The sequence below is a fragment of the Castanea sativa genome, chromosome 12, assembly GCF_040712315.1.
Source record: "Castanea sativa cultivar Marrone di Chiusa Pesio chromosome 12, ASM4071231v1".
Lineage (NCBI taxonomy): Eukaryota > Viridiplantae > Streptophyta > Magnoliopsida > Fagales > Fagaceae > Castanea > Castanea sativa.
The window spans coordinates 13,947,439-14,068,459 of NC_134024.1; the positions used below are offsets into that span (position 1 = coordinate 13,947,439).

At 36.9% G+C, this 121,021-nt stretch overlaps 3 protein-coding genes and 1 long non-coding RNA gene across 5 annotated transcripts in view; 1 reads left to right on the forward strand and 3 right to left on the reverse strand.

Annotated features, from left to right (window-relative positions):
* Positions 1-2,829, reverse strand: part of LOC142619338 (serine/arginine-rich splicing factor RS41) — a 5,496-nt gene extending 2,667 nt beyond the window's left edge. For both annotated transcript variants that reach the window (XM_075792403.1, XM_075792404.1), the window contains exons 1-2: positions 2,688-2,829; positions 917-1,027 (exon numbers count right to left, since the gene is read on the reverse strand). In XM_075792403.1, the coding sequence (XP_075648518.1) occupies positions 917-1,022 (106 nt within the window). In that variant the 5' untranslated portion in view covers positions 1,023-1,027; positions 2,688-2,829. The remainder of the gene's footprint in view (positions 1-916; positions 1,028-2,687) is intronic.
* Positions 2,830-27,072: 24,243 nt separating this feature from the next.
* On the reverse strand, positions 27,073-27,780 carry LOC142620217 (LOB domain-containing protein 23-like). The gene is made up of 2 exons (XM_075793618.1): positions 27,628-27,780; positions 27,073-27,396 (listed from the first exon to the last, which is right to left on the reverse strand). The coding sequence occupies exons 1-2, from the start codon at positions 27,778-27,780 to the stop codon at positions 27,073-27,075; spliced, it is 477 nt and encodes a 158-aa protein (XP_075649733.1).
* Positions 27,781-42,573: 14,793 nt separating this feature from the next.
* Positions 42,574-50,901, reverse strand: LOC142620218 (uncharacterized). Its single transcript, XM_075793620.1, has 8 exons — positions 50,763-50,901; positions 48,595-48,741; positions 47,491-47,883; positions 47,301-47,377; positions 44,020-45,180; positions 43,480-43,605; positions 43,050-43,136; positions 42,574-42,657 (listed from the first exon to the last, which is right to left on the reverse strand). Exons 1-8 carry the CDS (start codon positions 50,899-50,901, stop codon positions 42,574-42,576), a joined length of 2,214 nt encoding a protein of 737 aa, XP_075649735.1.
* Positions 50,902-73,696: 22,795 nt separating this feature from the next.
* On the forward strand, positions 73,697-74,232 carry LOC142618848 (uncharacterized). Its single transcript, XR_012841358.1, has 2 exons — positions 73,697-73,871; positions 73,976-74,232. It is a non-coding gene; the product is annotated as an uncharacterized LOC142618848 (long non-coding RNA).
* The last annotated feature ends 46,789 nt before the right edge of the window (positions 74,233-121,021 follow it).

The window sequence follows — 121,021 nt, forward strand, 5'->3', positions numbered from 1 at the left end:
AAAGAAAGCAGTCGCTGAATCATGTATTCTGCTTGAGGTTATGATCATACTGCCGAGCCACAAGAATTTTGGGAACCAGCCACCTTCGAGAATAGGTTTGCTCCTGCTGAGTTGACTTGCTGGTGGAGGACCCATGCCTTATTGAGAAGAGTATAGGCAATTTTTATATGATTGTCTAGTTTACGCGATATACATCACATACCAGTGCACATTATAAATACATAAAGTAATTTCTTTCTTTTTTCCCCAAAAAATATATAAATCACTCTGCTTTGTGTTCATTATTAGAACCCCAAAAAAATTATCAAGAAATTTATTTTTCAAACAAGTGGAAGCCTGCAATTGCAGGAAGTTCAAGCGATTACCTTGTTATGAGTCAACTAGTGTGCTACCACAGGACATTGAATTATAGCAATTACCCGCTCCTTCTAACTCTCCTATATTTATTTTCATCAGCACCAAATCATCCTTCATGCTTTCCCAATTTGCACCACATTTCAGTTCTCTTCCGCGGTGGAACCGTGTAAAATCAGATCAAATGCGCAATTGTGTTCACCATTTTTTTTATTACGTGATCACTTATCACTCTTGCATGACTTGCTAACTCACAAAAATTTCAATCACTCAAACGTTTTCCGAGAGAGTTCACTCTTGAAGTTTGACCCCAGAAATGTTATAAACATTTACTAATAGATTATTTTAAGAGCTAAATGAACGTTTAAGAGCTCAGCAACCCGGTCTCAATACCAAAATTATAACGATTAGCAGATAAAGAAAACCAGAAAAGAGAATCAAGGTAGATTTTTTTTTTTTTGAGAAGTTAATTGAATATTAAGGATAACTTCAAAAAATAAAAAAAACAAACAAACAAAAAAACAAAGAACCAAACAAACACAAGGCAGACAAGAGATCTCACCAGACTTCATATCCACCCTCTCAACCTTCCCATATCTACCAAAAAGCCTTTCCAGATCAGACTGCCGTGCGTCATACTCAAAATTTCCACAGAATATGGGCCTCATTTTTCCTGGCCACATTATGAGACAGAAGTTTAATGTTTATGTAATATATCTTGGACAAAGAAATAAGCAAAATTGGTCAAAGCAACTGCAATTAGTCCAGCCTACTGATGTAAGCGCAACCACAGTATTAAAACAAATCAAAGTTATTATGTTCATAAGTTGTAAGTGGATTAAGTATTATAAAAAATATATGGATTGTAACTGGATGAAGCCTATAACCACATCAGATAGAGACTTGACGGTGGACATTATGATGGCTCTTTTCCGTGAAAATTTTCCCATGAAAATAAGATCATGTTAATGAACTATTTCCCGAAAATGTTACCAAAAATTACAAGTAAAGCTTCTAAAAACCCATAATGCAACAGAGAAAACCCAAAAAACCCACCAATCACAATACCCCAATAGGAGAGCACTTGCATTGCACCTAAGCCCAACCTCACAATACCCCCAATAAAAGCAAAATTGAATGCAACAATCCCAAATTTGTACGCACACAAGCATGCATGCACACAGTTTCTCCCTTACACCCTCCCAAATGAAACCAAGATGTTTAACTAAATTGTGAGTCAGCAAACACATTCAAGTAGTCACTAATTGCATTCACATTGAATGAATCCCAACCAAAAAGAGAGTGTGACTGGGATGTGAACAGTACATCTTTCTGAGGATTGTTTTCAAATAAAACTAACTTCAGAGGCAAGGAAACGAAACCTTTTCTAGACCAAAGTGGCATCATGCTCCCTTTTTTATTTATTGTTTTATTTTTATATTGGTAAGTCACAAACACATACAATGGGTCATGTACCCACGACCTCACCCTCCACCAAGCACTTACAAGGGGAGGAGGTGGCAGTTGAGCTAGAGCTCATTAGCAGAGTGGCATTATGAACCTTTCCTCACATGTAACACACGCACCAGTGGGTCGTGAACCTATAACCTCGCCCTCCAACTTGCTTGGGAAAGTTTCCCTCCCATTTAATCCAATTAATGGTCTAAAGAAAAACCTTGTAAACCATACAAAATCAAATACATGCCACATGTCTCACATTTGGCTAAACATTGAAGGGAAACAACAAAAAGAAAGAAGCTTATAAAGTCATTCCATTTCCAAACAGATACAGAAAACCCAAATCCAATACACCAATAGCACCAACAATATCAACTTATCAAACCTAAAACAACCAGCTCAACACAACTATCTTCTAGTACCTTCAGCTACATAATCTACAGAATAAATATAATCAAAAGCCACATTCACACTAAACCCATCAAAAATTTAAACAGGAAAAATTATATAGCACTAAGATAATACCCACAAAAAATTAAATTAGAGCTAAAATAAACAAATTTCTAAAGCAGATCAAATCACAGAACAATCAGATCTACGGATAAGATAAAACCACAATACCCTAATCAGAGCCTAAACTCTCGGTTTGGTTTCCAAGAAAACTGTTATCGGATGAGAAAAAAACGTAATTCTTTTACAAAAGAAACTCCAACCCAGGAACAAAATTACCCAGATCACAAATTTTTCCTCTATTTTCTCTGGAACCAAACAGAACAACGAGGGGAAAAAAAAAAAAAGCAAAGAGAGAGAAAATATACGAAGAAGAATCTTAAAGATCTGATAGAGAAGTGAGAGTCTGAGATTCGTTGTTTTACCTTTCGGAAGGCAGCGATTGACAAAGAGAGTGAAATTCGAGATTTGTTCTTCGAAACCCTAAGGACAGAGTTTTTAGATATTTTGTTTGTTTGTTTTTTTTTTTTGGAATTGACCGTAAGCACAAGGCTTCTGAGTTTTAATAAATAATAATGTTATGAGGTTTGTCTAAAGGAGCCTAGGTTTTCTCTTATTTCTAAAAGGGCCCCATTGGGGGAAAAATTTATTATTGGTTTGATTTTTTTTCTTTTTCCCTTTTTGGCTATATTGCAAACTAGTCACTAAAGTTTGGAAAAATTTAGATTTTACATCATAAAGTTTTAGAATTTGAATTTTATCCTATGAAATTCTATGATGTTTGTATCAGCATCCCTTCTATACATATTTTTCGTTAAGTGCCACGTAAACTTGACATGCGTATGTAATTTATCCAATAAAATAACGTCACATCATTTTTATAGCATCAAAAAATTAAAAATGACATAACATAATAAAAATGATGTGACATCATTTTATTTGATGAACTAAACATGCGTGACAAATTTATGTGACTAGTGGAAAATATGGATGGAGCCGTAGGAGTGGCAATTCGTATTCGCAGATTAGGTTCGTGTCGTGTCAAGCCATGATTATTTGGTTATATGAGTTGATCCAAACCTGACCTGTTTAGTAAATGTGTCAATAATCTTCAACCCAAACACAACCTGTTAATGCAAATAGAATAGAACTTTAAGGGATAAAATCCAAATTTTTACATTTCAAAGTATAAAATTCAAACACCTCAAATTTTGGGATGCATTTTGCAATTAAACCTTTATATATATATATATATATAAAAGTAAAAGTTTGATATTCAAACAAACAAAAAACACTACAACTAATAACAACTAGACAAATTAGGAGGTGTTAGCGAGGAAGCGGTTAAGAGGCTATCATGATCACGCTTAAGTAGGGAAGGTCACCTTCTCATATTCATTTAAAAAAAAAAAAAACTAGACAAATTATTATTCAGAAGCTCCAGAAATCAACAATATTCAATATTGTTGAGTATTGTAGCTTGCTTGCTCAAGACACACCTGGTTATCGAAATTGTCGGTGCCCAAACAAATCTAAGCAGCATTCTAATGACAATAAAGAGTAAAGACAACCATGTTGATGTGTCCATAGTATTAGTCGCCACCGTTGAGAATGGCAAGGCAAAGTTGAAGATGATTGTGGCTGAAGCTATGTCGATGATTGTTGTTGTTGATCTCTTAAAACTCAGCATTTTTTCGATTGATATTCAATTTTTTTTTTTTAAATCACTCTTCCATAGATGTAGATTAATTAAAAAAAAAACAATTATGGGTTCCAATTACTGCAATTAGTAAAGTTTTTTATAGTTAAATAAGAGATTTGAAGTTTAATCTCCGTCTACACCAAAAATCGATTAATGTTTTGGTCTGGCGATATAAATATACGTGCCCAAAGAATCTCTACCAAAACTTTTACAAAAAATACATTTCAAAATTTTTTTTTTGAGGAAATACATTTCAAAATCAATGTACAATAGTGGTGCGCATACAAATGGCCTAATATGAAAACTTTTCCATAACAAGCATATAATGTTTATATAACAATTTTAGGAAAAATCGGCCAAGTTTCTCATTTCAAAATAGAAAATACAAATGCCGCTATTAGCTTTAGAACAAAAACCTAACAAATACTAAAATGGCAATGAGTTTAATTTATTCCACATCAATCATATAATAAATAATTTTTTTAATTTTTATTATTTCATTTTTCAAAGTTGACACGTCAATTTTTAAGATTTATGCAATAAAATTTGTAATGTTCTTAATCGAGATTGTAAAGAGAGAAAATTCCCGACCTATCAAAAGTTGACACATCATACTGCCAAGTCTATATCATATGGCTAATCATAAAGCGTCACATACTGCTACTAGTTTCTACTATCACCATTTAGAAACTAACAGAGATTTGTCAAGTGTCATTGAAATAAAAACATAAAAAGCATGGAAAATGCCAATCACACAGTGGCACGTGTAAGCAACGACATAAGCAATCTAATTGGATATTGACATGCGTCACCTTAAAAATTAAGACATTTTGGCTAATCAAGCGATGCCATGTGTCTTAGAGGAAAAGTCTTAAACCTTCTCCAATTGGGCTATGACATGTGCCACCAATCCGCCATGTGTCGCTCACCCACCCCTAAACTCCTATAAATGAAAATCTTCCTAAGGCATTTTTACACACCAACACATCTTGGAAGACATCACAAGCAGCATCAGAGAAGATTTAAAAGTACAAAAGCTTTGCTGGAATCAAGCTCTAAAACCTCCTGGAATTTCAAGAACTTTAACCTCAAATACGAAGAACATTCAAAACAAAATCATTCAAATCATCTTCTTACAGAGAATTGCCAAGTGTCATTGAAATAAAAACATAAAAAGCATGCAAAATGCCAATCACACACTGGCGCATGTGTAAGCAATGACATAAGTAGTCCAATTAGGTGCTGACATGTGTCACCTTGAAAATCAAGACATTTTGGCCAATCAAACAATGCCATGTGTCTTGGAGGAAAAGTCTTAAAGTACCTCCAATCAGGCTATGACACGTGTCACCAATCATATTCCGCCATGTGTCGTTCACTCACCCCCAAACTCCTATAAATAGAAACCTTCCTAAGGCATTTCTACACACCAACACATCTTGGAAGACACCACAAGTAGCATCAAAGAAGATTCAGAAGTACAGAAGCTCAGCTGGAATCAAGCCCTGAAGCATCCTAGAATTCCAAGAACTTCAACCTCGAATACAAAAAACATTCAGAGTAGAATCATTCAAATCATCTTCCTAGACCTTAAAGTTTACTAAAATTAGGCTCAAAAGTCTCCAGAAACTTCAAGAAACCACAAATTAGTGAAGCTCTACGGATTCAAACCTCCAAAGCCCTGAAGAATTTTCACCACAAACCTTAAAAGACGAAGAACACGAAGAATAAAGAATTTCTAACAAGCTCATAGCTAGAGATTCATTGTAATTCTATTTCAAAGATCTTCGATCCATTCCTCAAACAAATTAAAGGCTATTTGGTGTTCAAGTCAAAATCACATTTGTTAGGTTCTAAAAGTTTAGAATAATTGGCAAATCGTGAACACAAACTTGTCTAGATATAGATTCTAGAGTCTATAGGTATTATTAGACAATGCTCAAGGTGATTCAAGTCAAGATTCAAGAACATGCAAGCTGTAGAAAGAAGAATTCAGAATCTTCCTAGTTCGACTGATTGAGAGACGGGCTCGATCAATCAAGAGTCGTATCTGTAGAATTTTAATTAAGCCCAAATAGTAGTTTAAGCCAATTAAGGATTAGGGTTTCAGATCTACTTCTTCTAGTATATAAAGGAAACCCTAAACATGTTTTTAAAATGCTTTTCAGAGATAAAAGAGTGTGCCTCTTGTGTAGATCTAGGGTTTTGTACCCAAAAACTCTCTAGAGTCTTTGTTAAGTTGTGTGTTGAATTTTTTGTCAGATTTAGAGGTGTGTACCTTCATACATACACTTTGAACTATCAAGATCAAGATTCACATCAAGAACTTGATGGTTGTTTCAGTTGCTCCATAAAGAACTTTAAAGAAGATTTGAAATATTTGAGTGGAGTCTCAAAGTCACAAGTAAAAGAACTTGTGGTTGTTGCAAATCAAAAAAAGAAGTAGTCCATGGACTCGGAGCTGTCACATAGTCGTAGTTGTAAGTTTTCTACATAAGGTAGCAATCGGATGTTAGTGGTCTAAGTTCTATTATAAAAACATCAATTCTTTCATAGTAGATCTGTTTTTACCTTGAGGATAACTAGGTTAAATCCTCCCCAGGTTTTTTACCGGTTAGATTTTCCTAGGTCATTATATCATGGTGTTCTTTAATTTTTCCGCTGCTTTACTGTTTGTGTTTATTTGTGTTTAACCTATCTTATGAATCAACTTAGTATAATATTAGGTTAAACATATTCTGATAAGGGGTCTAAAACTTAACAAGTGGCATCAGAGCGAGTTAGCTCTTGATTTAGGTGATTATACCTAGAGTTGATCCTTGATCCCTATTATCATGGATAATTTGAAGTGTCTTTCTGCTCATATTTGTGATGATATTTCTCCTGCCATAAGTCCAAATAAATTGTTTCATATGCTTTTGAAAAATTTAAGCTTGTTGGCTTGTGAAAGGAAATTTCAAGATTTTAATCTTTCTCAGAATATTGACGTAATCTCTCAAATACACTCTAGTTCTCATGGTTTTTCACCTACAAAGCCAAAGACTCATGCTATATGGGTGATAAAATATTTGCTAAGGTGAGTGTTTTTTACTTGCCCTTGATTTAATTCTTTCAATTAATTGTAGACATGTTTTCTTTTAGGTTTTGGTTGTTTTATTTTCTTAGGTTGTTTTGTTTTTTAAAAAAATCCAAAAACATTGAAAATTTTCAAAAAGACAAAAATATTTTAGGCGTACATGCACTTTTAGTCCCTACATTTTGGCTGTTTTGCCATTTTGGTCCCTACATTTTTATTTTACCACTTTTAGTCCTTAAACCAATTAACGCGTGATATTTAAGCCCCTACCGTCACCCAACTAACAGAAAATGCTGACGTAGCTGACGGCACAATAAAATAATAATTAAAAATCTATTTTAGCATTAAAAAATTGTCATGTCAGCATTTAAATTTTTTTTTAAAATTAACTTATTAATTTTAACTAAATGAAAAAAATTAAAAACAAAAAATCACATTAATGGAGGTCTAAGAGTGTCTTGAACAAGAATAACAAGAGCACAACCCTAGATCTAAGAACACAAACCCAGAAATTAAAAAAATAAAAATAAAAAACAACAACAACAACAAACAACCATTCAAGACCGAATTTGCCAACTTCATTTGCATTACAACAACGCAAACAAACCAAACTCATCTTCGAATCCAAACACACCGGCCAAAGAAACCCCACACCCACAAGAACACCCGGTCGAAGTAATCGCTCGGATCCGAGACTACCCAGATCAGAAAGAAAAACCCACTTCGGTTTTGAATGTTAATTCAAACAACCATTCCATTCTAGCGTTGTAGGCGAAGGATATTGCTGAGAATCGAAAGTTTTTGAGTGATCTGGAAGAGATGGTGGAGAATCTTTGATTACGATTAGAGTCGGGAGAGGAGTACGGAGAAGGGGAGCTATTGTTGAAGGAGGAGGAGAAAGAAGGAGCGCTAATGGAGGAAGAGATGTAAGGGCAGAAGGAGTGGGGTTGGAGCTTCGGTGGCATCATTTTGGCTCGCCGGAATCAGAGCTAGACTCTGTTTTTGCTTGTGTATGAGATTGAAGAAAATGATCTGAGATGAGTCACAACTGGCTGCTTCGTTAAGCTTTAGCTCCGGAGTATAGAGTATTTTGGAGTTGGAGGTTTGGGAGATTTGGGAGTAGGGGTTTGGAAATGGGTGACGTGTTTGAGCGATTTGGAGCCGTTGGATTGTTGATCTAGAAAATGGTATTGCTGCAGCATATTGTGAAGAGAAGTAGCACTAGGAGGCCACTGCTACAATAGTAGTAGGTGAAGCTCGATTGCAGAGCCCTAACACAATTCAAACAACAAACCCAGATCCGAGACTAAATTTTTTGGGTTTATTTTGTGTTTGTTTCCTAAGAAAATATAGGTTTATGGGTTTGTTGGAGATTGGTTTGTTTACTAGGTTTATGGGTTTGATTTGTGAAAATCATGTGAATTAGTGATTTGCTAGAGAATTCGGTCTTGAATGGTTGTTTATTGTTGTTGTTGTTTGTTAAGGACATATATTATGCAATTGGCTAATCCTTTGACAAAATGCACTTTACTTGTATTTGGGTAGATCTAAGATGTGTTTAATACTTCAAAGAACATGTTGTTCAAGTCTAGTATTAAAGTCATGAAGATTAGACCAAGAAACAAGTGAAGAAAAGGTGTTTACTAAAGCTGGACACCTGCTAGACACCTCCTGGACAGCTACTAGACAGATAGCTATCTATCGAGGTTTAATGAGGCTTGACACCTGTTATCTATTGAGGTATCTATCGAGGTTACAGAAATCAGAATTTTTAGATCTGATTTTTGGGCCAGACTTTTGAATTTGTGTAGGGTTTCTTTTCTCACAACCCTAGACATATATAAGGCTTATTTTAGAGGCCGTCACATAGGAGAATACAAGAAGAACATATGCAAAAGGTGACCGAAGCCTTATTCTCTCTAGAAAAAAGCTATTGCGTCTTTGCGCCTTAGGATTTTGTAACCAAGTGCTTCTTGATCTTCATTATTGATGAAGTGAAGAACTTTGCAGTCAACATTCTTCTTTCTCAAGTTGGTGAGTGAGTCACGTACTGTGATTCATGCAAAGGAGTTAGTCACATACTGGGATCCGTGCATCAAAGGGTGGCGTTTATATATTGAAGAGTTCAGAGGTTCTGGAGCAGTAGAAGGTTTCTGCTGTGAGTTCATCTACGGGGATTGTAGAGTCTAGGGATAAAGGTTTTGTACTAGATCTGAAACTTCTCTTTACTATAGTGAATTGCTTTTCGGGAAGGTTTCCCCCTAGGTTTTTTACTGTGAAACTGGTTGGTTTCATTGGTTTTCCTAGGTCATCATATCTTGTTTTATTTATTTTTCCGTTACACTTAGTTTTGACATGATATTGATGTTTATTTGTTTTAACAAGTTTTTATGCATAATAAATCTAATTAACAACTTGTGTTTAAAACTTGTTAATTCTATCAACCGGGGTCTAAATTTTCCAATATTGTTGTTGTGTTTTTTTTTTTTTGATTTCTGGGTTTGTGTTCTTATTGTTCTTATTCAAGGCACTCTTAGATCTCCATTCATGTTATTTTTTTTTTTAATTTTTTTTTAATTTTTTTCATTTAGTTAAAATTAATAAATTAATTTTTTTAATTTAAATGCTGACGTGACAATTTTTTAATGCCAAAATAGAATTTTTAATTATTATTTTATTGTGCCGTCAGCTACGTCAGCATTTTTTATTAGTTGGGTGACGGTAAGGACTTAAATGTCACGTGTCAATTGGTTTAGGGACTAAAAGTGGTAAAATGAAAATGTAGGGACCAAAATGGTAAAACAACCAAAATGTAGAGACTAAAAGTGCATTTACGCCAATATTTTATTTTGGCTCCTTTGCACGAATTCTAGTACGTGACTAACTCCACAGCAACCCTTTGATTGTTGTAGTTGATTTGCAGCAACTTCACATAGAAACACCAATAAGATCTTCAATGTTAGTGCAAGAGACTTTACTTGGTTACCGAATCCAAAGGCGTACAAGAAATGCAGTAAAAACTCTTTCTTCTATAGGAGGAGGCTAGGATTTCAAAACAAAAACCTTATGAAACTTTCTAGGGTTAGATTTTTCTTTTTTCACCTCTTTTAAATAGGAGCTTAATGGGCTCTTTTATTCCAAATAGGTTTACATAATCCTTGGACTTTTCTAGTCCAATAAGGATTATACAAACCCATAAACAATTAGCCTTTTAGAGTAAAAATGTTGCTAGCTATAGTCTGAATCTCGTAAGCTCAATAGATCGAGACATGTGTCAAGTTTTAATGAATCTTGACAGATCGAGCTTCTGTCGAGGAGGTATCGAGACTTACAGATTGCACTTTTCTTGAGCAGTTCTTAAGTAATCTTCATGTCTTCAATTTAACCACTTGTAATGATCATCTTGAACCTACTTAGATTTACCCAAATACAAGTAAAATGCGTTTTGTTAAAGGATATGCCAATTACATAAAAATATATCTCTAACAATCTCCCCCTTTGGCAATTTGTGACAAAACCACAAGAGTACATTGAATGTCCTAGAATACATTCTACTCAAGATTACAGAATAAATAAGCCTAGTCTAAAAGATCTGAACCTTGGAAGTTGCTGCAAGAAGAAGGTTTGGAATCTTGACTTGGCTTCAACTTGTCTTTCCTGAAAGGCACTAAACAAAACACATCAAGGTACCATGTGAAAAATAATGACAAGTTAAGTAAATAAGAAACATGTGTATAAAGAGAGAAAAGAAACAACATATGTGAGATAAAGAATGAAACATATGCATCATGTGCATCATCATCAAATATAGAAACAACACATGATATATGTAAATGGTTACAAAACCAAAAGATACACAACACAAAAAATATATTAATATCAATGTGTATCAAACTAACTCTCCCCCTAAATTAGTTACATCAAAAACTTTCTTCCCTTTAACATGAAGTTCTCCCCCTAAGTCTATTAATCCCCCTGAGAAATGACATTCAATTATTAAATTTCTCCCTCTTTTTGACACGATTGTCAAAGGGCATAAAAAGCCAAAAAAAACTTAATAGGAGACAGACAGAAAACTGACATAGAGGGAACGAGGAGAACAAGGAACCATAGACCTACCAAGAGGTGTCGAGATTTAAATTTTGACAGATACATCTATCAAGAAGCTATCCAAAGGTGTCCACAGCAAAAAGGGCTTGATGGATCAAGGAGCTATCGAGAATCTATCGAGCATCCAGAAACTTTCTCGATGGATCGAGTAGTTATCGAGAAGTTATCGAGAATGTGATAAAAAGAAGTTGAAGAGCTTTATAGATAGCCTAGCTGTCGAGAGGTATCGAGAAGTTGTTGATATTGCTTAAAACAATTTTTCAAGGAAGAGAAAAACACAAATATGAATGCAATCAAGCATGCTACTCAACTAAAGATCCAAACAACAATTTTAGCTCTCAAAACATCTCTCAACTAAGAAAAATGTCAAGCATTTAGATCCAAAATACACACACACACACACACACACACACTAGATAAGTCTAATTTTATATTTCAAAAACAAGTCAAGACAATTTAGTGGGTATACATTAACACATGTATTCCTTGTGATGACTAAATCACATTGTACCTGCACATGTATCAAAAGTAGTAAAAAATATTGCATGTTGTGTGTAAAAAAAATCGCAAGATTGCATAAGTGTCTACATGTTATGACGATTTGAGATATGAGTAAATCAATTTAACTCACACACGATCCTGCTTGATGGGAACTATCACCTTTGAGGTACATCTTATAACTCCCACATATCCTAGAATACACGCTTGCAATCATATTTTAAAGCATTTTGATTTTTTTTCTTTAATTTTTCTTTGCATATTTTCTTTTAAACATATCATGCATGGGCATATAAAAGAGAGATAAAAAATACCCAATTATGTTAAGCTTTTGACATTACACTTTTGCTATGCCGAAGCATACCAATGTCATTTCATGATTGTGGACAACAGTGGTGAGATGGTTATTTATGCATTTCTCTTAGGATTTTCTAGTCTTTCCCGTCAAAAAAGAGTGATACGAGTGTTAAGTACAAGAGATTACTTAATCTTACTCATCACAAACACGAACCACAAAGCTCACTTGCTTAGTTGTGCATAAAAATGCTCATCTAAGCTACAAGAGATACACAGTTTAGAAAATTTTGTTTCATTGGTCATTCAAGGTACACAAGTACCAATGTACACAAACACACATTATTTTTGTATTTTTCTGATTTTTTTTTAAATTTTGAAAACAAAACAAAATAAAAACTAAACAACCAAACAAAAACAGACAAACAATATGAAAGCATGAAAGAAAGATGCATATGCATGAAACATGATTCCAAAAGCAGATAAAAAATCAAGCAAAGAGAGTCCTACTTTAGATAGAAAGAATTAAAGTAGAGGACAAACAAAAAAGACAATTAAGACTTAAGCTCCTTTCTTACCCACACAACATGAGTCTTTAGCTGTGAAGATGAAAAGGCACGTGTCCTAGTATGTCTACTAAAAGACATCGAAGAATTAGAATTCTCTTGAAATTGAGTTAAAAAGATCAAGGCTTTTAATTAATCTCCAAACAAAGGTATATATCCTTGAGAGGAAACCTGTGACCGTTTGGACACTTGCTTTTGAGGATATAACTTAAAGTAATTAGAACGAATGTGTCCAGAAACACCACAATGGTAACAAACATGAGTTATTTTAGGACTACTTGGTTCCCTAGAAGGAGGTCTAACCTTAGAGGTTGATAGAGACCCCAACTTAGGAAAATTTGGCCTAATATGACTAACAATATGACAATGTTGACAAGTGGGAATAAATTCGGAATTGTTATTCAACTTAGGAGGAGTTTTAGACATAGGTTTAGAAACTTCAACGTTAACATCAGATTGTTTACCTTTGTCTATCCTAGCAATATTAGTCTTCAACTCTTCATTATTTCTTTTAAGCGGAGGAATATAAAAATCTTTTTCTTTTGAGTTAGGCTCAACAACAAGTTTGACACTAGTCAATTTTTCAATTTCAGTTTTAAATTCAACTAGTTGCTCTTCCAAACCCTTAATTTTGTCCACCTGAGATAAAATTTGATTTTTAAAATTCTCATTCAAATTATTGGCTTCATCCAATTTTGCAATCAAATCGTCTCTTTCAAGTTTGACATTTTTAAATTTACCTTTTAATTTTGTAGAACATTCAAGAGATTTCATACAAAAATTATAAAACTTGCAATAGGCATCTTGAATATCATCATCATCATTCAACATAAGATCATGCAAATCAAAACAATTAAGAGTTTCCATGACAACAGGGGTCAATGGATCACATAGCAAAGATTCAAACCTAATCAAAGTATGCCTGCTCTAATACTATTTGATAGGCCAAGAATGTATTGATCCCTTATAATTAATTAATTACCCAAGTTTATTAATTAATCAAATTAACATGCAAAATGCGTGGCAATACAAACAAATCATTAACTAAAATAAAGTGCAGCGAAAAATAAAGTTGACATGGTGATTTGTTTATGAATGGGGAAAACCTCCGAGGTAAAAACCCCACAGGGTGATTTTAAGGTCACTACTCCCGATAATCCACTATTATCAAAACAAGCGGTTACAAATAAAAGAATCTCAGTACCTTATACCAACCTACAGTTAAACCTTTACCCCAATACACAATTGGACTTGTTCTGTAGTGACAATCTCTCCTAGTATTGCATAGCTCCCAGTACGTGACTAACTAATAGATGTGTGGATCCCATTACGCGACTTTATCACTAATTTGAGAAGGATGTTGGTTGCAAAGTTCTTCAGTTCATCACATGATGAAGATCCCAAAGTTGCTTGGTCACAAATCCCTATGGTGTACAAACACAACAACTTCTTCAAGATGAACTAGGGCAAACTAGGTTTCGAGTCACACTTTATTTCCCACTTGTGCAATTGTGCTCTTATGCCCTTGTGCAACCTATGACGGCTCTTAAAATAATCCTTATATATGTTTAGGGTTGTGAGAAAAGAAAGCCCAAACATGTATTCATGGATTGAATGAAAATCAGAACAGGAAATCTGTTTTTTATAAACCTTGACAGATACCCTATCTATCGAGCAGCTGTCGAGCCTTAGGCTGAAACAACTTTTAAAACCTTGATAGATACTAGCTGTCGAGCTTTAATGACCAGTACTTCTTCACTTGATTCTTGGACAGACTTGCATGGATTTAACACTTGAACTTGAAATCTTGTTTCTTGAAGCATTAAACACATCCTAGATCTACCTAATTACAAATAAAGTGCATTTTGTCAAAGGATTAGCCAATTACATAAAATGTTGACATATGTTCCTAACATAAATCACATATGTTCTAACAGTGGTGCTCACCCAACTCCTTTTACAAACTCTTTTAAAGAAATCAAACTATATGGGCAGAATTGCTAAGTGGGAAACCATGCTTGGAGCCTATGATGTCAAGTACATGTCTTAGATTGCCATAAAAGGTCAAATCCTAGCAGACTTTGTGGCGGAGTTCACTAAGGGTACAATAGAGAAGGAAGAAAAAAGGATTGGGGGTAATGATTACATCGGCCACCGTTGTTCTCCCTTGGGAGGTTTATATGGACAGGGCATCTAACCAAAATGGAGTAGGGATAGGGATTGTGTTAATCACTCGTGAGAAGTTGGTAATGGAGAAATCGTTACGGTTGAGTTTCTTAGCTACCAACAATGAGGCCAAGTAGGAGGCTCTGTTAGTAGGAGTTGCTATGGTCAGATAGTTAAGTGGAGATGTAGTGGAGTTGTACTCTGATTCTAGGTTAGTGGTAGGCCAGGTTAATGGAGAGTTTTAAGCACGGGATGAGAGGATGCAGGGGTATCTTACTAGGGTATAGCATGCTCGGGCTCAGTTTAAGAGTTTTGTTTTGAAGCAAATCCCTAGGGGCAGAACTCTCATGCAGATTCTTTGGCAATGCTAGCCATTTCTCTAGGGTCAGGTCTACCTCAGGTTGTTGTTGTTGTAGAGATGAATAACTCAAGTCTCGTAGGGGTATCCTTGGTTGGGGTTGGTAGCCTCTATATGGCGATGAGCTGGATGGACCCCATAGTGACCTTTCTGAAGCAGCGATTGTTGCCCGAGGACAAGTGTGAAGCAGAGAAGGTGTGTAGAAGTGCTCTTCGCTATTGGCTATCAGAAGAGCAGAAGTTGTACAAGCGTTCCTACTCAAGACCATATTTGTTATGCGTACATCTAGAAGCAGTGGAACCTTTGTTGGAAGAGTTACATGAAGGCATATGTGGGAGTCACACAGGGGGTAGATCTTTAGCGCATAGGGCCCTCACATAGGGATACTGGTGGCCTAGCATGCAAAGAACTTCCCAAGATTATGCGAAGAAGTGTGACCAATGTCAGAGGTATGCCCTAAATATTCATCAGCCAGGGGGAGTCCTAAATCCATTATCTAGCCCTTGGCCATTCTCTTAGTGGAGCTTGGACATAGTGGGACCATTTCCCTAAGCTATAGGAAACCAAAGATGGCTCCCCATTGGCACAGACTATTTTACCAAGTGGGTGGAAGCTGAGCCATTTACTAATATCAGGGACGTTGATGCTAAGAGGTTCATCTGGAAGAATATTGTCACAAGATTTGGAGTCCCTCACACACTGATCTCAGATAATGGTCTTCAATTTGATAGCAAAGCCTTCCGGAGATATTGTGGGGAGTTAAGGATCAGGAACAAATATTCTACACCTGCCTATCCTCAGGGGAATGGACAGGCCGAGGCCACCAATAAGGTTATAGTATCTGGGCTGAAGAAAAGGTTGGATGATGCTAAAGGAAAATGGGTGGATGAGTTGCCCCATGTATTGTGGACCTATCATACCACACTCTGAAGATTAATAGGGGAGACTCTTTTTTCAATGACTTATGAGGTAGAGGCAGTAATCTCGCTTAAGTCTGGATTCCTAACTTTAAGAACATATCAGTTCAATGTTGAAGAGAACAATTGTTCACTCTTGGATAGCCTAGATGTGGCTGAGGAAAGGAGAGAGGTGGCAACGGTAAAGATGGCACATTACCAACAGAAATTTAAGTAAGGGTATGATAAGGGGGTGAAGTCGAGGCCATTAGCTTGGGGGGACCTGGTCTTGAGAAAAGTGGTAGGGATAGCGAAGATTTGGATGAAAATGTAATTCCTTGTCCTTGGAATGTAAACAATCTACGACATTATTATTATTAATGTTATGAATTCATTTACCACTCATATCTTGATTAGTTGTGTTTTATAGTGGATGTGTTTGCCGAAGTAATTAGTTTGTGAAAAATTCTTAGTGTTAAACAAAACTTAGGCCTTGTTCTACTCCTCGGGTCACAAGCCTAGGGTAAATTAACATCGCTTGAAAATTTTTAGGTGTTAAACTGAACCTAGGCCTTGTTCGACTCCTCGAGTCACAAGCCTAGGGTAAATTAACATCGCTTAAAAATATTCTAAGTGTTAAACAGAACCTAGGCCTTGTTTGGCTCCTCAGGTCACAAGCCTAAGGTAAATTAACATTGCCTGAAAAATTCTAAGTATTGGTTAGAATTAGGGCCTGATGTGGCTCCTCGGGTCACAGATAGGGAAAAAGTTAATCCATGCAAAAGGTTGTCTAAATTGAATAGTAAAGCTAAGGGCCTTGAGTATTTCCACAAGTTTCAGGCTCAACGCCAATGGATCTGCTTGGAGATTCCAAGTCCAGTTTAAGATAAGTATTGGTTGGAATTTCTCCTAAGTTCTATTAGTCAGTCTATTACAAGCCATTCTAGATTGAATGAGGTGATAAGAAGTGTTTAATAAGTGAGTCGCAAGTCAATTTTTTGTATTCGTTACCGGGAAAAGAGTATGACGTTAAGTATAAATTGGTAAGTACAAGTTAAAAAGTTGAAAAAGCATAAAATGAAATTTAACTTTTTTCATTAATGTTAAAGGAGTACAATGGAAAGAAAAATAATGCACTAGCCATACTTGAGCCCATTACAAAATTGACTATGTTTTTCTTAGTCTAAGGCTGAGCTAGGTGGAGGGCTCCTTTTTCCTTTGCTCCCTTCTTCTCCTGTTCCTTTTCTCTCTTCTTCTTCTTCTTTAGTTGCGACACTTCGGCCTTTTCTTCTTCTGTCTCCACCTTCAACACCTTGGTTGGAGGTGGCTGTCCTTTTTCCTTTTCTTTACTCTTGGTTGGAGGAAGAGGGAATGGAGACAAGCTGGTTCTAGGTTGAGGGGGGAGCAATGCTGGGATTTGCTAGGGGTTGTAGGGGAGTGGGCGCCAAATGCAAGGTTGGAGGGTAGTAGACCTTATCAGGAGCCCTGAGCTCTGATTTGGTGCCAACCCCAATAGTGTTCAAGGCTTGCCCCCACGCCTCCAAACAGAAGGCCTGAGTGACATCCTTTAATTGGGTGGTAAGACTTTCAGCTGTCTTAGTCACACCCGCATCATAGGTTTCCTGCTTGGCCTTGGACATCTCAGCCTCCTTGTCCTTTAGCTACTTCTTGGCCTGTTTAAGCTCCACCACAGTCAGAGCCATCTTGTTCTCAGCCTTTCTGTAGGCCTCTAAGGCTTCAGCAGCTTGTTTTTCAAAACTTTTTAAGGCAGACTCAATGTTCTTATGAGCCTTCTCCACCTCGGCTAACTGGGCAAAAGTTTCTTTAAATTTCTTTTCCTCCTTCGCGTGGGCTTTTTCAGCAGCCTCTAATTTATTCTCTGCCTTTCTTGCCAAGTCTAGGGAATGGTCCACCCATTCCTTGGCCATAGAGGCAGCTTGGACAAACTACAAAAAAAAAAAAAAAAACTTAAGTACATATAGCGCATATACAATCTAACGTTGCAAGCTGATGGGAGTAGTCATGTACCTTAGCAAGATCTTGTTTCAAAGCAAGGAAGACTTCATGCTTCCTGAAGGAACTCAGCTCCGCCATGTCTTTAGACAGGCATAATGCCTTCTTTAGGCATTCTGCCACTATGCCTGAGCCGCTCTTCTTGGGGTCCTTCAGGTTGCCTGAGTCGCTCTTCTTTAGGCATTCTGCCACTATGCCTGAGTTGAGGGTGAAAATTGGCCTCCAGATAGAGGGCTTTTTTTATTGGTCTCCCCCAACCTCCTTAGAAGTCTTAGTAGATGTGGACCTCTTCGGTTACCCTTTCCCTGTCCAAGCTTTTTTAGCTGGGGGTTGGTGGGAGGATTGAGTGACCTCCCTTTCCTCGGTACCCTCGATGCCCTTGCTTCCTTAGGCCTTCTTCCTTTTCTTGTCCGCGGCATCAACGGAAGATGCGTGCATCGCGGCAGGAATGGGTGGTCGCGGCACCACCACCACGGCTGGGGAAGAGCCCTCAGCATAGGCCGTAAAGAGGGCAAGCAAGTTTGGGGTCTTCTCTTCAAAACCCATCCCTTCAGGAATGGTGGTCCCCTCCTGGATGAAACTGATTTGGGCAGGGCGTAGCGAGCGGTGTGAGGTGCTAGGAGCGTCTTTGGGGTCTTCTTGCTAGTAGAAGACCTTGAAGTCCTTATCCATCACTTCCTGTTGGATAGGGTCTGGTGTGGGCTCCTTAGCTTCATTATTTGAGGGGATGGGGGGTTCTTGTGAGTAGAGGAGCGTGGCAGCTAGTGCGGCTAGAAGTTGGGTGTCCTGAGTTCCAGTGGGAGGAGATTCAGATAGTAGAAATCCTGGAATGACTACGTCTATTAAAGCCAACCGAGAGTCCTTAGCTTTAATGATGTTCTTTGGGCTTTGGAAGCGTTTGGTGGAAGACTTGTATTTGAGGATGGCATGAGTAGCTCGGAGTTGACTGTCCTTGTGTAGGAAGATCTCTGACCTGAGGATTTGGTTCAAGTCCTCGAAGTTCACTAGATGCTTGGCTGGGGTTGTGTGGTATTCACCTGCCAAATAAAACAATAAAAACCATGAGTAAAAACAAAAGAAAGAAAGAGCATTTTCATACTGATGAAGTCAGGTTACATCCTACGTGCATCTATGGTCCTCGGGAACCCTACCTGGTTCCCCTTCTTGGATGTGGCAATGCAGTCCATTGTGCCAATCTCCTGAGACAATGAGGAAGTTCTCGTCCATACCCTTGCTTGAGTTAGGTAGGCAGGAGATTAACCTAATAGAGAGGACTCTACATTTGATGTAATATTTAGTTTTTTCCCTTTTTGGTAATTGTATACCTAGTTTACGTCATGCCAGGTAAGGTTAGTCCCTATTTTCTTATTTAGCATATCTACACACCTGAGGACCCTAAAGACGTTTGGAGAGCATTGGGTGGAGGTTAACTTATAGTTTATTAGGTAATCCCTAGTAACCCTCCCCATGGGGAGTTCCGTCCTGCTTTCGATGAAGGCGATCGTAGGAATGACCACGGATTTAGGAGGTCTGTTCAGGACCAGCCATTCACCGTATTCACAGTGTCAGATTTCAGTACCGTTGAGAATCCTATACTGTGCCCTAAAGACAGCCCTAGCCTCGGGAGTATCCACTAACTTAGCATATCTACCCATGGAGTTTTATGGTATGAAAGAGTGAACTTGTGCAAAAATAGAAATAGGATAATGAACACACCTATGAGCAAAGGGAAAGATTCTCCTCGGGAGGTTGCTTAAACTCAAATTGCCAGAATGTGTAAATGATCTTCAGCCAGCCCCAAGTTCTCCTTTTATAGGGTAAAAAATGGGTAGTAATTTTCTTGCCCATAAATTAGGAAAGATAGGAACCGTGGGATTTTTATTGAGCCATAGAACGTGGAGAGACAAGCAGTCGCTTGACACTATAAATGTGAAATCGTAGATTCCGAAGCGTCAAGAGAGTGCTAGAGTCAGGTGGAAGGACGTTATCACGTGGGAATGCACGTGGTACATGTATAATTTGCTTGTATAACTAAAACTATGATTTTACCTCAGGGTTAATAGCAAAAGTTTTAGGGGGCTATTGTGGGTGGCTGAGGACCAATGATGAAGTTGAAGAGTTGCAGTATTGGTAGGGGGGGGGATGCCACGAGCCACGGGCTCGAGGAGGAAGGTTACCTGAGGGGAGGAAGGGATGAGTCAAAAGGACTCAAAATGCATTCCAAGTGGGAGGAGGGATTTGATGAGAGAGAATCAGAGATCATAGAGGAAGTTTCTAGTTTGGAGTAGCATGTTGCCTTCGCTTTAAATGGTGGGCAACAACTTTATCAGCTGCATTGATGGGGAAGTGACTTGACCAGTGCAAGTCATAGCTAAGCAGACTTCTTCCACCACTTTCTTCAAATGTAGAAAGAGACAAGTGTCATGAGAGGAGGCTAGTTAGGTAGGGATGGATGGTTGAGATATGAGGAAAGGAGAAGTATATAAGGAAATGAGGGTTTACAGATAAAATCATCGAGACACAAGTACCAAGATATAGAGAAGAAACAAGAAGAACATTGGGAGAAAAGAGAGTGAACAGTAATATTTCTTATGGAACTGTGGCCTCTTCGAGCTAGCTTGTACAAAAGAAGTGGTTCATCCCATTTATAATATAAGCTTTTCCTCACTTATTTTCCTCTTAGGGCAGAGCCTCTCTTTTGTTGTTTGTTTCCCTCTCTCATAAATTCATTATTTTGGGCCATTATTAAATAGATCCATCCACTATTCTAAGTGGGTCTGGGCATCCAGCTTTTTAGGTCCCTATAAATGTCATGCATTTTGTTGCATTTTATTCATTAAGCATAATGTGTGCCTTTTATTTTTTGTCATAAAATATTTCTTGAAAATCCAAAAAGATTTTTTTTTTGTTTTGTATTACACATCATGGATGTGTAGTTAAGGTTGGCCATATTGTCTTTGCATAGCATGCCTTGTACCTTGTTTAGCGTGGATGAACTTATTTTCTGCACTTTGCTAGTTTTAGCTATGTAGTGCATGTTGTGTGTGAGTTGTTTATAGTTTTTTATTACATGGTCTTGATTTTGAAGTCACATGTCTTTGATTGTAAGATTATAAAATCCTAAGAGAAATGCATAAATAACCATCTCATTATTGTTTACTAGCCAATCATAAACACCTTAGTGCATATTTTAAGATTTTGTGCTTGAGAAAGTGTAGCACTTGCACATAAAAAATCATAGGGTGTTGCATTTTTTAAAAGAAAAAGAAAAAGATGCAAAAAATATGATAAGGCAAAATAAAAAAAATATACATGATTGCAAGCTTGTTTTCTAGGAGATGTGAGAGTTATATGATGTAACTTTTTAGGTGATAGTCACTTTCAAATTTATGTGATGAATAATGTAGAAATTTTGATTGATTACTATTTACATATCACCTTATATGTATTTCATGCTCTTATTAGTTGCACACACATCACAAGTAAGTCTCTGCTAAATCTTGTACATGAGATTGTGTGTAAACTAGTGTGGCCATCCAAGATTATACACTTTGTGATGTTTGATGCAAAATTTGTTGAGGGTTAGTTTAAATTTTGAGAAGAAAAATCTAAAACTTTGTTTTTGATAAACTTAAGTTGAAGATTATGTGTTTTGAAAACTTTTGGAAACATTCTCATGCATTACATGTCATGAAAAATCTTTTTAAAACTAATTATGCAGAAAAATTTCTGGTTTTTTTTTTCTTCAAAAATTCTGAGTTTCGATCTATTGAATGTGTTTTTCGATCAATTGAAAATTTCCATATTTTTCAAGTCTAGGTTCTGCCTCTCTCAATTGATACTTGATCGATTCTCGACCAATTGAAACTGAAAAATTTTCAGTTTTTAAGTTTTTAACCAATCTTTTTTTTTTCATGCATTATTTATATTTAGGATTCACATGCATTGCATTGTTTTCTGTATCCATCTTGTAGTTTTGCAGTCATATCTCTCATTGATTTCACACATAACATGCATACACTTTGCTAAATTGGGGACTCAACTTGATTTAAGAATTGATTGATTAATTTTTGAGTTATGTACTTTTTAGTATATGCTATGTTTATGTGTGAACTACAAAAAATATTTTTCTTAAAAGATATGATAGATAATCAATGTGCAAATATTTTTCTACTCATGCAATTGTTTATGGGTCACATAGTGTCAAGTTTGCATTTATTGAAAGAGAAAATATTTTTTTTTAAATGTATCCTCAACTTATGTTTCTTTTAGTTTTTCCCCACCTCCTAAATTTTCCCCAAAACTGTTTTTCTCAAAACATGTTTTGTTTTTCCTATTTTTATAGGGGGCGAAAACTTTTATTTAACCTTTGTTGTTCTTAGAGGGAGTTGTTGCTCTTCATTAGGAAAGTTGCCTCTATTCTCTATAGAGCTGGATTCATTTGTTTATTTGATTCTCTATTTTCTCTTGACTTTTGTTGCGTATGTTTTTAGTTTACTCTTTGCTTGAGTTGTCTTTGTCAATACATGACAAAAAGGGGGAGAAATAGATGAAATGTGGGAATCTTGTTTAAAAGGGTTTTTAAAATGTTTTATTCAGGGGGAGATGAAATTTTTTTGTAAAGGGGAGAATATAAAAACTTTTTGATGTATCTAACTTAAGGAGAGAGTTAGAATTTACTTTTGTTTTTATATTGTGTTTCACATTATTGTTTATATGTCTTTCTTTCCACACATGCGTTGATGTGTTCTTTTGAGTGTTTCAGGAAAGATAGGTACATTATGATCATGATCTTCTACCTCTTCTTGCAACTTCTAGGTTAAGAGTCTTAGATTGGGATTTGTGATGTATTTGGGCAATTTATTGTATTGGTTTGTTCTTGTATTTGAGAATTTCATTTTGTATGTAAGTTTTGTCACGAATTGGCAAAAGGGGAGATTGTTAGGTTCTAAAATTTTAGAACAATTGGCAAATCGTGAACATAAACTTGTCTAGATATAGATCCTAGAGTCTATAGGGATTATTAGACAATGCTTAAAGTGATTCAAGTCAAAATTCAAGAACATACAAGTTGTAGAAAGAAGAATTCAGAATCTGCTTGGTTCGACCGATCGAGAGACAGGCTCAATCGATCAAGAGTCATATTTGCAGAATTTTAATTAAGCCCAAATAGCAGTTTAAGCCCATTAATGATTAGGGTTTTAGATCTACTTCTTCTAGTATATAAAGGAAACCCTAAGCACGTTTTTAAAAGGTTTTTCAGAGAAAGAAGAGTGTGCCTCTTTTGTAGATCTAGGGTTTTGTACCCAAAAACTCTCTAAAGTCTTTATTAAATTTTGTGTTGAATCTTTTGTGAGATCTAGAGTTTTTACCTTCATACACATACTTTGAACTATCAAGATCAAGATTCATATCAAGAACTTGATGGTTGTTTCAGTTGCGGCATAAAGAACTCTAAAGAGGATCTGAAACCTTTGAGTGGAGTTTCAAAGTCAAAAGTAGGAGAACTTGTGGTTGTTGCAAATCAAAGAAAGACGTAGTTTGTGAACTTGGAACTGTTATGTGGTTATGCTAGTAAGTTTTCTACATGAGGTAGCAATAGGATGTTAGTGGTCTAAGTTCTATTGTAAAAACTTCAATTCGTGGTTCATCATATCGTGGTGTTCTTTAATTTTTCCGTTGCTTTACTGTTTGTGTTTATTTGTGTTTAACCTATCTTGTTAATCAACTTAGTATAATATTAGGTTAAACATATTCTGATAAGGGGTCTAAAACTTAAAAACATTACTATAATTCCAATCAACAAGTCTTTCAAGGAGATTGAATCAGAGGATCATTCTTTTTTAATTTCAGAGAATCGTACCACATATTCAACAATACAAATTCACATTTGTGAAACTATTTTACTTGTTTGATTTATTTCAAACTTGAAATTTAATTGTATATAGTGATTAAATTCTATAAGGATGTAATGTAAAACCTAAGTTTTACCTCTCCAATCTTAACATGCCACATCATCATATTACATATTAAAGAATATGCACAACCACACTCAATGAATTCTAATACTCATTTGAAAATCAAACTTAATTGTGAGTTTATTGACATGTTATTATGTGTGGTTGGATCATTTAAATTTTAAGTAAAAAATTTATGTGACAATCTCTCATTGAATAGTGTAAAACATGAGTTTTACAATAAAACAATCTTTTACCAAATTCGAACTCTTCTTAATATTACTCTTTTAAAATACAATAAAACAATTAAAGACAAAAACTAACTACTCTAAACCATGTGTCCAAATGGACGTTAGTACCATGGACAGAGGGAGACTTTGACCATGGGGGCAATGGCCCCCCCTAGTTTTTTTTGTAACAAGATATTAGTACATACATGGGTATAAATTTTAGTAATTATGTTTTATAAAATTATATTTTGCCTCCCTTTAACATTATTATTGATTCTTTTAAGAGTAATACTGTAGCCACAAACTTTTTTACAACATTTTTATAAATTGCTGAGATAGTAAATTCTTATTAGTTTGCATCTGGCTCATTTGTAACTCTAGTTTTTTCCTCATTTTAAAGGGCATAAAAAAATTTATAAACCTAAAATCTAAAACAAAATATATAAGCTCAAAAAAATTAGCCTAACAACAAAAATTATCAACAATAGCTTAAAAACAATTAAGCTCAATCAACCAATTTTACCCAAAACCAACAGCCATTTAAAAATTTTTAAATAAAATAATTTTGTCATTACCTAATAGCAAAAGCACACATAGAAAAGACAAATAAATAATAAATAAATTAAAAAAAAACTCTTAGCAGTTAAGCAGCAGAGCTAGAGACTGGAGCAGCCGCATGCAATTAGTAGCAAAGTCGCCCCCTAACTTCAAGTTTTGACTCCATCCCTGGTAAGTATCCTTTAAGCTAACATGCTATTGGTCTCTTTTTGCCATCATTTTGCAACCAAAAGAAAAAAAAAGTTGTCTCCAGTAATAACAAGTTTGGGCCTTACCAAAAAAATAAAATCTAATTAAGGTTTGAATTCCTAAAAAATCTCTATTCAGTATACAAAACGTGCTCTTTAAGCTCTTTATGCGAGAAACATACATGTTTTGCAAAATTTGAAAAAGAGTTGTAACTTTCAAGGCTCCCCAAAAAGTGCAACAATTGTCTTAAGCTAAAGTACATATTTGAAGCTTTTTCCTTAAAGCTATTTTCAACTTTGTATAATTTTTTTTCACAAAAATAATGCATTAACTAAAAAAAAAAAAAATCAATGGTTATTTTGCAATTTGACACCTAATGTCCCTAATATCACCAACTTTCTAAAATATAATTTACTTTCCCATTTCACTTCCGATATCACCCATCTCTCATCTTTTATGAAATTACAAAGTCTTCATTAGAAATTTCACAACATAATTCTCAAAAGCAAAACCACATCTCCAAAGTTGCCATACAAACCCAAAATCAAACAACAAAACTCTAAGAAATAACAAACAACCTAACACATCACACTACAAAAATTACTATCACTTTCCCATTTCACTTCCGATCTCACTCATCTCTCATTTTTAGGCTTGCTACATTAAGGTAAATTTTCATTGAACCCTAATTTAAAATTCATGAGGAACATGAGTTGATGCGTCATATGGAGTAAATATTGTTTTTAATTCCGTGGTGTATTTAATGTATGAGATGCATGTGTTCCCAACACCTTGGACTACTTTCTTGGAGAGAGAGAGATATTGTGGTAGGAAATTGGAGGGGGTTTCGGATAAAAATTGGCCATTAGTTAAATTCATTGTAATTCTGATATGAAAATAAGTTTTTATAAAATAAAATAGAAGCACTTTAGTAGCACATTTATGCCAAATATTTATAAAATACAAAACACTTTTGCTGTGTCATCTTCTGTCATTTCTTACTATTAAAAACAATATCTCAATTTGGATATCAAACAAGTGTGATAATTGTAAAATATTTGTTAATTGTAGTTTGTTTTTCGTTAATGAGCTTTTAAGTTAAGGATATCTATCGCAAAAGTGTTACAACTAAAACTCTACTTTTTCGGGGTGTGGGGGGTAAGGGTTAGGGTTTAAATCTTCAAAAGAGAGCTTTATACACATATATACATTTAAATTAGGCTAGAATAGAATTTTTTTTTTTTTAAAAAACTCTTCTTATTATAACAATATTAAATGGGCTCTTAAAGTTGAGTGGCCCTCGAATTTTTTTTTAGTAAACAGTAATACTTATTAGAACATATACAAAAATAGTAATATTAGTGTTTTAAACCGGGTTTATAATATATTATTTAACCAGAATACATTATAATACATTATTATTTTCATGTGTGTTCTAATAAGTATTATTGTTTACTAAAAAAAAAAAAAGAGATGTTTATCCCACATTGATTGTGCGTGTCTAGTGGCCCTCGACTATGATTAGCCCAATTAGGAGTAGTCTTTAATGAAAATAATTAGGTTTTAATCATACAAAAAGAGGTGAAGAAATGCTTGAGGTTAATGTTAGCAATGCTATAAATATATGGATAAAGTTTAGCCACAAAACTGGTTGTAGCCTTAGGTTACAACGTTACTCAATAAAATAAACATTACTACATATTTTGAAAATTTAACCATTGAATTACATGTTCTTTACTTTCTTAATACATGTGTCAAATTTACTATATGATCTATGAGTGTGTATTTTATGTCGATTGGATATTATTTACTATATGATCGATTAGCTTATATTTTATGCATAATTTTAAACTACAAAAATTTGCAATTTAAACAATTTATTAATGACATAGTTATGAATTTTTAATTTTCTAGAAATTTTGCAATATATATATATATATATATATTGAGTAAGGTTGTAGCTAAACTTTGTCTTAGATATATTTACCAAGATTATTACCATAGCAAAAAAAAAAAATAGTTCATAATAAAGGACGAAACATTTCTAGTTTTTTTTTTTTTTTTTTTTTTTTGAGTAATGAAACATTTCTAGTTAATATGCATTAAGTTGACTAAATAATGGAAAGAGAATGCGTTAATTGCATCGTGTTATTTGGCATAGAAATCTTCCACTTCATGCATTATTTGTAAAACAACACTAATTAAACCAAGATGTCTGAGTGGAAGGAAGGCCATAGGGCGACAGGTCAAGAGTATTAATTTGTTCCGGCAAAAAATTGTTGATGAAGTTGGAATTGGCTTCAAAATGCTGATCAACTTGGGGTTCTTCGACTTCTTGTGCATTAGAATTGAGGAAGGAAATCTCAGCTTGGATTTTAGCTACCTGGCTTTCTGCTCTGTTTATTTGTTGATGTAATTGAGAGATAATACCAACACAGCCATAAACGGGGTCTTGAAGTCGATATTGTGCCTCAAAATACATAGTATCCACTGCTTGAGATCGGAGATGGGATGGGAGTTGCTGAATTTGATTAAATAATAATGTCAAAACCGTGATGTTGTAAGAAATCCAAACATATAAAACGTAATGCATTGCAGATTATATATGCCCATGTTTAATACAACTTCTCTCCATGGATTTGTGTGTTTTATAAATCATAAATATTTTTCTTTTTTTGAGAAACAAATCATAAATATGTTAATTCATAGAAGTGTGTATTATCTATTTAATGATAAAGATAGTATTATTTACCTGGAGCATCTTTCCGACATTGCTAGCACCATAGATTCTGTGAACGCAAGAAAATCTTTGAGGATCATTTGGAGGAAAATAAGGAGAGAAAATGCAATCCGAAGGGCATCTTCTTCTCAAATACTTGCAAGCTGCACAACGACTAGAGATCATGGTCAAATCCAATAACAAAATCTAACCAAAAGATTTTCTCAATGTTTTCCTATGAAGAAGAAAATCTAATGGAGATTTTGGTGATTTGGATGTTCAAATATAGAGAAAAAAGTGAGTATTTGAACTAAAAGATTTGTTCTAGCTTTGGATAGATTTTCTAACGGCTAGATTTTTTTTTAAAGTTTGGAGATTTTAAAGGAAAGCTTCTGAGAATGGCAAGAGGAGACCAAGAATTGTGAATTTTGGTTCTCTCCACAATAGGCTGTTGACTAATTATCATGGATCCTCCATTTAAATAATATCAGCATTTGGTAAATAAATAAAAAACAAAAAATGGCAAGCTATATTTTGATTGAATCAATTACCAATTTTTAATTTTATATGGAAGATACGAAAGTGGGCTATGAGCTTCTGGGCTCGGCTTCTTTGATTTTTCAATCAATTTTATCAATTCTGTTTCTCTAATAATTAATCTGCCTTGGACATTAAACAAAAAAAGAAAAAAAAATCTGCCTTCCAATGTCCAATCTTTGGCACCAGCCAAGAATTCCCCATATCGTGGGTGTTCAGGACATTTTGAGCAACTGATTATTTATTGGGTCTATGTTATTTCCTGCTTCACACATACCAAATAATTATAGGAAGAATTTTTGTACAATAGTCCAAAGAGGACTAATAACCACTAAACCACATTTTGGGTTAGCGAGAATGTAATATAATATTTTGTGAAATTATTGTACTTTCACATTAACTAAAACTATTACTTGTGGGTTTCAGTTAACTTAATTGGTAAAATATGGTTATATAAGAGATCTGAAATTTAATCCCCGCCTACGCAAAAAACTTATTGGTGTTTTGGTCTGATGGTAAAGAGCTATCATCTATCATCAGGAACGGGGGCCATAGATTGAAATTTTCTCTCAAAAAAAAAAAAAAAAGCTATTACTTAGTAGTTTCTCAAAAAAAAAAAAAAAACTTTGTAAGATCACAATTCTAGTGAGAGATTTGCTTATTGGTTTGTAAACGATGAAGATGTGATAATGTTTATATATATATATATATATATATATATATATATATATATTGAAATAGTTGTTGTATACTTACATATAGTTGTCAGGAGCCCTGTAATTTAACTGATTGATACATTTTAGTGTTTCCAACAGAGATGTCTAGGGTTTAAATCTTCCTCTCCCCTAACAATCAAATCTAAAAAAAAAAAGAATAAAAGAATGAACCCATAACCAATGCAAGATATGTTATGCGTAGTGTCATTGAGTTTTCAATATTTGTTTCGGGATTAGAAATTTAAGTTTTTGTAGGCAAGTCATGCACCTTTCATTATCTATATAAAGATGTCTCAATTTCATTTGTTTCATTTTTAAGATTTTATTTTATTTTTTGCATCTAATAGTGTACAAATTTCCATATAATTTAAAATTTAAATAATATTGCAATTTATACACTTTTAAATATAAAATTTAATATAGTATGAACTATGAAATGAACTCATTTCAAATAGAGATTATCCTTTTCAATATTGAAAGGTCCTTTGTAATTCTTTGTTCATTTACTTGGAGTCAGTATCTCATTTTTTGTTTGTTTGTTGGCAAACGACGGTATTCAAATCTCTCTGAGAATCTAATTATTTACTTAGGTATATGCAATCTCCCGTCTTACACACACCAAGTTATTATAAGAAAAAATCCCTTAGAAGTAGCTCCAAGATGTTGGCAAGAGATTTCGGATCTAGAATCTTATGGATATTATGAGGCTTTACGAATCACTTAGCCAACCCCTAGGGTTTAGATGAAATTATTCAGTATACCAATTTCCTCTTACTAAAAGTGAGCCCCACATGTGGCACTTGCATTGTCGCACATGAGATCGACATTTATATGAGAGGGAGACATTGTGTAATACTATAGCATATAAAAGGACTAGAGACTTCGACTCTCTTTCCAAGAAATGGGTATCAGTTTTTCGTGAATGTGATGAACGTTGGAGGTGGGAGAGACATTGCTAACTTGTGGTTGAAGGGAAGTAAAACAAGTAGGATAAGAATGACCTATAATTGGAGAGCTTTTTATCATGGGAGGGGTGTAAGAAGACAATCCTTTTGAGAATAGGTGAGAGTTTTAAGCATGGCTCTAACTGTATCAACTAGGCAATCCTTTATGGTAAAAACCAGGACCAAATGATAGTAATTTAATCGCATTAACATAATTATTTACGTAGACACTTCATTTTGCAACAACCATTTGAACTCACTTACATTGCTATTTTCATCCCATTGCAAATCATCACCATATCACATCATAGGAATGAACTATAGTTTTTACTGTTTTCCATTGCATGATATAAATGTTGAAGTCATAACCCTCAAAATGACAGTTCATGCACCTTAATTGGACAACTAGATTAAAAGATATCAAAGAAACAGGTTTTAACGTTAATGTGCACTTGTATAAATCAAATCCTGACTACATGTGATTATGAACTCTTGATTTTAATTAGTCTATTTTTAGTCCAAATTAAATTAAATGATGTGTTATAACACTATTGGTTGACAATACAATTTACCATGGAGTTGCATGCACTAAATTAATCTAGTTGTTAAAGCATTAATGATACCCTTTATTTTGGGTGAAATTACTCTATTAAAGGGATGATTTGAAATTTTTGGAAGTTAGTTGGGGCTTATTTATGGTAAAGCAAAGTTAATTTTGGAGCAATTAATGATAATTGGGTTGAAACTGTTCTCCATGAAATGAATCCTGCTCACTATTTCGTGAATATCTCTTAGACTACTTCAAATTTTTTAGTGAGGTTAATTTTTATTGAAACTAGACATCCAGGATTTCAATTTGAGCACAAGGAATTGACCATTTTCATTAAGCAATGAGCAAAATATGATTTTTTGAAGTTAACCCTGCTAGTTGTTATGGGAAGAACCGAACTTTCAACCTTTTTACTTGCTCCCCAGTCCGCCCAAACTCTCAATTAATGCTCCTAATTCATAATTTTCTTTACCCCACATTGAAAAGCTCTCCTTCTAAACCCCACTGTATCCAATAAATATTCCTCTCTATTATCAATTCAAAGCACTCAAATTTCGTTATTTAGAGTTTTTCCTAGTTATAAATGTGTTTCCATGTTTTATATTTAAAATACTAGAATAACATATTCTAGATTAAGTTTTATCACATCACACGCATATTCACCATTTGTTTCAATTCTTTCAATTTATTGTTGCATACCTAGAATAGAGTTTCATTATGCTCTTGAATGTTTGTTTTAATCTTTGCAATCACATGTTCTTGGATATAAAAATTGATTGAATGATTTGATATGATCATTAGCCACCAAGTCTAGAAGACCAGTTTCACTGGCCAAGATGAGGGCTTAACTCCTTCCTATCTTGGAACCTAACCTCCAAATTAGATCAAGGGTTATAGATCAAGCCTTTTCCATGTAATTTTATCTTTGAAGAATTTAACTAGGATTTAAAACCATGTACTTTTGGCTTAGATTGTATTTAGGATCAAAGCCAAGTAATATTCAGTTACTACACAAATATGTACAATTTCAATTCATTAATAAAATTCAATTCATCAATAAAGATGAACTTTTTAATTCTTTTGGTTTTCTCATTTTTCAAATTAAATGAGTTGTGACTCAATGTAAAGCCCCTAATTTAGAAGGATGATAAAATGAGTAAATCTTTCACTTTTGAGAGATAATAATACAACTCCATCCATTAGTGTGAGTTATGCCAAACCATTCGAAAGGTTGGGGTGTTTCTCACAACTTCACATAAACAATAACTCTATAATTCTAAGTTTTTAAAATTTTTTTAATATGACCAGTTTTTTTTTTTTTTTTTTTTTTTGATACCAGAAAAACATTCATTCACCAAAAGGAAAGAGTACAAAAGGCCACCTGGCTCACAAAGCGGTGGGGTTTAGCCTAAATAGGTGGACAGGAAAACAAGTAGTAATGTAGGCCAAATCTACTACACGAGAGAGAACCAGTCTAGGAACACAAAAGAAAAGAGTGCTCAGTCCCTGTTGTTGTAGCTGGTTCAGGTCTGTAACGAGTGTATGCTCTTGCCAAGTTGGCTTCTTTGATCCATTGCAGATTTGTCCAAGACTTTTGCTGTTGCTGAGGATGATAACTTTGTTGAAACCAAGCTCATTTGCCTTGAAAATTGCTTCACCCACTGCATCCTGAAGCACCAGGTAGGGGTTTTCCTTCCTTTGCTGACTCCACTTGTAAATAGAACTCTACCTTCCATGCTCTTTGCTTCATACGCATACCCACTCCTCCAGGATCTTCTATTTTTATGAGCTGCTACCTTGATGATTATTTGCCACCTTTGATTTTGAGGTCTTTGATAAGAATGTTGAATTGACTTGCTAACTTGAGAGTGGTTGTTCTTGAAAGCATCCTGGTACCTGCACAAGAGAGATTGGGCAGTTAGAATCCCTTCCATGGGGTTAGGTGTATTTCCTTGATGTAGGACCAAGTTTGTATGATTCCACAAGGACCAAAGGGTGGTGAAGCAGGATTGAAGGAACATCATCTTGTTTTGCTCCAGAGGGTAAGAAGCAGTAAAGCAACTAGCTATCCAATGTCTGACAGAAGCATTTGCTAAATGTGAGGTTCTGATTCCCTGGGTGGAACCATGCCATACAGCTCTAGCAAAGGGGCATGTTAGAAACAGATGGTTAATGGTTTCATCATTGTCATCACATAAGAGGCATCTGGTGGGAGCTGCAATTCCCCTGCTGTTTAGGATTGAAAAAACAGGAATACTGTCATGAAGAAGCTTCCAGATAAAATTAAGGATTTTCATGGGCAATTTTACTTTCTAAACTAGCTTACAGACATACTGAGGGATACCAACGGGCCTCTCACTTGTTGTTATAGAGTTTTGGTCATGTTGTTGAATCATTTGGTAAGCCTTCTTGACCTTGTAGTCCCCAGATGGGGAGTGTCTCCATAGCAATTCATCTTTGTTTCCATCAGTCTTAGGCAGGGGGAGATGAAGGATTTCCATACACGGGATATGGGTAGAGTTTTTTAACCAATTCATATCTCCAAGTTTTTAAGTATGGGACAATTATGTCAGCCACAGTGCCATCTAGAAGATTATTCTCAACTAATGATTGTTCAGGACAATGGTACCAATCTGGATGGGTGAGGAGTATATGGTGACCATTACCTATCAACCAATTACCTTGGTGTAAGGCAGGGGGGGGGGGCGTGGGGTTTGGGGGTTAGCAATATTCTTCCAAGTAATGGTGAGGCTTGGGAATGTAGCTCTGTAGGTTTGAGTTAGGGAAGTATTTAGCTTTGAAGGTCTTGGCCATTAGGGAATACATCTAGGACAAATACATCTAATCCAAAATTAGGCTCTAACAGCTCACGTGCTAATGCTTTTATTATTTTTTAATTTTCTTGGTCACTTCTGATAGTCAATAGCACGAATTTCACCAAACCATACAAAACAATAAAATGACATAATTGCACTGCACCGCAAGTAACAATACACCGTATCGCAAATAACAGTGCACCGCACTGCATAATGTAGTGTAATTTGCGGTTTTATAATAAGAAAACCGCACAAACCGCACCGCACCGCACCACACCCTATATATATACATTAATATTTTTATTTTTTAATATTAAATAAATTATTAATAGTTTAATAATCCTATGTAAGTGCACAATTTGTACCCGGTCCAATCACTAGATGGACCCAGGCCCAAAGAGTCTTATACAATGAAATTTGTAGAGTATGAGTTTGAAACCTAGGTTAGGGATATTGGAGAGTTAATAAACAGGCTAAAATACCGCGATCTATGCAAATAATAGATGAATATGACAAAAAAAAACTCTCCTCAGACGTAAGCCGAGGACCACTTGTATTGCCTTTCTTTCTTTAAGCAAAAGATTACAATTGGTATTCAAGTCTTTCGTCCCCCCCATCTTCATACCTCTCCTGTCCTCTTATATCCCTCTTCTTCTTCTTCTTCTTCTTTTTCTTCCACGTGTAGCACATATTTTCCAAATAGATACTTGTCCTATCCACCACCTTCTTGAAGTCTTCAAATAATAGCTGGAAGGCTGAATATTACTGTTCAGAGGTCATTTCTAGATTAATGCGGCCAGGGAGGTAGGTGCAGGGCCTTTAATGCTGTGGTAACAGCTTTTTTCCTTTGATATTCTTCGCACGTTCTTCCTTCTAACGACTCCTTGGATCACTCCTTTATCTAACAGATCTTCCAGAATTTTGCCTCTAAATCCTTTAGCACGTCCCATGACCTTTACTGGGCCCGTCCGAGGAGATACTCCTCCTCGGACAACTCCTTCTCCCCTTATAGAATGGACTGGCCTGTGGGCCTCAAATGCTTTGCTTGAACAGACTTACACCACCAAATCGGGCCCAAGACCCAAATATATATATTTTTATTTTTTTATTTTTTTTTCCCTCACAATAGCCCCTCAAAACTTCATTTTTCTCCGCATCTGAGGAGAGAAATGGAGTTTTGACCTAACGGCAGAACTTCCACACGCTCTACGAATTGCCACATGTGTAAGGGTCACTTCGCTCCTTTTAAACTGTCCCTGACGCTTCGAAATCTGTAACACCCGCATTAATGGCCGTAAGTTACACTCTGTTCCCCACGTTCAATGGCGAGATTCGCATCTAACGGCTCGGGTTCCTCCTCAAAATTTGAGCGGGATAACTTTGATTTAAAGTTGCCTCCCACATGCCAAAACGCCTAGGAAAATGAATTGCAATCTACTCTCTCAGAAATCAATCAAATCCAAGATTTGCTCATTCTCTCTCCTTTCAAGAAGCTCGTGAAGAATCGTCTAGCTATTTGCCGTAAGTTCTCAATCTTCTTCATTCATTTCTTCTCGGCTTTTGTCCTCGGCCACCAATTACATCCTCTCTCTTCCCAAACATCCGTGGAAATTGATATCTTGATGGAACGAAGTATTAATTTCCACGAGGTATGTGATCCGAGGACCATGCATGACCAAATTTCTGTTTGATGTTTAGAAAAGCGAACTGAAATGTTAATTTTCCCAAAGTAGAAGGTCCGAGGACCCGACGTAACTAAGGTTCTGTTTAACACCCAACAAGATATCAATTTCCACGAGGTATGTGATCCGAGGACCATGCATGACCAAGTTTCTGTTTGATGTTTAGAACAGCGAATTGAAATGTTAATTTTTCCAAAGTAGAAGGTCCGAGGACCCGACGTAACTAAAGTTCTGTTTAACACCCAACAAGATATCAATTTCCACGAGGTATGTGATCCGAGGACCATGCATGACCAAGTTTTCATTTGATGTTTAGAAAAGCGAACTGAAATGTTAATTTTTCCAAAGTAGAAGGTCTGATGACCTGACGTAACTAAGGTTCTGTTTAACACCCAACAAGATATCAATTTCCACGAGGTATGTGATCCGAGGACTATGCATGACCAAGTTTTCGTTTGATGTTTAGAATTAAGTAAATCGAAATGTTACATAATGATAATTAAGCAACAAATGGCAAAATAGCTTTTCATTAATAGTAATACCTTCGTAGGTTATTTACATTCCAAGGGCATTATACAATTTTTTCATCTAAATCAGCTAAGCGATATGACCCTATGTCTGCTACAGAAGTAATTCGGTATGGTCCTTCCCAGGTTGGTGCTAACTTTCCCCACGTTGGATTCTTGGAAGTACCCATAACTTTCCTCAAGACCAAATCTCCAGGTGTAAGTGGCCTTAATTTCACATGCGCATCATATCGTTGTTTGAGCTTCTGCTGATAATAAGCCAATTGAACCATGGCGGCTTCTCGCCGTTCCTCAACCAGATCCAGGCTTTTCTCTAGCAAGCCATCGTTATTTCCAGGGCTGAAAGCACTCGTCCTTAACGTCGAAAACCTAAATTCCAAAGGTATCACCGCCTCAGCCCCGTAAGTCATGAAGAAGGGTGTTTCTCCTATAAATCTTCGCGGCGTAGTCCGATACGGCCATAAAACGTGTGACAATTCTTCTACCCATCTACCCTTTGCGTCGTCCAGCCTCTTCTTAAGTCCATTGACTATAACTTTGTTAACGGCCTCAGCTTGCCCATTTCCCTGAGGATAAGCGGGAGTGGAGTATCTATTTGCGATGCCCAAGTCATTACAATACTTCCTGAATGCTTTACTATCAAATTGCATGCCATTATCTGAAATAAGTTTGTGAGGTACCCCAAATCTAGTAATAATGTTCTTCCAGATAAATTTCTTGGTGTCCACATCCCTAATATTTGATAAAGGCTCAGCTTCAACCCATTTGGTGAAGTAATCAGTTCCCACGAGTAGCCACCTTTTGTTTCCCACAGCCCTCGAAAAATGCCCAACTATATCCAGTTCCCATTGAGCGAATGGCCAAGGACTAGACAGAGGATTAAGGACACCACCAGGCTAATGAATATTGGGAGCAAACCTCTGGAATTGGTCACATTTTCTCGCGTAGTCCTGAGCTTCTCTCTGCATATTGGGCCATCAATATCCCTGAGTCAGAGCTCTATGGGCTAAAGATCTCCCCTAGTGTGACTTCCACAAATCCCCTCGTGCAATTCTTCCAAAAGTGCCTCCGTTACTTCGGGGTATACACATAGCAAGTATGGTCCAGAAAAAGAGCGTTTATACAGCTTCTGATCCTCACACAACTAGAATCGAGGTGCCTTTCGATGAATTTTATCTGCTTTAGACTTCTCCTAGGGCAGAACATCGCTTTTTAGAAAAGAAACTACGGGGTCCATCCAGCTAGGTCCGAGCCTTATCAGATGAATACGGACAACACTTGCGGTGGTTAAAGTCGGTTTCAGCAAGTCTTCGAAAAGGATAATCCTAGGCAAACACTGAGCCGAAGACGTCGCCAAAGTGGCCAACGAGTTCACATGCGTGTTTCCACTTCTAGAAACATGCGTAAGGATGAAAGAATCAAACTTGGATTGTAAACATTTGACCTTAGTCAGGTATTCTTGCATTCTCGGATCCCTAACCTCTATGGTCCCCAGCACTTGGCCCACGACTAATTGAGAATCCGAGGACATATGAACTGACTTTCCCCCCATTCTCTGGACCATATCTATACCGACTAAGACAGCTTCGTACTCAACCTCGTTATTAGTGGCCGAGAATGCTAATCTCAATAACTTCTCAAAGGTAATTCCCTCAAGGGATACCACAACAAGTCCAACGCCTGATCCTCTCTGGTTTGCTGCCCCATCAACATACACTTTCCAAATTAGAGGCCCTTTGCATGTGACCATGCCAACTGATTTTTCATCCATGTGCAATTCCTTTGCAGTTTCTTCTAACGATGGTTCGGCGAACTCTGCCACCAAATCAACGAGGACCTGGCCCTTCATAGAGGTGCGCGGCATATATTTGATATCAAAAGGTTCTAGAATAGTTCCCTACTTGGCTACCCTCCCCGAGTAGTCAGCACCTCGCAATACTGACTTGAGAGGAAGCTAAGTCAAAACCACGACGGTGTGGGATTGGAAGTAATGAGGAAGCTTTCATGTAGCATGGACTACGGCCAGAATTGCCTTCTCCAAAGGCAGATAACGCACCTCAGCTTCACTCAAAGATTTGCTAACATAATAAACCGGTCTTTGTACTCCACCGTCGTCCCTTATCAGAACCAAGCTGACTGTATGGATAGCTATAGCTAGGTATGCAAACAAGATTTCATCGACCTCCGGCCGAGACATGATGGGTGGTCGGGAAAGATATTCCTTAAGTTGCTGAAAAGCTAAAGCGAACTCCTCAGACCATTGGAATCCTTTCCACTTATTCAACAATTGGAAAAAATGTCTACACCTATCAGCGGACCGAGAGATAAACCTGCTGAGAGCAGCAGTCATCCCGGTCAATTTCTGAACTTCCTTCTGATTCCGAGGTGGTTGTAAGTCCTGAATGACTCTGACTTGTGCCGGATTTACCTCTATTCCTCTATGAGTCACCATGTAGCCTAGGAACTTTCCAGAGCCCACCCCAAAAGAGCACTTAGAGGCGTTAAGGCACAGCTTATATTTCCTAAGTGTTTGAAAGATGTCATCCAAATCTTTCACATGCATAGGTACTGTCTTACTCTTCACTACCATATCATCCACATATACCTCAATAATCTTCCCAAGCTGCGACTCGAACATCCTGGTCATCATCCTTTGGTAAGTAGCCCCTGCATTTTTCAGACCGAATGACATCACTTTATAGTGATAATTTCTCGTAGGAGTAATAAAGGCAGTCTTCTCCTGATCACCCAACGCCAAAGGTATTTGATGGTAACCTTGGAATGCATCTAAAAAACTCATCCGAGGATGTCCAACCGTAGCATCCACCAGTTGATCGATGTGAGGCATCGAGAACGAGTCTTTTGGGCAGGCTTTGTTCAGGTCAGTAAAGTCCACACATACTCTCCACTTTCCGTTCTTCTTTTTTACTACGACAGTATGCGCCAACCATTCTAGGTAGAAAACTTCTTTAATAGCCCCAACCCTTTTGAGCTTGAGCACTTCCTCCTTAACGGCCTCGGCATGTTCTTTTAAAGAACGCCGAGGTGGTTGCCTCCTAGAAATAACGGCAGGATTGACGTTCAAATGATGGCAAATGAAAATTGGGTCAACCCCTGGAGCCTCGTAGGGATCCCATGCAAATACATCGATATTATTTTTCAAAAACGTCACTAATTCCATCTTCTCTTGATGTGGAAGCCGTATCCCAACCTGAAAGAACCTTTTAGGATCCTCATTTATAAGAAATCTTTCCAACTCTTCACACGTGGCCTCCTCTGCTGTCACCGCACCGGGCTCATCCAGAGTTGTTAATTGCTATAAGTTTTCCACAGCCGAGGTCGAGGATTCTAATTCGGCTTGATGCAGCACCGCAGCCGATATGCATTGCCTTTCTACTGATTGGCTCCCAAGAATTTCTTCAATCAATCCACTCGAGGGAAACTTCACTTTAACATGTAAAGTCGAAGAGATAGCACCCAAAGCATGTAGCCAAGGCCTTGCGACGATGGCCGTGTATGGGGAATATGCGTCAACCACAATGAAATCTACATCAACTATTTCCGGGCCCGACTGTACGGGCAAACGAATTTGACCCTTTGGTATGATAGCCTTCCCTTCAAAGCTTATTAACGACGAATCATAGGGAGTGAGATCTTCCAGCTCTAACTTAAGCCCTCTGAATAAGTCAGGGTACATAATATCCACACCACTACCCTGATCAACTATCACTCTCCTAACGTCATAATTCCCTATCCTCAACGTGACCATCAGGGCATCGTCATGTGGTTGAATGACCCTAACTTTATCCTCATCAGAGAATCCCAAAATGGGCGTACTCCCTTTGATCCTCTTCAGCCTCGAGCCATACTCCTCGGTCTGGGAATGTGACACCGCCATCACCTTTGTAGGACAGGAACCAGTTCTGCTAGGTGCAGCGAAGATGACATTAATTGTTCCTAAGGGCAGCCGAGATGGGTTGTTGTTCTGATTATTTGAACCCAAATGATTTCCTTGTCCGTTGGGTTGATATAAGTGTTGCTTCAATTTTCCCTCACTAACAAGCTGCTCTAAATGGTTCCAAAGTGTCCGACAATTCTCGGTAGTATGACATACATCCTGATGATACTAGTAAAAAAGGTTCTAATTGCGTTTCGCAGGGTCCCCCGCCATCTTACTAGGCCATTTGAAATAGGGTTCCTTGCGGACTTTCTCCAGCAATTGGTGCACCGGTTCTCGGAATACGGTATTAACTACTTGAGGATAGGCTGAACCAGATTGCCCTGAGAAATCTCTCATCGGCTTATTGTTATGGTGCCTATCCGACCTGAAATCCTTCCTCTCCTGAGGAATAACCTTCGCCTTACCCTTACCTTATTGTTGGTCTTCCTCAACCCTTTCATAATCATCAATGAGATCCATGAGCCGACGTACACTCCGCACAGGCTTTTTAGTCAGAGATTTCCTTAAGTCATGATCAGTAGGGAGGCCCACCTTAAAAGTGTTAATCGCCACCTCGTCAAAATCGCCATCGATTTCATTAAACATCTCCCAGTATCTGTCAGATTATGTTTTCAAAGTCTCACCCTCCCTCATGGCCATGGATAACAATGAGTCCAAAGGCCGAGGGACTCTACTGCATGTGATGAATCGAGACGCGAATGCCCTAGTGAGTTGCATGAAAAAATCAACTAACCCCGACTTTAGTCCGTTAAACCATCTCATAGCAACAGGTTCCAGGCTAGAGGGAAAGACTTTGCACATAAAGGTTTCGTTCTAAGAATGTACCGCCATCCTCTGATTAAAATGGCTCACGTGTTCGACTGGGTCTATCCTGCCATTATAGATGGTGAAGGTGAGTTGGGTGAACCGCTGTGGGAGTCTTCCCTTCTCAATCCTGGGTGAGAAGGATGACTTGGAGAGTTGGTGCAACGCCCGGCTCATAGCATCGTTTTCTAAGCCCCTAGAGGGAAACTTCTTATGCTTACGACCTGAAAGCTCGTCCTTCTCGTAAGAGAAGGTTTTGCTAGGGGGAGTCCTGGACCTTGGACTATAACTGCTTCCCTTGGACCCCCTAGAGGAAGGATCGGAAGGAGGTGAAGCCCGCCTTCGTCTGACACGGCGTAGTTTTTTCTTAAGGTGGTCAATCTCCCTCTGCATGGCCTTGACATCATCCTCATGGGTGGCCTTGCTTCCACTACGCGAATGGCTTGCATCAGGGTGTACTGTATGCACACTTCCCTCTCGATCCCTCCGACGCTCAAGATGCTCAAAATGATCTTCACGCTGGGACCTCTGAGACTCTGCATGATATGAACTTAAGCCTGCCATGATGTTCCAATTCCTTCAACACTAGATTCCCACAGACGGCGCCAATTGTAAGTGCACAATTTGTACCCGATCCAATCACTAGATGGACCCAGGCCCAAAGAGTCTTATACAATGAAATTTGTAGAGTATGGGTTTGAAATCTAGGTTAGGGATATTGGAGAGTTAATAAACAGGCTAAAATCCCGCAATCTATGCAAATAGTAGATGAATATGACAAAAAAAAACTCTTCTCGAACGTAAGCCGAGAACCACTTGTATTGCCTTTCTTTCTTTAAGCAAAATATTACAATTAGTGTTCAAGTCTTTCGTCCCCCCCCCCCACCCCATCTTCATACCTCTCCTGTCCTCTTATATCCCTCTTCTTCTTCTTCTTTTTTCTTCCACGTATAGCACAGATTTTCCAAATAGATACTTGTCCCATCCACCACCTTCTTGAAGTCTTCAAATAATAGCTGGAAGGCTGAATATTACTGTTCAGATGTCATTTCTCCATTAATGCGGCCAGAGAGGTAGGTGCAGGGTCTTTAATGCGGTGGTAGCAGCTTTTTTTCTCTGATATTCTTCGCACTTTCTTCCTTCTAACGACTACTTGGATCACACCTTTATCCAACAGATCTTCCAGAATTCTGCCTCTAAATCCTTTAGCACGTTCCATGGCCTTTAGTGGGCCCGTCCGAGGAGATACTCCTCCTCGGACAACTCCTTCTCCCCTTATAGAATGGACTGGCCTGTGTGCCTCGAATGCTTTGCTTGAACAGACTTACACCACCAAATCGGGCCCAAGGCCTAAATATATATATTTTTTATTTATTTTTCCCTCACACCCTATTTTTCAAAAAAAAAAAAAAAGGTTTAATAACCCTAGCAAGTGTTAATTAAGAAAGCTAGCCCAAAATAAAGAAAAACTAGCTCAATAATTTAAAACTTGCCCCAAAACAAATGGAAAAATCAATTTTGGGCTAGACAGAAAAAACCCAAAACTTGAAAAATATACTGGCTTCAAATGTTCAAACTGCATCTTATATACTGCAACACACATGTGACTACAAAAAAAAAGTGCGGTGCGGTTATGGTTTTAGTTAAACTCTAAAATGCACCGCACTGCACACACACACACACACACACACACATATATATATATATAAATTACTGTAAAAATGAGGTGTAGTGCAGTTATAGTTTTGGCGAAATCATACTGCTAAATGCAGTGCTAAAAATAGCTTAAAACCACACTGCACTGCAAAAACCCTTAAACAATAATGTACGAAGTAATTTCTCCATAAATAAAACCCACTTTTATAGATGAGAGTGTAGTACAACTCAATAATTTTATTAAAAAAGCAATACTGGATACATAATCAATTCTTAGCAATTAAATAGAGATAGCAAACACTTATTTCAAGCTAGATATATTTTTTGCGAAACTTCTAGCTTGATACCAAGTTTCACGGTTAAGATATACACAGATAACCATATAGAAAAGTCTTATAATAAAATTACGACAAACTAAAATAAGTTCACATTCATAGTCATATGTCCCAGGCGTTTCCATAGTAAAATTACTACGAGGCCATGAACAAGTTCAAAATGAAACCACAATTATACCATGTCATAACAATATAGTTAAACATAATTAATGCATAGAGATAATAAAGTTTCTTCGCAACTGGATTGGATCATCAGAACTTTCTCACTCTAGCAGCTCCAGGTTGGGGCTAAGACTAAACAAGGAGTCAATGAAGTCGTCCTCCCATCCCTTACAAAAAAATCAAACCCAAAATTTTCATTAGAAAAAGTAAAGAGATTTTGAAACTTAAAAAAAAAAAAAAAAAAAAAAATTAGCATATTCATTAGGGATAAAATTAGAGTTCTTTAAGATCATGCCTGGCTTTCCAACGGGGTATTAACATTATTCTCCACCTGACTCATGCCATAGAGATCATTTGAGCTCATGAGTTGTTGCTGTACACATTATAACAAAAGGGTTACGAACTTAATTATGATGAGGCAAAAATGATTGTATCAAAGCAGTGGCGAGTCCAGACTATTTTCTTAGGAGGGCTAATGTGTAAAAGTTAGCATATATGCTTTTACTTTTTCATAGAAATTGCAAGAATGAGGAATGATTTTTTCAAAACCTAGGCCAGTGTGTCGAAGAAATGTTAAGGAACATCAATGTTTTCATTACTTCATTGAGAAGCTCTTAAACTATGGGTCTGATTCAAAAAATTATAAAAAATAGTTTAGAGGTATATGAACTCAAAAGTAATTTCCTCTAATATTAGGGTTTGTGTAGACTTATTGTACGTAAGATATTATAGAATGCTTAAAATAAAAAGAAAAGCTGAGTTTGCCTGGTTGAGGTTTTGATCAGGGCTCTCCACCGAAATAAACATGTCGACATCAAAGTCCAAGTCCACTAGTTGTTCACCGCCTTGATTCTGAACACAGTGATAATAAATTTGGCGTCAAGAATTATCATATATAATGACTATGACAATGCAAACAATAAAATTTCTGGGTTGAAATTTTGAATATTGTCAATGGCTACTAATTCTTGTGATTATTTGAGGTTTTTGTGAGAAAAAAAAAAAAAAATACAAAAACAAGCAAGTAGCGAACAAGAAAATTAACCTATGAACAAGTTGGCTTCTGATATATGCGAATTATAAAATCTTCTTGCACTTGTATATTGGAGAGGGAAACTAGATCAAGTACTACAAGAATAATTTAGATGTATTTATCATAAAGCAAAATCAATACTGAAATGCATTAGACATATACCTGGCTAAAGGCTGGTTCACTTAAAGGTGGATTCTCTTCAAGACTGGATGAACCAGATAGTTCAAGAATTTGGAGTTCATTCACAAGAGGATCCTCATCAAAAGGTTCTTCTTCCACACCTTGTTGCTACATACAAAGTAAAACATGCAGTGGTTTTTGATGAAGCAATTAAGTATATATGTAGACACATACAAAATTACTTGTCACCAATTAAAAAAAATAATTCAAAATTCAAAATATTTATTTCTTATATCATTTAAATGACATCAATTACATTCTTATCACATTAATTTTTGAGTTGTTTATAGTAAAATTTGTAATATTTTTTTAGTGTTTCATAAATTTGTTCATAACCATTGAAATGATATGTTGTTAATGATAAATAATAAAGTGATATCAATAGTAAGCTCATATGAAATTCAATAATAATTGGTTACCTAAATAAGTTCAAAAACAACTGTCTTACATATGAACCACTATAAACATAAAAATCAAACTCAAAGTAACTTTTTGCTAAAAGATTTTTTTTTTCTAACACACCTGAGAAGGAGGTTGGTTGTAGGTTTCCTCCAAGAAAAGCTCATTGAGATCATCCTCCCCTAAGTTTGGCATGAGAGAAATGGCATTCAGCAGATCATCATAGGAATAGTCATTTTCTCCTCCATTCACAAGATTGGGTTGTTGCTGTGACTTTGTTTGAAATATTGGCAAAGCATTTTCTTGTTGATTGACATTGTTAAACCATGGTAGCAATTGGTTTGCATTCTCAAACCCAGCGGAAGAAGACTCTCCTTGTTCCATGTATTTACCAAAAGTTCCATTCCCCATTGTTGCAAGACCGATGTTGTCATTGTGCCCATTCAACATTCCATAGCCACTGCAAGGACCATTTGATGTCCCATTGTCATTGAAACTCTTTTCATTTGTTCCAATTATCTCTCTCCCATTAGTTATTTGGATTCCAGCATTAACACCATTGTTATTGCCAAAATTTGGAGCTGCATTAGAACTGTTGAGGGACCCCATATTGTTCTTAGTTTCTGGAATATAACTAGGGTGGAGAATTCCAGGTGTGTAAAAGTTGTAGTTCAACATGGAATCGTTTAGAATATGAGGCCTAATTGGTTGAGCTTCTTGTGGGTATGTGTCATTACAATTTGAAGTATTCACTAGACCATCAGTAGCATTATTCTTAGGACCACATGTCATATCTCCCAGCAATGGAAAATTCAATCCAACATTGTTAGCAAAAACTGGACGATTTGCATGATAAAGAGGAGGACTATTTATGTTTCCAAACAATGGCTGCTGAAGATCGTTTGATGAGCGCCATTGCTCTTGTCCTAGTTGAGGCACAAAGTTGGAACTTGAAGAATTATGCTTAACGGGAAGATGTGCAGGGCCTATGTTGAAAGCATTGAAGGAATCCCCATACCCAAACTGAGCTCCACTTGAAGATGCCCTATTAGAAGGGATACCACCAAGGACAGCACCATTAAGTGTCGTAAAATTACCTCCAAATCCTGGTTGGAACATAGATGTTCTCCTTTGTTGATGTTCTGGGAATTGGGGATAGTTTTGTTGGAAATTTTTGAATATGAGTGATGGAGGAAGACCAGAGGCAAAGTTTGATCTCATAGATAAGCCCTTTGAGGTGTAAAGACCTCTTTCCGCGACTTTCTTTAGGAATAAACGATACTTCTGCAATATTCATATGCATAAATATGAGAAATTATAATGATTAAGGAACAATTAACATAATTGTGCAAGTATGTTTTCATTGAAAAACAATAATGATTCATAACGACTTAAGACTCCAATTCAAAAGTGTACCTTACTTCTTTCAATAATGGTAGAACAGTTTCCATCATTGGCAAAAGCGGTGGCATAAAGTCTAAAATTATTGTTAGGGTCTAAGGTACTCTAATGTTTTTAGTGTGTAAACTAATACATGTATAAAATAAAATAAAATAAAATCTTATCAATCTTTATAAACGAATGGATATGTTCATATTATTATTATTATTATTACTACTACTTATACCCACTTGATAAGTGGTGCATTTCTTATTAGGTACAAATTTATATTGTTTAGAGCAATTGAGATAAACTTTGTTCAATTGGAGATACGTGAACTTCGCAACAAAACATATTTCAAAGAGTTATATCATCTATATACTTGCAAACAAAAAATTTATTATTTTATGAACATCAATTAGTTCATTGTATATGCACTATTTTATAGTATTTATTGTGTTTCTATTTGTTAAAAATATGATGTTAGATGATTAAATTCATTGTTTTTCAAAAATTTTGAGACAATCAGTTATTTAATGTGGTAACAAAGCAGGAGATCCTAAGTTCAATTTTTATCTCCTCCATTCTACTTTTCATTTAAAATCTCACGTATCGAGCCTCACCTATTATAAAGGAATTTGAGTCCACATGTGAGGAGTGTTAGAACTTAGAAATATGTGATTAAATGATTAAATTTACCATTTTCTAATTACTTAAACTTTTGAATAAATAAATAATTTAACACTATTCCCTGTGTGAAACTATGAATACTAATTCGTTTTTTTTGTAAATGTTTTTTTTTTTCGAATAAGAATCGGAATTATATAAATGTTGTTTCTGAATAAGTATCTACTTTATGATGTTTACGCCAGCAAAATTGTATGATATTATTAACGAAATTTAAACAATTTTTTAGTATTCTTTTTGAGAAACAAATTAACTTCTAAATACACACACTTTAATATTTAATTACACTATTTGAAGCCCAAGTAAAATAAAACACACATAGATGTAATGCAAACAAAAAATCAAGGATTTTTCCTGATGGTTCCCCTGTATGGCATCCGTAGGGGGTTTTTCTTTTTCTTTTTCTTTTTCTTTTCTTATAAAAAAACTACACTTGTTTAGAATGCAAAATTTTCACTTAATTTTAAGAATTTGAGTTTATTCTCATTCAATTCAACGTCTATTTTCAATACAAAAAAAAAAAATCAACATCTATTTGTGGGTGGCATTTTTTAAGAAGTTTTTTTTTTTTTTTTTTGAGACAAAACTTTTTCCCCCATTTATTTTTCTTTCTCTTTGGAGGTGAAGTTATAAGGATGAAGAAATTAATATTTTAATAAATTGATGATTTCAAAAATCATAATTATTTAATTGAAAAAAAAATTGATAGGATTTGATGAATTGCATACAGACTACCCTAAAAATCCAATTAGATCTTGATCCCTTATTTGCTTTCCGCATTATCTACAAAAAAAAAAAGAATTATCTCTAATTTAAGGAGTATAAAGCCTAAAGTGCTTTTGGAAATAAAGACATGAGATTTTATCTTGGACATATTATCTGAAAATAAATGGTCCTATACAATCTAATTGTCAGTTTCGAACATCTCAACACCTAATTGGACGTCTTTAGAACCATCCTTTTGCAACTTTCATTTATGATATTTAAGTTTTTAATGGTTTAAGTTGTCAAATTTCTAGGTAAGAGTTTTGTAACTTAATTGACATTTTCTCATATACAAAATGTTTAAAGTTCAAAGAAAAAGAAAAAAAATGTTTAAACTGTGAAAGGTTAACAACATATTGTAATTATCTAAAAAATAGGTTATCAATTGTCTATGTTCAATAACTGAATGTACGAGATGCTCAATTGTACAAGTTTTATAATTAAATTCTAACAAATGACATTTGAAAAATTAAATAAATTTTGATCTTTTTTATTTGCTTCGATTTTAACAACCAAAACCTAAGCTTAGCCAAAAAGGATATATTAATAAAAAATTTAACGTAGAACCAAACCTGTAAATGACTGGCGACATTCTCTCTAGTTAAGCCCCGCACATTCATGATCTCGAGAATCCTCTTAGGCACAGCCTCTGAAAGAATCAAAATTAGAAAGATAAACATTAGAAATACTAACATAATATAGAAATTGCAACTGAAAACTAAGCATAAACAAAGAGTTTGTAATTAGCAAGAGATCTCTTACTATCCAAGCCTATATGCTTTATGGCTTCCAAGAATCGGTTGTGAAGTGAGGTTGTCCAAACCACCTTTGGCCTTTTACGGGCTCCACGACTCTTTTGATTCCCATCTTCCTTTCCTTTTTTTGGGGCACCCTTTCTCTTGGAATCCTTTTTATCTTGTTTTTCTTGATTCACAGATGATGCTGCAGATTGTTTATTTTCGCAAGAAACAACCGATGATTTAGCTGGAATGTTTTTGACGTCTTCGATAACAACAGATTTGCCTCTTTTAGCTGCAACAGCATACTGCCATAAATTTTTGAGGTCTTCTGGGCTTACTGGTTTTACCATATAGAAAGCAGCTCCACCCTCTAAACTCTTCAACATGGCATTCTCTCCATCATCAGCGGACATCACTGCATTACAGGGAACAAATACATTAGGAAACAAAATTATGTTATAAGATGAAATAATACTAAGTTTAGTGAAAGGTTTTTTTATTATTTTGTTTGGGTGTGTGCATGTGTACAAAAACTTGAAATGCATAGTCTTTAAAACAATAAAATAAACATTACTATATATTTTGAAAATCTAATATTTAGATTGCATATTCTTTACCCTCTCAATACATATGTCAAATTTTGTGGCAATCGAATATTATTTACTATATGATCTATAAGCTTATATTTATTCACAATTTTAAACTATAAAAACTTGCAATTTAAATAATTTATTGATAACATAGCTATTGATTTTTTAGAAATTTTGCAAGCATAGATGATATAAGAAGAATATATAATCCAATTGTGGTTTTGTTAAAACTCACCTCTAATATTGAGTAAGGTTGTAACCTTAAGTTACAATAAATTTTGTAACTAAATTTTTTCCTTTCAAAAAATGATGAGAAAATATGGTGCTTAATGCATTTATCCTTATGTATAACAAAAGCCTATTAAACTATGTAGACAAAATTGTGTTATACCGTGAATAATCAAACACTTAGTGGAACATTTTATAGATGAAATCAGTGGCTTGTTATTTAAGCAAACAAAACCATAACTAGTGAATTATTATTATTATTTTTTAATGTCAAACAATTAAAATCATTGATGTAAAATGGCACTCACTAATCACAGGCAGCTTGAATTCTTCTTCGACTTGCTTTTGCAATTCAAGCCCATTCATTACAGGCATATGCAGATCTGTAATAACAAGGTCGAATTTTTGCATCCGGAGGGTAGCCAAAGCATCCAGTGGGTTTCTAACAGCCACAACTAAAGTAATAGCAACAAAGTTATTAGTTTATAAAGGAATTGCTGTAGAAAGGAAATATCGAAACCTTTTTCCTACTAAGTACTAATTAAACAAAAGTGATTTCACATATATAGCATTTCACATCTAAGATCTAATTTTAAATACTTGGTTGAAGAATGTTAAATTAATTGACAGAAGGAAATTTGATCATTAAAATGCAATATAACAATCGTTCCACAAAATTGACAAAAAGAAATGTTTATTACGTGTATGTTTGGATACACGTTTTCTCTTTCGCGTTTGCGTCCCATGCGTTTTGTGTGGGTCCCATGTATTGTTCACAAGACTCGCAAACTTTTTTTTTTTTTTTCAAAAAAACAACTTTTAAACTAGATCACACGGCACTATTCACATATTTAAAAATTATTTTGCTACATTGTTTTTAATTTTAAGCAATAAGCGGTATATAAACATACTTTACATGTAAAAAAGAATAAAGTAAGGCTGTTTATGGATCGGGTTTGTACCCAACTTGCAATCGATCAGATCAAATTGGGTGGGGAGTTCCTAGACCCGCAACTAACCAGTAAGAGTGTCTGGTTTCACAAGTCGGGTCTCCTTTGGGTGGCAATCGGTTTCAGGTGAAACTTAAAACCGTCGAAAATCGAGGAGATCTAACCAAATTCGGCCAAGATCTAGTGAGATCTAACCGAATCTAGTGGAGATCTCATTGAATCCAGTGAGATTTCTGCTAAATCATGCAAAGAACTTGCCGGATCTAGTGTATTTCTGCCGGTCTAGCTATGTTGCTTGCCAAAATCCATCAAAAAGTAAGCTGAAAAAAGTTGCTAGAATGCTTGAAAAATTGCCGAAATGGACATATTTTGGGCGGGTCAGGTTTCACGGGTTTTGAAAGAGGAGACCCGCAACTAACCCGCTAGGGATTTAGGGAGGTCAAGACCTATGTCTGATCGCCGAAGCAGTTGGATTGGGTGACATCGAGTTGAGTACAGTCGGGTGGGTTGGACACCCCTAGAATAGAGTATATACCTAGATCTAGTAAATCTTGGGAAAGGATTAGAGGCATGTATAGTCTCTTGGTAAGAAAATAATATTATAGATTTCAATCATTTATGTCATGGATTATATATTAAAAAAAATTTGTAGTACACAAGCAAGAACTTTGAGCCAATGAAAAAGTAAATACGATCAAAACATAATAGTTTGAGAGAATAAGATTATAAAATTTCAATTTGTAATATATGTGAACAAAAATTAAATCTATTATATGTGCAATAGATGAAGACACTAATTATGCCACATTTTTTTTTCTACCAAAAAAAAAAACAAAATAATTATGCCACATTTTTCACTAAACTATTTCTCATAGTGAAATGTAGACAAATGGAAGAAATACCTAAAAAATAAAGTGAAAGAACATGCATGCATAACAAATTAATGACGATAAGGAAATTCGTGGAACATAATACTAACAATATAAGGAAAGGATTCAAAGCAATCGTGTCAAGAAAGAACATTAAAACAAGTTTCCGTGTTTTAGTAGAAAGCCAAGTATGTTAACTTAAATTCTCCCTTCAATCTTCTCAACAAAAAAAAAATCTCCCTTCAATTTCTTACAGACAATGAAAACGAAGAAATCTTTACACAAAGCCTTACCAAATTAGTGTGATATGAGATCCAAAATCACAATACTAGAAAACAAGTGTGAGATCTATTTTAAAGGGAAAAATTATTTGATTGGAAAAATTAAAATAAAAAATCATATTTGTTGGAAATTAATGAAATTCACAACTTTATAGGCAGAAGAATTTTAATCGTCTGTGTATGTAGTTCAAAAGTTATTAGTCCCGAAACACATAAATGAAATAAAAATGGCTGGAATGAAAGTGTTCCAACAGAATGAATATTATAAAACATGTATATAAAGGCATGCCAAAACCCTAACCATGCAATTATCTGTGAATTAAACAAGAAGTTAAATTCAAAGAGATTAAAGTCTTTAAACAAAAGAAAAAAGTACCATCATATTTCCATGTTCTAAGCATCGCAGAAACAATGGCAAGAGATGTAGTATCATCATCTACAACCAATATATGGATATCGACAACGGAGGTTTTGTTTTTGAAAGATTGGTCTACTCTAACTCTCTCACTAGCCATGGTCATGATCAATATACTATGAATTTTTTTTAATGAGAATATATACTATGAATTTGGGGAGAGAGGGGGATATATTTATAGTAGAAGGTGCTAATAGAATCAGAAAAGGACGCAAGGAATGTGCAACACTTGGCAAATGACTACTCTTTTAGTGATAGATGGAAGGAGAGAGCTTTATAACAATTTTTTTTTATTATCTCTAGATAAATGTATGTCATTTCTATCAAATTCTGAAGGAGGCATACATGCATCACCCCCTGAATTTTACTACTAATTAAATTAAAAAATCTAGCCCAACATAAATATTCAATGCTATTCAGCTAAAATAGGAGGTTTTAACATAGAGCCTTTCTAAAGAAGATTTCGCAATCTTTCATTTAAGTTGCCTCAAATAGATGGTGTTTAGTTATGTCCATATTGATTTGATGTTGGTAATTAGCAATGGTAAAATAATTAAGCATTAATTTTTTAAGTTATATTAAATTTTCTTTTAGCTTTAATCACTTTTATTAATTAAAACATGAAATAATGCATTTAAATAATGTATAAGATAGCTTCAAAGATGATCTAACTTAATTTTTAAGTATCCCTCAAAATATTTGAAGAATTTATTTTGATGTGGAGAGAGTTACATAATAGGATTTTAGGGTTTTTTTCACGTACTATTTATAACAATTAGAGAATCACATACGCGGGATATTCTGATTAACGGTAATAACGACTTAACGACCAAATCATATATCTTAAATACAACTCATCTACCTATCGCGAATCTTTCTAATATTTTATTTCATCTTATTAATAAATTTTAGATCACTTTAAATATAACTCATTCACTTAATAAAATGTTAAAACACTTTAGACTTTACCACCAATCTAGCTAGTTGTTTAATATTATTATGAGAAGTACAATTAAAAGAAGAATTTATTCATGGCATCTATTCCTATTTTTAATTTTAAGTGGTTACTATTTATTTATTTAAAGATGAGGAGAAGAAATTCACATGACTTCATTCAAGTTTTTTTTTTTTTTTTTTTTTAATTTTAATTGAGATTTTCCCTCTTTTATAACTTAAAAGGAGGATTTCAATTTTAAAAAGAATCAAAATGTTTTGAAATATCAAACAAAGACATTTGGCTCAAAAGCATGAGCCTAACGTCTTATACAAAATCACAGATTAATCCCAGGTACAGTGCCAAAACGTGTGCTAAAAAAGAGACACTCTCATTGGGCTAATTTGGTGGGCTTCTGAAAGAATCTATATGGATACCAATGGACACACTTCCATAAATTTCTTTCCATACTTAACCCACCTTTATATAAAAAGGAAAATTAATAAATGTGCCTTATCGCATACAGTACAGAAAATTACTCCTAACAAATTTTTGTTTGTCACATGATAACATGTTTAAGTAGGTTAAGACAATGTGTTCTAGTTAGTATAATTGGTAACATTTTTTATTCTTTTCTTAAGAGATTTAGAGATCAAACATTGTCTCACCAAAAATCAATTGGTATTTTAATTTAATGGCAAAGAACAAACTTCACCATAAAGACAAACACCCTACAATGCCCTTAAAAAAATCACAAAACAACATTAATTATAATTGATTGAAATAAGTTTTTTTCTTTTTTTACCAAAAAAGGATAGAAAAACCACTCAATTAGTTTCTATCCAAAAGTGTCTTTGCATTCCACATTGAATTGACTCTATAGCCCTGGATTAAGTCGAGTCAAATGTCTAAAATACCAGCAATGGGTGATTCTTCTTCCATACTTGGATATATAATTGCAAGTGACGTGGCACCACGTCACAGTATCACAGTGATGAAACAAAATCCTCAGCCAACAGTTTGAGACCACTGCATTTCACTTAATTAAAAAGGATCCAGAATCTTGATAAAATCTTAATAATAAATTGCTTAGATAAGGATGCACTGTAGAGTTTGATCCTCATTAATTAAACCCAAATTTTACTCATTTTAGGTCAATTTACTTTTTAGTGTGGGAACCCCCAAAAAAAAATTAATTATTTTAATTGAAAGTAAAAGTAATAAATAAATTTATAATTGACAGTTTCAATAAGGAAAAAGTTTAGCTTGAAACAATTTTGAAGCCCTCTTACTCCACCTTCACCTTTTCCACTATATGTTTATTTAAATAAATAGTTTAGGCTCAATTTAGTCATAACTTAACTTTACCGATCTTGAACTTATTGTAAAACCACGTGTATATTGGAAAACAGAAACAAGGCATTATGCAAGTATTTCAAATATGGCAAAGGCAAATATGATATTTGTATTTTTTTTTTTCCTTAGGTTAAAGTTTGGTTACAAACTTAATTATAGCCTTAGGATATAACCAAAAATAGGAAGATAATATGTTTTGACAAAATTGATGACCTTAAGTTACAACTCATTGTTTGTAAATCAATTTGTTGGATTGCCATAAATAACTTGTTTTGACTAAATTGACATTGTAATTGCTTTAAAAATTTTGAGGATCTTTTTATTGTTAGGACTTGGGACATGAGTAATGTGTTGCGTTTAGATAAATTAATAGCTAGACATAAGCTCTTTGAGATAGTCAAGTCTAGTACTCATGCTAGTGAATCATCAGATAGCTACTATCGTTGTTTTTCGTCTTATATAATAAAATAATATAACGAGTGAGTGAAGTAAATAAATAAGGGTCCAGTTAATGTATGTCTTTAAGGCAAACATTAATCATCCATTTTGAGAAATATTTTACGGCGAATTTGAAAAAATGTCAAAAAAGTTGATAACTTTTTCATTTTTCATAAAAAAGTTTTTAAAAATGTTTACTAAGGGCATACGTTGGTAAAATCCAATAAATAATGAGGAAAAAGTAGTCTTTAATAAAAATAATTACGCCTTAACGGTACAAAAAGAGGAGAAGAAACACCTAGGCTAATGTTAGCAATGTTACAAATATTGCTAACATCAACAATGCCCAAATAAGCATATTTAACAGTAAATTCAAGCGAATAAATAAATTTAGCAACATCAAACAAAGATATCTAATAAAAAATAAAGAAAGTGAAATAGAAATGAAGGGAAAAGGATCTTAGTTTCATACATCAAGGAATACCTGAATAATCCATTTTTATCTCCTTGTCGAATAAATGTAAAGTGAGTGCAGGGGTCAAGCCTAAAGAATTCACACTAGCAAGCGTGCTCTATTCCTACCATATCAATATCATAATTAATATTTAGCATTAAATTAATAAGTAAAAATCAGGAGAAGGTAGAATTAAAAACTAGCATAAGGTGTGCTAAATGCTACAAGTGTTTAGCATTTAGCATGCATAACATAAAAAATACTCATGCTTCAGATCTCCCAAATGCCAAAAACATTTAGCAGTTGGCATGGTACCATGTTCTATAATTTTTGTTTGTTTATTTAGACCCTTTAATGTAGATTATTTAACCTAATATATTAGCCAAGTGATTACTTAAGTTAATTATTCAGATATAAGTTAAGCAATAATAAATCATATCATGCAAAACAGCGGAAAGTAAATTACACTACGATATGATGACCCAAGAAAACCAATGAAACAAACCGTCTCAAGGTAAAAACCTATGTGGGATTTGACCTAGCAATATCCTCAAGGTAAAGCAAATCCACTATAAGAGAATTGAAGTTTTTACAATCAGATTTAACTCTAAATCTATTACTACCTCAAGTAACTTACTGACACGATCATGTGCAAGCTCTAAATCCATGGACTCTTTCTCTTCTTGGACTTATTGTAACACAAGCACCCACGCTTGTGACTTTGAGATCCCACTCAAAGGTTTCAGATCACCTTCACTTGTTGATCTTTGTAGTAGCAACTAGGTTCTACCAATGCTTAATTATAGATCTTGTTCTGGTAGACGCTTGTGTAGTTAGAAGGTACAATACTTCTCAGATTTTACAAAGAGTAATACACAAGTCTTCCAAAGGTTATCAAAACGTAGCTAGGGTTTCCCTTTTATATGTGGACAAGTTAGATTGAAACCTTAATCGTTTTTGCAGGCTTGGGCCTTATTTTAAAATTCTACAGAATCTGATTTCTATGATTTTTGATCGGTCGAATGTAATTTTCGATTGATTGAGCTTGGCAGATTTTGACTCTTCTTTTCTACAGTTAGCTCAAACTTGAAACACATATCTTTGAGCAATGCCTAACACATAGACTAGACATGTTTTGTTCTCAGCTTGCCAACACATATAAATAGAATCCTAAACATTTAATTCTAAATCCTGAGAACCTAACAATCTTCCCCTTTGGCAATCCGTGACAAAATACACATACAAAATGAATCGCTCAAATCAAACATCAGCCCTATTATAAAATATTGCCCTAATACAATTCTATCACAACTACTGACTATTAGTTGCTAGTATAGATAGCAGCTATTGAAAGAATTAACCTGTAAATTCCTGAAACACTAAAAACAAACCATAAACACATGTGTGGAATATACAGTACAAAACCAAAATAAAAAATCTGATCTTTAATTCACAAAACATAAAAAGAGATACAGTAATATCATAATGAATGAACTCATCATCAATAACCATCATAATTAAAAATGACATCAATGTTTGTGAAACAAGAACAATAGGAAAAAATATATATATGCAACCACATCAACAAAAAATACATCAAGGGATATCAACACAAATAAAAAACTCCCCAAAAACTTATAAATACTCCCCCTAAATACAAAATCTCTCTGCTTTCCCCCTAAATACATATCCTACTCCCCCTTTTTGTTACATACTGCCAAAGGCAATCATCAAGGACCAGAGGATGGAGGTGATGGGAAAGCACTCCTATACTCGGCAAAATCTGCTCTCAAGGAAGCAACCTCTGTGAGTAGCTCATCAAGAAGCTATCCATGAGCCGCCTGAGTAGTCATAAATGACTCTATCATGGCACAGAGTGAGGGTGGAGGGGTAACAGTAGGGTTAACAACATCATCATCACCAGTAGGATCCACAGCTAAAGTACAATTCACATGTACCTCCTTAACAGCAGGCTGATCACTAGAGGCAAGAGTTGTAGAAGAACATCACCCCTTGGTCTCTTTGAAATCCCAGTCCTTGGGTTAACACTCTTCATCTGAGCCTGTTGCTGTCTAAGAAATGCAGTTCTTCACTGGCATACAAACGCAGTTTCACTGGCATACAAACGCAGTAGTTCACACAGAGAAAATAAGTCTCTTGGTCTCTGTATCCGTGTGTGACGGCCTTTAAAACAAGCCTTATATATGTCTAGGGTTGTGAGAAAAGAAACCCCAAAACAAATATACAAGACTGGGCTGAATTTCAAATTTAGAAATTTCGAAATCGTAGATCTTGATAGATTGAGCTGTTGTCGAGCTATCTATCGAGCTTCACATTAAGTCTCGATAGCAGGTATCTATCGAGTTATTTGTCGAGACTTAATGAACAACTTTTCTTCACTTGCTTCTTGGACCAATCTTCATGTCTTTAATACTTGACTTGAACAACGTGTTTCTTGAAGTACTAAACTCATGTTAGATTTACCCAATTACAAGTAAAGTGCATTTTGTCAAATGATTATCTAATTACACAAAATATGACCCTAACAATCTTCCCATTTGGCAATCCGTGACAAAATCACAAAAAAAAAAAATTATGAGAGAAGTCTAACACAACTTTCCCATAATATGCAAAAGTACATAAGTCTAACCCTAACACGAACTGTTGAAAAACTTTGCAAGAAGAGAGATCATAGCATGGTAGACTTGCAACCTGTCTTAACTGAAACACTTAAATAAGATTCATCAAGGCATCAAGAGTGAAACATAGACAAGTTGTATATAAGAAGAAACATGTGTATAAAGATAGAAAAGAAACAACACATGTGAGACAAAGGAGAAGAAAACATACATCATCTCATATATATAGCAAAGAATACTGATAGGCCAAGAATGTATTGACCCCTTGTGATGAATTAATTGATTAATTAGCCAAGTTTATTAATTAATCAAATTAACATGCAATATACATGGCAGCACAAACAAATCATCAACCAAAATAAAATGCAGAGAAAAATAAAGTTGACAAGGTGATTTGTTTATGAATGGGGAAAACCCCCAAGGCAAAAATCCCACCAGGTGATCTTAAGGTCACTACTCTCGAGAATTCACTATCATCACAACAAGCGGTTACAAGTAAAGGAATCTTATTACCTTATCCCAACCTACAGTTGAACCCTTACTCCAATACCCAATAAGACTTGTTTTGTAGTGACAATCTCTCCTTTTAATGCACGACTCCTAGTACGTGACTAACTAATAGATGCGCGGATCCTAGTACGCGACTTAATCACCAACCTGAGAAGGGTGTTGGCTACAAAGTTCTTCTGTTCATCACATGATGAAGATCACGAAGCTCCTTGGTCACAAAAACCTACAGTGTACAAACACAGTAGCTTCTTCAAGAGAAAGAAGAATTAGGGCAAATTCGGTTTTCGGTCACAATTTGCATAAACAACACTTTACTTCACACTTGTTCAATTGTCCTACCTGTGATGGCCCTTAAAATAATCTGTATATATGTTTAGGGTTGTGAGAAAAGAATGCTTAAACACATACTCACGGATTGGAATGAAATCAGAACTAAAAATCAGATTTTCATAAATCTCGATAGATACCCTATCTATCGAGCAACTATCGAGCATCGGGTTTAAACAGCTTTTTAAACCTTAATGGATACTAACTGTCGAGATTTAAAATCCAGCACCTTAGCACTTGATTCTTGGACAGACTTGCATGGCTTTAACACTTGAACTTAAAACGTTGTTTCTTGAAGCATTAAACACATCCTAGATCTACCCAATTACAAATAAAGTGCGTTTGTTCAAAGGATTAGCCACTACATGATGACATGTGTTCCTAACATGAATCACATATGTCCTAACAAATACAAGGTATTTAAAAAGTGGTTATAAGACCTTGGTACATGTAATGAGAAAAAATATATCAAAACCTCACTACATCCCTCAAAAACACTCTTTCCCTATCTAGTATGTCATGTGCTAGCTCTCCCCCTAATAAAAAGACTAGTCTTATCTACAAAACTATTTTCCCTTTTTGTCACGAGTGATAAAGGGTGTATCACTGAGAGGTCGTCATCTCATTATCATACTTAGAGCCAGAAGCATCATCACCATCATCAATTCCACCATCTGAAGAAGAAGACTCCTCAGCATGCTCAGGTGAAGGTAAGGGTGCAAAACCACCAAGGCAAGACTAGCAACGAGCGATGAGACTAATTCTGGTGTTCATCTGACATATCTCATCAGATAGATGGTCCAAACGACTACCAAAATCAGCACGCATGTGCTGAAGTTGCTCCATGATATCAGCAAGGGAGACAACTGCCCAAGACGAGGAGGAAGGGGTAGAGGAGGAAGAAGTTCGTGAGGAAGGGGTTGCAAGATCTACTGAGGCTGTATTCCTAGGCTCTACATGCGGCCACTTTGCAGCAAGCTACATTACACTCCACCGAATAAACTCCTTACTAATGGCACCCATGACATAGAAGTAAGGAGTAAGAGGAATAGAGACGCGCATGTATGTGAGGATACACGTGATAGTCGAATGAAAGATGAGCTATCACGTGTAGCCATTGTAGAGAGGGAAAATTCTCGGCCTATCACAAGCTGACACATCATGCCACCAAGTCCACAAAGTATGGCTAATTACAAAGTATCATGTACTGTTACTAAATTGCCAAATTTCATTAAGGCAAAAACATGAAAAGCATGCAAAATGCTAATCACACATAGGCGCGTGTAAGCAATGACACAAGCAAGCCTGCGCGTGTAAGCAATGACACAAGCAAGCCTGCGCGTGTAAGCAATGACACAAGCAAGCCTGCGGGTGTAAGCATGACCCAAGTAATCCGGCGCGTGTAAGCGATGACCTAAGTAGACCAATCAGGCTGTGACATGTGTCACCAATCAGACTTCGCCACGTGTCGCTCACCCACCCCCAAACTCCTATAAATAGAAGCCTTCCTAAGACATTTGAACACACCAAGACATCTGAGGAAGAACCGGGAAGAGATCTTGAGTTCAGAAATCTAGAAGCTCTGCTGGAATCAAGCCCTGAAGCCTCCAGGAACTTCAAGAACTTCAACTTCGAATACAAAGAACATTCAAAGAGAAATCATCCAAATCATCTTCCTAGATCTCAAAGGTCACTGAAATCAAGCTCAAAAGCCTCCAGAAAACTCCAAAACACCAAGCCATCTAGAGCACAAGCAGCATCAAAGAAGATTCAGAAGTATTGAAGCTCTGCTAGAATCAAGCCCTGAAGCCTCCAAGAACTTCAAGAACTTCAAGAACTTCAACCTCGAATACAAACAACATTCAAAGTAGAATCATCTAAACTACCTGCCTAGATCTCGAAGGCCACTGGAATCAAGCTCAAAAGCCTCTAGAAACCTCAACAAACCACAAATCAGTGAAGCTCTACGGATTCAAGCCTCTAAAACCCCGAAGAACTTCCACCACAAACCTTCGAATACGAAGAACATTTAAAGAGAAATCAGCCAAATCATCTCCCTAGATCTCAAAGTTCATTGGAATCAAGCTTGAAACCTCTAGAAACCTCAACAAACCACAAATCAACGAAGCTCTACGGATTCAAGCCTCTAAAGCACCAAAAGAACTTCCACCATAAACCTTCAAAAAAGAAGAACGCACAAAGAACACGAAGAACGTGAAAAATAAAGAATTTCTAACAAGCTCATAGCCAGAGATTCATTGTAATTCCGTTTCCAAGACCTTCAATCCATTCCTCGGCCAAATTAAAGGATATTTTGCGTTCGGATCAAAATCACATTACCATAATCCCAATCAACAAATTCGCATTTGTACAACTATTTTACTTGTTTGATTTATTTCGAACTAAGAAATTTAGTCGTCCACAGCCGTGTCAATAGATTCTATTATATGTGATGGAAAGTCTATAGAAAGACCCTCCATAAGAGAAAGAAGGAAAAAGGCACGAGGCTCGGTGATAGTGTTATAGTGAGTACAAAGGTCATCACCATATTAAGGATCTGCGGACCCGTAGCAAACTCAGTTGTGGAGAAATTAAGAGTACCTCCTCATAACATGGCATTCTCACAGAAGAGTGAGGCCAACTCGTCTCTAGAGATGGAAGAGAGACGACGATGACTAGGGTAATTCCAATGATCTACCCTAGGAACACGTAGTACCTCAGAAATGAAGTCTAGGGTGACTAAGATATGTGTGCCATAGAATACCGTAGTAAATCGAGGTACGATGGTATCAATGGCGTGCATGTTGGAGTAGAACTCTTGTACAAACACGTTAAGACACCTCGAGGGTTTCTCACATACAGAAGGCCATGCCCGAGAGCTAAACGCACTGAATAGAGGAATGTCTAGGAAGTCAGACAGAATGACTTGGCAATGAATCGGTCAGAAAAGTTCTTATAGAAGTCATCTCGTGCCTTCTCATCATATAACTAAACAAAATCAGGAGGAAAAGAAGAAGACGAAGAACCATGACGAACCAGTTTTTAGAAGGAACAGACTTTTTGAGTGCCATCGTAAGGAGACTAAAAGAGAGAGAGAGAGAGAGAGAGAGAGAGAGAGAGAGAGAAGGAGAGAGAGAGAGTCATAACAAAAACTCAAGCACAAGAAAGAAAAGAAATGAAACGTGCAATGCATGAAAATGCATGAACATGTTACGTGAAAAAAAAAATTGCATCGTGGGCAAAAACCCAATCAAACCTAACAACACTCACAGAGTTTGAACAGTCACATAGTCTAGAATGCATGAAACATTGTTATAATGAACATAGAATGCAATGCATGAGCATGTAAGATCAAATTAACAAAACCTATCCCAAAATTCTTGACAAAATTACAAAAACCCCAAAATTTTCCCAAAACAAAAACCTAGGCCACTAAATGCATGAAATGCATGAAAGATGAAGAAAAAGAGAGATTAGAGAGACTTACCAATAAATTGAAGCTTGGATAACGCCAAAAATGAAAAGGGAAGAATGATTTTCATGAAAAGAAGGTTTTTAGGTCAAGAGAGAAGAGAGAGAGATCAAGATATTTGAAATGGTTTAAAACCAGGTCGGACCTAAGAAGTATTTATAGAAAACACAGCTCGATAGCTTGAGTAGGTATCGAGCTTCTATCGAGAACAAAATCTTGATTAATCAAGAGGTATTAAGGAGGTATCAACGGAAAAAAATCTTGATAGATCGAGGAAGGTATTGAGGAGCTATCGAGCAGACAAAGACCCCAAATAATTTGGCAGGATGGATTGGGATATCTATCAAGAGGTATCGAGTAGAAACCTAGAAATATTGATAGAAGAGCTTGTATGGAGGAGGTGTCGAGAAGGTATCAAGGAGGTATCGAAGTAATTGTCAAGAGCCCTGAAAGAGAGTTTTCAAGGAGGAGAAACAACACACGATAATTGCACCCAAGATAACCAACATAGCAAGCATTCAAAGAGCATGTTAAGCACAGAAACACATCCTTAACTCTAGATGGAAAGCATCCCTAGATCAAAACACACTAAGCATGTCTAACCAAATTTTATGTCAAAACAAGTTTGGACAGTTTAGAGAGCATATGCTATCACTTGTATTCCTTATGATGGCCAAATCACATTGTACTTGTACAATAGTATCAAAAGCATTAAAGAGTATGCGTGTTGTGTGTGAAACTTTTGCAAGAGAACAAGTACATCATTATATGAAAAGTAATGATATATAAGGATCAAGTACATTCACACACAATCATAACTATTTGATGGGAACTATCATCTTCAAGGTACAACATATAACTCTCACATATCCTAGAAACACACTTGCAACCATGTTAAAAGCATTTTGATTCTTTTGCTTTTTATGTTCTTTGAATATTTTTCTTTTAAGAATATCATGCATGGACACATAAAAGAGAGAAAAGAAAAAAACCAATCATTTAAGCTTGAACATCCTTATTTTGCTGTGCAAGTGCTACACCTTACCGAGCATAGCTTTTGTGAATTGCACATAGATGTTTAATGATTGACAAGTTTTAGTGGTGAGATGGTTATTTATGTCTTTCTCTTAAGATTTTCTAGTCTTTCCCGTCAAAAAGAGTGATTTAAGATATGAAAGATAAGAAATCAACTAAATCATACAAATCACATCAAACGAGCCACAAATCTCAAATTGCTTAGTTGTACATAAAGGTGCTCATCTAAGCTACAAGAGATACAAAGTTGGGAAACTTTGTTTCAAAGGCCATCAAAGGTACACAAGTACCAGTATACACAAACACACACTATTTTTATATTTTTTTGATTTTCCCTTTTTTTATTAAAATAACTTAAAACAAAGCAAAAAAAAAAGGAAAAGAAGAAAACATCAAAACTAGACTAACTCAAACCACAACACAATCCATGCAAGAGATTAGATAAGATGAGCAATCACTTAGGATATTTTTCCTTCCAAATAGGAGACCTGGATGCAAATCCTTTCTTTTGTATGAACTTTTGTCCAGATGGATAAGGAGGAGAGTTGAAACCGTTGAATTTCGAAAGAAGCATGACCGCCTTAAAAAGTTCACCAAGAGTGCTAAAGAGAGTTGAAGCTGATTTTGGTTCCTCAAAGATGACATACTATTGCTTTGTTAAGTGGCTAACCACTTATAGCAATTTAGACGAGTGTGCTCAGATGCTCCACAGTAGTGATAGAAATGAGGCTTCTTTGGTTGAGACTTCTTGTTGGTGGAGCGATGATTTTTCTGCTTAATCTCTTTCTTACCAACCTTAAGGGGTGCTCCTAAAATGGATTTTCCCTTATCACTCCTATCCTCACTCACATTTTCAATTTTAATATCAGTTACCTTAGTGTTGTTAGAGTTATCATTATTAGTAGAAGGAACAAAAATAATTCTATTTAAAGCATTAGAAGAGGTACTACAAGAGGAGAGAGAGTGATCATATCCGAGACTTGTTCTATCAGATGCTGACTTCTGGACATTTGACATTTCATCCAGTTTGGCACTTGAAGTCATTTCCAATTGTGCTCTAACCTAAAATAGTTTAGCATCCAGCTTCTTGGAATTTTCAACAAGAAGATTGTTCTCAAATCTCAATGCTCCAATGGTATGATTAGCTTCATTAACCTTGGTGGAGAGTTCCTCACGTTCCAACTCCACTTCATTGAGCTTTCATGTGGCCAACCTGTAGAGCTTCTCATGCTTCTCAAAAACCTTGTATAGCTTGGTGTAAGCAGTGTGGATGTCATCCTGATCATCCATATTTTCAAACTTTGACTTCATCAGCTCTTCTTCCTCATCAACTACATATACTACTTCCTCAATAGACTAAATAGTAGTTGTAAAAGCACTTACTATCACTTCTTGGTCACTCTCATTAGAATCTGCTTTTGGTTCTGAATCATTTAAAGTGGCAGCTAAGGCTTTGCTTTTACCAATGGATTAGAGGTATGTGGGACACTCTTGCTTCATATGTCCAAATCCATGACACCCATAGCACTTTGGTCTAGCAAGAACACTGTTTCTTTGATCAACATCCTTAGATCCTCTCTTACCTTTGTCTTGGGACTTAAATTGAGAGAAAACAGTCTGTTTGTGATCCTTATAACTAGTTTTGACATTCACATTTTAATGAACTTTTTGAATTGTTTGATAATATAAGACTTCAGCTTGGTATCCTTATCATCAGATGACTTATCATTGTCATTATTCTTGGTCTTCAAGGCCATGTGTAGACACTGCATTTTGTACCCCTTATAACCCGGACCCCCATTCTCCAATAATGCTCAAACTCTAAGGCCCAAAGTCAGTTTAGAGCCATTCAAATATTAAATTGACTAGAGAAATGTTAAAATAAAAAATATAACATCTTAAATAAGCAAAAATCTATTTTTGAAAATAAAATGATCAAAGTGGCCCTTGGTTTGCGTACATTGGCAACAACTTGCGTACGTAGGCCAAAGCATGCGTATGCAAGCACATTCCTGCATACGCAGCTAGGGTTTCAAAAGTATAAGAAAGGTAAGTTTTCTGGAATAATGGTTGAGGTTTGGAATGAATCTCACATTGTTTAGAAGCCGCTCCAAATCCCATTTTTTTCCACTATATAAAGCCTTACATGGTACATTTTCAAAACACATAGAAATCCCACAAGAAAAACCTAAGATTCACTAGAAAATAGTGAATCAAAATGGAGTTTTTCATAAAACACCCTCAAGTCATTTTTATTTGATCGAGACCTCTTCTAGCCCCAATCCTTTTAGTTTAACATTGCTAATCACTATTTTATTAAATTGTGATAGATTTGACTGAGGGGAACGGTCAAAATCAAAACTTGGGAACTCCTTTTTTGAGGTATCAAGCTTTAACCTTTCTCTTCTCTTTTTAGTTTTTTTTTTTTTTTTTTATGTTTAATCTAATTTTCTTGGTTTGTTTGTGTTATTTAGAGTAGGTTTATGTTTTCTTGTATATTTTGAGCATGTTTGGCAGTTAGAATTAGGGTTTTCATTTCTGCTATGTTTTTCTGTTTCTGTGTTAGGGTTCAGGCATGTTTGCATACGCATACTTTTGTATGCGCACGTAGGCTCGAAGTATGCGTACGCATACAACTGGCCTGCATACATAGGCCTATGTATGCACACACGTACTCATGCCTAGAAACCCTAAATTTGATTGTCCTGTGTCCTTTGCTTTGTTTGCTTTACCTAATATGCATCTGTTTTAACTTTCTTATATGCTTTGTGTATGGTTATTGGCCCATCATTATACCAATTCCCTAGTGAGTCCAATCCATGGTGCTTGGGAGATTAGGCTCCAGATTTGTTAGTTCTCGGGGTCCAATCTTGCCCGGGGTCCAGTCCGAGAGTACCTTGGTAATGCCTTAAGGGATATCGTCGAGCAACATTCTGCGTCTATTGTAAGTCCCAAAGGTTGAAATCCCTGTTTCCAAAGTGGGGCCTATGTCTATTAGGAATAATCCTGAAGGGCCCCACCTACACATAAAATACTAAAATAAATCAGTACTAATCTTCTGATGAAGGATATAACTAGGGAAAGAAAGGGAAGAAGTGGGGGGTTAGACATGAACGGGTAAGGAACTAGAAAGCTATAGACCGAGAAAGAGAGAAACTGAGAACAAATAACCCTAGGTAGAAGGTAGATAACCGAATCACAAACACTAATTTTGGTCCCAAGGAACTTTCCACTGTAGGATATTTATACACCCACCATAACAAATAAATTATGCGCCCAATAAAGGAGTTAGCCCATTAACCAAAATTTTGGCACGCACACTTTGGTCCATGCAGAAACCAAGTATTTGCCCTTCGAAAAGATTGCACTGGCGTTGGTGTTGGAAAAACATAGTTTGTATCGCATACAAAACATACGCAGTGGAAAATTAATGGATCTACTTCATTCGCAATTGATAACATATACTATGTAAATTTCAGAATTTAAGAACAAGAGAGCTTACCTTGGTGCGGTGGAATTCAAAACCAAAGATTAGAAGTATTCGAGAACACTTTTAATCTTTACTCCAATTCCACTTATGCCCAAGAAGTGTGGTCTCTCAATCAATTTGCATGTATGTGTTCAAGGGAGAATATGAGAGTGGCTTACTCTCACATACACCATTTCATTCCTCATAAAATTATGTATGTTTCTCTCCTTATATATGACTGATTATCTAATTAGGCTAGCCTTTTAGGCCATTCTAATTGGGATTTAGTATGTGGCTTGCAGTGGGACCAAAAGGGAACAAATAAGACTTTAGCTCCAATGGGCCTTGGGCTTATCTGTCAACTCTTGACCAGTTCAAAATTATCATTAATTATATTTAATATCATTATATAAATATAATTGCACTCTGCGCCTTATTAATAAATTATATCCCAAGACTTTATTATACATGCAACCCCTTCATTAAAATATCCGTAGTAATACAAAGTCATGAATGTTGACTGCCACTTTGAAGATTACTACATCTTAATCTTTGAGTACCTGGTTTAATCATTTAAGTTATTCATCATATATTCATGAAATTCAATTTCATAAATATATACTTTAGTAACTTCTTACTAAAGTAGTTAGGCCTAACATTTTGAATAATCAAACTCATTAAACTTATCTCAAGGGAATATTTTATATCTCTGTTAAGAGATTATGAATTCCATCTTGAGAATATATGTTCCAGCAACATTACATGCGGCTGCCTAACATACTGAGGTTTTGATCGTGACTTTAGGTCCCACTCCTGATATATCAAAGCAACCTACACTTCATGATCAGGTTCATTATTCTCTCAGGATTGGGAGTTCATGTAAATAGAAGTTGTGAGATTTATTATTCATTTGACAGTCGTTAGGAAAATAATAAATCTCACAGCGGTCCAGTTCAATATGTCTTAACTCTTAAAACATATCAACTAGAAGTCTCCACTTCCATGATCAAGACAAATCATCTTAGTTGATATGTTATGGTCTTCGCAGATGACATGCCCAATTTCATCACCGACTACGAACTAAAATTCTAAGTTTACAAAGAACTTGTGATTTATATCTTCTGTGACTAAATCACATACTATGCATCTCATGGACTATATGATAATGTCCAAATATTCATGTTACCATTATTCTAGATGATAATAAAAAAACTTTATTAATCAAAACATAATGTCACACATAATGTCATACATAGCATCATACAATAGGATTTAAAGGGCACATATCCTAACAATCTCCCACTTGCCCTAAAGACTATTGTGCACTAATCTAACTCCCATTCCCTCGAAATATGACTCAAAATTACTTTAGGGCAAGGCTTTGGTAAAGGGATTTGCTAGATTACTTACACTATCAATCTTTGCTACTACTACATCTCTTCGAGCAATAGTGTCTCGAATGATGTAGTACTTTCTTTCTATGTGCTTTCCTTTTGTTAGGATTAGTGCCCTTAAATCCTATTGTATGATGCTATGTATGATATTATGTATGACTTAATATTGTAATTAATAAAGTTTTTTTATTATAATCTAAAATAATAGTAGCATGAATATTGGACATTATCATATAGTTCATCTACGAAGACTATAACATATCAACTAAGATGATTTGTCTTGATCATGGAAGCGGAGACTTCTAGTTGGTATGATGATTTGTCTTGCCCATTGGCCCAATTCTAGATGCTAGCATTTGCCAAGAGGGGTTGGTCACCAAGCATAAATGCACTCTGCTAGCCCGGTGCAGGGATTGCCAAAGAGAGGGCTATGTTGGAGCCTATCATCTCGGTGGGCCTCGAGTCTGAGGGAGGCTCCCACATAACCAAAGGCACGGTGGTCAGGAAAGGAGGGGGACTGGATGGTGCATCACTTGGGTGCTCAGTTGACTCAGTAGTTTCCCATGGTCTTTTGTGTCCACGGGGAGCTAGAGGAGGAGGGGCTTGCTAATGAGGGGCTAACCATCCCCTGGGTAGGAAATGGTCCACTGTCATTTTCCTCTTAACTACCATCTCGATTGTGGGTTCCTCGGTCTATGTGCCTTTGGATGAAGAGTCAACGAGCTCTACTGCCGCTGTTTCCTTGGCTTGATCTGTCATGGACGACTCTTCGATGGGAATGTGCTCGACACGACCGTGAAATACCCAATCAGTTGAACAATCTCTAACTAGGAGTAGTTACCCTTCCTTTATCTATCGAGGATCAAGGCGCCAAGCTTCGCCGAGTGTCAATCCCCTCGGGAGGAAACCGCGAAGGCGTATGTTAAGGTAGGACAACAACGGTATACCAACAGTCAGCACATGCCCAAGATCCGGGAAGCTTGTGTACGAAGGGGTGCACTTGAGAATGAGGTGGGAAGCCCTCAAGTGACTGTCGTAACGCACAAAGATATAAGATCGCAACACGAAGTTCAAGTCTCGAACATGTATAATGTCGGAATCTGGCTTGTAACGTTTGGTGTATGCATAAACAAAGAGGAACATAAGTGTTAAAATAATAATAATAATAATAATAATAATAATAATAATAATAATAATAATAATAATAATAATAACAAAAAATGGGTGGTATCGACCAATCTCCCAAGGTGAGGTCGGACAAGTTAGTTTGCTGGCAAGCCAGTTGCCGCTCACTTTGATGTACTCTCCCACCGAGTTCCTGTTGCAGTCGGGGAGGCACGATATTAGACAAACCATGGTGTCTCGGACTTTAAGATAATACCCCGGCCTTTTGTTACCATATAAACTATACATAAAATTAATATTGTGGTGGTTAAGGTGTAGATTGTACAGGTTGTTGAGCCCACTTACATAACTCATCACTTTGTAGAAATTTGATGGGAGTTGGTCGATGCAAAGGCTGTAAAACCTAAGTATCCTAAGCAATAGGGGGTCTACTAGGAATCTAACCCCACCCTTTAGTATGGTTATCAAAGGAAAAAACACTACATTAGGGCGTCTATCATTTTCTATACTACCCTCATGGCAATATGCTATGTCTACGTCTAAGCGTACGTTAAATCTAGCCATAAATTGGCTAAGGTAGTCTAAGTCTTGAGAAGGTGTGCAAAACTCATTTTTATCAGGGAATAAGAGGGGAACTCAAAGAAAAACAAGGTAGGGATTAAGGAACTTAAAATAAGCACACTAAGGAGGATGATCTCGGGGAGGAGTAAGGTGCTCGGGAACTACGGACAATGAGAGTGAGGGAGAGAGTAAGAAATGGTTAGTGTGGGAGGAAACTTCAATTTATAGGGGAGAAAATCAAGGAAACATTAAATGGGTTTTAGGCGGGAAAGGCATTAATTCCTCTTTTTGAAGCCGTTACATGCGTGGCCTCGGTACATGAACCATTGGGTAATAATGACCATTGGATTTGACAACTTGCTACCCCATGTGTCAAAACCATAGGCTGTCTTGTCTGAATTTAGTGGATGACAATTTGTATACCAGAGGAGTAACCGGTGACTTAATAAGGGTCTTTGATTCCATCCCCGAGGTGCAGGACGAAATCAAAGGGGCTATTGTATGGTTATCGGCCCATCATTAGTAGGCCCATGGGCTAAAGGTCTGATACCAATTCCCTAGTGAGCCCAATCCATGGTGCTCGAGAGATTGGGCTCCGGATTGGTTAGTTCTTGGGGTTCAATCTTGCCCAGGGTCCAGTCCAGGAGTACCTCAGTAATGCCTTGGGGGATATCGTTGCCGAGCAACATTTGACATCTATTGTAAGTCCCAAAGGCTGAAATCTCTGTTTCCAAATTGGGGCCCATGTCTGTTAGGAATAATCCTGAAGGGCCCCACCTACATGAAAAATACTAAAATCAATCATTGCTAATCCAGTAAGGGAGGATAAAAATAGGGAAAGAAAGGGAAGAAGTGGGGGGTTAGACATAAGGGGGTAAGGAACCAAAAAGCTACAAACCGAGAACAAATAACCCTAGGTAGAAGATAGATAACCAAATCACAAATACTAACTTTGGTCCTAAGGAACTTCCCATTGTAGGATATCCATACACCCACCATAACAAATAAATTGTGAGCCCAATAAAGGAGTTAGCCCATTAACCAAAATTTTGGCATGCACACTTTGGATTTGTTTTTTCTTTGTCCACATGTATGTTTCTTATTGTATACTAGATTAGGATTTATCTCCTTATTTCTTAATCTTAATACCATGCCATTCATTCATATGTCCATGCATCAATGCCATAGGCGTTGTGTTGCTGCAAAGTAAGTAAATGGTAAGTCATGCATTAAAAATGCCCATGCATTTGTCTTGGGATTTTATTTTGATGATTTGATGGAAAATGCTTAGATGTATGATTAGGGTTTGTAATATGTTAATGAAGAAAAAAAATCTGGTTTTGTATCTCATACAAAACACATAGCGGAAGCGACGAACTAGGATCTATTTCATTCATGATTGATAACGTGCACTATGTAAATTTCAGAATTTAAGAACAAGATAGCGTACCTTGGTGTGGAGAAATTCAAAACAAAGATTGGAAGCACTTGGGAACACTTTTAATCTTCACTCCAATTATTGTTAAGATTAGTGCCCTTAAATTCTATTGTATGATGCTATGTATGATATTATGTATGACATTATATAAGACATGATGTATGACTTAATATTGTGATTGATAAAGTTATTTTATTATTATCTAAAATAATGATAACATGAATATGAGACATTATCATATAGTCCATGAGATGCATTGTATGTGATTTATGTGAAAAGTCACAGAAGATGTAAATCACAAGTTCTTTGTAAACTCAGAATTTATAGTTCGTAGTCGGTGATGAAATTGGGCATTTCATCTGCGAAGACTATAACGTGTCATCTTGATCATGGAAGTGGAGACTTCTAGTTGATATGTTGATATGTTTTAAGAGTTAAAACATATTGAACAGGACCACTGTGAGATTTATTATTCTTCTAACGACTGTCAAATGAATAATAAATCTCACGACTTCTATTTGCATGAACTCTTAATCTTGAGAGAATAATGGACCTGATCATGAAGTGTAGGTTTCTTTGATATATCAGGAGTGAGATCTGAAATAACGGTCAAAACCTCAGTATGTTAGGCAGCCACATTTAGTGTTGATGGAACATATATTCTCAAGATGGAATTCATAGTCTCTTGATGGAGATATAAAATATTTCCTTGAGATAAGTTTAATGGATTCAGTTATTCAGAGAGTTAGGCCTAACCACTTTAGTAAGAAATTACTAAAGTATATATTTATGAAATTGGATTTCATAAATATATAATGAATAACTTTAAAGAACCGGGTACTCAAGGATAAGATGTAGTAATTTACAAAGTGACAGTCTACGTTTATGACTTTGTGTTACTACGAATATTTTATGAAGGGGTTACGTGTATAATAAAGTCTTGGGATATAATTTATTAATAAGGCCTAGAGTGCAATTATATTTATATAGTGGTATTAAATATAATTAATGGTAACTTTGGACTTGTCAAGAGTTGACGGAAAAGCCCAAGGCTCATTGGAGCTAGTGTCTTATTGGTCCATTTTGGTCCCACTCCAAGCCACACACTAAAGCCCAATTGGAAATGCCCAATAGGCCAGCCCAATTAGATAATCAGTTAGTTATAAAGGGAGAAACATACAGAATTTTTACAAGAAGAGATTAGAAAAGAAAAGAAACGGTGTGTGAGAGAGTGTGAGACACACTTTCATTCTCCCTTTGAAAAACTGATTGAGAGACCACACATCTTGGGCGTAATGTGGAATTGGAGTGAAGATTAAAAGTGTTCCCAAGTGCTTCCAATCTTTGTTTTGAATTTCTCCACACCAAGGTACGCTATCTTGTTCTTAAATTCTGAAATTTACATAGTGCACGTTATCAATCATGAATGAAATAGATCCTAGTTCGTCGCTTCCGCTATGTGTTTTGTATGAGATACAAAACCAGATTTTTTTTCTTCAATTGGTATCAGAGCCAGGTTTTCATATCATGATTGTATTGCGTGTGATTGAATTTTAGAATTTAAGAAAACCATTATCTTTGTGTTTTAAATTTCTGCATAAAGATATTGTTCCATAAATCTTATGTGCATTGATAAATATATGTGATATATTATTCTACATGTGCACGGATTAGTCATAGATTCAATAATTGTTAATGGAAGAATATGAGATTGCATAAAATATCCTGCGTTTGAATGATGTGGTGCCTTAAAGTGAATGTACGGATTGCAATGGTAGTTTTCAAAACAGTTTCTTCATCCATCAATAACTACCATAGAGCATTAACGTTGCATTGTTTGAATGCCATTGCATGGCTTGCCTTAAATGCACCGTTTGACCTTTGAATGCATGGATTGGAGTCTTATTGCATGGAGTGAATGGTTCTTGCATGTGTTTTACGGATGGTTCTTGGATTTTTCCATTGCATGGTTTGACCAATTTCTTTGCATGGTTGAATATGGCCCACGGTTACATTAATGATCATGCATAAAGCCAAACCTTTTGAATGCAATAGTTGTTACTAGCTTGCACCTTTTGGACTACATGACAATGGTTTGACCATTTCTTTGATTTGAAGGAAGTGAATCCGTGAGGATTCAAACCTTCTGACAACTATATATATATATATATATATATATATATATATATATATATATATAATATTATATAATGTAATATTATATTATATTTTATATATTACGTTATATATATATATAATATTATATAATGTAATAATTATATATTATATATATTAATTTGTATATTATATTATATATAATATAATATAAATTTTTATATATAATAAAGGTTTTTATTACGTTATATATATTTATATATGTTAATGCTAGTTTAATGAAATTTATTCCTAATTAGATTAGGATTATATTTTTCACGTGTCTAGCATTATTATCATTCTTGATCTTAAAAACTTTTATTTTAAAATATCTAGTGGGAGAGAGATTCAAGGGTTGGATCTCACGGCCTCCATTGTTGGTTCATAGTAGTGTGAAATATATACTTTGTCTTTGCCTCAAGCTTAGCATTCCATGCGGAGAGTATTTATTTCATGGTCCTACAAGATTGAATTTCTTGGTTTATAGTGGTTTGATAAACACCTTGTCTTAGTTTCGAGCTTTGCATTCCATGCGGAGGGTGTTTTATCATGGTACTACAAAATAAGCCTGTTAAAGGGATGAGATGTGGTTACACATGATTCTAGACAATGGTATACACTAGACTAAGTATTTTAGTATCCTCTATGCTGAGTTCTTACTATTATTACTTAGAGGCTAAATGTAAAACGACATATTATTAGTGTTTGATAAGAGTTATCATGATAGCACTAATAATGAGAATAGTTCTCAATCAATCATAGTATTTTATATTCACTCTATGCTGAGGGATATTGAATATGAGATTGGGTTGTCGTTGCATATGTTATTTTATGGTTTTATTAAGGTTCCATATTATATGCTTTTATGCTAAATTGATAATGTCTAATTTACTTATTATATTCATGTTTATTATTTTAAGATTTTGTCATGGCATCATTTAGCCCACTTGTTTCTATTCTTAACCAAAACAAACTGACTGGATCCAACTATGTTGATTGGAAAAGAAATTTGGACATTGTTCTTACTGCTGAAGAGCACAAGTATGTGCTTACTCAACCATGTCCTAAATTTCCTTCATTAGATGCTCCTCTTGAGGAAAAACAGCGATATGATCGTTGGCAGAAATCTAATGAGATGGCCAAGTGCTACATCCTAGCATCTATCTCAAATGTTCTACAGCATCAAATGTGGGATGTAGAACTTGCTTCGGACATCATGCTAAGTCTGAAGGAGATGTTTGGTGAGCAAGGCCGTTCTGCAAGGCCGTTCTGCAAGGCAAGAAACCATGAGGCAAATTTATAATACCAAAATGGATGTAGGAAGTTCAGTGAATGAGCATTATCTTAGGATAATTGCTAATCTGAACACATTAGAAGTTTTAGGTGCCGACATTAATGGAGAATCCCAAGTGGATATGATACTCCAGTCACTACCAAAATCATTCAAGGAATTCAGACTCAATTATAATATGAACAAAAAGATTTATTCTTTGTCTGAATTAATGAATGAGTTAGTGGCGGCGGAAGGCATCCTTAGTACTTCTAGTGTTGAAGCCAATGTGAGTGAAGCTTCTACTTCTCAACCTAAGTCGAAAGGCAAGGGTAAGAAGAAGAAGAAGAAGGACTTCACTAAGAAAGATGGTAAACAAATTGCCTTAGGGGTTGCCAACAAAGGAAAGAAAACCAAAGGAAAGTGTTTCCATTGTGGTGAGAAAGGACATTGGAAGAGGAATTGTCCAACATACAAGGCTGCCAAGAATAAAGGTATGAAAAGTTCATTTCTTCTTGAAATATGTTTGGTACAAAATCCAACAGATTCCTGGTGTGTGGATTCAGGTTGTACTAATCATATCTGCAATTCTTTGCAGGGGTTCCAGGAGACCAGAAAGTTGAATGAGGGAGAACTATTTCTTACTTTGGCTGATGGGAGCAAGATTCCGGTTGAAGCTGTTGGAGTGTTTAATTTGTGTTTTAAGTCTAGAGTTTTAATATTAGAAGACTGTTTGTATGTACCTAATATTCGTAGGAATTTAATTTCTGCAACTTACTTAGGTAAACATGGATATTGTGTTATCCTGAAAGACAATGTTGTAATAAAGAAGGATAAAGTGTTTATCTGTTCTGGCAATATTGTAGATGGTCTTTATATTTTAACTCCTGATAAGCATGAATTATACAATTCTGAATTAGATAGTAACTCTCATGTGAAATCATTAAAGAGAAAGTTTCTTTCTACTAGTGATGCATATCTATGGCACTTGCGTTTAGGTCATATTAATTCAAGTAGGATTTAAAGACTAATCAAAGATGGACTTTTACAGCCCATGGACTTTGATGATTTTCCAGTTTGCGAATCTTGTTTGGAAGGTAAGATGACCAAACGACCTTTTAATGCAAAGGGTAGAAGAGTCCAAGATTTTCTAGAACTAGTACATTCAGATGTATGTGGTCCTATGTCAATCCAAGCAAGAGGTGGCTATGAGTATTTCATTACTTTTACTGATGATTACTCTAGATTTGGTTATGTGTACCTAATGAAACGGAAGTCCGAAACTTTTGAAAAGTTCAAAGAGTTTAGGGCTGAAGTTGAGAATCAATTGGGTAAACACATAAAGGCCATTCGATCTGATCAAGGTGGCGAATACCTTCTTGGTGATTTTAAGGATTACTTGACTGAAAATGGGATTATATCCCAGTTGACTGCACCTGAAACTCCACAACAAAATGGTGTAGCAGAAAGAAGGAATAAGACTCTTTTAGATATGGTTAGGTCCATGTTGAGTTATTCAACTCTACCAATTTCTTTTTGGGGATATGCCTTAAATACTGCAATGTATCTTCTGAATTTAGTACCTTCGAAGTCTATTCCTAAAACACCTGTAGAGTTGTGGAATGGGCGTAAGCCTAGTATGAGACATCTCCACATTTGGGGTTGTCCAGCACATGTGTTGAAAGGAAAGTCTGACAAGTTACAGTCTAAAACAGAAGTGGTATTTTTTGTAGGGTATCCAAAAGGAACAGTTGGAGGTTTATTCTATAGTCATAAGGATAATAAAATATTTGTTAGCACAAATGCCAAATTCTTGGAAAATGACTATATGAATAATTTTACTCCTAGAAGTAGAGTTGTCTTGGCTGAAATGAATGAACCTGTAGTTGAACAACCAATGGATGAAACTAGGGATGATGTGACTGTATTAGATACACCACTAGATACTACTCATGAGATGTCTAGTACACAAGTGTCTCGTCGTAGTGGGAGAATTGTTCGGCCTCCTATAAGATTCATAGGTTTGGGAGAAACTTATGAAATTATCTCAGAAGAGGCTGAATCGGATCCTTACACTTATGATGAAGCAATGAATGATATAGATGCACATCATTGGGTCCAAGCTATGAAATCTGAATTGGATTCTATGAATTCAAATCATGTATGGGATCTTGTAAAGGCACCTAACGGTATTAAACCTGTTGGTTGCAAATGGGTTTACAAGAGAAAGAGAGGGATAGATGGAAAGGTTAAAACCTTTAAAGCAAGACTAGTGGCGAAAGGGTATACACAAAAAGAAGGTATTGATTATGATGAAACTTTTTCGCCAGTAGCCATGCTTAAATCTATCAGAATTCTCTTATCCATTGCTGCTCATTATGACTATGAGATTTGGCAAATGGATGTCAAGACTGTATTTTTTAATGGCAATCTTGAAGAAGAAATATACATGTTGCAACCAGAAGGTTTCATAGCAAAGAACCAAGAGCATATGGTATGCAGGTTGAATAGGTCCATTTATGGACTTAAACAAGCATCTAGGTCATGGAACATCAGATTTGATCAAGCAATCAAGTCATTTGGTTTTGAACAAAATCTTGATGAACCATGTGTGTACAAAAGACATCGAAATAAAGTAGTAATGTTCCTAGTGCTTTATGTTGATGATATTCTACTCATTGGGAATGATGTAGGGGTAGAGTCGACCACACACGATTAATTTAAATTAATTCTGATTGGCTGAACAATTAAAATTAGTTAAATAATTTTGTGATTGGTTAATAGTTAGTGTTTAAAATAGGGTTGCATGCATAGGAATAAAAGGGATGATTGGATAACAATAAAGTTGTGGATAATCTGAACTTTATCAAGATTTATTTTAAGGAATTTATCCACAAGAAAATTGTTCTTAAAAAGCCTAAATTATCTAGAAAAGCTATAAAAAAAATCATGGACGGAGGATGAAAACACATCTAGATACAAGGACCGGTTAAAAAACCCTAGATTGAGAGTCCAAATGGTACCCGAACACAGAAGGATGTTCGGCATCCAAGAGCCAATTCGGCACTTTTGGAGTGCCAAACGGCACTTTGAAAGTGCCGAATTGCAACTTGTTAGGCTTTGGCCCAATGGCCTTTGGGTGATGATAAGGCACACCATTTTCGACCTTTTGACAAAAGGATGAGTCCGGATTCACATCCTAATCGTTCGTGCCTATTTTTTAGAGATTTCTGGCCTTTATAAATAGAGTCTGAGTCTCATAATTCAACACTTTTTTTTTACGCTCTGAGAGGCATGCGTTTTGAGACTTAAAAATTGCTGATATTAGTTGATCATCTCTGAGATTTGCTACAAGAATTAGGGTTTTTAGGTTTTAAAGAGAACTAAATAAGTTTCTTTGAACCCTAAAACATCCTCTCCAGTATGAAGGGTGCTCATGCAAGAGGTTGCTTTCTAACCCTTTTGTTTTTATGTTTCTCTAATCAATCATGATGGTGCATGATTTCTTGTTTTAAATATTTAGATTATCAAAATATGTTCTTGATTCCTTTATTGTTACTATAATCTGCTTCTTAGTTTTAGAGATTTTCATGTACTAAACTAATTTTTCTTCAAAATAAAACGGATCTACATCTTCTTAGATGTAGATCTGAATTTTTCTTCAAAATAAAAACGGATCTACATCTTCCTTAGATGTAGATCTGAATTTTTCTTAAGATAAAAATGGATTTTGTATCGTTTTTAGATACAAATCTGATTTTCTAATGCATGCAGATTTTCGAAATAAAAAAAGAGGTCATGAATTGTTGTTTTGTTGTTTATTTTGTTTGAATCATGTAGCATAAAATTATTTTGTGAATGAGATCCTATACATAAAAAACATATCTTTTTCAAATATAAAAACAGATCTGATTTTTCTGTTATAAAAAAAAAACATTTTTTTTATCATCACAAAAACAGATCTGATCTTTTACAAAACTCAAAACCATTTTTTCTATCTCTTAAAAAACAAATCTAAATTTTTTTAACAAACCAAAAGACTTAGTGTTTTATTAAATAAAAAACAGATCTGAATTTTCTTTTCAAAAATCATTTTTTACACATACAAAACATATCTGATTTTTTATAAATCAAAATCAGTTTTTTTTTCCTAATCATTAAAACAGATTTGAATTTTCTAAACAAAAGAGGATACATTTGTAAATGGTTTTGTGTTGTTTAGTTTATTTCACATGTTCAACATATCATTCATGACATGCAAAAAATGGTACATTGGTCATAAGAGTCTAGAAGATCAGACTCTATTTAAGCGGAATGGGTGTCTAACGCTTTCCTATTCCATAACCTAGCCTCCTGATTTAGGTCTTTGGCTAAGTAGATCTAGCTTTATCTTTACTTTTTATTTTAGGTAGATTGCAACTAGAACAAAAAACCATGTATTTTTGGTAGATTGTATCTAGGACCCAAAGCCATGTCAAATTCAAATTTTCAAGTTTGTATTTTTTAATTATTATTCAATCAATGAAACGAAGCAATTCAGTCATGTATTTGTATATTAGTTTTTCTTATTTTTTGTACATAAAAAATAAGTGGCGACTCCACACCATTTACCCAAAAAGAAAGGTGCCCTAGAAAGCACTCCCCAAAAATCTCTCTTTTTTTTAGAGGCAACCCAACTTAGGCGAGGTCTCTCACAGTGGCAACTCCGCTAGGGATGTTGAGGCCTAAGCTTCATATTGAACTTAAGTGACCAAATATGTACCATTTTTTTGCATGATCTTGCATGATATATTTGTTGTTTGTTTATTTATGTTTGATGGGATGTTGTATGATATTTTTGTATATGATATTTTGTTGTACATATTATTTGTTAAAATCTTTCCCTAACTATCATTGTGCGTGCCATCCAAACAATATGTATGCGCCCCTTTTCAACAATTTTGTGGTGGTAGTAACCATGGATCACCGGTCTTCATTAGATTCGGGTACCCAGTGGTGAACTCACCAACTCATAGCCCAAAGTCACTAGATCATTTCCTGTTGACTATAAAGGACAAACCATGCCGTTCGGACCAACGCAATGTTCATTACATTACAAGTTGGGAGGTGTAACGTCCTAACTATGGGAAACAATGAAACAACAAACCCACCCTACAATGTAATGACTTAGAACCAATCCTTAGGTCAGTCCCGATTAAAATTGCATTGCATGTTGTGTGTGTTTTTTTTGGTTGATTGATGAATGTGGATGGAGTCTTATCTTTAATTAACCCAACCAAGCCTGTCATTAGGGAAGAATTTGGTCAAGATCTGAAGGAAGGCTACAAAGAGAACCTAAGTCCAACACTCAAGCTAGTAGCTTCAGTTCCAAGCCCGTCACTCCCATCACAATACTGAAGCCGTCAAGCATAGAAGAAACTCCACTGCTACAACATCACAACCCCATCTTCGACCCCCAAGACAGTTCAAGCCACTAGAAGTTTGAAGCTCCCCACACTATGGTTGAAGAAGGAAAACACCCAAACCCAAAGGAACCCATGAACACCCAAGAGTTACTTAACACTATGGTAGCTAGTTAGATTCATCTGAAGGAAGACATGAATCGTATGATGCAACAAATCCAAAATTTGAAGAGTAATCAAAAGAAAAACAAGATTGATCATGATCCACTAGCCGTAGAAAGTGAGAAAAAGATCAATGAGAGGATGAATAAAATGGAGGAGATTATTAGAAGAGCCCATAAAATGGAGGACCTTATGGACTACGATTCTCTTTCATTGTTCCCTAATACAAGATTGCCACCCAAGTTCAAGATGCCAACCCTTGACAAGTTTGATGGGACTGGCTGCCCAAAGTCCCATCTGAAGATGTATATGAGGGCTATGCAGCCCTTAGGCGTGACCGAGGAAGTACTTGCCTAAATGTTCCAAAGAACACTAATTGAAGCCACTCTTAAGTGGTTCCTTAATCTAGATGATGTAAGAGCAAGAAGTTGGGAGGACATCTGCCGAGAGTTTCACAAGAAATACAAGTACAATATGGAAGTTGACATCACAAAAAGAGACCTTGAGACTACCAATCAAGAGCCGAAGGGATCCTTCTCCACTTTCATCAACAAGTGGAGAGCTAAGGCCGCATAGATGATGAATAGGCCGAGTGAGGAAGAACAATTAGCCATGGTTGTAAAGAATTTGTTGCCTGCGTATCATAAATATTTGTTTGCTCAATACTTTCCCAATTTTAAAGCTCTAATTGCTGTTGAAACCCAAATTGATGATGCTTTAAACAATGGAACCATAAAGACTAATGATCCACCAAGGTTTAAAAAGAATGTAGGATCTAAGTTTGCAGAAATTTACAACATCCATAAAAACGATCCTTAACAACTGATTGCACCCATTGCACTTGTGCAAGTACCACAAGGGCCTAGACCTAGGAGAGAATTTCATGAGTTGTATATTGCCATAAGTCAAGTGTATGACAAGCTAAAAGCCAAAGGGTTACTAAAACCCTTAGACCCAAGACCAATTCCAAATCCCTTGCCTTCACAATTTAATGTTAATAAAAGATGTGTTTACCACCAAGGCCCTGGTCATGATATCGACTGTTGTTTTGCCCTTCATCATGCAATTCAAGACCTAATAGACAACAAAGTGATTGCGCCACCTACAAGGCCTAGCATCACTAATAATTCCTTGCCCATTCACAATTTTGGGAAAGGACCAGGATTAATTGCTTGATGATCAAAGAGGAGAATAAGGAGATCCATCCGACCTGATCTATGACCTACCCGAATGCTTCATGATGACATGGGAAGAATTAATGGATAGGACATCTACCACCACTACAGGATACGACATATGGAACGATGAATCAAAACCCGAGGATTACCAAACACCCACAAATGGGGGGAGACACTTCAAACCCCAAATAAATAACCAAACATCCATAAACGGGAAGAAACACTTCAAACCCCAAGACACTAACCTCCATAACCCAACAAAAATTACTCACATCGCAAGGGGGGGAGACACTTCAAACCCCCACATTTGGAGACCGACAACCCTGTGGAAGCCTTGAATATATCTACCCAACAAACACCTACCGAGGAAGATGAAGTCCTCAAGCAACTACAGAAGACACAAGCCAACATATCCCTATGGGGTTTACTTATGGCCTCATACAAATATCGTCAATACCTAGTAGACCTGCTCAACCAAATCCAAGTTCCTACAACCACAACCTCCTAAGATTTGAATGTTATGATTGGGTCCATAAATAGGGAACTCACCATCTCCTATTCCGACAAGGATTTGACCAAAAAGGGGAAGCACCATAACGACCCTTTGCATATCACTGTAGATTCCATAGCGAAGAGAATACTGATATTTTTGAAAGTTGATGGAAGTGCTTTGAATGTGTGTCCTTTAAAGGCTACAAGCTGCCTGGGCCTCAGTATTAAAGACTTTATGCCTACTGACCAACATGTGAGGGCATATGACAACAGTAGAAGAGAGGTCTTGGAGACCATAACATTGGAGATTACCATAGGACCAATGGTCAAGAAAATGGATTTTCAGGTCCTTAACATAGCCTCATGCTTCAACATGCTCCTTAGGCGACCCTGGATTCATGACACAGAGGTCGTACCTTCTTCCCTATATCAAAAGGTTTGGTTTCCACATGAAGGAGCTATTGTGACACAGAGGTCGTACCTTCTTCCCTAAACCTGTTTATGGTATTAATTCCGAGAAAAAGCCATTGACCTTGGATGGCTTTGAGATCGTTAGCTTTGAAAAGAGAGAGGGAGAAGTTGAGAAGATTCCAATGGACCTTGCTCTTTATGGTAACAATAATGTGGTAGTGATAATGAGGAGAATGAACTACTTGCCAAGGATGAATTTGGGGAGAACTGTAAAGAAGCCAATTGTTCAGGACTCGACGATCCCTTCTGCCACACCACCTTTTGGGCTAGGCTACAAGCCCATTGATGATGATTTGCTAGAAATGGAAGTGAGAAAGATGGCCCGAGCCAAAGCCAAAGCAAAAGGACTCCCTTGTCCTCCAGAACCTCTAAAGCCCTACACTCCCACGTTGAATGGGAAGTTTGTAAAAGTCGGAGAGAGTCAATGTTATTGGGGATTTGCCGAACCGAGATTTGATCCTATGCCAAAGACAATGGTACCTGGGTTTAAGATACTACTTGACTACCACAACAAGGTTCTGGAATTTAAGAAAGAAGACGCAACATGGGTTCCTACTGATTAGGCCAATTACATGGATCTTGATGCCATGACTACGCTTCTTGGAGATCCCATTTGTAACATCGAAGATAAAGAGTGTTGGGAGGCTAATCAGCATGCATTGAAGATCCCGTATGAACTAAGAGCCCATAATGAAGATGAGGAAAGGAGAGTAGCCCCTAGTGATGATGAGGATGAAAGCAATGAAAAAAGTGATAGTAGTAGTGACAACAGCAACGATGATGGTGGACATGACGATGACAACAGCACCAATAGTGATGTCAACAGTAGCAGAAGCTATGATAGCTCGTATAGTGGTGATAATTGGGGTGAACCCCTAGTGATAAAGAAGATAATGATGCAGACCTATTCTATGAGGAATATGATAGTGATATGGACTATTATGATCAAGACATTGAAGACGACGCCAATGCTAACAGGTTGATGCCATGATGCAAAATTAATGCACTAGATTGGCAAGTAACCGAAACTTTCATGACATGCTTGGTAATGCGGGAAGGACCCTCCTTTTAACTATATGCTGGTACAAGATTTGCTTTTTCAATGCTGGGTTCATCGACTCCAATAGTGGTTCTTTTACAATATAAGGAAATGCAATTGTGAGGAAAAGCTCGGCTTCTGATAATGTAGACCTCTCGAGGAAAGGAAGCCTTTAGTTGTGCAACTTTGTTATCCCTTGCTTGACTTGATCGTATTTGAATGTCTGTGAGAGCACTCCTGCTACTTCAGCCACTTAGGCTTGGACCAAATCCTACCCCCACGAATACAACATTTGCGCTCCTTACCATCACTTTGGCAAACACATCATCCAGTGACCATGCAATACTACTACTTGTGTCAGATAATTGCAATTGATTCGAAGGGTCAGCCAACAATTCCTTCATTTTATCTTGATATTTGGGTTTGAACAAAACAAAACAATTAGAAATTGGCAACATCATTTGATTTTAGACAGCAAAAATTTTGAGAAAAAATATACCCAAACTGAAGTGACTGAATCATAAAGGTCTTATAGCATATTAAGGTTGCATAATATTTCACAATTGTTTTAAAATTTAGCACATTTACACCAAGGAACAAGTGAATAACATATCTGACACACCAACAAGAGAACTGATACCTATTGATACTATGGCTTTCTAAGGAACACGTATCGTAGTTACCCCGAAGCTCATTTTCAAGGTATCACATGTTCCTAGGGTAGCTTATCCGGACTACTAGAGTCATCCTTGTCTTTGCTCTATCTCTCGAGACGAGTTGGCCTCAAGTTTCTATGAGAAAGCCATGGTGTGGGGTGATATTTTAAACTTCACTGCACCCGACTTTGCTAAGGGTCTAAGGATCCTTAATACGGTGATGACCTTTGTTCTCACTCTATGATCACACTATAATACTATCACTAAGCCTTATGCTCGTTTTCTCTTCTCTCTCCTGAAGGATCTTTCTATAGATTTTCCATCACACATGATAGATATCTATTAAGACACTACCACACATGACAAGCTAATTTTTTTTCTTCAGCTATCATACGCATTCTCACACACTTGCACATTCCTATTGCTTCTTCCCCTCATTTTCCTGCCATAAGGGCTATCAGTCAGAAATCTAAATAGAGAAGTGATGCATAGCTCATGGCCAAACTCAGAATACAGTGTGATTCAGTAGCTAAACAAGTCGCCAGCTCAAATTTCTATCTTGGCGCTATTGCTATCTTCTAAGGTCCACCTTAAGACTCTCTTGAAAGTCTTGAAAGATACATGTGTTCCTACAAATGCCACAAAATCTGCCTTCGAGGGTATGATCTCAACGGTGTTGGCCACCAACTAGATTTCCTTTACAGATGATGAGCTACCTCCAGAAGGTAGAGAGCATACATTGCCCATGCACATTATAGTGAGGTGTGAGAACATGATCGTCTCCAGAATACTGATTGACAATGGATCAGCCTTAAATGTTTGCCCGATGTCTACTATAGAGCAATTGAATGTGGATACCTCTCTTATCCGCCCTACCACCATGATCATTAGAGCCTTTGATGGCACTCTCCGCAATGTGCAAGGAGAGATCGAATTAACAATCGGGGTCAACCCCAGGTTTTTCGTGGTCATCTTCCAAGTCATCAAGGTGGATTCCCCGTATAACATGCTCTTAGGGAGGCCTTGGTTACATGTCGCAGGTGTGATTGCTTCTACCCTTCACCAAAGGCTCAAGTACCCCTCCGAGGATCAGTTGGTCACTATCATGGCTAAAGAGCCCTTCTCCATCTTCAAGGAGGCTTCTATCCCTTACATTAGTGTCAATGCCTTTCCAGAGGCAACTTTTCATAGTTTCAAGATAGTCTCCATGATCTCCAGAGCTCCAGAACTCGAGTCTGCATGGCCCTCCATTACTTTAATGGCTGCCAAGGAGATGCTCAAATTTGGCTATCAATTAGGCCAAGGCCTCGGTGTCGTAGGACATAGGAAGGCTTCTTTGATTGAATTCCTGAACAACAAAGGAGGATTCAGTCTAGGCAATAAGCCCTTCAATGAAGAACTTTTCCAGGCTTCCAAGATAAAGAAAAGGAAATGCATTAGTCGAGGGATGTTTATTCCCACACCAGAGTCACTTTTCCGGCTCCAACTGAGATCATCAGATCAGAAATGGCATAGGAATCATGCAAGGAGGAATCAGATTTGGCTTGTCTCATCCGCTTGTTTCCTAAATAATTCTAAGTGAATGTTATCATATCCCAGAGGATGTTCTGACTTCTACTATTAGGCCCTATGTGCTAGGCGAGATAGTAGGCCGTTAGACCATCGAGCCCTGCTTTGTGGTTTCACCAGCTTAGTAAGGAGTATTCCATCATCGTGTGGTTGGGTCCCCCAATTGCTCGAAAGAGTTGAAATAGCATATCTAGTTTGTTTTGCATGTTTATTTCCTGATTTTTGCATTTCTTGTTTGCATCTCCCAGTTTATTTTCCAAAAAAAAAAAAATCCCTTTTATCATTATTAGGCATGAACTTTGTTATTCCCTTATCTATAATCCATTAATGAAATTATCCAGCGTATTATTCATGAAATCCTTGAATTTACTTCTTTATCTGCTTTCCTATGAGTATATGTGTGCAAATTGTGTTATGTTTCCTTGTTTATGTTCCGTTCTATAGGATCTATTCTAATTCCCAAGCGAGTACATGGCCTGTTACCATAACGAGGATATTGATGACACGAGTAAGACAATAGAGTTGGAGCATAATGTTGAAAGATTAAAGGAAATTCCAAATTTACCTCATGATATTCTGAATGCTCTAAACAAAGAGAGTGAAAGGTCTAAGTCCAACAGAGATAGAAACTATTAACCTAGCTGATGAAGGCAAGAATGAAAAACCCATCAAGATTGGGGTGAACTTTCCTAAAGACATGAAGCCTAAGCTCATAGCACTACTCAAAGAGTTCAAAGAGATATTTGCTTGGTCCTACCAAGATATGCCAGGGTTAGATACTGAGATTGTTGTGCACAAAATTCCAGATAAACCTAAATGCCCCCCAATGTGACAAGCCCTTCGAAGGATGAAATCTGAGATAATTTTGAAGATCGAGGAAGTAGAAAATCAGTTGAAAGCCAGTTTCCTTACCATGATAGCCTACTCAGATTGGGTCGCCAACATTGTTCCCATGCCTAAGAAAGATGGGAAAGTACACATGTGCGTTGATTACAGAGATTTGAATCAAACCAGCCCCAAGGATAACTTTCCATTGCCACATATCGATACCCTGATCAATAATTCCGCTACCAACATGTTCTTCTCCTTCATGGATGGATTCTTGGGTTATAATCAAATCAAGATGGCCGAAGAAGACAAAGCCAAGATGGCATTCACCACTCATTGGGGAACCTATGCATATGATGTCATGCCATTCAGCTTAGAGAATGCTAATGCTACTTATCAGCAAGCCATGGTAACCTTGTTCCATGATATGATGCATAAAGAGATCGAAAGTCTATGTGGATGATATAATTGCCAAATCCCGCACTTCCAAGGATCATTTGGTAGATTAGAGAAAGTTGTTTAAGCGCCTCGTCAAGTACAGATTGAGACTAAACCCTAACAAGTACGTCTTTGGAGCTAGTTTAGGGAAATTTCTCGGCTTCATTGTTAGCCAAAGAGGAATCGAAGTGGACCCAGCAAAATTCCAAGCCATCTGGGACAGACCGACACCGCAAAGTGAGAAACAGATTTGTAGCTTCTTAGGCAAAGTCAATTACATAGCTCATTTCATAGCGCAGTTAACCGCCACATATGATCCACTGTTCAAGCTCTTGAAGAAGGACACAAAAATAGAATGGACAGATGAGTGCCAAATGGCCTTTGACAAGATCAAGCAGTATTTGTTAAACCCTCCTGTTTTGGTTCCCCCGACGCAGGGATATCCGTTGATCCTCTACCTAGCGGTACAAGAAACCTCCATGGGCTACATGTTGGGCCAAGTGGCCGAGCCCAATCAAAAAGAAAAGGTGATTTACTATTTAAACAAGAAGTTCACCAATTGTGAGATCAACTACATCACCATTGAGAAGACATGTTATGCACTACTATACCACGCGGCTCATTTCCCACATGGATCCCATTAAGTACAACTTTGAAAAGCCATATCTTACAGGGAAGATCTCTCATTGGCAAATGTTGCTCTCTGAATTTAACGTTGTGTTTGTGACAAGAAAGACCATCAAGGGCCAGGCCATAGCCAACTACCTAGCGGACCAGCCGCTAAATAATCCGAAACTTTCAAAACCCCTCTTCCCTGATGAGGATGTCATGGCATTAGAGCCAGAGCCAGACAATGTGGAACCATGGCATTTGAAGCATTATTTTGATGGAGCCACCAATTCTACCAGAAATGGAGTGGGAGCAGTCTTAATTTCCCCCAAGGGCTAGCAAATCCCTGTTTCAGTTAAGTTGAATTTTGATTGTACCAACAACATCACAGAATATGAAGCATGCATAGTCGGCCTAAAAAGTGGCCCTAGAATTCAACGCCTATGACTTGAGCGTCTTTGGAGATTCCCTGTTGATCATCTCCTGAATCGAGGGAAAATGGCAAGCCCGAGACACCAAGTTGATTACGTATCAGAAATTCAGCCAATTGATTCTGAAGTTCTGAAACATCACATTCGCCCATTTGCCCCAAGTGCATAACCAATTTGCAGATGCCTTGGCTACCCTGGCTAGCATGGTCAAGTTATCAAAAGGTGATGATTTGCGGCAATTGCGCATAGAAGCACGAGGTGTGCCAACCCATTACATGAACATCAAAGAATGCATGAATGTCGAAGTTGAAGCCAACGACAAGCCACGGTACCATGATATTAAGGCTTATATCAAGAACAGTGAATACTCGCTTGATGCACTGACAATGAAAAGAAGTTTATCCGGTGCATGCCTTGCCAATTTTTCTTGAGTGGAGAAATCCTGTACAAAAGGAACCACGGTCTACCTTGCTTTGATGCGTAGATGCCCCCAAGGCTAATTATCTAATGGAAGAGACGCATGAAGGCTTACTCAAAGCTTATGCTAGTGGACCCCTGTTGGCCTTCAAGATTTTGAAAGCCATTTACTACTGGCTCACCATGGAAAGCAATTGTATTAAACATGTGAGGACATGCCACCGTTGCCAAGCCTATCAAGGCAGGAAGAACGCTCCTCCTCAACCTTTGTACTCTTTAGCAGCACCATGGCCCTTCTCAGCCTAGGGTATGGATGTCATCAGACCCGTGATTCTGAAAGCTTCAAATGGTCATGAGTACATCTTAGTGGCCATCGATTATTTTACAAAGTGGGTGGAAGCCGCTTCATACAAAAGTGTCACTCAAGTAGTGGTAGCTTGATTCCTGAAACATAACATTATTTGCCGCTATGGCGTGCCGGGAGAGTTTATTATAGATAATGGGGTGAACCTAAATGGGAAAATGATCCAGCAACTCTGCCAACAGATCAGAATTGAGCACAGAAATTTGGTTCCCTATCGCCCTTAGATGAATGGTGCAGTGGAAGCTGCTAACAAGAACATAAAGAAAATCTTGGTGAAGATGACAGAAACATATAAAGATTGGTACGAGTACTTTTCGTTTGCGTTGTGTGCATATCGTACTTCTATTCATACTTCCACGGGTGCGACCCCGTATTCATTAGTATATGGCATGGAGGCCATCCTCCCCGCAGAGATCCCATCTCTCAGGATTTTATCTCAAAAAAAGCTGTCAGAAGTTGAATGGGCCCATTCCCAATAAGAACAACTAAACATGATAGATGAAAAGCACATGACCGCAATGTGCCATGGACATTTGTACCAATGCCACGTCGAGCGAGCATTCAATAAGAAACTTAGACCCAGGGCCTTTGAAGAAGGTAATCTAGTCTTAAAGAAGAGCGACCAGGCCCTGCTTGATCATAAAGGAACGTTTGCGCAACTTACGAGGGCCCATATGTGGTAAAGAAGGCCTTTTCTGGAGGAGCCTTGATTCTAGTCGACATGGACGGGCATGACTTCAATATGCCCACCAATTCTAACGCCGTCATACGGTACTTTGCATGAAGGAGCCTCGCGGTGCACCTCATTTCTATGTTTTTATGTCAAAAAAAAAAAAACAAAAATATATGTAAAAAAGGTAAATTGAAAACCTGAAAGGGTGGTCTATGCAAAAGGAGAGCAAAAAAGAAGAGTGTGAGAGAGCCTGCAAGATTGAAAACCCAAAAGGGCAATCTAGGCAAAAATTAAGGCAATCAAAAGTCAGTTGAACTACGTGATGACCTAATTCTTCCTAGTAGAGGTACGTAGGCAGCCATCTTGGTTTGGTCACGTCTTAAAAGAAAAATCAGTCAGCTTGTGCCTGCTTGAATCTCTGCTAAAGATCAAAAAATTAGGTGGATCCAGTATCCAAGGCAAGATGCAAAGAAACCTCTGAGATTGCTTTCTATCTACAATACCGCCATGACGCTCAAGATATTCTGGCTCATGCCAATGGGAAATGTACCTCAATGGGAAGAGGGAAAGATCTATCTAGAATAGGATGTATCCTTGGAAAAATAAGATATTGATATGAATGGATTTTACATTTATCACTTATTTGTATAATCTTGCATTTTCAAAGCATTTGCTTGCATATTCATTAACATGTCTGTATTGTGTCATTCAGTTTCTTTCGTGCTTTCTCATACCAAAACATGAAATCTCATCTCATAAATATATCTCATGAATTTCATCATAAAACATCTCTCTCCACCATCTCTCAGTTTCTAAGCATGCCTAATAGACTAGACTATGCTTTAAGAACTCAAACAAAAAGTGGAAGGACTTACGCAATTGCCTAGCAATTTACGAAGGACCTTTCCATACATGGTCGGATACTAACTACATAGCTCATGTGCAGAAACAAAATGAGTAGGAAAGAACACCAACAAGTCAAACATGGCCCAAGTGATTAGACACGGCTTGGCACAAACTCCCAAAGCCAGTATAGAGAATCAGGTCATCAGGAGCATGAGTGCAAAGTAACCCAACTGCATCAAATCCCAGGTCTCTCGCAACCCCCTGTGTCTGTTATGTGAATGTTGAAGATGGACCAGCTTCCTCTCCATCAGGGGAATCAGAAATAGAGCCCTGTCTCTTAGTCTCTAGCAAAGCCTGCAAGGTGCCCACCTCTATAGTAGCAACTCTCAAAGCCTCCTCCCTCTCAGCCAGCTCAATCTGAAGGCGACGAAAGGCCAACTGCAGCTCACTAGGCTCATCGCCCTCTCGCCCATACTCCATGCTCAGAGTGGAATGAATATAGGCCCTTGCTTACAATAGCTCCAATGCTAAACCATCGGCCCTGCCACTAGCCTTGGCCTTATCGGCCTCTAGTGCGGCCTTCTCCTCATCCCAAGAATGATCCAATGTAGCAAATCTCTAGGTAAGATCTACGAGATCATCCTTCAAACCAGTAACATGGAATCTCAACTAAGTACACTCTACCATTGTGCTTGGAGGGGACGGCCCCCTCCGATCGAGCTCTGCCCTAAAAGTGGGGAGCTCACTCTCCTGCGCACTGCTATCTCCTCATTATCCTCAATGAGGGTGTCAGCTAGCTCCCTATAGCAATCTCTATCCCTAACGACCTCCCTAAGGCACTCCCTTAGATCCATAAGGGCCCACTCAACCCTGTTCTCGAACTTTAGGGTATAGTCCCTCAAAACACCAACTGGGAATGGAAGCTCGGCTGAGGTTGGTAATGACAAGTCAAACACGAAACTGGGATCCCTAGTGTCCCCCCACACTCTAAACTCAACGGAAACCACTCTTGATCCTCTCTAGAGCAAAGAGGGAAGTCAATACATGACTTGCACACCTCCCAGAAATCCAAGGCACGCCTTGTCACTTCCATATCGATATCCATGAGCCCGTACTCACAAGTGACGACAGAGAGATCACTAAGTCGAGGGATACGCTAGATACCCCCAAACTGCTGCATGGCCATGCCTAGAAAGTATCCTATACACCCCTAGATACCCACCAAAGGGATGCCAAGTAAACCAACACAATGGATCTACCCCTACCACCTAGTAATATCCCACTTGACTCTCCAGGTCCAGTTAATGGGGCTCAAGTTGCATAAGAATCTTAGCCAATACTCAGTACCCCCAATAAACAGAAGATCAAGAGCTACAGTAGCCCAGACTCTATTCCTACTCACAAAGCCCACAGGCTGATCCGTAGCAACTGTAACAAATGAACACAGCAACCTAGCCAACCCCTACCACTCTCCCGACACAAAGATAAGGACCTAATCGTCTCACAAAGTACAACAGGAATGAAAGAGGTACCATGAGGTAGGGCACTCACCAGAGGTAGAATGGCAAAGCTGATAGATCCTGATGCTGAAGGAAACTGTGCCGAAGAAGGCCACCAGGAAGGCCTAACACCTATAGGATGCCCATCACTCCTCTAGATCCATGAAATCATCTCGATAGCTAGCTGGGCACTCCAATGGACAAAACCGGTTATGTAGGAAGTTGAAGGACATGCTCCCCCTTATCCCGCTGCCATGCCAAGTCAGCACCTCCATAACGGGCCTCTTCAAGCCCAACAAATCAGCGAGCCTCTTACGATAGTGTGGCCACACTGGCGAAATAAAGATGCTGCGCAAAGGGATAGGAAGAGAAAGGAAGCGATCATACTCCTCCAATGTAGGCACCAGATCAATGTCCCCAATAGTGACACATCTCAAGGCGAGCTCCCAGCAAGAGGCAATGACCTCCAACAAGTGCCAATCTAGTGTGGTGTGAAGAAGGGAAGTAACATCTCCAAGAAGTCTCCGATGGAATGCCTGGTCACCACAAGAAAAAAAGCTCCACCATCTCCTAAGCTTCTTCTCATAGAAAGACTCCCTCTTAAGCTCAACCAAAGTGTCGTAAGAGTGAGCACCAAGAGCATTCATGAATGAATCTTGCTAAATCTGGCGATCCAATGAGAATCTATGCGAAAAATTATGAAGAATAATGTTTTCTGCGCATTTTGGGCAAAGAAAAGGGTAGGAAAGGACCCTAAAAATTTGTGAACTAGAATGAGTTGAAACTAGGCTGGAACCCAGCTTTTATGCACGTGAACCGAGGTAACGGCCTTTTAAATGTCAGTGCCCTTGTGGGCCGCCAGACCTCGGGACACATGCTGGGGCTTTTCAGGCCCCCAGGCACAAACCTTCACATATTCTTACTGCTACCCCCTATTTCGACTACCTTAGAGCAAAGATTCCTCTATTTTAGCACTTACCGTAATGCGCGATCGGTCCAGCAGCGAATCGGATTGCCAAAAATTCTCTCTTATGCATCCGAGACTAAACAAATCCTACACTGGGGCAGTTTATCTTTGTGCATCTCGTTCAACACTTTTAGACATCTTGAACCTCATTTTTCTAAGCCTAGTTCACCCGATTCAAGGGTCGGTTCAGCCCAAAATTCACAACGAGAGGGTACTAAAACCCATTCTCAGCCATCCGGCAGCTTTTGTAGCTAATTTGGAAGATTGAATAAGTCCTTTCCCATGAGGTCACCCCAAGGGACCAGTCTTTCAATCGATAACCCGCCTAGGCAATAACAGGAACAATTAGTGCATACCGCCTCATGGCGTGTCTAAGGAGATTTCATTCAGAATGTCCACATTCATTACCAGCATCTAGTATGGCCTATGGAGTCAAGGCCATTTTCAGCCAGGCCACAAGCTTGAAACCCCGTAAAACCTAAACTGGGGCAATTTTATTTTGCATGGTTCCCTTTACTTTGCACTAATCAGTACACAAGAGCAAGTCCGTCCTGCCTGGAATTTTTTCCTCTCATGCCAAGAATCGCACAAAACCTATGCTGGGGCAGTTTATTTCATGCGATCTCTCCTTTCTCTCTCCCCCCAATGGGACGATCATTGTCAAACCCATTGATAAACTCGTGAAACCACAGTGCAACACAAATGAGTGTGACACAAGCCAATTTGAAACTTCCATCCATGATGAAATGCGATAGTGCAAACATACAGCATCAGCCCTCTCAAAGGCGATATCCAGAATTACGCATGTAAGTCCTAATCAGAGGCATTACTTTGCACGCATATCAGCAGCCCTTTCAGAGGCACACTTCCTAAAGTCATACATCAGATCTCTCAAAGGCGACTTCCTAGAGCTACGCATGTAAGTCCTAATCAGAGGCATTGCTTTACACGTACATCGGCAGCCCTCTTAAAGGCGATGTTTCTATGTCTACGACCTTCTCAAAGGCAATTTATCTAGAGTTATACATGTAAGTCCTAATCAAAGGCATTGTTTCTCCTACATCGGCAACCTTCTTAAAGGCACTTTTCCTAAAGTTATACATTAGCCCTCTCAAAGGCAGTGTCCAAAACTATGCATGTAAGCCCTACCCAAAAGGCATTGCTCCTCACATATGTTTACAGCCCTCTCAAAGGTGATTCATCTAGAGTTGAACATGTAAGTCCTAATCAGAGGCATTGTTTCTCCTACATTCGGCAACCCTCTCAAAGGCAATGTTTCTATGTCAACGGCCCTCTCAAAGGCGATTTCCAGAGTTATGCATGTAAGTTCTAATCAGAGGCATTGTTTTGCATATGTTTAAGGCCCTCTTAAAGGCCCTCTCTCAGAATCATACATATAAGTCCTAATAAGAGGCATTGTTTTATACTTACATCATGAAGCTAAAAGATAATGTCATACATTAAGGCCCACTGTGGTGCAACATAATACACACATGTCCAGGCCTACCAAGAGGCAATACACAATATACATACATAATTGGCCCACCATGGGGCAATGACTACAAGATACATGAAAAATACATACATGCCCACGCAGGGGCTCCATCTTGCTACAACAAAGGCTGAACCCATTGAGAATCATCATCTCTAATGTACTGGTCAGTGTCATCATCATCATCATCATCATCATCATCATCATCATCTTCGTCGTCATCATCATCGTCGCCTGTAAAAGGGCCAAGGGAAGGACCCGCACCACCCGAAGTGCCTAGAGTATACCCTGGGTCCTAAGAAGGCCACTATATCTGAGCAAAAAAGTCCCAACTGCCCGGTAGACTTGAAGGAACTGGCATATACCCAGGCTCGTATGGAGGAATAATAGGCCCCCGGCCGGGAATATGAGGCAGAGGCAGAACCTAAATACGAGCCACCCGTAACTCTCCTATCAAAACCATGGTATATCCATAAAGCATGGCTAGCTCACTCTGAAGCTAGCCTCACTCTTTCCCTGTGGCAATAGCACAGGCCTCTCTATCCCTCTACCAAAGCTCCCACTCTCGAGCTAATGCCCGAGCAGTCTCCTCCTACATATGCGCCTCCCTAGTGGCAGTAGCAGTCTCAAGCTCTATCACCCTGGCCTGCAAAGCCTCTGCCCATGCTCTCCACTCCACCCCAAATGCTACCTGGGCATGAGCAATACCTCCTAGAACTCGGCCCCCACTTACAGGGACGTCTCCCATGATAGGCCCAACAGAGGCCACTGCAAACCAAGTGACATAATCCATGCTAGTGTCCACATATGCATCAAAGGAGCTCGTCGCATAAGCTGGATCATCCATCACAATAGACTCAAATGACAAGCTGAGTGGAGGTGGATCTCTAGGTACTCCATGGACTGGCATGACCTAGTGGAAGGTCCTCTCAGCTAAAAAGAACTCCCAACTCGTTAAGGCCCAGAACCAACATCGTGCTCTCGACTGGCCCATGGCAACAGTGAGCTCTGGCCTTACCAGGAATAATCCATCATAAGGGCGAACCATCATCTTGCCCTAAGAAACATAATCCAATGCCACAGAGATAGTGATCGACTACACAAAGACAACCCTGGTAATTGTGCAGAGAGCCCAAGCATATGCTCGAGGGTACAAGGTCGCGAACAAATTTGAGAACTGAGGTCACAAAGTTGGAATGTACTCATATGCCCTCCATCTCAGAATCTCCCAACATCCCTCCAGGCTCTTGAAATCCTGTTGTAAAGCTCGTCTCAAAAAAGAGATGAAAAGGCCGTAAGTGACGAACCCCCAGTCATATCTCCCAATGTCGAAAACTGCTTTCATGGCCCACAGCAACTGGCAGGATAATACTGATCGGTTGTTACCAAAAAAGCAACTACTGATAAAACACATGAAAAACCACTGAAGATGAATGTCAATAAGTGCCACACACCAGGGGATGCTGCCCTGCAACCACTCAATGTGAATCTGTGGCAACGCAGTGGGCCCAAAATATCCTCTCATGTCCATATTCAATGGGAGAGGGATGCCCAAGGGCTCACAAGCCATCTCAAAGCTCATATCATCAGTCAAAATCAAATATCCATCAAATCTGATGCTTAGGATGGCTGTCCAATCAAGAGAAAGAACTGCATACTCTCCACAGCCCAGATGAAAGGTGCTAACCTCGGCATGAAACCGCCGTACCAAAGCCTCCCCGATCTTGTGCCTCATGGTGTATGGGGGATCCTTATAAAGTCCTCAAACCCCTGCTCTCTCAGGAAATCCCCATAGCGTCGATGGGTCCCAGGATCAGACAGCCGCTGAAGAAAGGTGGACCAAGCACCCAAACCACAGATCCTATTGGGCCCCTGCATTTAGAATCAAAGTTATCCATCAGCACATGCATATAACAGGAATCTAAATGGCAAGAAAAGGAAGACAGCATACCTCTCCCTTCCGCCCCTGAGCGAAAGGATGCCTCTTCAGCCCCCGTTGAAGATAAGTGTCTCTAATGCTATCATCCACTAATCCAGTACAAGCATTAGCACTGGCCTGGCGTGGTGGAAACCTCGGCCTCAAGCTACGCCTCCGAAGGCCCAAGTCCGGGTGAACCTTGTCTCCAAATAGATCATCTAGATTGATAGCAAGATCCTCAGCTCGCGTCTCTCCTCCCGAGCTCCCTCTCCTTGTGGGTGGCATGCGCCGTAAGGAAGCCCCACTGGAAATAGTGCATGACTCAAATGACGCACTAGCAATCCTAACTAAACCCTATCTTCTAGAATGGGTCTCCATAGGAATACCACCAGTGGGTCTGGTGTCATCACCCTCGCAGTTAAAATTGCTCTGCAGAACTCGAGCCGCCCGCTCGCCAGCTAAAGTGGTCTTATCATCAGAAGAAGAGTCCCCATGGGACGCAACATAGACGGAGGCCTTCCCCTGATCTCCTCTAGATCTCATCCTTCAAGACATAATCTACAAAACAACCAAAAATTCAAGCACAAGTGATAAGCCCATGAAACAAATGCCAATACAGACGAACTAACACTTTTTCCTACACATATTATGCAGGCCCATGCAAGCAGATTCTTACAAGCACTCTACAGTGGGTAAGCCAGCGGCCGAGCCCCGGACTCACATTCTACAGTGGGTAAACCAGCGACCACATCCTAGACTTACACTCTACAGTAGGTAAGCCGGCGGCCGCACCCCGGACTCACAATTTACAGTGGGTGATGTTAGGGTTTGTGCTCTAAAAATCCAATTTATTGGCATGTCATAAATAATTAAATTGTATAATTATATGAGACTATTTATAAATGAACTAATAGGACATTATCATAGTCCATGAGATGCATTGTATGTGATTTATGTGAAAAGTCACAGAAGATGTAAATCACAAGTTCCGTGTAAACTCAAAATATAATTCGTAGTCAGTGATGAAATTGGGCGTTTCATCTGCAAAGACTATAACACATCAACTAAGATGATTTGTCCTGATCATGGAAGTGGAGACTTCTAGTTGATGTGTTGATGTGTCTTAAGAGTTAAGGCATATTGAGCTGGACTACTATGAGATTAATTATTCAATCAACAACTGTCACCTGAATAATTAATCTCACGACTTCTAATTTCATAGACTCTTAATCCTGAGAGGGTAATGAACCCGATCATGAATTGTAGGTTACTTTGATGATATTAGGAGTGAGATCTAATATTCACATTCAAAACCTCAATATGTTGGGTAACCACACGTAGTTTTGTGGAACACATATTCTCAAGATATAATCCATAATCTCTTTTGTAGAGACACGAAATATCCCCTTGAGATAAGTTTAATGGAAATTGGTTATTCAGGGCTCCCACTTTAATAAGAAGTTAGTAAAGCTCATATTTATTGAAATTGGATTTCAATAAATGTGAATAAATAAAAGATTAAATCGGGTTCTCAAGGATAAAATAGTTGTTTATAATGGGTAAGCTAGTGACCGTGTCCTAGACTCACATTCTACAATGGGTAAGTCGACGGCCATGCCTCAAACTCACATTCACTCAAGTTTGCAAGTTCCTGAATCTACAGTGGGTAAACCAGCAGCCGCACTCTAGACTCATATCCTATAGTGGGTAAGCTGGTGACCGCGTCCTAGACTCATATTCTACAGTGGGTAAACAGACGACCGCACCTTGGACTCGCACTCACTCAAGTTTGCAAGTTCCTGACTATAGTGGGTAAACCAACGACCATGTCCTAGACTCATATTCTACAGTGGGTAAACCGAAGGCCTCGCCTCGAACTCGCATTCACTCAAGTTCGCAAGTTCCTAACTACAGTGGGAAAACTAGCGACCGCGTCCTGGACTCACATTCACTCAAGTTCTCAAGTTCCTAATTTACAGTGGTTAAGCCGGCGTCCGCGCCCCAGACTCACATTCTACAGTGGGTAAACCAACAGCAGCGCCTCAAACTCACATTTACTCAAGTGTTCAAGTTCCTCATCTATAGTGGGTAAATTGACGGCTGCACCTCAAACTCACATTCACTCAAGTTTTCAAGTTCTGATCTACAGTGGGTAAACCAGCGACCACATCCTAGACTCACATTCACTCAAGCTTTCAAGTTCTCGATCTATATTGGGTAAACCAGCAACCGCACTCTGGACTCACATCCTACAGTGGGTAAGCTAGTGACTGCCTTCTAGACTCACATTCTACAGTGGGTAAACTGACGGCCGGGTAAACCGACGGCCGCGCCTCAGACTCACATTCACTCAAGTTTTCAAGTTCTAATCTATAGTGGGTAAACCAGTGACCGCATCCTGGGCTCACATTCACTCAAAAGCCAAGTTCCTAATCTACAATGGGTAAACCGATGGCCGTGGCTCGAACTCACATTCACTCAAAAGTTTACAAGATTTCCAATTTATAGTGAGTAAACTAGCAGCCGCACCCTAGGCACACATTTCCACTATCCCCGACTACCAAGTAAGTCCCCTTACCTGTATCCCGCATTTTTATTCCCACATAATTGCATACCCATATAGAACCAAAAAAAAAAAAAGCAAAAAATATATATACATATACATATGCATTTTCCTAAGAGAGCATAGCATAAATTATGACAAGGAAAAATATATATATGCCCATAACATTCCACAAATAAAATAAACACTAGCATGCTTTCCTAGTTGCATTGCTACTAACATCTTGCAGAAAAAAAAATAGAGAAGAAGGAAAAATAGACACTGACCTCAAGTGCGGAAAGGACTGAAATAGCAAACTAAAGCTAAAAAGACGGACCCGCTAAGCTCGAGATTGCTCCAGAAATTTTTTAGAAGTGGGAACTCAAAAAAAAAGTGAGAAATGAGATAGCAATTCAGCCCAGTAAGGTAAAAATTCGGTCTCGATCCGTGAGTAGTCTCCACAAGCAAATTTGGGGGCAACAAAATTCGAAATCACGTTCTTTATTCGACACCTCTCATTGCACTCGAGATGTTAGATAAAGAAAGGGCAGCTGTTGATACCGTATTTTGTCCACCCTCGATTTGCGTGCCAGACCCCAAAAATCCAAAAATATCATTTTCCCTCCATGGGGCCACGAGAATATCCTGAATGACGTGGCACAACCCGTTCGGACACCGAAGCGCTAACAGTGCCTTTTTCAGCTCAAATGACCGAAACGCCCCTAGTCAATCCTAGGTTACCAAAGGTCAAACAAGGTCAAGACCCTCACAAAGCAACACTTTTCATAGTTTTACATCAAAATCAAGCTTCTTAGAGGTTTTTGGCCACTTTGACCAAGTTTGACCTGGAGTTGACCTTAGGTAGGCCCTAAAAACCCTAATTTTGATCCGACCGTTAGAACAGGTTGAAACCAACGCCATTGCGAAGATTATCAAATTCTCATTAAAACTACTATTCATGGGTCAAAATCAGAGTTAGAATGGCCGAGATATCACAAAATCCGGGGTAACGCACTAATTGATGCACCGCTAATTTCTAGGAGCCATAATTTTTTATCCGACCATTGAATTTTCAAGTTCCATACCTTTTCAAAAACAGAAAGTCAAAATCTTTCCAGGGGTGTCAAGATCAACCCAATCCATGGCCGTTTCAAGGTGACGGCCCTTGAAAGGCCGCCATCTCAAAATTCGCGCCGAGGCTTAAAAAGCCCTAGGTGCCCTTCAGACAGAGAAGGAGGATAATTTTTCTAGACTTTTTCTCTCTGCCTGGTTTTGCTACATGTTCTTTACCTCTTCCAAACACAAAAACACATCAAGGTCTCTTGATTCTTCTCTCTTCATCAAAAATACAAGGTAGTGTTTTTGCATCCAATTTTCTTTTCCTTGGTACTACACCTAGGGTTTGGGGTTTAGGGGTGTGGATGTAGCTTTTTAGCTACCATTCACACCCTTAACCTTCCAAATATTTTTTCTAGCATGATTCTTGCTCTTTTTGCCTTAATAACATGATTTATGGCTTTTTCTAGCATGTTTCTTGCTTTATCTTGTTTCTAGCATGTTCTTAGCTTAGATCCATGTTTCTATGTTTGCTCACATGTTATTTGTGCCGATCTATGTGCTTTATGCTTTGTGCTATATGTTTGTGCCTAGATCTTTCTTTTCCATTTGTTGTTTGGCTAGATCGGCATGTTTCTATGCTCATTCACATGCTAGTTGTCTCGATCTACGTGTATATGTTTTATACCATGTTTTCTCATGCTTTGTTCATCTTTTGCTCTATGTCGATCTTAGGGTTACATGCTCACATGCTTGTATGATGTTTTGGCTATGCCTTGGTTGGATCCATGTGTGTTATGCCTATGTTTCCGTACTACAGGGTTAGATCCTTGTCTTCACATGCTTGTATGCTTGGATTCACGCTCTTTTATGTTTGTGTGCTAGGATCTATATGTTTACATGCATGTTCCTATGCCTATAGGTCGATCTATGCTTTCACATGCTTGTCTGCTTGGATCAATGTTCTCTACATGCTTTATGCCATCTTCCATGTGCTTGTGCACTCTATGCCATGTTTGTGTGCCTAGACCTAGACCTAGACCTTGTTTTTCATGCCATGTGCTATTGTGGCCCTTTTGTCACGTTTATCTCTTTTTATCTTGTGTTTTGGCCATTTGGTAGGATTTAGATCTTGGCCCTATGGTCATGGTCCTCGTCCATACACCTTGGCCCATATCAAAGGGTTTGGATCATCCCATTTTCATGTTTATGCTTGCTTGCTTATATGCTTTATGCTTGTGTTAGCCTCTCTAGTTCTAGGCTTTGCCACACTTGACACCCTTAGCGGGTTTATGGTTGTGTGGTTATATTCGATGCCCATGAGGCCTTGTTTGGGTGTAACCATTTGGGAGGAATCTCCGGATGCCGGGTTGCTTCGTGCATACCTTTCTCCTTTTCTGCTCCATGCGATGATATGGTTACCACGCTTGTTTGTGCCACTTGTTGGCTTTCTATGCATCTTCACACTCTTACTTGCATGTCCATGCATGAGTCTTGCTTGTTAGTGTGTCATCCATACTTCAACACAATGAAGCTATGGACATCCGATTCATACCCACATTTGTCCCCGTGAACACCACCTTTTGTGTGGCTTTTGCTTGTTTGTCTTCTTTCTTGTTTTTTTTTTGTTTGCTTGCTTGCTTGCTTTCTTGCTTGTCTATTTACCTTTGCTTGTCATGTCTCCTGCCACATGCTATGTTTTACATATCTATCTTGCTTGTTTGCTTTGTACCCTTTGGGCATTATCTACGTGCCTTTTTTCCCTTCCACCGCATGTTTGTTGGTTTCTTGTCTTTGCCTTTGCATGTACACACATGGAGCAAGGATGCTTGAAGCCAGGGTTCGATCTCCTATGCACAAGCAAAAAGGGCACAAATGCAAGCATGTAAAGCCAAGCGGCTGTGTTCACTAGGTTTACGAGTTTAGCTTATCCCATTTGGTTATGTACTTTTTTAACCTCACCTTTCTCCCTCCTTCCTTTCTTTCTTAGATGGTTTTTATTAGGTATATCATGCCGTGTACCACTCGTCCTCATCTCTAGAGCATGGCGACCCCTATTTACTTTCCTGCATCTATATTTTGGGTCATACTCTAGAGATGTAGGCACTTACTTTCCTGCTTTGTGTGCTTGTATTGTGCATGATGTATGTATATATATACCTGCTCACCCCTTTCGATGTGATTGTCACAGTCCATGTCACCTAAGGCAAGTGATGCCTAATTTTCGCCACGAAAATAAGGTGACACATCGCCAGATTTTTGCCGTGGAAATCTGGTACTTAGCCCAAATGCCTTAGGAAAGCATAGATTGGGACCACACCTATTCAAAAGCCAAACCTCAAAGCCCACATGTATGTTAAGCCCCAAAAGCCTATGCCAAAATCATGTCTTTTTTACTGTCAATCTCCGTAAATTAAGGTTTTATCAAAACAAATGACTGTCCTTGGACAGGTGTTGTGGAGTGCCTAACACCTTCTCCACACATAACCAAACTTCCAGACTCAAGAATCAAGATTTTTTACCATCTACATTAGATTAGGAAAAATGACATTTTTCTTAGCCTAGGATTGGTAATAAAATCAACTAGAAATAGGTGACCAATCACACCTTAGAAAAACCCAATGATTGGCGGCAACTTCACTCACCTTTGGTAATCGCTTAAAACCTTGCCAAGATTCTTGCCGCACCACTAAAGGTAGACACCAACCCTCCTTCGTCAAGAGAGAGACAGAGCACCCGAAGCTCTACACGAGCCACGCAAAGACCATTACCGAAAGAGGGGCCTTCAACGGGCCGCACGCGGCCCGGCGTCAACACCAAGCACAAGATTTCAAGCATCAAAGGATCAAAGTTGTATGAAAACATACAATTTATCTTTATCCTGTAAATTAAGCACTAAGTTCCAATCAAAAGCATAAATGTAAAAAAAAAAAAAATGTTCTTAAATACACTCCTTTGTCTCAAACTTAATCCAATTTTTTGCTAAATGGAATGAAAAACGTTAAAAGAAAAAAGAAAAAAGAAAAAGAAAAAAGTTGTGTTGTATATGTGTCGTGAACTATGAGTAATCAATGGCACCACCTCTTCCTCAATTGGTAGCTAGGAGTCGCCTCCGAGTCCTCCTCTTTACCACCATCATCATCATCATTATCATCATCACTACCGCTTGGGTGGGCCACTCCTCCAAGACCATATAGCTCCCTCGAATAGTTGGTTACCTCCAACTTGGGATTCCCGACCTGCCATACCAACTCCTCATGCTTCTAGATAGTAGGCTACAATTCGAAGAAAGAAGGGTTAGTGACTGAAACAAAGAGGGAGAATCGGCAGAGAGAGAAAGGACAAAGGGAAGAAAGAACTCACCGCTTGGGGACACAAGGGAAAGCATATGGGGAGAGTCGCCACCTAGTTATATAGTTTAGGAACCATGAATTTAGCGTCCTTTCAAGAAATGACCTTTGATCTTACTACCATAGTTTGGGTTCAGAGTTTAGGTACTCTCTTGGGAAGGTGTTGGGCACCCAAGATCGCCCAACCATAAAGTTGTCCTCCCATCATTGTATCCTATATCTTAACCCTATTAAAACTATTAAAATACTTGTATTCTAGACTCACACACACACTAACATGCATCTAATAAACAACATGGCATCTTTAACCCTAAACACATACTTATCCATCTATCCAAACAAAAGGGAGCCAAACATGTTGAAGAAACCCTAACACTTATCTAACATGTGAAGACCTTATCATACATCTAAAACAAAGCAGCAACTTAAACATGGCAGCAAGCATATTGTCAAACAAAACATATCAAAAATAAAATGTTAACACATTAGAAACCCTAATCATACATCTAAAAACCCTAACACAAATGCATGAACATTGCTAATGCATGACTTACCCTTTACTTACCCCTCAGTAACATAACACCTATGGCGTCAATGCATGAACATGTGAATGAATGGAATTAAAACTAAGAAACCCTAATCTACACATGTTATAACAGACAACCATGTTAAAAGGTAAACAGACAGTCATGGGACTTGAAACATATGAAAAAAAGGCTATGCTAACAAACATGTGAAGGCAAAATCAAAACAAACAAAAAATTAGGGTTTCTGAGTAATAGCATCACGCACACAAGAACAAGTCTGCGTACGCATGAGTTCAGCCTGCGTGCGTAGGCTAGATCATACGTACATAGATCCTTATCCAGAAAACCTAATTTACACAGAAACAAAGCAGAAGCCAAACAAAACATAACATAAAATCTAGCAACCTAACATGCTTAAAGATATTTAAAAAAATCCTAAAACTAACCTAAACAAACATGTGTAAACATAAACTAAACAAAAAAAAGTAGATTAAAATAACGATTAAGGCAGAAAAGAAAAAGAAACGTTTTAAAGCATACCTTAAAGCAAAAGCTCCTAAACTTGATTTTAGACAATTCCCCTCAAGTCAAATCTATCACAATTCAATAAAATAGTGATTAGTAATCTTAAACTCAAAAAATTAAGGCCAGAAAAGGTCACAATCAAATAAAAATGACTTGAGGGTGTTTTCTGAATAACTCCCTTTTGATTCACTATTTTCTAGTAAATCCCAGGTTTTTTCCCGTGCGATTTCTGTGTGTTTTGAAAATGTACCGTGTAAGAATTTATGTAGTGGGAAAAATGGGGTTTAGAACAGCACCCAGACGATGTGAGATTCATTCCAAACCTCAGTCATTATTGCACACATGCTTTGGCTCATGTACGCAGGTCGCAACCCACGTGCGCAGGCCGAGGGCTACTTTGGTCATTTTATTTTCAAAAATAGATTTTTTGCAAATTTAAAAGGCTATATTTTTCATTTAAACACTACTCAAGTCAATTTAATATCTGATTGGGCTCTAAATTGGCCTTGGGCCTTAGAGTTCGAGCATCATTAGGGAACGGGGGCCTGAGTCGTAAGGGATACAAAATGCAGTGTCTACACCACTCGAGTGTTGGAATGGAAAGAATAGCTCATGACATTAGGATTACGGGGCATGACACACTTCATCTAGGCCATAGGTCTAGAACGTCTAAGAAAGGTGTGGAGGGTCAATGAGCTCGCTGACAATAGGCCCTTCTTGTTACAGTTTTCACATTAGAAGGCATGACAAACAAGGTAAAGGACAGGAAGAGAGAAAGAAGATATCGAGCACATACCTGAGCAATAAGGAAAGGCATGAGGCGAGTGATGTTGAACTCTTCATAGTCCAACCCCTCGAGAAGCCGCCCAGCATAAGGAATGCCACTTCCCCATAAGTTGTACTCAGCATCGATCATGGAATATGGGGCAAGCATGAACTCAGGAAGGGCCATCGGAATCTAAGTCATCCCTGCCCACTAACTGGCACCGTACCCTCTCCGCCAAATACAACCCCCTCAAGCCAGCTCCTTCAAAGGTTGGGTGATCTCTGAAACAATGAGAGCAGTAGGCTCCAAGTCTCAAGAAGCAGGAAGGGATTGGCTGGCCCATGGAGCCTAGTTAACCTACAATGACACAAGGTTAGAAGAAAGATATTCTAAGAGAAATGCATGAAGAAGCGTGAAAAACTAGAACTCTTGAACTTACCTCATCAGAAGTCAACCTAGCAAGGTGGGCCCTCACTCAAGGAAAATATTTTAGAACTAGGTTAGTGCCTGGAGTTATGAGGTCATACATGACCACCCACCACTACAAAGAAAAGCACATGCCACAGGTTAAATGCACATGACAATTTGCAAGATGACATATGCAAGATGACATATACAAGACGATGATTTTCAAGACAATACAGTTTGCAAGACTATAAGCTACAAGTGAAAATGTAAATAATTGAAAGAAAACTAACCTCAAGGAGCTTCCAAGGCCCCACAAGCTGCCGTAAGGTGCCCCTGTTGAGAGTATCAAGGGTGGAGTAGAGATAGGTAAGAGATGTCTGCCCCTACTTGGCCCTCTATGCCTCTCCAAAATCCTGAAAGAGGGTCAACCACCTCAAAGACACCATTTTCCCACCAATTGCAAAGAGGTAAGCCCCCAACAGGTGAAGAAGGAAGACCCTACCATCCGGATGCGCTCCTTCGTGGTCCTCTATGGGAGAAGCATGTAGTCCAACACCAAGTTGAAGTAACGGATGGTCTCAGTGGAGTACTTCCTCCCCCACATGTCGAGACTCAACTGGATGCCGGACACACCATCCAAGTTGATGATGGCCCCTTCAAAGCTAAGGCTGGTTATGTGGTAGAAGTCGTAGAGAGTCACTGTCATCTCCCGCTCAGCAATATGAAAAGTGTGGGTGGTGTCCCACCACCTCTCAATGAGGCATTGCACTAAAATGGCGCTCGTGGATCTTTTTGGAAAGAGGCCGATGATGGGCTCGAAGCCCGCCTCCCAAATATAGGCCCTAGTATGAGGGGCGAGCACGTTGTACCATTCCACCACCTTATTAGTGCTTCCCCTAACAGCATAAAGGGTTGACAACTGCAAAAAAACGGAAAACGATGTTAGATTCTTAATTCAAGCAAAAATAATGGACAATGATGTTATGCAAAAATAAAGATAAAAAGAATGATATAGTGATATTCAGGTGCAAAAATGACAAAAAGGTGTGTTAGGATTGCATGTGGAAGTGAAACAGTTGAAAAATGAGTGAAAATGGGCAGAGTTGGGCTTCTACCGAGCGTCTCACATACGCGCGTCAAAGCCCACATACGCAAACAAGACCACGCGTACGCAGGCCCATCCCCATGTACGCAGAACCTCAAGAACATACCTACGTATGCAAGAGCAGAGCTACGTATGCATGAATGTAAGCTGCATACACAGGCCTGAGCACACACACGAAAGAACACAGACAGAAGAGTTCTTCGTCATTTTCAAGAATGCATCATCCAAAATCAGTCCTAGACATGTTTCTACCCCTCCTAATATGATAGGTTTTCATCTAAACCCATCCCATAGCAAAACCAAAGCATCTAAATGGCCAGAAACACATTAAAACGGAAGATCGGAGAGAAACTTAAATGAGAAAAAGTTTGAAAACTTACAAATTTGGTCATAGGAATGTGATTCTTAGGCCGGTATGTCAATGGTGGAGACCCTATCAATCTCATGGCTCCACTCCAGTGGGTGAGGTGGAATGCATCAGAGGAAAGAACATAGGAGGTCTTCTTAGCCTTGGGTGCCATTGGAGGAGATGAAGAGAGTTAGAGATGAGATAAGAGAATGAGAGAGTTTGAGGGAGTCAGAAAGGGAGAGAAAAAGAAAAGAGAGGAAGGTTTTTGTTGAGAGGAGAGGATTTTTGGAGAGTATGAAGAGAATGCAGAAAATTCTTCCTCAACAATTAAAGCATCTCAAGCATCATCCCTTGTAAGGAAGCAAAAGATTCTTCCTTTATAGTTCAAGCATATCAAGCATCATCCCTGGCAAGAAAGCAGAAGATTCTTCCTCAATAGTTCAAGCATATCAAGCATCATTCCCCTAAAGGAAGTAGAAGATTCTTCCTCAACAGTTAAAGCATCTTAAACATCCTCCCTAGTAAAGGAAGCAAAAGATTTTTCCTCAATAGTTTGAGCATATCAAGCATCATCCCCATGAAGGAGGTAGAAGATTCTTCCCCAATGGACCCAAGCACATTAAAGCAATCCCCAGTAAGGAAGCAGAAGCTTCTTCCCTAAAGCATCCCCAATAAGTCCAATACACCAAAAATCCCCAACAAGGAAGCAAAAGATTCTTCCTTAAGTTCCTCAGTAAACCATGAAGGAAGCAGAAGATTCTTCCCCAATGGATCAGACACTACTCCTCAGCGAGTCCATTCTTACTACTCCTTAGTGAATTTCTCATCTCTAAGTAAGTCATGAAAAGGCAGAAGATTCCTCCCCATGAAAACCCACTCCTCAGCGAGTTTTCGCCATCCCCAGTGGATTCAGCAATTAAGACTACTCGTGCACATATCCTCTGGGAATTAAACATGCAGGCGTGGTAGAAAATGGTAGAGATAAAGATAGTGAAAGAGACCAAGGTCAACCCAAGGCAAGAGCCTCACCAGAAAATGTAGAGAAAGAAGTGAAAAAGACAAGAGGAACAAGTCACCCGGAGAAGTTTGAGGCAAGAGCCTTGGATGGACACCACAGAAACTATATCCTTTTGTTGTTTGTTGGGTTAGCTCGTAAGAGCACCCTTTGTTTGTTTTTTTTCTTTCTTAAGTGACTTTAGGATAGTGAGTCACTCGCAATTTGCTTGCAAATGGCAAAATAGGTTCTGGGATAGTGAACCTATCGTTGCCCACTTCTCAAGCAATAAAGGTGGGATTTCTTATGAATCTCACGCAGCTCTTTGGAGTTGCACCCTGCCCCATGTATGCATGATGTGTATCGTGTGCGTGGGTTGGGCCCGAGCTATACATCGAAACAAAATGTTTTGTCTCTTATTCTTTTTATTCTATTAGTGAAGCTCACAAATCAAAAGAGGGGTATCTATAGACACCGCATTTTGTATCCTGTACGACTCGGGCCCTCGTTCCCTAATGATGCTCAAACTCTAAGGTCCAAGGCCAGTTTAGAGCCCAATCAAAAATTAAATTGACTTGAAGAGTGTTAAAATGGAAAATACAACATTTTAAATGAGCAAAAATCTATTTTTGGAAATAAAATAACCAAAGTGGCCCTCGGCTTGCGTACTTGGGCCGTAGCTTGCGTGTGCAGGCCAAAGCATGCGTACGCAGGCACATTCCTACGTATGCAGCTAGGGTTTAAGAAGCATAAGAAAGGCAAGTTTTCTAAAATAATGGATGAGGTTTGGAATGAATCCCACATTGTCTAGGAGTCACTCTATACCCCATTTTTTCCACTATGTAAAGCCTTACATGGTACATTTTTAAAACACACAGAAATCCCATAAGAAAAACCTAAGATTCACAAAAAATAGTGAATCAAAAGGGAGTTTTTCACAAAACAATCTCAAGTCAATTTTGTTTGATTAGAACATTTTCTGGCCTCAATCATTTTAGTTTAACATTGCTAATCACTATTTTATTGAATTGTAATAGATTTGACTAAAGGGAACAGTCAAAATTAAAGCTTGGGAACTCCTTTTTGAGGTATCAAGCCTCAATCTTTCTTGTTTCTTTTTAGTCTTTCTTTTCTATTTTTATCTTGTTTCTTTGTTTAGTTTATGTTTTTACATATTTGTTTAGTTTATTTTTATGCTTGTTTGATGTTTATAAGCATGCTAGGTTGTTAGAATTAGGGTTTCCTTGCTTGTGCTCTGTTTTCCATTTCGTGTTTTTGAATTAGGGATCTAAGTAAGTCTCACACACACATGTCATGAGCCTGTGTACGCATGCTTTTGGCTGCGTACGCAAGTGCCTACCCTGAAACCTTAATCTAGATTTCTTGTTTGTTTTTTTTGTTTGATCCACATGTTTTGCCCCTTTTCTTTTAAAGCCTTTTTCACATGTTTATACGTGCTTATGTCTATTCTATGTTTGACATGCTTAGATTTGGGTTTCTTTTATTTTCTTGCTTTAATGCCACGCCATTCATTCACATGTCCATGCATCAATGCCATAGGCGCTGTGTTGCTGCAAGGTAAGTAAAGGGTAAACCATGCATTAAAAATGTTCATGCATTTATGTTATGATTTACTTTGATGGTATGATGGAACATGCTTAGGTGCATGATTAGGGTTTGTAATATGCTAATGCCTTGCTACCATGTTTAAATTGCTGTCTTGTTTTAGATGTATGATAGAGTTTTCATTTTCTAGATAAATGTTAGGGTTTCTTGTGTGTTTGGTTCTCTTTTGCTTTATGGATAGATAAGTATGCTTTAGGGATAAAGGTGTCATGTTTGTATGTTAGATGCATGCTAGTGTGTGTGTGTGTGTGTGTGTGTGTGTGTGTGTGAGTTTAGGATACAAGTGTTGAGATTGTTTTTAATAGGGTTAAGACATAAAATACAATAATGGGAGGCCAACCTTAAGGTTAAGCAATCTTAGGTGCCTAACACCTTCCCAAGAGCGTACCTAAACTCCAAACCCATACTCCGGTAGTAAGATCAATGGTCCTTTCTCGAGAGGACGCTATATATATAGTTCTTAGACCATTGTAAAAAGTAAGTGTTGACTCCAAAACCCCTCATATCCACAGTGAGCCTTTGAAGCTTAGAGTTCTTACCAGCTTTAGTGCCCTCATAAGTATTCTAAAGAATAGTCCAAGCTTCCTTAGCATTGTCTGTGGAAGAGATCTTCTTGAATTCTTCATTTGTTACAGCACTAAACAAAGCATTCAGTGCTCTACTGTTAAAGTTGGCCGCCTTGATCTTGGCATCATCCCATGCTACGGGTGGCTCTTTAGGCTTTTCCCAACCTACTTCAACTGCTAACCAAACTTTTTCATGTAAGGACTGCAAAAAAACTCTCATGCGTACTTTCTAGTATGCATAGTTAGTACCATCAAATAATGGAGGAATAATCAAGAATTGTCCACAATCCATAACAACAAGGGTCAATGGATCACACAGCAAAGATTAAAACCTAATTAGAGTGTGCTCGCTCTAATACCACTTATTGGGGTTAAGATAGCTTGACCCCGGTTAATTAATTCAATTACCAAAGTAGATTAATTAGGTTCAATTGCATGCAAAATATGAAGGCACAAACAAATAACCAAAATACTAAGTGCAACAGAAAATAAATTTAATACGGTGATTTGTTGACAAATGAGGAAAACCTCGTGTCACGCCCCGAACCCAACTTTAAGATAGGCACGTGACAACTGCCACACACTTATAAAGTAAACACCCTACAAGTTTGTAAAGCCTTCTTAGCAACTAAAATTTATCCTCAAAAATTAAATCAAATAAATCTAAAATACCTCAACAATTTCGTTACGAATAGTTCTCCAATAATTTAATAGGAACAAAATCCAAACCTCATGTACATAATGCAAATTGGCCAAAAGATATAAGACTATTACAAGGCCATCTAATTCCAAAATCACTAAGCTTCTTTCCCTGCTCACAACACAACATCAAAACTCCTAAAACTTGTTATTCTTCACAATCTGAAACTAGAGGGGAAAAAGGGAGTGAGCTGACAACTCAATAAGTAACCAAAATCCTAATAAGTTCCATCAAGCAATAGATCTGTAAAGTATAAGATGTAATATGTGTTTTCAAAAGTTATAATATACTATGTGTTTTCAAAAGTTATAATATACTATGTATTTTCAAAATAACTGAAGAAGTTTCATATTCTTAAAATAATAAGTTGCATATAGATCACATACTTCAATCCTATATCATAGATGGTTTAGAAAATAGTCAGTTTTTCATATATTAAAAGCTATAACTTACAATAGGTTCCAAAAACACATAAGCAATTTTAGTGACTCAAAATAGTTTAAATACTCAACATTTCTAAAACCACATATGTAGTTTTAAGGACTCAAAATAGTTCAATATTCAAATGTAATTCATATCCTTAACAATCTTATGACTATGGTCATGCTATATCCCCGAGACAGGCCATTAGAGTACCAATGAATAACCTCATTGGTTTGGGTATCAGAGTACCAATGAAAAACCCCCCATTGGTTTGGATATCAAAATATCAATGAATGACCCCCATTGGCTAGGTTTTAGAGAATCAATTCATAGTCAGATTGTCCATAATCATATATATCAAATCATAGTTCAAACCAAAAATATATCTCATTCAAATACATATATATAATCATATATTCACAATTTAAATATATTTGTGATATTTTTATATTCTTTACTTTAAATCAAAATACCCAAAAACAATTAAATAAAATAAATCTTATATTCAATGCTCATATATATTTGTGAAAATTCTTTATTCTTTACTTTGAATCAGTATAGCTAAAAACAGTTAAATAAAATACATCATATATTCAAAAATCAGATATATTTGTGATAATTTTTTACTTGAAATCAGTAATACAATAGAAATAAAATTATAACAACTGTAAACAATTTTCGTAGTTAAAATATGCAAAATAAAACTAATTAGGATAAGGTTACTTACCTCTAAAAAACCATATTAAAAGGAACTTCTCTCTAATACTTCCTCTAAAATCCTTAGATATCATCTAAACAAATTTTCAAATATCATTTACTCAATAATCCAATATTTTTAAAATAAAACTTATATGAATACTCGGCCAGAAGAGAAACTGTTAAAAATATCCAATAATTGTCCACTATTATCTCATAGTTAAAAATCCTTATATTCATCATATATATATATATATATATATATATATATTTCCTCCACTTTCTGCCACTAATAGTACCTAGGAATAAAGCCTATAAATACACCATAGGTATAGCCATATAGGGTCAAAAGTACAACACCTAATCTTCTATATGTGTGCTCATATAATTTTTTTTTTTTTTTAATCTCCATTCACCCCTAGACCATTTTCTATAGTTCGACACGTGTTCTTCTTCTTCTTCTTTTTTTCCATTGCCACTTCTAGTTTTCTTTTGGCATAAGGACAAATCACACAAACCAAGCTCTGCCACAAGCCTTTATTGAAACACTATTCTTCCTCTACCAAGTCAATAAACAAATAATAATTTATTAGAAAGAAGTTGGTGTTCCGATACAATCCCTTTAAGAAAATTACTTAGAATAGACCCATACGGCCATGGCTAAAGAAAGTCTCATTGTTGGGCAAAATACTCACATAAGAAAATATTCTAATACCACATAAAGTCTAAATTTGACAAAATAATAAGATTTCTTAAGCACTTACCTCAAAGGTGTAGTCAATCTTTCTCTACTTCAGTCTTTTGGGTAGTCCACTCTCTCAAAATATCTCTTTATATACGTTGACTTAATAAGCTTATATATAGCTAGGGTTTCAACCTTATTTTCTAAAAACTCCCTTATAATTATAAATTATAAAATTGGCCCCACAAAATTTTTTACTTAAATACCCCTCCTTTTAAATCCTTTTTTTTTTCCTGGTATTACATCTTGCAAGGAAAAAACCCCTCACCGAGTGATTTTAAGGTCACCACTCCCAAGAATCCACTAATCAACAATCAAGCGATTACAAATATAAGGAATCTTACCAACTACCCTGGCCTATCCCGAAATACCAACCTTTAGTTAAACCTTCGCTCCAATACCCAATTGAACTTGATCTTGTAGTAGCCTTCTTTTCTTTTATGCACAAACCTCAAATTTATGACTAACCCTTTGCATAGATCTCAAGTACGTAACTAACTCCAACAACTTGAACAGATGTTGTTGGCTACAAAGTTCTTCACTTCATCAACAATAAATATCTGGAAGCACTCAGTTTCAAAACCCTACAGCATACAAACGCAGTAGCTTCACACAAAGAAAATAAATCTCTTGGTCTCTGTATTTGTGTATGACAACCTTTAAAATAAGCCTTATATATGTCTAGGGTTGTAAGAAAAAAACCCCAAACAAATATACAAGACTAGGCCGAATTTTAAATTTGAAAATTTTGAAATCGTAGTTCTTGATAGATCGAGCTGCTGTCAAGCTATCTATCAAGCTTCACATTAAGTCTCGATAGCAAGCATCTTTCAAGCTATCTATCAAGACTTAATGAATAGCTTTTCTTCACTTATTTCTTAGACCAATCTTCATGTCTTTAATACTTGACTTGAATAACATGTTTCTTGAAGTTCTAAACTCATCTTAGATCTATCCAATTACGAGTAAAGTGCATATTATCAAAGGTGTTAGGACATATGTGATTGGATGTTAGGAACATATGCCAACATTTTATATATTGGCTAATCCTTTGACAAAATGCACTTTACTTGTAATTGGGTAGATCTAGGATGTGTTTAATGCTTCAAGAAACAAGGTTTCAAGTTCAAGTGTTAAAGCCATGCAAGTCTATCCAAGAAACAAGTGAAGAAGTGTTGTTCATTAAAACTCAACAGCAAGCTCGACAGCTAGTATCTATCAAGGTTTAAAAGAGCTGTTTTAGCCCGAGGCTCAACAGCTGCTCGACAGATAGGCTATCTGTAGAGATTTATGAAAAACAAATTTTTAGTTCCAATTTTCATCCAATCGGTGAGTATGTGTTTGGGCTTTCCTTTCTCACAACCTTAAACATATATAAAGATTATTTTAAGGGCCGTCTAGGGTTGCACAAGTATTAAGTAAAGTCTTGTTCATGCAAATTGTGACCAGAGACAATATTTGCCCTAGTTCATCTTGAAGAAGCTGCTGTGTTTGTACACCATAGAGTTTTGTGACCAAGCAACTTCATGATCTTCATTGTGTGATGAACTGAAGAACTTTGTAGCCAACATCCTTCTCAAGTTGGTGATCAAGTCGCGTACTAGGATCCGCGCATATATTGGTTAGTCACATACTGGGAGCTGTGCATTGAAAATGAGAGATTGTCATTACAAAACAAGTCCAATTGGGTATTGGGGTAAATGTTCAACTGTAGGTTGGTATAAGGTACTGGGATTCCTTTACTTGTAAACGCTTGTTTTGATAATAGTGGATTCTCAGGAGTGGTGACCTTAAAATCACCCGGTGAGGTTTTTGACATGTAGGTTTCCCCCATTCGTAAACAAATCACCATGTCATTTAATTTCTACTGCATATTTAGTTATTTGGTGATTTGTTTATGCTGCCACGCTCATTACATGTAATTGAACTTAATTAATTCACTTGGCTAATTAATTGGTTAATTCATCACAAGGGGTCAATACATTTTTGGCCTATCAAAAGGATTAGCCAATTACAAAAAATATGACCCTAACATCAACAATGGTCTGAATGAATAAGGAAGGAAAACACATAGATCCATTTGTGATGAAGGCATAGAGAAAAGCACATCTACCTATAGGAATGGTGTGAACATGGGAGATAGGGAAGATATTGTGCCAGGCTATCATTAAGTAAAGATAGCTAAGCTCAATAAGCTCACATGAGTTTATTTTTTGGTTTAGAGCCCCAAATAATTAATCTTCCATAGAGTAAAGACATTATATCATCTACAAGAGGAAATTCAGAGTATGGATATGTGGGTTTATGAACTAAAGTTACACCTAGAGCTTTAGAAACTACATGTTTAGTAATCCTAAACTCTTTACCTCTAATCCAAGTAGTCAAATAATGACCACCTGTATCCATAGGGTAAATTGAGAGATTCGAGTAGAGCTCTCTAATCAAAGCAGCAGCAGGAGGATCAGAGACATCACACAAGGATACCCAATTCCTAGACAATAGATTCCTACGAATGGAAGGATCTAACTCATCTAGGACGATCTATCTTTCTCCCCAAATAGACCTAAACTTGGTTAAGGTCTCAAAAATTTCCTCAATCTTAGCTGAAAGAAACCTAACCCTATCAACCTCAGAAGGGGCAAAAGAAGAAGATGCAAAGGTTCTATTGGCTTTGGTTTTGAATTTTATACCAACCTTAGGAGCCATGTCTATAGGTTTTTTTTTTTTTTTTTTAAACACAAACAAAAACCAAGGGTAAATTGCATCAGAAAGAGTTAGAGCACAAGATAAAATAAAATTTTAAGAACTATATGATGCGTGACACAAGTACACATATGATGCATGATCTAATGTTCTAAAACAGTTCAATTTCATCTCAATTTTGAAAATGGACCAAGAAAATTAGAAATTTAGCAAAATCCCCAATTTTGAAAACCCTAATTTTCAAAAAAAAATCCTTATATTGATCTATTGAACAAAAAAACAAGTATAAAACATGTTATAATCACTTAATTAAACAATATCATAAGCCAATTTCAATCAATTTTGCCCAATTGAACAAAATCCCCAAAATCCTCAAGAACACATAAACCCTAATTTTGAAATTTTGAAGAAATTATGAAATTTCTGAAATTAAAGCATGAGAATCATGTTTATATGATGCGTGAACAAAAACCATCCAACAAATTGGACCAAAACACTCAAAATCATTAAAAACGCCAAAATTTCTTTAGTTCGAAAATTTGAAAATTTTTTATGAAAATGCATGTATGCATGTAATTTTATCAAAAAAGAAGTGTTAAAAGAGTCTTACTAGGTGTTGAACAAGAATACTCTTGAAGCTTTGACTCAGAAAATGACCAAAAAGAAATGAGTGAAAGGGATCAAGAAAGGGATTGAAGAAGAAGACAAAAACACTAAAGAACATGTGATCTAATTCCTATTTGTTAAAAAAAATGATTTTCGTTCAATTAAGAGGAATCGAGACAAGAACTGAAAATCACTTAAAAACATATTCGACCGATCAAGAGGAATCGAGTGAGGAATTGAGGCAACTTGAGAGTCACAGCCTTAAAACTGGGTTTTTTCTTTTCCTTTCGATCGATCGAAAAACAGGTTTGATCGATCGGATCCTAAAAAATCAAAAAATTTTGAAAATTTGGGAATTTGTTGCAGAAACATTTGTAAAACAGATTTTTATGATATGGGATGCATGTTAATGATTCCAAATGTTTTCAAAAATTCTTTCCCTTCAAAAAAAAATTTTTTTATTTTAAGCTTCAAAAAATTTTCTTCACACAATTCTTATACCTCACACCCCCAAAAATTATTAAACATATCAAGAAGTAAAATTTTGGATAGCCACAAAAATTAAAACACAATCACATGTACAGAGTTTAACAAAGATTTGTCTGTGGTGTGTGCAACTAGTAAGTGTATGAGATACCTAAAAGGGGATATATATATATATATATATATATATATATATATATATATATATATATAGATGAAAAATAAGCACAATTTCTACATTATCAATCACATAAGTTTGAAAGTGACTATCACCTAAAGAGTTACATCATATAACTCTCACATCTCCTAGAAACCACGCTTGCAACCATGCATTTTTTTTATTTATTTCTTTTGCTTTTTCTTTTTCTTATGAAGCATATTTTTCTTTGTTTTTCTTTTTGCTTTTTGCTTCTTTTATTTATTTTGAAAGAAACACCTTAAATGTCTTGATGTGCAAGTGCTACACCTTACTGAGCACGGCTTTTATAGTTTGCACACAGGTGTTCATGATTGGCGAGTGACAGTGGTGAGATGATTATTTATACCTTTCTTCTAAAAAATTTTAGCCCTTACAATCAAAAGAATGTGACCTCAATTACACAACTTGAAGATGTGTAATACAAACCCAAAAAAAAAATTTGTTTTTTGTTTTTTTAATTATAAAAAAAAAACTTAAAAACATTATAAACAAACCTAGAATGAAATGCATTAATGTAATGCAAATGCAAATCCTAATGAAAAACATTTTTGGTCACAAGAGATTGTAAGAATTAGCACAAGGACCATGTCAGACAGACTCACTGAGATTGAGTCTTTTGCACCCACACTCTCTTAAATGCAAACTTGGAGTTAGAGTTTCTAGTTGAATTAGTCCTTAATTCAGCTCCTGTATTTGCATAAAGGTTAAGAACATTTACCAATTCATAAATAAGTACCATAGGATCTTGTGCTTTTAGCACAAACACTTTTTGTTTGGATACTTGCTTTAAAGCTTGCAACTTAAAGCAATTTGGGCATGTATGCCTATCTCCACCACAAAAATGACAAAACCACTAAGGTTTGTGTTGTTTCTTGCTTCCAGGATGATTGGGATTCTTAAATTTTGACTCACTTAGATCTACCCTAGTTCTTCTAGAAGCTAGAACTTCTTCCTTAGGTACCTTAACTTCAGGTAAAGGATTAGATGTAGCAAGTACAAACTTCGGAGGATGAACACCCGAAGTAGAAACACTCTCAACAAACCCTAACCCTGTCTTATCAGGAAAAGATTTTTGAATATTTAGCATATCATCCAGTTTAGAAGTAGAAGACCTATCCAGTTGTTCTCTAGCAACAGATAATTCAAATTTTAAACTTTTAACTTTCTCAATCAAAGACATGTTCTCAATCTTAATAGAATTTAAGAGTTCATTGGCATCAAATAGTTTCAACAACAAATTCTTCTTCTCTTGTTCAAGCATGTTTGTCTTTTTCAACCCTAGATCAACATTCATGGCATCCTTTGCTACAATCTTGCAAAGCTTGTTGTAAGCTTCTTGCAAATCAACTTTTTCAAAGAATTTCCCATCAGAAGGGTTCTTATCAGCATTCTCAGTTTCACTTACTAAAGCAGTAGCAGTGAAAGCCATGAAGTTTCCTTCTTGATCACTTTCAGACTCGTGATCAGAAACTTCATCATCACTCAAGGTAACAGCCATAACTTTTCCTTTAGATCTCAAAAATGTGGGACATTCTGATTTTAGATTACCATACCCCTGACAACCAAAACATTGTTGGCCTAAAGAGTTGTTAGAAGATTGAACAACTTTATCTTTTGATTTTTTGGAATTGTTATTTTTAGTTGTATCATTCTGCTTCATATTCTTATAGTCAACATTGTTTCTATTTCTTGCCTTTCTATTAATATTTCTCAGAAGTTTCTAAAGTTTTTGGCAAGATAAGCAATCTCAGTAGATGAGCGTTCATCATCAACAGATTTTAAAGCCATTGATTTGGATTTGTTAGTTTTGGGTAAGCCCGACTCATAGGATTGAAGAGATTTTAAAAGTTATCTATAGGAATGGAGTCCACATCTTTACTTTCAACTATGGCAGTCACTTTGGGTCTAAAGTCCTCAGTTAATGATCTAAGAATTTTCATAACAATTTTAGGTTGATCATAAACTTCACCCAAGTTAAAAGCAGAATTAACAATATCATTCAACTTAGCATAGAATTCATCAAAAGAATGATTATCAGACATTCTAATGCTTTCAAATCCAGAAGTCAACTACTACAGTTTATTGATTTTTACTGCCTTAGTGCCTTCATGCACAATTTGCAAGATGTTCCATGCAGTATGAGCAATCTCCACATTAGATATCCTCTTGAATTCTTCCATAGAAACAGCATTGAATATTGCTTCCATAGAAACAGTATTGAATATTGCATTCATAGCTATACTGTTAAAGCTTGCTGCTTCTTTTTGGATAGTTGTCCATTCACTAATAGCAGTGGTTGGTCTTTCCCAACCATTTTCAACAGAGAGCCACACTTTCTCCTCAATAAATTTCAAGAAGGCTTTCATCCTAACCTTCCAATAAGTATTGGGAGGATTTGACCTAGCAATTCTCAAGGTAAAGCAAATCCACTATAAGAGTATTGAAATTTTTACAATCAGATTTAATCATAAATCTATTACTACCTCAAGTAATAACTTACTAACACAACCACATGCAAGCTCCAAATCCATGGGCTCCTTCTCTTCTTGGACTTACTGTAATACAAGCACCCACGCTTGTGACTTTGAGATCCCACTCAAAGGTTTCAGATCACCTTCACTTGTTGATCTTTGTAGCAGCAACTATGTTCTACCAATGCTTGATTGTAGATCTTGCTCCGATAGACGCTTGTGCAGCTAAAAGGTATACTACCTCTTAGATCTCACAAAGAGTAACACACAAGTCTTCCAAAGGTATTCAAAACATAGCTAGGGTTTCCTTTTATATATGGACAAGTTGGATTGAAACCTTAAATGTTTTCGCGGGCTTGGGCCTTGTTTAAAATTCTGCAAAATTTGATTTCTGCAATTTTGATCAGTCGAATCTAATTTTCAATCAATCGAGCTTGGCAGATTTTGACTCTTCTTATCTGCAGTTAGCTCAAACTTGAAGCTTGAAACATGTATCTTTGAGCAATGCTTAACACATAGACTAGACATGTTTTGTTTTCAGTTTGACAACACATACAAAATAGAATTCTAAACATTTAATCATAAATCTTTAGAACCTAACAATTTTTTTACTCTTTATTTTCCTATTCTCCCTCCTTTCACATGTCATGCCTTTGATTTTGTGGTTTATTTTTTTTTTTTTTTTATTGTGTTTTCTACTTTGGGTGGTTGAGTTTTTTTTTTTTCTTTATATATAATGTATAATTTGTTCTCTAAAATTTATTGAACATAATTTGTTCTTCCTAAAAATTAAACAATTGCAATTCAGTCCAATTAGGTCTACTTCAGTCCACTTTGGTCCTATAAAGTCCAATTCGGTCCACTCAGTCAATTTCGGTCCATTTTGGACTAATTGGACCTTAAATTAAAAAGTATGAAATTTTATTATATTTGGGCTAAAATATTTAGTTTTGAGTTAAAAAATAAAAACAAAATAGACATTATAAATTATAAATATGAGCCCTAAAAATGCAATAAAAATGATAAATATTCAGAAGTCCTATTTGGTCCATTTTGTCCTCTTTGGTCCACTTTGGTTCTATTTGGTCTACGTTGGTCCTATTGGGTCCATTTGGTACACATTGGTCCTATTCTATCCACTTCAGTCTCACATTGATCATATTCATCCATTCAGTCCACTTTAGTTCTAGTCAGTCCATATTGGTCCTATTTGGTCCATTTTGTCCACTTGGGTCCTATTCTATCCTATTTGTTCCTATTCGGTCCATATGTCCACTTTGATCCTAATATGTTCATTCTTTCTCATTCTGTCCACTTTGGTCCTATTCGGTCCACCTTTTTCCCATTTGGTTCTATTATGTCCATTCGGTCCACTTCGTTCCATATGGTCCATTTGTGTTTACTTCAATCCATTTGTGTCCATTTTTATGCACTTACATATAAGGAAAATATATGTTTGGGTTAAGAGTACATATTCTAAATTTAAATTTTTTTAAAAAGATATAGATCTCAAACTCGTAATATCTAAAATCTTAAGCATAACATTTACTATTGCTACACTTTTGTTGAGTCACATTAACGTAGCATTTCAGTCCACTTTGGTTCCGCTAAATTTAAGTGAAAATCTTTCTAAACCTTAAGGCTATGAATATACAAATCTAATATTTAGGACAGGTACTCATTTTTTTATCGTCGTTACTTTAAAATGAATTGCATGAGGTTGATTATACCTTCAAGCAAAATATATATATATATATATATATATATGTGTGTGTGTGTGTGTGTGTGTGTGTGTGTGTGTGTGTATGTATAATTTTTATTTAAATAAATTATTCAAATTCTTCATTCTCTTAAAAGAGATTATTATGATAATTAACAAACTTATAATGAATATGTATAATTTATTCTCTAAATTTTATTGTAGATAATTTGTTCTCCCTAAAGATTAAACAATTGCACAAAGTAATTTTCATCACTCTATTTTTACAAATATATAATTTTTTCATTTTTTTATTGATATTATTCTTTTATGAAATGGTCATATTCTTCTAATTATTTTTATTATGCATTATATTTTCCTAATTTCTTATGGTACAATTAAAATTTTAAGTTTCAAAATTATTATTCAAACTCTCATTCTCTTAATGAGGTTATTATGATAACCAAAACTTATCATATAATTACAATTGATATTACTCAAATAATTAATAGTACTTTCAACCCAAACTTGTATTTTGTCATTCTTAAGAAGGTACACTGGATTGGACCGAAGTAATCTAAAATGGACCAAATGGACTGAATAGAACAAAGTGAACCGAACGGATTAAATTGGATCGAATAGACCCAAGTGGACCGTATGGACTAAAATGGGCCTAATAGATCAAAGTGGACCAAATGGGCCAAATTAGACTGTAGAAGAACATATGGACCGAAATGGGCTAAATTGATCGAAGTAGACTAAATGGACCTAATTGAACAGAAGAGGACGAAGTAGACCGATTTGAACCAAAATTGACCAAAATGGACTGAAGTAGACCAAACTGGACCAAATTGATGAAGTGGACCAAAATAGATTGAATGTCTATCTGTTATTAGATAGCTAAGATTGTGATTTGATATAAACTCAAATTCTTACTTCCAAAATAATCAAGTATTAACTCAAACAAAATCAAACCAACCAAAACTGAGAGAGAGAGAGAGAGAGAGAGAGAGAGAGTACTTGTAATGGGGAACTAAAAAACACAACACGTATGAGCCTAAAATAAAATTTTAAAAATCACAATGATTCATCAATATAAAATAAAGTTGCAAGAAAGAATAAAGATGGAGAGAGAGAGAGAGAGAGAGAGAGAATGATAAGAAATTTATAAAAAATAATATGAGAAGAAAAAAAGTAAAATAAAAAATATTGTAATAAACACCAAATTATCCTAGTCATATTATGTTATGTAATAAAATAATATTATATTCTTATATACTATCTTTATATATAATGCAATAAGATAACATCTATGAAATCAAAAAGAAGAAAAAATATAACACTTAAAAACATAACTTAATCACGTCAACCCAAAGCAAAGTTCCAAATAATTATAATAAAAATTTACCAACCTAAGGTAGAGATGCAAGAAAACAAAATTCCCCGAAAAAAGGAAAAAAAAATTGAGAGAGAGAGAAAGCGGGAGAGATAACCTTTTGTGTATGGAAAGACTATGTATAGAATGAAATAAAGAGTTGTAAATTTATAGTAAAAGGATGAGAATAAGAAAAACCAAAAATAAAGGAAGATAAATGGATACTGGAAAAATGATATTAAGATAGATATTAGTGGGGAGATGAAGAGGTAAAAGGGAGGG

Excerpts from the sequence above, each read along its gene's own strand:
- LOC142620218 (XM_075793620.1), bottom strand. The coding sequence starts at position 50,901 with ATGGCTAGTGAGAGAGTTAGAGTAGACCAATCTTTCAAAAACAAAACC. Across the intron at positions 43,137-43,479 it reads GTGAACCAGCCTTTAGCCAG|AATCAAGGCGGTGAACAACT; the intron begins GTATATGTCTAA and ends CACTGTGTTCAG. Across the intron at positions 42,658-43,049 it reads CTGATCAAAACCTCAACCAG|CAACAACTCATGAGCTCAAA; the intron begins GCAAACTCAGCT and ends TAATGTGTACAG.
- LOC142620217 (XM_075793618.1), bottom strand. The coding sequence starts at position 27,780 with ATGATCTCTAGTCGTTGTGCAGCTTGCAAGTATTTGAGAAGAAGATGC. Across the intron at positions 27,397-27,627 it reads ATGTCGGAAAGATGCTCCAG|CAACTCCCATCCCATCTCCG; the intron begins GTAAATAATACT and ends AATCAAATTCAG.